Source organism: Wyeomyia smithii, chromosome 1 (genome assembly GCF_029784165.1).
Source record: "Wyeomyia smithii strain HCP4-BCI-WySm-NY-G18 chromosome 1, ASM2978416v1, whole genome shotgun sequence".
Taxonomy (NCBI): Eukaryota; Metazoa; Arthropoda; class Insecta; order Diptera; family Culicidae; genus Wyeomyia; species Wyeomyia smithii.
The window spans coordinates 65677625-65821803 of NC_073694.1; the positions used below are offsets into that span (position 1 = coordinate 65677625).

A 144179-nucleotide genomic window follows, 5' to 3' on the forward strand; every position below is an offset into this window, starting at 1 on the left:
GCCTAGATGTGATCTGACATCGATAATGTCCGAGAAGTGCCGACCATCTATCAAAACGTGGTCGATTTGTGTTTCTGTTCTATTCGGTGATCTCCAGGTGAGTCTATGGTGGAGGCTATGCTGAAAGAAGGTGCTACGTATGGCCATGTTCTTGGAGGTGGCAAAGTCGATTAGTCTGAGGCACGAAGGCGACACGATTTTAATTCGTCAGCTGGTGTGCACTGAATCGTCCAATCACCGGTCTGTACTCCTCCTCCTGACCAACCTGAGCGTTGTAATCCCCTATGATAATCTTGACATCATGTTCTGGGCAGCGGTCATATTCACTCTCCAACTGCGCGTAATATTCGTCCTTGTCGTCATCGGTACTTCCGAGGTGTGGGCTACGCACGTTGATAACACTAGTGTTAAAGAAACGGCCTTTGATCCTCAACGTGCACATTCTAGGGCTGATTGGCCACCACCCGATCACCCGCTTCTGCATCTTTCACAAAAAAAACAGCTGATTTCACACATAATTCAGTTCACAATCAAAAAGGCCTAATTCTTAATCACAAAAGTGTCATAGTCAAGCTTCACTTTCTGTTGTTTAAAGGTCACTGACTTCGCAACCAACTGTGCAGTGATTTGTTTTTTTTTTTGCATATACTCATCACTGCAACCAAAAACATTTGATCTATTGTAATATTGCCCAGGTGTTCTGTGTACTCCACACTTCATATCATTGGCAATTAGGAATAAGTGACATGTCTTTCATTATATCCGTGCTTGTGTGTAAGTTACTATCCTTCCGTTCCCATTTTACTGCTCTACTGCATTTAGCCGGCTTTTACTGCCAATATCGCCAATTACAAACTCCCTAGAAAGACTTCGAAAACGTGCCTCTAGCCAGTTTTATTACAAAAAGGACTTCTATTTTATCAAGAGGAGGAGTCTTATCGAAACCTCGTTCCTCCTCCCATAACTACAATTAAAACGAAAAGAGGGACATTTTGGCACTCTGGCCAAACGTTTAATTTTGTGCGCGTCTGAACTACTCAATCAATGCTTGCATTTAAGTGTTTTCTTCTTCGAATTTTTTACTGAAAGTAATGTGCTTCAGTTGACGAGCCGCAACGGAAGTTAAGTACAGTTCAAAAATTTGTTTTTATGATGTGTAAATGATGCAGTTTGAACTATTCCCAATTTCTGTGTTTCACGAGATGTTTAAAGAAAATACTGCTTCAACTTATGCATTCTGTTCAACTGTGAAATTTGCTGAAGTGCAACTGCGATAGGTGTCTATTACAGGTCGGACTCGATTATCCGGAGACTCGATTATCAGGAAACTCGACTATCCGGAACTTTATTTTTTTGGTGTCCGTTTTCAATTTTTATTTCGAAATTTTGCCTTTTCCATCCCTTCTGGCATATTTGTTACCATTCAAGTCACTTCCGGCATGTTTGGGACATGTTCGACTTAAGTGAAAATAATCAATTTCCAATTTATTTCTATTTACTTCTTAAGATTTTACCCCTTTTCGTCTCAGAAATAACTTCTGGTTACGCCACTGCATCATACAAGTAAAATAAAGAAAAGAAATATTTATTTTATGTTCGTTAATCGCAAAATTTCAGTATTTTTTGTGTGATTCGATTATCCGGAAAACACGATTATCCGGAATGGAAAAATTTTTGATGTTCCGGATAATCGAGTCCGACCTGTATTTGCATTTTGCACTAGCATATTATCTCAATGGTAGACCACTGTAACAGATTATTCATTAACAATATCTTATGGTGTTTCCCCTTCGTTAACGTTTCCCATCTAACGCGACATTCATGGAAGCACATAGGTTTTTCTCCGGTTTTTCTAGTAAATATGGGACTAACATTCAATGTACTTACCTAATTGTTACAAAAACGTGGTCAGAGGACGAGATTTACTCTCGTTCCTAACTCTTATTTTTAAGGGCTCTACTTGAGTTGAAATAATTTGAGTAAAACTCACACTTTTCATCACCTCAGAAGCATTCGATATCTTGAAGATAGGTCTGGCGAAATGGTAGTATTCATTATTTTCCCCCAAAATGATTAGAAGTACTTCATAGTAGTACACCATATCAATTGATCGAAACTATCTTTCCTGCATTCCTGGAATTGTGCCTGAAGGAAAATTACGCGACAATGTCATCCCGCTATCAAACAGCAATCAAACACAGCGCTCTCGAAATGAATCTCTTTCGCAGCTCTCGTATGTACAATCTCGCTCCAGCAGGCACACCTCCTATCCCATTCACCAAAAGGCGCGAGCCACACGATCAGCAAACGCGCCGAAAGTGAATCAAATCCGGTTCCACCGCGAAGCTTGTGGATCAAGTTTGCTCGGTGAGTGCGCAGTCTGTCGAGTTGAGTTTTGCCAGCGCCACCGCACCACTTGATTTTAGCTGGCCGCCAAGTCCAAGTCACCCACGATCAGCGAACCGTGCTCAGTCAGTCTCGGTGTGTTGTGCGCGTTGGCCGTCGTCTTTTGATAACTGTGCAGCGAATCGCGATCCTTTCGTTACTTTTTCTCGGACGGTGTGATACGGTGCGTGTGAAGCGTTAGTTTTCTGCGACCAAAGAGGGGTGGGAGTTTTGAACCCCCACAGCCAACAGCAGTAAAAGAAGATCGCCCGGAAGAGACCCCAGCCATGAGGTTACCGGCTGTGATTGTGTTCAGTGTGATCGTTCTCGTGAATGGTAATACATGACGATTCTTCTTCAAGCAATCAATACGATGCAATCAAATCAAACACACGCACACACATGTCAGGAAGGAACGAAAGTGTCGGCAAAAAAGTGGAGTGTATGACACGAAGCAAACCATATGATGTGAATTCATTGCTATTACCATGGTGGCCGATCGCAGCAGCCTGCATGGATCGCTAGAAACAACACCGTATGGGGGCTTGTTTTCGTGATTTCTGCGACGGCAACAGCTTCGCAAGACCATAACTAATAGGAGTGCAGAAAAAACTGGATATTTTAAAGGAGTTTTGTAACATTTTTGTTGCCTTTCAAAGAAAGTCACAATTTCAGCTTTCTTTTCGCTTAACCAACAACAACGCCGTGCACCACCACGGGACAACTTGTGCAGTACATTTTCACGTACCACGCGTTTCAGCCACCCAATATGTGCGTCAACGCTGAGATAGCGACGGCGGCTGTGGCGGCGGCGGCGGCGGCAGCGACGGTAACGGCAGTGGCGAGGAAGTTGCTGGTCTGCTATATTACGTGGTCTGTTTCCACTTATCCAAAATTGTTGTTGCATAATCGAAAGAGGCAGCTTCAGTGATACCTTTTTTCGCTTATTTTTTTCATTGATGCAACTTTGCGCCAAATGCGGAAGCACACGGAAATATTACCGCTAGGATCCGATTCGATTGTTACTTCATTTTCGGGTAACGGCGTCTTATCGGTGTTGTTGTTGTTGTTGTTGTTACTGTGCCTGTTGACGGTTTGAGTTATGCCCGCAAGCCGTAGAAAGCAGGACGGAAGTATTTGTCATAACGTCTATAGTAGGAATGTTTTTCTAATATTTTAATATATTTTTTTTCGTTTTATGCAAGGTTTTAGACTTAAATAATTGTGTTAAAATCAGAATTCCTAGGAACGTCGGTGATAAACTAAAGTGAATTCGATTTAAAATTCACTATCATGTCAACAATTTATAATATGAAGCGGGGGCCTAGTGTGGTTGGTAACGTCTCCGCCAACCACGCTCGACGCCTGGGTTCGAATCCCACCGCCGACATAGGTGTCGATGGTTGTGAGGTGGCGTGATCCACTCACAACCAACCCAAACTGGTCTAGATTCAATCCTAGCCGACACCGGGAGATTTTCTGAGGCGAAAAATCTCTGGGATCACGCCTTCCATCGCATGAGGAAGTAAAGCCGTTGGCGCCGGTCCGTTAATAAACGGGTCGTGAGTTAGGGACCTGGGTGTGGAGTCGCCTCCCTGGGCGTCGGTAATTGGCCACAACAGTGGCGGAAATAGACCGACGGAAAATAAGCGAGAATAAAAAAAAAAAACAATTTATAATGCTAATAATTTCAACTTGATATGACATTAAAAACTATTCAATGCTAATTTGTTCTTAAATAAAAACAATTCGGTAGCAAAGTAAAATCTACTATTGTTACTTGCACAATCAATAAATTTCATGATTATTATGCTCAAAACAAGTGATCTTAAATAGTGATTTGAGTGATTTGAGCTGTAATTTGAATTCTCAAATTACAGCTGGAAAATATTTGATTTCGTTTAAAACATCGAGGAAATCTCGTTTATTAGAAAACTTTCTCAACTTGCAGCTAAGATATATTCTTTAGCAAAAAATTAAGGCAAACTTCAATTTATTTTCAAATGAATAAAATCGAAATTTTCTATACGTAGGTAATAGCTAATACATTCACAAAGTCCCGCCAATTCATATTCACCTTGGAAACGCTCAAAAGCATCTTCCGCTCCAATATTCGGCAGCGCTTCCATGAAGACCGCATCAAAGCAAACAACAAATCAATCCCACACCCAGCGGGGGGAATTCAGTCACACGAAGGACGATTTCGGAATGCAAGGTCATTGCTGCGGAAGCGGATAAGAGTGGACCTTTGCTTTGTTACCAATTGCTAGGAGAATTCAGTCTAGATTGCCTACGGAACCAAGCGTCTCCTTCGATATCCCTGCTGCCAGCCCCGGAACGAGGACCACCAGCATATGGCATGGCATGCTACGGCAAGAAGCAAGATTACGTAGGCTGCTCGTAAAGCAGAGCAGACGCCAAATAAATGCTGCACGAACCCAAGCGAAAGATAAATTGTGATTGAATGCCTCTGCGCACACGGACGAACAACATTTTACAGAGAATAAATAGCAAAAGCAGGGAAAAAAGATAAACAAGCAAACTATGGAGTTGGAAGAGCTCTCTTGCCGATCGAACCGAACGGCGACGGAACGAATCGATTGTTTACCCGATTGTTGTATGTGCGCGCTCGATAGAGAGCGTATCGACGACGAAACCAATCAGTGACATCAGTGGACACAACATGCGAACGAGGAAGCAAGCTGTCGAATGCAATCGACGGTTATATCATAGTTACTGTTGAATTTTTTTTTGCGAACTGCAGTGTGACAAAACTACAGCTTTACTTCTGTCACTTCTATTCAACATCTTAAGCGGTAATCGGGCTATCTTGCACGATTTACGACAATGAACACAGAGCATACCTGCATTATGCAACTAAACATGTAATTGACGAACCAAAAAACTTGTTTCGATTGAATTTATCGGGTTATTTGTCGTTCTGCTTGGGGTCTTATTACTATCGAGTGTCAAGTGTAAGCATACTGATCGACGAATCATAATTAAAACTTTGCACTAATCCCGTCAACTCAGTTACACCTATTTAAAATAACGCCATTTCAAAAATTAAACAGTTCACTGATATCGAGCAACTTAACAGTGCATTTCCTTGATTTATTGTTTTCGAACTAGACCTTGTACCAAAATAAGAAACAAAAAAAATATCGCCGTGGGCTTTATCATTAAGATAAACCCGAGTGATTAATAATAAACATGCTACGAACAATTGAAGTGGAAAAAGATCATTGAAATGTAATCCCTACTACTGTATCCTTTCTATCAAAATTTAATGTAAATCTGTGCTGGTCGAGAGTTGGTCCTCTTCTGGTGTGGATTTGCTCACCGCGGAAATGAGGGTTCTTATGGGAATTCCAGTCATAAAGGTAAATTCAAAAAGGGAAGAAATCAGAAAATACGAAGTTAAGAAATAAAAAATAAGTAGAAAATGATCAATTAATTTCTGGTTTGCAGAGTGTTTACTTATAGTAATCACCATTCTAGATGCATTCGTATTCGATTTGTTATAGCTAGTACAAGTTTTAGTGACTCAATACTTTAAAGCGTCAATAATGGCACCGGCCACATCCTTGCAATCAGGTTGGTAGAGAAAAGGGATGTTAGTATGACCTTTGCTGTTTGGAGACCGGGTTAACCTCTGTATCTCACAAAGGGAAAGACATTTTCGTTAGTGGAGAAAGGTACGTTGGATCAGGATTCACCTTAACATTCATGCGATCATGAATATGGCTCTTACACGTCTTTATTTAGCAGATGGTAAGAATGCTGTTGGGGCTGCGCACAATTGTGTGTTGTTTATTTCAATAGAGCACACAATTGTTCAGCTCCTTGATGTGAGACCTATAATATGTAGAATGTTGCCAGGGCGTTGTGTGTGTGGTATAAATCTGTGAAATGCAAAATATTATACTACACGATGTGGATCCGATTTTAACCAAAACACCATAGGGAGGCTTATGGAGCCACGCACAAATGTGTATAGCTTTCATGAAAGAAACACAAAATTTATATTTTATTTGGAACCTAGGAAAACCAACAAAGAAGAGCAATTCCACAAAAAAAACGGGCAACCAATTTAATCGACCATTTTTGATTGAGCATTTTTCAATAGCTTCTCAAAAATGGGTCGTATTCCGAAAAATTAAACCAATAGCATAAAATAGCATCTTTCGCCTATAGACACGTCTATGCAAAGTTTCAGCCAAACCAAAAATGACTATTTAAAAAAAATATTAAAACTAGGACATTTTTTGTGGAACTACTCAGACGATTTTCAGCGAAATCCATTAGCAAAGAAAAATTCCGCTGAGAATTCAGTAGTTTTCTTTCAAAAAATTATAAGCTAGATGAGTTTTAGTAGGTAAAGAAATTTATTCATTTTGAGTATCGTTTACGGAATATCTAAAAGTTTCACGTCCTCCTCTTGCAGTTTCTGTTCAGCGGCGTCCATTTTACTTTGAGGTGCATTTGCACGATTTTAAACTACACGCAAAGGTTAAAATCTTGTGCAATCACTGTACTTCCCGATACGCACAAATTTTGCACTAAAATCGCACAATAAATGTGTGTATAGGATAACACAAAAGTGGTACTGCGAATGCATTGACATAGATTGAAATCAGAATATGTATCATATACCGACACTTTATTTCTCACATCGAGTGTATTAGTGACTGCTACTCATGGAGAAGTGCAAGCAGCGATCAACAACTTGTTAAGTCACTAGATTTATATGGCTATAATACTCGAGCGATTTATCTCGATGGATTTGGTCATTTGCAAGTACCGTTGAGTGATTTGCAAAAAAAAACCGAAACAAAATTCTGTTCACAACAATTTGTTATCAGAGCTAGCTTCACCGAAAACTCTCCATTCCACAAAACCACAAAAGCGTTGCTTATTTTTTATTGCAACACTTGTAAATTGTGAATAATCATTATTTGTCATCCTGTGCACGCGCTTTCTTCTCAAGCGACGAGAGAAATTTCTCTCTCGCTCGTAGGATTTCCATGTACGTGCGACGAGACTAGACACGTCACATACAATTTGCAAGTTGCTCTTTTGCTTCGCTTTCGGTTCGGGTTGCGACACGCAAGACGAAGTCTCGTCGCTTTACGAAATGAGCGAGACACCCGTGCTGTACTGTACATACTTGATACCAGTGTTGTTGGTCTCACTCATACTGTCGGTGCGTGCTACTCAGGGGAATGCATGAAGAAAAAAGAGTATCTCGGAAGCGTGTGTCCAAAAGACTTGCGAAGCGTAGCATATGTCTCGTTCTCAAGCAGAAAAGAGGAGAAAGGTTTTGCTTCTCGCTCGCTTTGCAATGCTGCTTGATACCAGTTGAAAATGTTTAAGTGTAGTAGTTTGGAGCTGCCAAATACATTGAAAAACGCTAGAGCATTAATTGCGTTATGTCCAACACGCAATAATTGTACTGGTTCCAAACTACATCAACAATTACACTAAAAACTTACAATTTTGTACTGGTTTTGCACCATCCAACTTTTGCATACACTTTCCCGGGTTCCTGCCACTACGCACGAATCTGTACCACACTTTTTAAACATTGGTAGTTCACACAAATTCCAGCAGAACGTTTATCTGCTTTCTGTGTGCTCTTACGAAACACGTTTGCGCAAAGAAAAATGTCGACCAACTCGTTCATAAGAATGACAGCTGTGTTGCCAAAACTCGACAACGGGCAAAATTCGTGCTGAGATATCAGTAATGTTTTGCTGACCTCGGCATTAACAATGTTTAACGATAAGTTCGGCAAAAAATTCAAACGAGATTCGTTATGCTTAATTCTTTTGGCGAAATCTCGGCAAAATAATCTGACAACCTCCGGCAAACGGTTTTTCTTTGCTGAAATATCGGTTGAACCCCAAGTTGCCGAGTGAACTCTCGACTACTTTGTGATAAGGTCGTATGTCTAAACGTACAAACGAGTGAGAGTTATATCCCTTGTACTTTACAAGCACAAATCATCTCTCGCTCGTTTTGTTTACGTTTGGACATACGACCTTATCACAAAGTACTCCAGAACTCTGTCTTTTTTTTCAGCCGAGCTCGAGACCTAGCTTTAAGTGTGTAAACCACCCTGTCGGCACTGAAAAGACATCATAAAACTATTCTCGTCAACACTATCTATGTCTCGTTCGTAAACAAACGGTATTGATGATAAACACAAGCACAAAAATATCTAATTTTTGATATCTTCAAACAGGTGCTGCTACGAATAGATGCAACTTCTCGCTCGTAGACCACATCATCTGCATCGATTTTTTAATCACATTTAAACAATTAAATTACTGCTACGGTTGTAAATAAAACAGGACATACGAACAATTGAAACAGCTCACCAAAAACCGATTTTACATCAATAAATTAATGCATAATGTATAAGATCCTGTGCTTGAGGGCTCCAGATTTTTTCATGGAGTTTTCTGGGATCAATTCTGGCTGCTGGGCCAATTTTGATTATTTTCGGCTGTTTTTTTCTGAAATGGAAGCCGGCATCTTGAAATTCAAAATTACATTTTGAGTTGATTTCAAGCATCTAGGCACTATCCTTCTTCCGAATATACCCTCATTTGATGGTATTGCACAGTTTGAAACTGTATTCCTGAAGCCAGGAGTCGCCATTTCGGAATTCTAGAATTGGATTCTGAAGTCGAGGAATTTATATTTCAGCTGTTGAACAAAAGCAATCTTGGATTTCTGAATGGTGTTTGAAGTTGATTCACGGCTTCTGGACATCATTCCGGCTCTGGAAGAATCTGTACTCGGTGGTATTTGGCAGGCTAATATACCTCAAGAAAAAGAAAACCAGTATTAATGAGATCATCTACGTTTTGGAATTTCATTGTAGTGACATCTAGTTATATCGTTTACAATAACCAAAGGAGTTGCAATGTGCAACGTTTAAATGTATGAAGATTCGAAATTATTCTGTTCAAGCAGGCTTGATTCCTTTACCGCGGAAACATCTGCTCTCACACTGGTGAGCAAAGCGACGCATTTGCTAGAAGAGAGCAGCGGATGGGGTGTATCTGATATCTAAACACCGCGGTGGAATCTGAAATATCTTTCCGGAGAGATAACAAACTGGTGTTAGCTTTCTCAGAAGAGTAAACTACAGTGCTTTTATTGGGTGTCTCTTAAGCATATATCAAATGGGGAGAACATCCAGGTAGAAAAGCAAATTGCGTTGTTTGCATCTCGAAACTGAAAAAAAAATTCTCAAGAAAATGGGTGAAATTTTTCCCATTATTAAATAAAACCTGCATCCATGCAAAAACGGAAATTTTGTGATTATCACTCAAAAAAGTGAAAAAACGTATAAGGAAATTCAATTATATTTATTTATTTGCAAATGTATAGAAATGACTCTTATTTATGAATATAGGAGTATTTTATCTGCTATCATCAATGGGACACCCGAAACAATGTTCAACTCTGAGAGATGGCGCTGTAGTGGTAGTGGTAGTAAAATCGAAATTTCAACGAGCATTTTGCTTAATGACCGAAAAAACTGCTATTAGTTACTCTGTTTTTATATTATTCTAACTTTCTAGTACTTACTTTTACTATATTCAATCTATTTTTATCAAAAAACTTGATTTTGCTGTACTACTATATTAAGTCAACGGAGCTATATAAAAAAATCAAGTTTTTTGATAAAAATAGATTGCATATAGTAAAAGCAAGTACTAGAAAGTTAGAATAATATAAAAACAGGGTAACTAACAGCAGTTTTTCCAGTCATTAAAGCAAAATGCTCGTAGAAATTTCTATTTTACTACCACTATCACTACAGCGTCATCTCTTAGAATTGAACATTGTTTCGGGTGTCCCATTATTGTCAGAATCACAATTCTCTGCAACAAAGGTATTGCAGTCAGATAGTAGACATTCTAGACCTAATATAAGAAACTCTCACATTGTAAAATTCAGTACTTGATATTACCTACTATTTAACTTGCAACTTCTCAAACGACGCAGCATCGAGTCTCTTTTTTAGTTCTTCCATACCAATTATTGACAAATAGTGAACAAAACAGATCGCAGAAGTAACGCGTGTGAACAAATCGACAGAGCAAACTGAAAAGACACGAAGTATTTTTTCACTCATTAATGGGTAAAAATATGACCCATTTTTTTCTAAGAATATGTCTTCCTAATGCGTACAATTTTACCCATATCACATTTTTAAATTTACCCATTTTTTGACAGCCGCATATGACAGTAAAAAATGGGTACAGAATCATCCATTAATGGGTTTTCGACTCTTACCGTGAATGCTCACGAATTTATCTCAGCAGTGCACACCGCGGCGTACTTCTGGGTATTCTCTCAAAAGCTATTAACCACTCTTGTTTCACTCAGCAGTGATGTAAGCAGCAAGTGTTTTAGTTTTTTCTGCGAGCAGCTGAAACACAGCACAAAAGAAAAAGAAAACTGTAGAGCAAAAATAATGTAACACGCGGCGCTCATGATGGACAAGAAGTAAACGGTGAATATTTACTCTGAACTTCTCACATTTTGAAAAGAATACCAAGCTTATGTTCAAGTATCAGAATTCACTTATGATTATTTAAAAAGTTATTAAAAAGAAGATTGAATGAATTCTTAGGTTTCAAATTTTGTAATTAAAATGCTCTGAGCTTCTTCTGTTGATATTATTTTAGAAGAACATTTGTCTATAACATAATCTTTGACGTCATTTTGAACGGGTTTGTCATGTTTATTTTTTCGCGAAAATTTTCTAAGGTGGCATTTCAGAAGAATATTCAATGTATGGTTGCTCATTGGAAAAAGTCCAGAAAAATTTTGCTACTTTTGCGTTTTGAGGTAGAAATGATCGTCAGTGCTTCTAATAATACAAGATGCAGATTTCTGATTTGGGTTTTAGTATAGATAAACGCCGAACGCAGGTTTAAAGCTGTGGATAGTGCAATGAAAGTACACTGGATTCTCTTTTTACGCGATTGATACGTGCGCGCGGAAAAAATCGCGTAATTTCGAACAAATCGCGTAAAAAAAATCGCGTAATTTCGAACAAATCGCGTAATTTGGAGCAAATCGCGTAAAAAAGATTCGTCGTTACAAAACCTTTCGCTATGTGGTAAGTGTGTGTGTGTGTGTGTGTATGTGTGTATGTATGTCTATGTATGTGTATGTGTGTGTATGTTTGTGTGTGTGTTACATATTGGCTCATAAAAAATATTTCCCATGTCACACATCGCGTAATTTCAAGAAAATCGCGTAAAAAAAATCGCGTAATTTCGAGAAAATCGCGTAAAATTAAATCACATAAAAAAAGTCGCGTGTTTTTTACCACTTTGGAAACTTCTTCTTCTTATTTGATTATTTCATTAGAAAAAATCTCTAGATCGTATGCAATTTTTTTTTTGCGATCATGAATCTACCGAGTCCAGCTTTTTTTCTAGACAAATTCCCCTAGGCCGAAAAGTTAAAAACTGTCGCATACAAAGGACTTCGTTTGAAAACTTCGCTGATATTTGCAATACTTTGAATACATATTTCTAAGGGAATAATAAATTTATCACATTGAATTGCTGAACAATAAAAAAATTGAAACAGAAACAGCCAGAAACTTTGTTACGAATTTAATTTTGTTCTCAAGCACCACTGCATTCAACATTGGTGTTACATCGCAGAGCCGGCAGAATTTTTTGTTTTTTTAGTTTTACAGTTATTTATTTTCTAGCTCATATGCGGTAGCTTAACGGAGCAGTGTTCACAATGTATTGGCTTTTAAATTTGAAAAGAAGCGAATTTTGTTAGAAGGAGTGATCGTTACGCCCGATTTACTGGGGTTAGTATGGCATTGCCATTTTCTGGTTGGAAATTTTAAGGTTGGGAGTTGCATTTGTTTTTAAAGAACTGACTAACATGAAAAGAGCCGCCAGAATATTTTGTTTATATAACCGTACTGATATGATATATTTGCGAAATATACTGGCAGCCCGGATTCTTCACAAGTAGCGTTGCACCGAATAATAGGGCTGGGAAAAAGATTTGTTGTGGAAAGTACCGAATTTTAAGTTTACAGAATAATGGTTTTAACTTGAGCTTGTCTAGGGTAAGTCACATTGAGTCAAGAATAACTTGGTTTTCAATTTTTCTCATCTTATCATCATGTTTCGTTGAATATTCGGCCGCCTGTTCAGCCGAATATTCGGCCGGCCGGACGGCCGAATATTCAACACAACATGATGATTAAATGAGAAAAATTAAAAACCAAATTACTCATCAATTAGAGTGGATTACCCTAGACAAAGTCTAGTTTAAATCATTATTCGATAATCCGAATATTCGTTAATTTTCAAAAATAACTTTCTCCCAGCCCTATTATTCGGTGCAACGCTACTTGTGACAAGCTCACAAGCATTGTGTCGCGTCGAAAGGTGATCAGCTCATCAGATGTTGACGAAAAAACGATGTGAGTGAACAGTTACAGTTACAGGCATAAGTATTATAATCCGTCGAACTTATTGTTTGCATAAGACAGTTATACGCACTAATCATAAAACCAAAACAACGCTACGCATCGTACGCTAGCCTGGAGGGCTAATAGTGGTCTCGATCAACTAGATTAGTGGAAAGAACTCGTTATCGATATTGTTTTTGGCACATTTCGTACAACGATGCACCGTACCCCAGTGCTGAGTCGAGGAAATTTCCAGCTCGAAAAGATCCTTGATCTGATCAGGAATCAAACCCGATATCACATACACTAAAGTCGCTTCTTACGCGGGGGATACGTGCCGCGTGAAAAAAACCGCGAAAATTCCGGAATCCGCGTAAAAAAAAACCAGCATCAATTTTGCAATCCGAGTGAAGAGAAACCGAAATTCGCGTGACAAAAAAATACCGCGTAAATTCCGGAATCCGCGTAAAAAACCGCGTAAATTCCGGAATCCGCGTAAAGAAAACCGCGTAAATTCCGGAATCCGCGTAAAAAACGCGTAAATTCCGGAATCCGCGTAAAAAAAACCCGCGTAAAAAGCGACCTTAGTGTACTTGTAGCCGACCAACATCGCTTACCACAGCACCACGGGGACCACATTAGGAATATAACCTTTAGGCCGGAATTAGCCAGAAAACTCTCACGTCTTCAGAGAACTATTTTTCGCATTTGAAAGCATTTTATTTGTAAAAGCACGTAGAAGTACTTACAATGCGCAATATTTAAGTACCTTCATTTATCCTGTTCCGTATTTTAACCCTAATTTCACCCTAATACAAATCAGGGGCGACTCGTCGCTTTTGAACCTACCTGTTCAACTACAAATTCTGAAAATTACAGTTTAGGGAAGTACAATCACACTCATGTCCGCGAGAAAACGCAAATTTGTATTTGAAACTTATTTTTTGGCTGGCGTACCCGTGTGTAATGTACAAGTTGCCCGTATGGACGAGTCACCTCTGATACAAATGTTATACAAATGGTGTTTACTGAATAAAACAGTCGATCAATCAAGAATTTTTGCCTAAAAATTACTACTCCTTATTCTTGGGAAAGTGAAATTTCAACTGGCATAGCATGCTCAAAACTTATAATATAACAATGCTCACTTAGGTTCATTCGAAGTCGGACGAACTGTTTGAAGAGCATCGAACAGAATAGAACAGTAAGTGTTTACCATTGATTCTTTTGGATTCGTAAAATGCAAGTTCATTTCTTATCGTCATTTCATTTTCTTCTTCATTTATTTACTGTTCCCAAAGTCTCAAATGTTATTTCTCCAAGCATTTCAAAGTTACTCACTAATTTAAAATAAAGTTTTGCGAAATATGAGTTTTGATCGAATTTCTGTTCTTTTACTCTACGCTCCAGTTCACTGGATCCATTCATTGATGTTTTCCAAACACTGCGAGTTGTAACGCCTACTTGTAAGTGGGTAGCATTCAATTGACTCACAATAATTGGTGAACATTGTGACAGGTTTTTTAATTTTTTTTTTGGAAAATGCCTAATATACTGTTTTTTTGTTGCGTTACCGGTATTTCTTTGATGAAATATTGGTATGACCGGTTTTTTGTATTACCGGTAAACCACACTAATTTCACTCATCGCGTCTAACACAAATGTAAAGCGTTTCACCAGTTTTTCTTCACCTTCACCATTTTATCAACTGTCAGTGCACTGAAAATATATTGTAGTTTATTTCACGACAACCAGGGCCGGCTACACATTATTTTCCCAAGTGGGTAGTAAGGAATAGGGAAGCCTCATGGGTGACAAAGGCGTAGCCGGGGGCGACCTAGAGATACCTGAACATAATTTTACGAAAATTTGACAGTGCATCAACAATGGATGCCAATGGAATGTTTAAGAGAAATTGGATTTTCGAATTTTGTTCAGTAGTAATGTTTGCATTAAAAAAAACATCACGAAATCTCACATGCTTCTTGGTTTTGCGGACGACATCGATATCATCGGTATCCTCCTCAATTTTTGCGACAAAATTATTGAAGTAGGTCTTACGCTGCTGGTTCGCCCAGAAACTCTGCATTGATTTTCAGCCGCTTCAACTCCTCCAACGATTGCTTCGAGTAGTGGGCCGACTTCAGATCCAGCCAGAGCACAGCTTCTTCGCTCCTATGGTATATCTTGATGAACGACTTAACTTCCGGCAGGCACTTCGTACTATAAATTTCCCCGTTCACGGCCAGTACGGAGCTTCTCGCTAATTATCAGCCACAGCAGCACCTTCTTTGGGAACTTGGTGTGTGAAATAAATTTCACCTCAGAGCTTACTTCCTTCGTGGGGAAGTAAAATACGGAGTGCTCGGCCAGTCGTTGCCAAACAGGTCTCAACGTCGACCATCACCATCACGTCGCGATTCGCCGAAAAAATCGACTCGAGCATATTATTCAGCCGCTGCCACTGCGTCATTGCCTGCAGCTCCGAGACCAATGGACGGGACTTCCGCCCTCTGATGTCCATGTTTGCCAGGTACTTTCCCACTGTTTTGCGGGTTGCATCAACCTTCCGATCAAGCGTACGCAATTAGAGCGGGGGCCTAGTGTGGTTGGTAACGTCTCCGCCAACCACGCTCGACGCCTGGGTTCTCGAATCCCACCACCGACATAGGTGTCGATGGTTGTGAGGTGGCGTGATCCACTATCAACCAACCCAACTGGTCTAGATTCAATCCTAGCCGACACTGGGAGATTTTCTGTGGCGAAAAATCTCTGGGATCACGCCTTCCATCGCATGAGAAAGTAAAGCCGTTGGCGCCGGTCCGTTAATAAACGGGTCGTGAGTTAGGGTCCTGGGTGTGGAGTCGCCTCCCTGGGCGTCGGTGATTGGCCACAACAGTGGCGGAACTAGACCGACGGAAAATAAGTGAGAAAAAAATAGCGTACGCAACGGTGTAGTCACTTTTTCCTCGGTCTTCCTCTTTAGCATTCTTTGGAGCTTCTTGTGGCTCAGGGTCGTCGGCCGTCTGGAACCGGTATTTCTTTCGATGCTCTGATTATAGTCCAACAGTGCAAAGATGTTGCAGATACCGAAACAAGAGTAACCGGTGTCCCTTTTCCGTACGATGTCCGCATTCAACGCGGCGGGGTAACGTTCTTTGATCGCGCATACTTCTGAGCGGAGTAGCTTCACTGTTTTTACGGTTAGAGTTCGAGTCAATTTTTTCACATGGGTTACTATGGTTGATGCTGCATGGGTAGATTCGTCAGTGCGTGTGAAGGTAAACCTATGAAAAATCGGCATTTCTTAAATAACGTCAGGGCTAAACAATTTTGTATTCTCGAAAAAAGTCCCCATCCAAAATTTGAGATTAATGGAACTTCTGATAAGGTTTCACTTACAGTCGTGAAAGTTTTACATTTTTGACCAGCCTAATAATGTACGAGAGTAGTTCTTGAAGCTTTCGAAATCGTTTTTTTTATAGCAAATATACATAAATCTGTAGATTTACAACCTCTCGCTCAACGATATCCATAAAAAAATCTGTCGATCGCAGCATTACATTTTTTTGGGTTTTGCCAGATAGTTCCGTGTGGGTAAGTACCCACATGAATATTTTCCGAGTGGGTACTACTACCCATACTACGCATATGAACCGCCGGCCTTGACGACAACGTTTGTTTTATATACAAAACCTTTTGTTGTTTAGTGCAACCAAGCCAATAATGCGTAATAATTATGAAGGTACTTTCAGAACTGTCCAAATTGTTAATATCTCTATTCGTATACGTAACGTTTGGTTTTGATAAGGAACGCAAATAATTCGTACAAAGAACGCTGCATAATGTAAATAGTACGAAAAATTAGTTAGCTTGCGCAATAATTTAGATATACATTATATGAAATCAAAAATAACAGAGCTTTAACTTGATTGATGATCATCACCGGTTTGACACAACGCGATTCTACTTCTATCGATTGCGCGAAGTGACGACGCGCGCGTTCGTCTACCCAACTCAACCCCAGAGACGTACAAATGTCCACGAAAGTTATTCCATTACGAAATCTGAGCGAAAAGTATATGTATCGCGGCGGTTCTATCGATGAGAAAGCGATGTTTTTTCCAGAAGCGTATAAATGTTCCAGAAGCAAACGGATTCGAATGGAAGTGAAGGTGTGGTGGTGATGAGGAGTCGAGAGAATAAACCCGTGCCTAACTATACTAAGTCCTTTTTATAATCAAAAATGGCCTGCTTCTATCTAAACAAGATTTGAACTGACGACCATCTGCTTATCAAAGCGGACTCTGTCACCAAGTGGCTACCAGCTCCTTTTATACGAAATCAAAAATATGTACAAATAAAATAATGAATAAAAAATAAATACACATTAAAGTAATTTTTTATAAAGTTGAATCCTTTAAAACTCACTTAAAAGCTCTAAACTTGATATTATAGTCATTCAATCACCTACCTCAGAAAACAAAATTCGCGCCTTGTTCTATACAGCTACAACGGAACTCGGTCAGCAGCCAACCAAAGTTTAATTCATCACTAGCGAAACACTTTTTATTTTAATCACTAAACTAAGAATACTAATCTTTTAAATGTTCACCTCAAATTTCTAAAAACAAGCTTGAATTAGTAGAAATATATGAGATGAATTTCTACAATTCCTAAATTTCAACTATATGTATTTGTCTGTTTTCACTACGTCGAAGAAAATCAAAAGTTGCCAAATCAGTTTCTGTTAATACGAAAAAATCATACTAAAATAATTAAAAAAATAAAAAATAAATAATTCAACATTTATTTCGACAACATTGACATAAACCGACAACACTGCAGTGGTCACCTAGGCTACCAATTTTGCATGTAAACAACTACAGCGGATATCTAGGTAACCTACTACGACAGGCTGTGGCTACGTCCATTCATGATAATGTGATTCATTCATGATTAACAGTGTGATGAATATGGGGGCGTCGTGAGATGAATAATTGAGCAGTGATTCAACTTTTGAGATGGATATGAAAGCGTTGTGAAAAATGGTTTGTTTTACAAAATTCAGGATAAATCTAGCTAAGTTTACTAAATATACAATGCTGAACGATTCCATAAGAGCACGTAAGCATATTTAGTTTATTTGTTCAATGATTTCGTGAAAATTTGGTGTTTAATCCGTGCATTCTTCGTGAATATCGGCTTATTGAGATGAATAATGGAGCAGTTCCCCTATACAATCAACAAAAGTGCTGTACAATCTACGGAATGTGCATGAGTAGGAATAACGAAAATATATTTTCAGTGTGATGGACTTCGTTCAGTAAGATAAATACACTAAGGTGGCCTTTTAGCCTAAGAAATGTGTTAAGGCTGCAAGTAATGTCATTATATGGTGTTTATAAAAACAACAACAAACTAAATAAAATGAAGCGTGATCTTACACTGGATAAACGCATTAAGATTCGTTGTCATCCCTGTTCTTCAATTTGACTGCTTGAACTTTCATCACAAATATCTTGTTGTATTTCCAATCCAAGGCTGTCAAGCAAGAGCATGGCAAATAAGTCAAGATATACATTTATTGGAATTTATCGAGCTGAATCGTATCGCCTGCTCTTGTACAGGAACTGAAACATGTTTGTTCTAAAATTAAACTTTTTAAAACTGGTTTTCTTTTCCGGTAAAACAACAGTAGAAAATAAATTGTGGCAAATGTTTTGACCGACGCAAGAAGTCACTTATCAACCAAACTCCGTCAGTATGATTGCCTAACACACTACTGATCGTATATGTTTTGTGCAGGTTAAAAGTAGACTGCTAAGCGCTTATGATTTATACCAATACACTTGTTTATCGATAAATCGAACATTTTTTTTTTTATTTTAACTGATAAACAATACTAATGTTTCAACAATCCAGCTAAATTGACATTATAAAATGTTCTTTGATGGCAATAATGCAAGGCGAAAATTCTTTTTTAACCTGAGACTCCCTGCAGCAGTAGCAGAATCCTTCGTTTTCACGGATGACACATAACTATTTATCAACCGGGAAACATCAACATCGGATAAAAGCTGAAATTGAATGCCGGCTACTGTGTCAACAGCAAAGGGAACACAATCACTTACTTAATTAAATAACTAAATTCAATATCCGAACGGAGAGGATGAGCTGAGCCAGCGGAAAGCCGACAGCAGAACCGCACTTCTTGATGACGTAACACGTTCATCCTCAAGCGGTAGATGACGACACGACAAACGGTAGCCAGCAGTGGCAGGGCAAGAAACTGGGTTAACCAAACCAATCCAGCACCGTTGCATTTTATCAATTACTTAAAACGATAACCACAGAGAAAATTGATGCATTTTTCTGGTTATGTAAATTTGATGGCACGCTTGGGGACCCATTGACAAAATTTATTCGACCGTCCTTCGCACCGACCTGGTCGCACCTTCATGTATCAATGCTATTAGCTTAATCTTGACACTCTTTCTTCGAATGCCGTCTGGCAGTTTTTTTTTTTATTTTTGTCTAACCGCTCATCATAAGCGCTTAATTCTTACAACAGGGTTTGTTTCAAAGCGTACATAAACCGGTCCAGCGCATCGGCCAAATACCGCGATCGTTTCTAACCACGGACTGAGTTTTGAATACACACATCATAACAACAACAACAACAACAATTAGTTCGCCAGTCCAAAGTATGGAGCAATTCGCGTTTGCAAACGATGTGACCGGCAGTGGTTTTACTGGGCGTGTATTTCATGTTGGCTATTAGCGGCTAGATTAGTGCAACACCACCCGGTCTACTGAGCAATGTAAGCAACGAGGGTGAAAAACTGCACTCGTGTCATACCGCTTCAGGACACTACAGGCAGCCTGTTGTTTTTTCCTCCCACCCTCCACACCTGCCGCCATGTGTATGTGTACGTGTGTATGTGTTTGATTAAACTTGCATCGTGTATGTGCACGTCCGAAGAGACACAAGGCCAAGCCTAACTAACCGTATCCGTATGTGCCATTCTGCATCTAACCTTTGAAAAAAAAAACGCCTCACTCGCACACAGCACAGACCAAGGACGAGAAAGAATTCAAATGCCCGGAAGGCTTAGGAAATGGAAACTTTGCCGATCCCGTCACATGTCGACGGTTTTATCAGGTAAGTGTTGCTAGAATCTGTCGCTATTTTTAGAACCGCTGTTGAATTAAATATGTAGTATTCCCGTGCGGGTGTGATGACACACACCAGGTGCATACGGATAAGATGAAATGAATGAAGCTGACCTTGAACTGGTTTGGTGCTTTAATCCAACCGGCTGGAACCGGAACAGTTTTTTTGTTGTATTGCCCTTTCATTGGTTTTGGTTTTGCTTTCGCAAAAACATGAATGTCGAGCTGCACGTTTGTCTCGTCGTTTCTTTGCATACATGACGATACTTTGCAATTGCAAGTTGCAAGCCTATTTTAAGCCACTGACTTACTAAACTGAAGACATTGAAGCATGACAGCAAACCATGCAACCTTGCATCTAGATTGTGAAGCTAGTATACAAACGTTTCGGTCGAGCTTTCAAGTGCGAGTTGAATAGAACATAAATTGCAATTTGTTAATCCACGTTGGCCAATTATTATCTAATTCAGTGAATTGATTCAGTGTTTGGAAACCGATGGCATCCTTCAATAATCGTGGTACTTTCTACTTTTCACTTCTCACTATTCACTATTTACTTTTTACTTTTTACTTTTTATTTTTTACTTTCTACTTTTTACTTTTTACATTTTACATTTTACTTTTTACTTTTTACTTTCTACTTTTTACTTTTTACATTTTACTTTGTACTTGTTACTTTTTGCTTTTTTCTTTTTACTTTTTACTTTTTACTTTTTACTTTTTACTTTTCACTTTTTACATTTTACTTTTTACTTTTTACATTTTACTTTTTACTTTCTACTATTTACTTTTTACTTTTTACTTTTTACTTATTACTTTTTACTTTTTACTTTTTACTTTTTACTTTTTACTTTTTACTTTTAACTTTTTACTTTTTACTTCTTACTTTTTACTTTTTACATTTTACTTTTTACTTTATACTTTCTACTTTTTACTTTTTACTTTTTACTTTTTACTTTTTACTTGTTACTTTTTACTTTTTTCTTTTAACTTTTTACTTTTTACTTTTTACTTTTTACTTTTTACTTTTTACTTTTTACTTTTAACTTTTTACTTTTTACTTTTTATTTTTTACTTTTTACTTTTCACTTTTTACTTTTTACTTTTTACTTTTTACTTTTTACTTTTTACTTTTTACTTTTTACTTTTTACTTTTTACTTTTTACTTTTTACTTTTTACTTTTTACTTTCTACTTTTTACTTTTTACTTTTTACTTTTTACTTTTTACTTTTTACTTTTTACTTTTTACTTTTTACTTTTTACTTTTTACTTTTTACTTTTTACTTTTTACATTTTACTTTTTACTTTTTACATTTTACTTTTTACTTTTTACTTTTTACTCTTTACTTTTTACTTTTTACTTTTACTTTTTACTTTTTACTTTTTACTTTTAACTTTTAACTTTTTACTTTTTACTTTTTACTTTTTACTTTTTACTTTTTACTTTTTACTTTTTACTTTTTACTTTTTACTTTTTACTTTTTACTTTTTACTTTTTACTTTTTACTTTTTACTTTTTACTTTTTACTTTTTACTTTTCACTTTTTACTTTTTACTTTTTACTTTTTACTTTTCACTTTTTACTTTTTACTTTTTACTTTTTACTTTCTACTTTTTACTTTTTACTTTTTACTTTTTACTTTTTACTTTTTACTTTTTACTTTTTACTTTTTACTTTTTACTTTTTACTTTTTACTTTTTACTTTTTACTTTTTACTTTTTACTTTTTACTTTTTACTTTTTACTTTTTACTTTTTACTTTTTACTTTTTACTTTTTACTTTTTACTTTTTACTTTTTACTTTTTACTTTTTACTTTTTACTTTTTACTTTTTACTTTTTACTTTTTACTTTTTACTTTTTACTTTTTACTTTTTACTTTTTACTTTTTACTTTTTACTTTTTACTTTTTACTTTTTACTTTTTACTTTTTACTTTTTACTTTTTACTTTTACTTTTTACTTTTTACTTTTTACTTTTTACTTTTTACTTTTTACTTTTTACTTTTTACTTTTTACTTTTTACTTTTTACTTTTTACTTTTTACTTTTTACTTTTTACTTTTTACTTTTTACTTTTTACTTTTTACCTTTTACTTTTTACTTTTTACTTTTTACTTTTTACTTTTTACTTTTTACTTTTTACTTTTCACTTTTTACTTTTTACTTTTTACTTTTTACTTTTTACTTTTTACTTTTTACTTTTTACTTTTTACTTTTTACTATATACTTTCTACTTTTTACTTTTTACTTTTTACTTTTTACTTTTTACTTTTTACTTTTTACTTTTTACTTTTTACTTTTTACTTTTTACTTTTTACTTTTTACTTTTTACTTTTTACTTTTTACTTTTTACTTTTTACTTTTTACTTTTTACTTATTACTTTTTACTTTTTACTTTTTACTTTTTACTTTTTACTTTTTACTTTTTACTTTTTACTTTTTACTTTTTACTTTTTACTTTTTACTTTTTACTTTTTACTTTTTACTTTTTACTTTTTACTTTTTACTTTTTTTTTTTTACTTTTTACTTTTTACTTTTTACTTTTTACTCTTTACTTTTTACTCTTTACTTTTTACTTTTTACTTTTTACTTTTTACTTTTTACTTTTTACTTTTTACTTTTTACTTTTTACTTTTTACTTTTTACTTTTTACTTTTTACTTTTTACTTTTTACTTTTTACTTTTTACTTTTTACTTTATACTTTCTACTTTTTACTTTTTACTTTTTACTTTTTACCGTTTACTTTTTACTTATCATCTTTTACTTTTCATTTCTTACTTCAACTGACTGACATTTTGTTTTATTGCTTTTTAACATTTTGTTTGAATGGTTGACAGTTTTATCTTTACCTCTATGCATTCTTACGTTTTAAATTCTTCACTCTTTAGTTCCCTAACAGTCTGACATCTGTAATTGTTAGCTAGCACAACTCAACGAAACTCAAACTGATCAATTCTACAGTGACAATAAATCAACAGAAACCGATCATAGAATAAAAACTTAAACCGTAGAGACCACAACATAGCGAAAACCTGGAACTAATACGATAAAGGCAAGCCGTACCAAAAATCGTTGCATTTTTCTTGCACGGTAAGCGTAGAAAAATGCCACTGATCAGTGATTCCCGCACCTAAATCCTTGTCTCTAGCAGCTTTCCAGTCGATTCCACCCATTCAAGTGGCTACGACGGGATTAGAGTCCACGAAAGAAAAGGAACATTATTTCAGAAGTATTAAAGATAGCTATAAAATTTTACGTCCCGGTAGTGTCCTGCAGTACCGTCCGGTAGCAGAGGCTGCTGCAAACGCAATACAGGCTGCGTCAGCAGGATGCCAGTTTCCGTAAAGGTTTTCTTTTCGTACGGTTGTGACTGCCAGCAAGCCAACTCCATTAGCGAAACGACTGGGGCTAGGCACCGAAGCTTAACAGAGGCTGATTCCTTCTATTCCCTCGTATACTGTATTCACTGGAGTAAAAATCTTTCAAGTTTTCCTTTTATTTCTGGAGAGAAAAAAATACAGTTGGCCTTGGCTATCAAAACTGACGCAAGACAAGTGCAACTTTTACACGAAATGGCTTTTCCTGCTGGATAAAGCATGCAATGCACAGCCTACTGCACATTCAAAACTGAATACAATCTGCAATGCCACGGGCTGAAAGCAGCCGTCTTGCAATAATGTCTTATTTAGGATTAGGGAAAATTTTATATGCAGATACAACTTTCTGTAGTGGAGAGAACCTTCCAGCGCAGCCAAACTCGAATAGCAACACTCACTATCGCTATTCAGAAGGCAGCAAAATAGTGTGAGAGAGGGAACCTGTCAGGAGCAGCGTTGCCAGGTCATTTTTTTAAAAATCTGGAAAAGGCAAAAAAAAAAAATCTGGAAAAAATCTGGAAGTCATTTCGTGGGGTGAAAGGTAAATTCTTCGGATAAAAGTCTTGGGGTACGTAAAATTTTAGGTGACAAAATTGCAAAATTTCGCGCCAAATTTGAAGTGATGACCTTTTTGCGGAACAGAGAAACTAAAATCTGGATAAAATCTGGATCATTCATGAAAAATCTGGATAATTGGACATCAAATCTGTCTACCTGCATACATGTTCAAAAATCTGGATAATCCAGCTAAATCTGGATACCTGGCAACGCTGGTCAGGAGCAGCACGTCGGAAATTTAAATTTATTTCAGCAAATTTAATTTCAATTTTACATCACACTTTCCGTACAATGGATTCGCACTAACACATGGTCTTTTCGGTTATCTTTTTTTCTTATCTCCACTCAACCAGTGCGTGGATGGATTTCCGTATCTGAATCGCTGCCCCTCGGGACTCTACTTTGATGATATTCAAAAGTTCTGTACGTTCAAGGCGGAAGCTAAATGTGGACCCATCGCCAATCGTAAGTATTATCTAGAAGTTTTCAATTTCTATTTGGACTTTTCTGTACGTATTCTCTGCCTGTAGTACCTACTGCCACCACAGAGGCGCCAGTAGACCTGGCCAAGAAGTGCAACCCCAGCGAGTGTGAACTGCCATACTGCTTCTGCAACAAGGACGGTACTCTCATTCCGAAGGGTCTCAACGCTGATGAGGTAACACTGCATTACAAAGCACGCATCATATAAAGAACGGACAACTGACTGCCTCCTATAATTACAGATTCCTCAAATCATGCTACTGACCTTCGATGGTGCTGTTAATCTGAACAACTACGATCACTATAAAAAGGTTTTCAACGGAAAACGACAGAACCCGAACGGCTGTGACATCAAAGGAACGTTTTTCATTTCACACGAATACAGGTTTGTCCCAATTTACGAATTGATAATACTTTTTTTCATAATCAACAAGGAAACAAAAAGTTAAGTCCGGGTTTCACGACGATCCGCTTCGGTCTCGATCGGTCTCCAAAATCCGACATCGTCGCGATCCGATTTAACTCGAAAGTCCGGTTCTAATCTTAGAACCAGGTGTTTATCTGGATTTATCAGTGAATTGTACAAAATAATAACACTGGTAAGCTAGAGCTCAAACTGAAAATAATGATAGATAATTGACGATTTAACGCAAAACTAAAAAACGACCGTGCGACTTCTGGATTTGAACTTTAGAACTAGGAAAATGATGATTGATTGATTTTTAGCCAAGGCTGATATACACCTGATAGATTGTTTTTTTTCATGCGATAAAGAATACAGCTGGTTAGAAACTTTCAGCAGCATCTAGTAGACTGCTTACTGTCAAGAAAATGCATATTAGGGATGAATGATACTAGCATCGATACCAACGGTATCGATACTAGGGGTCGCGGTATCGTGTATTTTGGCATCGATACTCACAGCGAGAGATGAGTACCGGTATCGATACTTTCTAAATGATGATTTTAGAAAAAAAATTGCAGGTCTGATACCGATACTATCGAAGCATCGATAACACAGTGCAACAGTTTTTTTGCCTTGGCTCCTATGTATGATTTTTTGATGAAGTTTGATGCGAAAATAAATTTCCCTGAGTTTAAACATATTTCAACTCAAGGGGCAACAATAGCGCCATTTTGAATTTTTGAGAAACCGATAATTTTTGTGGTTTTTTCGACGTCATTTTGTTTTGAGGCCAAATACCAAAATTCTAAGAGTTTGTCCACATATTAGAATCTTTTTACCCATCTTTTGAAAAAAAACAGATCTTAAATCGGACAAAAACTGAGCTCAAAACGGTGATTCTACGAAACCGGTTTTGGCATAGTTTTGGTATATTTCACAAAGCTAATACGTAAAATGTCAGCAAAATGTCGATTTCGCCCCGATTCCCCTACAATACTAAAATAGGTTTATCTGCTGACATTTTACGTAGATCAGACACCTACCATTGGATTTCTGAGACTTTTTTACTCAAAATAAGATATAATTTGACTACCACTTTAAGATATTAGCGAATTACCATTAATGCTCAAAAATAATCGATATTATTTTGCTTTGTGAAAAATATACTAAAACTATGCCAAACCCGGTTTCGTAGAATCACCGTTTTGAGCTCAGTTTTTGTCCGATTTAAGACCTGTTTTTTTTTCAAAAGATTGGTAAAAAGATACTAATATGTGGACAAACTCTTAGAATTTTGATATTTGGCCTCAAAACAAAACGGCGTCGAAAAAACCACAAAAATTACCGGTTTCTCAAAAATTCAAAATGGTGCCATTGTTGCCCCTTAAGTTGAAATATGTTCAAACTCGGGGAAATTCAGTTTTGCATAAAATACACAAAAAAATTATATATATAAGCCAAGGCAGAAAAAAAGTCAATTTTTGTTGCACTGTGTAATCGATACACCTTCAGCCGATACTTCGATACCTGGTATCGAACAGACCCATGTCAAGACGACTGTTTTCTGAAGCCGTCACCGACCATGATGACGCTAGGTCGAAAACCTGGTCTTAAGCTCAATTCACTGTGCCGCAAAGGTGGTAACACGGATTTGTTATGTGCGTCTCATTATATTAAATTTAAGGTTATCCAAAACGTGTTGAAACATGTCTGAACGTGACCATTTATGTTGTGCACAAAATTCATAACACTTACAAAACAAAACAAACGCTCTTCCTTTGTTGCATTTTTACTAGGGTGGTCGGTTTTACCGACTTTTTGAAAAACCGGTATTTCGGTAATCATAAATAAGAAAACCGGTAAAACCGGTATTTATTTTTCGAATTAATACAAACCAGGGGTGACTCGTGGAATTTGAACCTACACACATAAATGTTTTTGCCGGGTTTCGGCAATTTATTGCCGAGAATGACACCACTAAGTACTCGGTAAAAAAAAATGACAGCTGTCCCATTTTTTCGTTCAACCAAACTGTAGTTTCGGCACAAAATATTACCGAGCCCAAATTTCAGTTACGAAAAAATGTGACAGCTGTTATTATTTCTTTACCCGAGCACTCATTGGTGCCGTTCTCGGCAATAATTTACCGCGACTCGGCAAAAAATTTTAAGTGTGAGCTTTTCCAACTATAAAATTCCTAAAATCATAGTTTGGGGAAGTAATGATGATTGTCCGCGAAAAAACGCAAGTCATTCTCTCAACAAAAATAAATAAAATAAAAGTGATAAATAATTAAAGAAATCGGGTGGCCGGTTTTCTGCGCAGTCCTATGCAAAAACCTGCCGAAGTGAACCACTGCCGAAGACATTACCTACACAAATTTGGATTTAAAATTAATTTTTTGTTTAGCGATTCAGTTTGCATCTACGTATGGACGTGTCGCTGCATAATTATGTTTTTGCATTTATGAGTACCTATGCTTCATTACGGTTCAGTTTTTTTTGTAAGATTTGGACCTCTGCGACTATTGTTTTGATGATTTTGTCTTGTGGTGTAAGTTCCATATACAACACTGGATAAATTTAACAGTGTTTGAAAAACTTCAATGAATGAATCTAGTGATATGATTACGAAGAACATAATTTCGAAACCCATGTTACCAAAAAAAAAACATGCAGATCTTTATTTCAATTTTCATTTACATCGCAAAACTTAGTTTCATATTAGTGAATAACTTTAAAATTCTCAGAAAAACATTTAAAACTGTTGAGAAGAGTATATGAATGAAGAAAAAAAAAGAAATAAAAAGAAATGACGATCAGACCAAAATTTACTTCTTACGAATCCGAAGGAATCGAAGGTAAATACTTCTTTATTCTGTACGATGCTTCTTAAACAGTTCGTCCAAATTATTTATTATTATATTTATTTTAATAATTTTAGCTCCTGATGTAGGAACGAAAAATGTGGCATATGAACAAGTTTGTAACTGAAATAGAAAAAAAAAATTTGAAATGAGAGGTTGGTTAAAAATATATAAAAATATAGAAAATTATAGAAAAAGTCGAAATTATAACAGAAGCAAATCCGGGAACATTCAGCTAGTTGCTAATAAAAGCCCGCTGCGGTAGGGGCGACGTAGTCTTGACCATTCTACAGCTATTTAAATTTCACTTTTTTAAGGAACAGTAATGGATGAAATTCGTAATTGGTTGATTATTTCGTCCTGTAAACACTTTGTTATAAAAAAATTCTTAATCCAAATCTATATTTATTTATTATTTTTTTAGTTTTACTTTTAAATCGCACAAAATGAATAATGAATTGCGTTTTCTCGCTGACATGATTGTGATTTTTACCTAGTTTGATTTTCATAATTTGTAGTTAAACTGGTAGGTTCAAAACCCACGAGTTTCCCCTGTGAGTATGAGTATGTAAGGAGATTAGCTGTTCTATTAAAAAAATAAATGTTTTGCTTTATTGACATGAAGTTTTTTGACAAATTATCGATACACATAAACACATCGTCTGAATCCATGCAAAACAAGCAAAAAGATAACAAAAATTGATAAATAGGTAGGGGTAAAGGAGGGTAAGGGTTCAATGGTGCTTCTGTCAAAATGTAATTATTATATACCACGTCATGTGATTTGTAACGCCTACCTAGGTGGGTAGCGTTCATTAGCCTTACAATGATTTAACCCTTAAATGCGCACGACGTTAAAAAATCATCTAAAATCATAAAATCTTTGTTTAACAGGTTAACTGCTCTAAAACTAACCAATATGCATAAAAAAATTGAAAGATTTACTTTTTAATGTGCAAATATTACCATGTTGTTTCTAAACAACACTGTGACTTTATCGCAGAATAAAGTCGAAACAATTACTCATGTTAACAGTAACTTTAAAATTGACCTTTTGTTAGTATAATTACTGATAATTCAGACATTTCCACTAACCACTAACCTTATTTTAAAATTTATTTACAAAGACAGTCAGCACCAGTCGGGAATCTCGCCATGTTTTTTTTTGTTTCCGAGGTTTGGGCAGCGAAAATAAAAACAAAACATTCAAATACAGTACTTCCAGCTGTTAAGTTTTCTTCGTTAGAGTCAAGAAGCTGTTCTAATGAATTATATTTCTAAAAAATACTAAAATACGTATATTTTAAAACGTTTTTAGTAGTGTTGTTTTAAAACAACATTGCGCATTTAAGGGTTACAAATTTTGTGACAAGCTTTTTTTCTAATTAAAAGAAAAATCCCGAAAATACCGGTTTTTTCGCCTCTCCAATACCGGTATTTCGGTATTGGAAAAAATATCGGTTTTACCGGTTTTTGTTTTACCGGTAAACCACCCTAATTTTTACACATTGCTTGCAGTAACAGCTTATCTCGCATAAACGGAGCTAATTTGGCTATTTCGAAAGCACTGACAGCCTTTTGACGTATAATTGAGCCAGAGAAAAACGACTTCAAGCGAAATGTATGAGAATGACGTTCGTGACAGGGATGTGGTATCGAAGGTCATTGAAGTATCGCGATACCAAAGTATAGATACTTTCGTCAGTATCGCCCATCTCTAATGCATATGAAATTGCAAATAGGTTTAGTTTCTATGCGGGGTTATGTTTTTACAGGAGTTGTTAAATACATAGCGTGTTGGAATTGCATTTTCTTAGTTTAAATCTACCGTTTTGTGGAAAAAAGCTAAATTTTTAAAGTATCCCGCTACGTAAACTTGTGATAATTCACTTCAAATTGAATCTTGATAGGTTAAAATGCTGCCTACAAATCATCATCATCGGAGATGTCACAAAGCGTATCACAGAAAGCAGATACAGTTTCATCTACAGAGGTACAACTCAGTCGTTGTGCCTAGTTGATTGCTGCTTAACAAGTTAGTATCACATCTCTTAGAGTCGAGTTCCGTGTAGGGTTTGCAATATTCCCGGGAATCGATTTCCCGGGAAACTGGAATGGAATATCTCATTTCCCGGAAATTCCCGGGAACCGGGAATGGAGAATTAATTTCATAGCAGAAATTAAATTTCAAATAAAGTTTATTAATAAAAGGTATCCAAAAATCGTTTACAACTTCATTATCAATGATCAATTAAAAAATAAAACTTATTCAAATTCTCATCGATTTTTGTTGCAAATGTTTGCAGAAGAGTGGCTTTCAAGGTTTTCAAGTCGTCAAACAATCGCTTCAGATCCGCTAAAATTTCCTTTAACCCTTAATAATGAATTTCCTTCTGTAAAACTCTACTTAAGTCCGCTGAATCACCGCTAGTGTTCGATTTCTATACAACTTCTAAATCACCGATTCCAGCTCTTGCTACATTTCAATACAACCTGGAGTGTCGATTGTCCAATACTTTCAGTTTGTTGGAGAGTTAGCTGATTGTTAAGCAGGCCTTAAACGAGGCAAATATTTGCTATTTGATACTGAATTTTTCTAACCAAAATATTTCTTTGGGCTAGCGTATGCTATACTATCACACTATAACGAATATTTGCTTAAAACTTTGTTTGCTTAAACGGTAGCATAGCCTTTTTGCTCATTTTTTATCAAATATATTTGCTATCCCATTACACGATGTGAATTATTTTAAATAAACTGCCGCAAATCTAGTTTTTGTTGACAGAAAAATATCTCAAACCCTTTTGGAATTGGTATCACCATTTATTAGAGAGCAGGATTCCGCATAAGAATTTTGATTGTTTAACTAGAATGTTATTTGGCCACTTGGCGGTTTTTTTGTAAAAGATCGAGACAGACCGAAAGGAAATGATAGAATACTAAATAATCACTCCAATACGACCCTAAATAAGTCAGTTCTAGAGTATTGGAATGCCTACGTAATCAACCTGCGAAGATGAGTTTTGATGTGAGATTGCGGCCACGACCCAAATTACACTGACTGAGTTTTATTAAATTATTTATTTCTGATCGCATTGATTTACGGATTTTAAATTTTTCCATCAACCAGCAGGTTTCGAAAATTTGCATCAATGAAGAAAAAAAAATCGAGCAACCATTCGCTCAGTAGTGAACTTACTGGCATAGAACGACATTGGACGTTTTTCGTTTACTGAAATTGACAATTTTTCGTTCACTGAACAAGACAACAAATATTTTTGTCGAATAATTGGAGCGAATAATTTGTTAGTACACGGACAGCAAATATTGGCCGTCATTTCAAGCAAACATTTGCTTCGTATAGTGCCCATTTTAAAGCTGCTATATTATTTTACAACATAAATTTCGCTTTACGATACGATATTTAGGTTTATTGCACTATTGTGTGGGAAACTATATTAATTATTGCGGAATTTTTCGAGGGACTCGGGAATTCCGGGAACCCGGGAATCAATATTTCTTTTCCCGGGATCCGGAAGTCCCGCGAAAAGGTAATTCCCGGGAAATCGTTCCCGGGATTGCAAACCCTAGTTCCGTGGCATTCTATGTAACGTTGTTGAGATCGGATCCAGTGAATTGCGTGTCGAGTTTTAAAATAAGAGGTTTGTGATGGATGAATCTCAGCATCATCCAAACCTTCACGAAACTCAATTTGCTTACGTTATTATTGAACATTTGAACATTGATTGACTGCTTTGTCTAGTAGGTTTCCTGGGGTAATACGAGAGCAGAGTATATTCTTGTTGAAGCTGAGAGTTAAAACCAATGTAATGTACTGATCAAAATATAAAAACCCTTATTTACTCGTTGAAACTCGCATCTGATGCTAAAACATTTTAAAAAATGCATGAAACACATTTTTTTAAGTGAGTGTTATAATCTATAAATGTCGTCAATCGAGGCAAAATGCATCCGTGCTGGGGTAAAATGCACCACAACAAAGGGGCAGGAAGCCCCATGCAAATGAGGTAATATGTGGAAACCACGTTTCTGATTGCCTCTAGCACCGATTGTAGCTGTTCAACGGTCCATGACCGCCGATTAGACTCCCGGACAATGCTGGAAACAGTGAAATGCAGGTTTATTCGATGCAATAACATTTTTCGCTGCTGGATAAAAACACCTAAATTAGCTGAGAAAAAAATTAGACCGACAACGAAAACACTTTTATGTATTTATTTACATTTTCGGACTAGTAGTGCTGCCAAATTGCCAGGAAAATATAAATTCAAATGCCACTAGCTGACCCGGCAAACTTCGTCTCGCCTATTTTAGTGTTCAATTTAATAATTTAAACATTTCAAATTCATTGATTTTTTGCGATTTGTTTATATCATGTGAAATGATTGGTTTTATCGGAATGACAACATCCTCGACTTTTGGCTTTTGTACATCACCTCTATTCCGGAATTATATTGAATGCATTTCAGTTATTTTCGTTGTTTTTCAGAAACTGTAAGTGGTCATCTTTGAATTCAAAATGGTGTCCAGGGTCAATGCTTGGCTTCTATACATCATTTCGATTACGGAAATATCCATATGTAGTAGTATTCGGTCGTTTTCGGCTGTTTCCCAGAAGTTGCCATTTTACAATTCAAACTGGTGTCTGAGGTTGATAGAACGATTTGTGGCTTCTGTGCATCATAACAATTCAGTAAATAGGCATATTGGGTGGTATTTGGTCATTTTCCGCTGTTTTTCGGAAACCGAAAGTCGCCATCTTGAATTTCAAAATGGCATTAGGGGACAGTTTTTGGCCTCTGAGCGCAATTCTTGTTAAATAAACACTCATATTGGGTGGTATTTGGTCATTTTCGGCTGTTTTCCAGACACCGGAAGTCGCCATCTTAAAATTCAAAATGTTGTCTCAGGTCGATAGGTCGATTTGTGGCTTCAGTGCATCATAACAATTCCGTAAATACGCATATTGGGTGGTATTTGATCAATTGCCGCTGTTTTTCGGAAACCGGAAGTCGCCATCTTGGATTTCGAAATGGCATTTGGGAACAATTTCTGGCCTCCATGCGGCAATCTGGTTAAAGAAACGCTCATATTGGGTGGTATTTGGTCATTTTCGGCTGTTTTCCAGACACCGGGAGTTGCCATCTTACAATTCAAAATGTTGTCTGAGGTCGATTTGTGGCTTCAGTGCGTCATAACAATTCCGAAAATACCCATATTGGGTGGTATTTGATCATTTGCCGCTGTTTTTCAGAAAACCGGAAGTCGCTATCTTAGATTTCAAAGTGGCATTTGGAGACAATTTCTGGCCTCTGTGCATCATTCTGGTTTAAGAAACACCTATATTAGGTGGTATTTGGTCATTTTCGGCTGTTTTCCAGACACCGGAAATCGCCATCTTACAATTCGAAATGTTGTCTGAGGTCGATTTGTGGCTTCAGTGCATCATAACAATTCCGGAAATACTCATATTCGGAAATACTGTGGTATTTGGTCATTTGCCGCTGTTTTTCAGAAACCGGAAGTCGCCATCTTAGATTTTCAATCAGTATTTGGAGATTTGCCAGAAGAAGGTAGGGTGTCGAAACATTATGGATATTTTTGTTACACCTAAAAACATTCACTTGCCAAATTTGGTTATATTTGCTTGATTGGTTCTCGAGCTGTGCGAAATTCGAGTTTCATTTGTATGGGACCCCTCCCTTATAGAAGTGGGAAGGGTGTCAAACCATCATGGATATATTTGTTACCCCTACAAACATTTACCTTCCAAATTTGGTACATTTAGTTGGTTAGCTCTCGAGATAAGCAGAAATTTGTGTTTCATTTGTATGGAACCCCTCCCTCACAGAAGAGGGAGGGGAGTCAAACCATTATGGATAAAAAAAACATCCACCTACCCTCCCTAAAAACATCCACCTACCAAATTTGGTTCTATTTGCTTGGTTAGTTCTCGAGATGTGGAGAAATTTGTGTTTCATTTGTATGGAACCCCTCCCTTCCAGAAGAGGGATGGGTGTCGAACCAATATGGACATATTTGTTACTCCTAAAAACATTACCATGCCAAATTTGGTTTCATTTGCTTGGTTAGTTTTTGAGATGTGTAGAAATTTGTGTTTCATTTGTATGGGGGCCCTCCCTTCCAGAAGAGGGAGGGTTCTCAAACTATCATGAAAACCTTGCTCGGCCTCTAAAACCCCTACATACAAATTTTCACGTCGATCGGTTCGGTAGTTTCCGAGCCTGTATGGATCAGACAGACAGACAGACTGACAGACCGACAGACAGACAGACCGGACTGCATTTTTATAGGTATAGATTAAAATGTTTCTCTATTTTTAATCAGAGGGGGTGCGTCTTGCCTCAACGGTGCTTATTTCCCCAGGTACCCCTACACCTCAATAGTTCGCTGGCGACAGTTTGCTATCAACAATTTCTGCTCGGAGCCAAGTTACAGTCAGTACAAGAACGTCGTAATCGCAGCCCAGAAGTGCCAATCGTAATTCGTTCGTTTTGGTACGCAATCCTCTAAAGCTTTGCTAATATGCCGACAAAAATCGGTCGGTCGTCGTAGAAGTGGTGTTGAACGTTATTGATCCAATTTGTCGTGCAACGTTCACTGCAATTGGTCCGGAAATGTATATTGAATACGGTGCCACGCCTGATGAGCCTGGATTGACGATGTGAAGTATCAATAGGACCGGAGTCTGGTTACTAAAATAAGGAGAAACTTTAGGCAAATTGAAGGATGAACTATTCAAACATTTCCCTTTCACGAAGACCGAGCCGGATGATTTTGAGACATGATACAAGAGAGCGACGAGATGTGGCATTCGAAGCCTCAAATGGGTGTAAGGGGTGTTGCCCACTGAGTTGAACGCAAGATGACGAAAGCTTTTGCTAGGATCACAAATTCTTAGTCTATCTCTCTATCTCTCTATATATATAAATACTAGTCTATCCAGCCAAGTTAACGCTGTCATCATACGTTGTGTTCACATGTCCGAAGCATCTTTTCCTTTGAGTGCCACAAAAATCACTTCCAACAGTAAGGATGTGTCCTAACAGCGAGCTACAATCTTCGGCACGTCATCGGGTTAATTGAGTGGTTGAAACCCGGACAAGTACAGCTAAAATTTGGGAGGTATTCGGAACAGGCACAATTGATTTAATAAGAACAAATGAACAAAACTCTCCCTTAAGTGAATAAGTCCCAATTGGCCCAGTCTCCTCTCTCGACTCAGCTATCGTCGTCTGGAATGAAAGACTTTCCGACGTACTTCCGCCGTGAGAAATCCTCAATGGGACCGTTGGAAGACGTTGGGTGGGTTCGCCGATTTGGGTATAACATCGATATTCACCCCACAGACAGACAGATGTACTACGAAATTTATTCTCGTGGATCAAAATAACGATCATTCGTTGTTTTGCTTTCGTCTCGATTAGACGCAAATTGTTTATCTCCGTTTGAGTTCGCAAAATAACAATACACGAGTTATCGTACGGGTGTTTTTTTGTCGATTAGTTCTCGTGCTGCGCAATAACAATAGACTGTTATATATCGGCAGAAACATCTGCACACTGGTAGGGGCAGGCTACCCCGCCAGTGATTCGATACGCAGCTGATATATCAGCAAGAATAATTCTCCCGCACCGCTGTTACCCCGCTAGCAGCACGGACCATCATACGATCGAGCGAGTGGAAGTCAACTACAAGTGGCATCTACAAGGTCGCGTGTAGGACACGGCCACTGTGTCTCAACACGAAGCTGGATCGTCATTGTTTGATCTGCGGAGACGCTCGATTAATCCTACTATCAGCCGTGAGGTCGTGACTTAGACGTTCGGTGAAGTATTACCTTTAGAATTTTTACTATTATTATCAATATTATTACTATGTTATAATATTATTATTAATATTATTATTGATATTATTATTGTTATTATTAATACTATTACTATAATTATTATTATTATTATTATTATTATTACTATTGTTATTAGTATTAGTATTACTGTCTTTTTTTTTTATTTGATCCATTGTAGATTGAAAAATTGTTTTTAAAATTTAACATCAACTACTTGAACCCCCCCCCCATATTCGAATATTTATCGTTTGTGTGCGGTAGAGCGTAACGCTCCCGCAAAATGGACGACATGCAGGTGCAACTTTTCCTGGAGGTGGAAACAAACGGGGAAGAAATTGAAATTTCTCCCATCAGCACACCCCTACCTTCCCCTGTGCCCTCCCCTTTGCCAAGTCCTGTACCAAGAGTACCGGAAGTACGGGTAAAAGCTTACCCAGATGCCGCTGGCGGTCCCTACGTTGTTTTTTTCCGGCCCATAAAGAAGCCATTGAATATTATCCAAATTGGCAAAGACCTGGCAAAACATTTTTCGGCCGTAACCGAGATTACGAAGGTGAGGCCGAACAAACTGCGAGTTGTCGTGAGTAGCTTGAAGCAAGCAAACGAAATTGCTGGCTACGAGCTCTTCACGAGAGAGTATCGCGTGTACATCCCTGCCAAGGATGTAGAAATCGACGGTGTGGTTACCGAGGGGAATCTCACTGTCGATGACATTTTGCGTCATGGAGTTGGCTGCTTTAAAAACCCCTTGATGCAAAGTGTAAAGATACTGGATTGCAAGCAATTGCATTCAGTATCCATCGAAGAAGGGAAGAAGAAATTCCTCCCTTCGGATTCCTTCCGAGTAACATTCGCCGGATCCGCGCTGCCGAACTACGTCCGCTTGGACAGGGTTCGTCTACCTGTACGCCTGTTCGTACCGCGGGTCATGCATTGCCAAAACTGTAAGCAGTTAGGTCACACAGCCACCTACTGCTGCAACAAGGCACGCTGTAGCAAGTGCGGAGGCAATCATGCTGAGAACGCTTGCAGTGGGGATACTGAAAAGTGTCTTTATTGCGAGGGAACTCGGCATGACCTTCCGGCATGTCCCGCGTACAAACAGCGCGAGGAAAAAATTAAGCGTTCCCTTAAGGAACGATCAAAGCGCTCTTTTGCAGAAATGCTTAAGAGGGCTGAGCCACCCTCGACAGGAAACATCTTTTCCTTTTTGCCAACCGATGAGGGTACATCTGACGATCCCGTCGAAGGGTGTTCCTATGCCTTGCCAGAGGGATCTAGGAAGAGGAGAATGCTCAACTCTCCTAATCTTTCTCGTAAAGGTCGTAAGATAACCCCTAGCGGAATGACCAATAAGACAACACAAAAAGGAAGCGGTGAAGAAAAACCGAAGCAAGTACCCCCCGGTTTTAATTTCAAATCAAACCAGGAGTACCCACCGCTTCCTGGGGCACCAAAAACCCCTCGGGCACCCATTTCTCGATCAGAAGACATAAAAGAAACAGGGTTCATAAAATTCTCTGATATTGTGGACTGGATATTTAAAACATTCAACATACCAGATCCCCTTCAAAACATTCTTCTTGCCCTTCTCCCAACAGTGAAAACCTTTTTGAAGCAACTCACAGCAACTTGGCCCCTCATTTCAGCTATCGTATCTTTCGATGACTAATTCGTTGAAAGAGGTTAGGAATTTTGTCACTGTGTTACAGTGGAACTGCAGAAGTATCATCCCCAAATTTGATTTATTTTCACATTTGATAAACACATACAATTGTGATGCGTTCGCGCTTTGTGAAACCTTTCTCAATTCAAATGACCAACTTAATTTCCACGATTTTAACATCATTCGTCGAGATCGAGACTCACACGGTGGAGGGGTACTTTTAGGGATCAAAAAGTGCTATTCTTTTTTCAGAATTGACCTCCCCTCGATCTCGAATATTGAAGTTGTTGCCATTCAAACGAATATGAATGGAAAAGACCTTTGCCTTGTTTCGTTATATATTCCCCCATCCGCGCGGATTGAACAGAAGCAACTCCTTGATATAGCAGAATTGCTTCCCGCACCTTTTTTGATTTTGGGAGATTTTAACTCTCACTGTTCGCTATGGGGGTTGCTGTACGACGACAACCGATCTTCTTTAATCTGTAACTTGATCGACGACTTCAATATGACAGTTTTGAATACTGGGGAAGCGACACGCGTACCTAATCCTCCGGCACGTGAAAGCGTGCTTGACCTATCCCTCTGCTCGACATCACTAGCGTTAGATTGCCAGTGGAAAGTAATCAACGATCCCCACGGTAGTGATCATCTTCCAATCGTTATATCAATTGCTAATGGTTCAACTCCCCCGAACCCAATCAATATTTCCTACGACCTTACACGTAATATTGATTGGAAGTGTTATGAGTCTATTATAGCGGAATCTATCGAGACTCACGAGGAACTTCCTCCGGAGGAAGAATACGCGTTCTTAGCTGGCTTGATAATCGACGCCGCGACGCAAGCTCAGACGAAACCGATACCCGGGGTAACGATTAGACAACGCCCTCCCAACAAATGGTGGGACAAAGAGTGCTCTGAGCTGTACGCGCGAAGGTCCGCGGCGTATAAGGACTACCGGGAGTACGGCACTGTCAACCTACTACGAAAGTACGAGGCACTGGGCAGGCAGATGAAGAGCTTAGTAAAGGCGAAAAAACGCGGGTACTGGCGGCGGTTCGTAAACGCGTTGTCGAGGGAAACAGCGATGAGCACTCTTTGGGATACCGCCAGGCGCATGCGGAACCGTGACGTTTCGAATGAGAGTGAGGAGTATTCAGATCGCTGGATACTCGATTTTGCCAAAAAGGTCTGTCCGGACTCTGTACCGGAACAGAAAACCTTTCGCGACGCGTTTATAGTAACTACGGAAGAGCCTCCATTTTCGATGTTGGAATTTTCAATGGCTCTCCTGTCGTGCAACAATAAGGCTCCAGGGTTAGATAGAATAAAATTCAACCTGTTGAAGAATCTACCCGACTCTGCAAAAAGACGCTTGTTGGACTTGTTCAACAAGTTTCTTGAGCTAAATATTGTTCCGCATGACTGGAGGGAGGTAAAAGTCATTGCTATTCGGAAACCCGGGAAACCTGCCTCTGATCACAATTCATATAGGCCGATTGCAATGCTCTCTTGCCTCCGGAAATTAATGGAGAAAATGATCCTCTTACGGTTAGACAAATGGGTCGAAACAAACGGTTTACTTTCAGATACTCAATTTGGCTTTCGCCGGGGCAAAGGGACGAACGATTGCCTAGCGTTGCTTTCTACTGAAATTCAACTCGCATTTGCTCGAAAAGAGCAAATGGCTTCTGCGTTCTTGGATATTAAGGGGGCTTTTGACTCTGTCTCTGTAGAAGTTTTAAGCGCGAAACTTCATTCGCAGGGACTTTCACTAAATTTGAATAACTTTTTGCTCAATCTGTTGTCAGAAAAGCATATGTATTTCTCACATGGCGATTCGACAACTTCCCGAATTAGTTACATGGGCCTTCCCCAGGGCTCATGTTTAAGTCCTCTCTTATATAATTTTTACGTCAATGACATCGATGAATGTCTTGCAAATTCATGCACGCTAAGGCAACTTGCAGACGATAGCGTTGTATCCATTACTGGTAGCGAGGCTAGCGATCTGCAAGGACCATTGCAAGATACCTTAGACAATTTGTCTGAATGGGCTCTTAAGCTGGGTATCGAATTCTCTCCGGAGAAAACTGAGTTGGTCGTTTTTTCTAGGAAGCATAACCCAGCTCAGCTGCAGCTCCTACTAACGGGTAAAACGATCTCTCAGGTTTTAGTCGCTAAATATCTCGGGGTCTGGTTCGACTCTAAATGCACCTGGGCTTGTCATATTAGGTATCTGACACGAAAATGCCAACAGAGGATTAATTTTCTTCGTACGATTACCGGAACCTGGTGGGGAGCCCACCCAGGAGACCTTCTAAGGCTTTACCAAACAACGATATTGTCAGTTCTTGAGTACGGCTGTTTCTGCTTCCGCTCCGCCGCGAACACGCACATTATAAAATTAGAGAGAATACAATATCGTTGTTTGCGTATTGCCTTGGGTTGCATGCAGTCGACCCATACGATGAGTCTTGAAGTGTTAGCGGGTATTCTTCCGTTGAAACATCGTTTTTGGAATCTCTCTTACCGGTTGCTAATTCGATGCACAGTTAGGAACCCATTAGTAATTGAAAATTTCGAGAGGTTGGTCGACCTTCAATTTCAATCCAGATTTATGACTTTATATTTTGACTATATGGCTCAAGATATTAATCCTTCTTCATACGATTCCTCCAATGTCGCACTTTTAGATACTTCTAATAATGCTATATTTTTCGACACCACCATGAAACAAGACATTTCTGGTATCCCGGATCAATTGCGACCCCAAGAGATCCCTAAGATTTTTTCGAATAAGTTCAAACATGTTAGTTATGATAAAAGGTTTTACACTGACGGATCTAATCTAGATGAGTCCACTGGCTTCGGTGTTTTCCACGAAAATTTTACCGCCTCCTACAAACTCGATGCTCCTGCTTCCGTGTACGTCGCAGAACTTGCTGCTATTCAGTACTCTCTTGGAATCATCGAAACCCTACCCACAGACCACTACTTCATCTTCACAGACAGTCTCAGTGCCATTGAGGCTCTGCGATCGATGAAGCCTGTGAAGCACACCCCGTATTTCCTGGGGAAAATACGGTGGTTTTTAAGTGCTTTAACAGATAAAAATTACCGGGTTACCTTAGCGTGGGTCCCTTCTCATTGCTCGATTCCGGGTAACGAAAAGGCTGACTCTTTAGCTAAGGTGGGTGCTATTGATGGCGATATTTATGAAAGACCAATTGCTTATGATGAATTTTATAGCATTTTGCGTCAGAGAACACTCAACAGTTGGCAATCATCATGGAACTCAGATGAACTGGGACGGTGGCTACATTCCATTTTTCCTAAGGTATCGACGAAAGCATGGTTCAAGGGGTTGGATGTAGGTCGGGACTTCATTCGCGTGATGTCTAGACTTATGTCCAATCACTACACGTTAAACACGCATCTCTTTCGTATAGGGCTTGTAGACAGTAATCACTGCGTTTGTGGCGATGGCTACCATGACATCGAGCATGTTGTTTGGTCGTGTACCGAATACTGTGGTGTTAGGTCCGAGCTTATAGATTCCCTTCGGGCCCGAGGAAAACAACCGAACGTACCCGTTAGAGACATTCTGGGAAGCGGTGATCTCCAGTACATGACACAGTTATACTGCTTTCTGAAAAACGCTGACATTAAAATTTAAAATTTTCTTTGTCTATTTGTCAGATTAAGGATACAAATATGCTATGCTGAAGACACGGAAACGAAGAGCCCGCAACTATGCTTACACAAATATTTTGAACCCACAACAAACAAGAATACAATTGCTCTACCAGTTGAAAAACAAAGTTCCAAAATAGTTTTAAGTCAAAATTGTATCTCCCCTCCTCTCACCTTAAATCCCCACTAGCTCGTAGTCGGCCGCGAGAATAAAGAAAAGGCCTCCCTCTTTTCCCTGCTAACGTAGAATTAAAACGAATTGTACTTGGCTCAGTAAAACAGAAAATGTATCGTGCCGTGTCAAATAAACTAATTTAAAACTATCAAAATAACGATCAATTCAAATGAGTTACAGTTATGCGCAATATTTCCGCCGCAGCGGTGTTGGAGCTTGTGTGCTTTTTTCTGTTGAACTCAATCGTCAGTTGTTGCGCGCCGGGCTGCCAAAACAGCAGAAAGACTGAAAGTTTATCTTTTGCGGAATATGTTCAGTAGGTGTCGCACAAGCTAGTAGCACCACAATTTCCTTGGAATTTTAGATAAAGTGGTACGTCTGTTTGTCTGTGTTCACCTGTTCTATCTCCTTCAACGATCGCTCCGAGTAGTGGGGCGACGCCGAGTCTTCGGTATCTCTTAATGAAGTACGTAACTTCCGGCAAATACTTCGTACCCTAAGTCTTCTTCATGGCCAGTTTGGAGCGAAAAAAGAGCGGCTTTGGCATCCCCTTCTCGCTGATTGTCGGCCACAGCAGCACCTTCTTGGGAAACTTGGTGTGTGAAATGTACTTCACCCCGGAGCTGGGGGAAGTAAAACACGAAGTGCCCTGCCAGTCATTTCCATCCAGGGTAAGATAGATCTCGCTGTCCATCACCACCGCCACGTCACACAGTGGTCGAAGGAGGTAAAAACCTCAATTTTTCATGTCAATATGTTTGATGTTTTGCATTTTTCCGAAGATTCTCAAAGTGTAAATGACCTTTTCCCAAAGTTTGATGACAATCGGTTGAGATATCAATTTTTAATCGCACTTTGAGTGTTATATCAGGCAATTTCGATGATTTTCATGTTTGAAATCACAATGTTTAGCTCAACTTCAAACACCAGAAACTTCCTCAGTTTTGATCCGATTTTGATTCAACAAGTATCATTTTGAAGGGAAATTTGTGTCTCGAAAATCACTTTCCAAAAATATAACCAATTTCTCAATCGAGGTAAAACATATTGCAGGGAAGCTGAAAAATCATGTATTTGTACTATGGGGGGGATGAGTTGAGCCTTGATTAGTTTTAAAACCAATTAACCGATTATTATTCAGATCGATATGTGGAGGTATTATTATACGGATATTATTTATGAGCGTGAGCAGGGGGGGGGGGTAAATTTGTTTATTTTAAACTCATAAACATCGAATCCAATCACCGTGCATATTTGTATACATAAATTCTTAATAAATTCTGTGAATTTACCTTTTCTGGACCTGGAAGCATTTTTCATTCCTGTACAGAAATAAAATCAGACATCTGCGATTCTGTTATCTACCCAAATCCTATGTCGATTACTATTCTTAATATGTACTAGTTTTACCCTTAAAAAGTTCTCTGGTAACAACACGTTTCGACAGGAGTTTCGTTGGGTTTCTACTCCTAATGGGAACCGAATGAATTGCGTTTCACTGTGCAATTAATTGCAACCTGCAGTTTTACGGCTGCTGCTCTATTCGAAAGTTTACCTTGGCGGTGATAAATTAAAATTTAAATGTTTCTTATTCTTGCAATGGAATATGGTACCGGAAAGAGAGCAGAAAAAGAATCCATTTCCACCCTTGTTCGGCTTCCGCAGGCATTTCATTACAATGAAAGCTTTTCATCAAGGTAAATTTAATCCGACTATTAAAGTACCACTTTGTCTCGTCGGGTGGCGCTGTGCTAGTTTTTTTATTTTTCACACAAAACTACAGCTAAAAAATAAGCGAACCGCATGAAATTTACTTCCATTTTCACGGGTTTCTTTTGTCCGGTGCATAACGGCTGAGGGCCGTACGGCGTGTTTGAATGGTTTAATTCAAACAATTTAACAGCTCCCATCTGGGTTTTACCGGAGAAGATGTGCTAAATTGGCCAGCCCTAACTGCAGCACTACAGGAGAAGAGATATATGACTTTTTCTGCCAGCTACGCTTCCAATCACTTCTAGTGTATAATCTCACTTGGCCAACCACCGCCGAGAAGGTAGGCAGAAACAGGACCGTCTGCTCAGTCAAGCTCTGCCTTACGCCATTATCTCCGGCCGCATACGACTCTACCCGAAAAAGTGCGAGATCCGTCACCGGCCGACTGCATATTTCCGAATGTAAAGAGGATCCGTGCGACAGCCATAAAAGTGAGAAATTATGCAATAAATCCTCAAATCAGCACACTTTGCTGGGTTTCACATTTTTTCACCGGCGCCTGGATCACCTACTTTCCCGTGTGATGGGCAGAACGGCGATGGCGATGAAGTGCGAGACGCCTGCTTTGATAAAATGGTTACCCTTGCCTGATTGATAACATTCTCTTTTTTTTCTTGCCTGTGAATGCGAGACAATGGATTGCGAAGCCACCCGACTTGAGGTTAAATGACAACAAGTGAGAGGTCTGTCAAAGTAATATTAACCTTATTTCTAGTGAGAAATGATGGCCCAAATTATTCGAAAATTGGAATGTTGGCAATTTATTATGCGGATTTGAAATCTTGATCAAGTGAAAAATTTTGATTCAAATGATAAATGTGTAATATGTTTACGGAGCTGCGTAGCCGCAAGGTTACGTTAGTTTGTCAAGCGGATGGTCGTGGTTTCGAATCTTAGTAGAACCAGGCCATCCGATGTCAAAAAAAGGACGTAAGCATGGGTTTATTCTCAGGCTCCCCCACCAGTTACTCTTCCTTTACGCTGAAATCTACAATACCTTTGCGTGACTTCCTCTTAACAAAAAATAAGTCCCTCTTATCAATAAAACTGGCCAGAAGGACGCACGACGAAACTTCTCCAGGGAATTATAATTGGTGCTATTTGGCAAAAGGAACGAGTATCGGTATAGTAGAACAGTAAGCGTGTAAGGAAGAGTACCACATTACACACAAGCACTGATGAACAATAATAGTAATTATGCCACTTCTCAATAGCGGTATTGCTATTAACAGAACTGCGGGATACAGCAAACACCCGGGCATATCTCACAATAGATCCACGATTCTGGTCGCGGTGAGGAAGTCCATACAGGAAAAAAAATGTTTACGTTCAATCGTTTCGTGTTTTTGATTAGATTCAAATAGGTACATGCTAAGACTTCTGGTAACAATTTGTTGATTCTAATCATTGTAAAATCGAGTAAACGAAAATTTGCTAGACGCGTTTATGTTGGTAAAAATATTTCCTTACATGTCGAGGCAACCGTAATGGAGATTTTTTTCACCCGGCTACTCTAGCGTTAAACATTGCGGGTAGAAGCTAAAATCAATTTTTCATTTTTATGATTACATTTTTATTGCATTAAATGATTGCCATAAAACTCCTTCTTCTCGATTAACGTCAGGTTTCTAGCAGCCTGCGTACGGTGACGACGAGGATTGCAACGTACGACTGAGTATTGAACCGCTTTTACAAGTGCGCGCCAACCAGTGCAATATTGAGGGGAACAGCGAGAGCTCTACTACAGTAATATTTTTCATTTCTCAAATGAACATAACCTAAACTGCAATCTGCAAGATAGTTCCCAATCTTGCCTTTTCACCAACAGCCGCAGCCGCACGAAACTGGCTGTATCTTCGGACCGTTGATAACATTCTCGGTTTTCATCCCGGCGGAAAATGGTTTTTCCTCTGCAGAGCAGAGAACAACCGAATCGGGGATGCTGTCCAATAGAGGATTTATATTTTAATCCGTTTTCCCACTCCACGCGAATGATATTCTCTGTTTCGCCGCTTCGCCGTGTGTCGTTTCATTTTTTTCCGCCGAATTACCCACCTTAATCGCGATAGCCGAGATATGTATGTATGAAGGGAAGTATCTTTGCCGCAGGCGGACAAGAAATGAAGCGCATAAATTCTATCTTCTTTCGGTGTCGGCAGAGGTCTACGCTTATCGGCAGAGCATACTCATGTGCAGTCGGAACACGTGATATGGATCGGACAATTTCTGAAATTTAATCTTCGATGATTGCTATTGCCCGAGAGTGCACCTGAAGCGGGTCGTTTAATAGACTATTAGTCGACTATTCATTGAACCTTGTCATAATTCAGGCGATTATCTTGGATGCGTTTATGTTCATGGTTATGTTTGTTTCCTTCCTTTTTTTCAATTCACAGTAATTACCAGCAGATACAAACTCTGGCCAACGATGGGCATGAAATTGCTGTGGAAACTATTTCACTGCAGATGGGCTTACAGGACAAAGGTTACGAGGAGTGGGTTGGAGAAATGATCGGGATGCGTGCAATACTAAAGCACTTCTCCAATGTCTCAAGCAATGAAATCAATGGTATGAGAGCACCGTTCCTCAAACCAGGACGCAACACGCAATACAAGGTATGAACTTTATAGTGCGCACAAACAGCCTTCATACTTCCGTCTATTGTTGCAGGTCATCGAAGACTTCGGATTCATTTACGACAGCTCCATCAGCGTACCGCCAAGCCCGGTTCCTGTTTGGCCTTATACCCTGGACTATAAAGTACCTCACGAATGTAAGAGCGGAACTTGTCCGACCAAATCATTCCCGGGTATCTGGGAAGTTCCTCTGAATGCCCACTTTGTCGAAAGCTACGAGGGTGGACACTGCCCGTACATGGACCAGTGCGTTCTGCACAATCATGATGCCGAAGATGTGTTCGCCTGGCTGCAGGAGGACTTCGAACGGTACTACTACCAAAACAAAGCACCCTACATGATGCCCTTCCACACCAACTGGTTCCAGATCCGGGAGTTGGAGCGTGGCCTGCATAAATTCCTTGACTGGACTCAAACTCTGTAAGCCAAATGACATGCTCTCGTCGTGAAAACTATTCTCAAACCTATCTTTTCTTAAATTTCAGTCCAGACGTTTACTTCGTAACGGTAACACAGGCCCTAACCTGGATCACGGATCCAAAAACGCTACACCAGCTGAATAACTATGAACCTTGGAACTGTAAAAGCAAAATAACCCAAACGCCAAAGCCATGCAACAACTCGAACAAGTGCGCGCTGTCCTTCAAGGAGCCGACGTCGAACATCAGTGACACCCGGTACATGGAGACGTGCTTCGAATGCCCGGCCGTCTATCCATGGTTGGGAGACTCGCACGGTTCCGGGATACCCGGACGAGATAACTACATCGATCAGAGTTCAGCCGGGGCAGGCGATGCGAAGAACCAACCAGACGAGGAAACAAACTAGTGTTGTTCCTAAGATAGCCGAACGAAAGTAGCGATAGAATGCATGACTGCTGTCTGGTGGACCTCTTTCGATGGAAGGTCTTGTGATGTGTTCTGGCGCACTACGTGTAGTATTAGTGTACCGCAAGTGAATAGTTGAGTTCTAACGTAAGCAATTTAAGCAAGATTGCGAAAGTGACATTCAAAGAAACGTAGAAAACGGAATACGACAGCGTGGGCGTACAATTTTGGAGTGAATAAATAGAAAATAAACAAACCAGATACTGATGATTTATTTTTGCACTTCTTGATTTTTATAAGAGAATTGATTCTGCAAAGATATGTACAGTAATGTGTGACAAACTTATAAAATTTTAAAGGTCTATTTTTACTTTACATTTATGGTGACCCACTGCCGAATCCAGAGTACGTCTCTGCATCATTCGATCTTGGGCTGATCTTCTCCAATCGCCTCTAACACCCGTCGATCGGGCGTCCTCATCTCGCAGCTTCCTGGCTAAGATGCCCACGTGTGCCGGTTCGAGTAGATTTCTGATGTTCCAAGTACCGAATTCACAACCATTGTCCTTTTTCGTTCGCCTGAGTCAATACCGATTATTCCGATTCGTACTACTTTCTGGATTGTTCGTAGTAGGGTACTTTCGGCATACTGCCTTATTATGGCCGCAATGTCTAGGCATTTCATAATTCAGCCGTCCGCTCCGGATCAGTGACTGTTTGAGCCGCCCCTGACAAATGGAACAGACACTCGGTCAAGCTGCCCTCCAAGGGGAACAGTTGCCCTTTCCCTGTCAGCATACGACCAAGTTCCCACCGGTCTATAGTCATTACGCAATTTTTTTTATAAAAACTTCGTCGAGCTCGATCAGCTGATGAGAAGTTTACCGAGATAAATTAAGTGTGTGAGGCTCAACCGATTTTTCAGCAAAAAAGCCGGTTACCGAAAGTTGTCAGATCATTTTGTCGAGACTTCGCCAAACAAACAGCCCTAACTTGACGAATCTTGTCTGTATTTTTTGCCGAATTTATCGTTAAACACTGTTGATGCCGAAGTCAGCAAAACCGTTACTAGTATCTCGGCACAAATTTTTCTCGTTGCTTAGTTTCGACGACACGGCTGTCATTCATGTGAGCGAGGTGGCTGCCATTTTTTCTTTGCTTAAATTCATGTAAACATGTTGCGTAAGAGCAAACAGGTAGCAGATTAAACTTTTGCTAAAATTTGTGCAAACTTCAGGTGTTTAAAAGCCAGAAGGCTAAAAAATGGTAGTACATATTTGTGCGAAGTGCCAGCAAAGCGTACTTTAAAATCGTGTAATAGCAAGATTATTATGTTTGTTTCAAGGACTAGCCACAAAATGACGTTCAAGCAAGAACAATATTGATCGAAAATTTCCGTGTAAATTTCCAAAGAGAATTGTCTTATAAATCACTTTTACGCTAGCGGCGCATGGTGAGCTTATTGCTACAATATTTTTTTTGTCGCTGTTGTTCAAGGCTAGCGTCACTGATAACGCTATCTGCTTACGAGTTGCTAGTACTATTAGTACAACTTTACACAAGTTTGAAACTCAGCTTAAACATCTGTCTGCGGATAGGCATTAGACGTAGTTCTGAAGTAAATATTTTGCTTAATTTCCCACTGCCGTACATAAATATAAAACCTATAATCTTCTAAGGCAACTTTTTTGAGCCTTGGGGCAACTATGTTTTGCTTTAAACTCTAATTATACTTTAAAAAAAATTGTCCAGAAAACTTTTTTGTTCCCGTCGCTATGAACACGAGGGAACATTTCAGTTTTTGAATGAGCGCGGCGGGGATACCATTTAAAACTCTACGCAAAGTTGGAGTGCCAAGTATTTTATTATACTTATTTTGTGGAAGGCTTAATTTAATGAAACAACTTTAAAAAGGATATCTTGAGTTATTAGAATGCTAGAGTAATATAATCATTTCGACACTATTGTAACATTCATTACTACTTCTGCATTCTGTAATAAATCACCTGGGTAAACAACGTGAAAACAGAGAAGTCGTGAGTGCACAAGAAGCCTACTTTCTCAACTATGTTAAATGTATAACAACATTAATAATCCGAACATTCTGATGATTTTTCACTAGCTCAAACCCTGCTGAAATGATTCCCGAAGAGGGCTTGATCGATGCATTAAATTGAAAAATTGACTTTTTTTCCGATTATATGCAGTTCCAGACTACTGTGCGGGGCCCAGTTTTAAGTGGGGACCCAAAAATAAAACAAACCGTTTTTTATTTTTTAAATAAAAACATTTTTTTGTTATTGAAAATTTACCAAAAATTTGTTAGATTTTTTTCTTACGAGAAAAAAAAACTTATAAATCAAATAATCAACATTCAACTCCTTTAGTATATCGTACTAGCAACTTAACAATACTAAGTTTGACAGCCTTTCATTCTTCATAGTCCTACGCAACTTATTTTTAATCAGTTTCATCTTCGAAAAATACCTTTCCCCAGTTGCGTTCTCAAATAAATCCGCAACAAAATTTTAGCGTGTTTTTGAAAGATGTCTGCAGCTGCTCGAAAATCGGATTTTTTGACGTGGGACTACGTCTTTCTTCACTATACTAAGGTACATTCTGGGAAAACTGGATTGAACATGTAACGTTTTTGGTTGGCGGAATGGAAGATTTTAGATGCTAATAGCGCTAAAACAACTGTTCCGATTTCAATAGTTGATATAACGTTGGAAAGCTTAAACATACAAGATTTGTATAACATGATAATTTTAGTTGCCATCTTCTCATTACTCCGCGAAAATTGCGGGAAAGTTTGAAGGTCGAATATCCACATTCATTTCTCATACGATTGGTATATTTCCCTAACGCAGACTTCAAAAACATAGACGAAATGATTTCACGCATTCAGTCATTGGCTAGCAATGCCAGCCAATTGGCATCGCATTCATCACCCAACGCAAGCGACGAAGAAAGAAAGCAGAGATGCTTCCACGTGATTGGTTCTTCCCCCAATCACCCAAGTTTCCCACACTGAGTGACGCTATAAAAGGACACTCCGTGTTAAGAGAAGATCATTCCCTGGTCGACCGTAAAAGCGAACAGTTCTGCTTCCCTTCGATCTGAGTTGGACCCCACCAGTGGTAATCCAATTCAGGTACCGTTGTTGGAATACAGCCCGAAACTGAACGTGATCGGCACTAGGGACCATTGTAAGCCGTTGGAAGCGACCATTGGAAGACTTGGAAGCTGTTTGGATGCTGCCGATGGTAATTTGTGCAGGTATAGTGTGTCGTATACCATGTGTGTTTGTCTGAGGAGCGTTAGCGTGAGTATGTGTGTGTGAGTAGCGTGTGTATGTGTGAGTAGCGTGTGTATGTGAGTGTGTGTGTGAGTGAGTAGCGTGTGTATGTGTGTGTGTGTGTGAGTAGCGTGTGTATGTGTGTGTGAGTGAGTAGCGTGTGTATGTGTGTGTGTGTGTGTGTGTGAGTAGCGTGTGTATGTGTGTGTGAGTGAGTAGCGTGTGTATGTGTGTGTGAGAGTAGCGTGTGTGTGTGTGTGTGAGTAGCGTCTGTGTGTGTAAGAAGCGTGGGTGTGTCTGAGGAGCGTGTGCTTGTGAGTAGTGTGAGTGTGTAAAACGTGTATGTGTGTATACATTCATCCGAAGAAAATTTATTTGACAGAATACTTTTATAGACAAGTTAATTATTTTTCCTATTAATTTGTATGCTATGGTTTGTGACAGGTATATGTGTTTTTTTTTGTTCATGGATTGTTGTGTATGGTATTTGTACGTTTGGTGTGTTATATACTATGGCTATGGCAGAATTTAATCTTTACACCCACAATAGTCCCACGTCAAGCCTACGTTTGTGCACTCAAGCACATACCCTTTAACTTTTTTTTATTATATCTGAAAAAAACCTATCGTAATTTGAAAAAAAAATGCGATTGCACACAATTTGAGAAAAACTGCGCAAATATAAGGCGACCCTGACAATAATCTACAGAAACTAGGAAAAAACTACACACATCTGCAGGTCAATGAAATCTGCACATGAACTCTGAAAATCTCAATGAAATCTGCAATCTGCGAAGCGCATCCTTCTGGTATCCCTGATTCGGACAATGCTGGTTCGTTTACAATGGTGTGTTAATGTGTGTCATTCCAAGAGAATCCAAGGTGAACTCTTATGGATGTAGTTGTGATATTGGCGCTCGCGAAATGGGGATGTAAAATGAAAATATAAAAACGGAAAAAGTGAAAAAATGTCCAATTTCAAATGCTAATAATATAATAAATTTCCATCATTCTTGCAGCAATCTATTGGAAAATCATCTAGGCATTCTCCCAAATGCAGATAACTGTAATTTCAATTAAAACTATTGTACTATTGAAAATTGTCAAGTTCCGTTAAAACGTCAAATTCGATCTCCAATTGGTCATTATATGATTGCTATCCCAAGCACGGTTGATAATATAGATTATAGAGCCAGTAATTTGGAATGTCGTATTTAACGTATATAGGAGCTTGCTTCAGCCGAAACTGCTCATATTAGATCTAGACAGCGACTATAACAGTCCTCACTTAGCAGCAGCAGCAGTTGCAGCGGGTATCAGCATCGATAGTGACAGGGCCAGCTGATGCAGTGGCATTTCCTCTAGTATAAATCTGCTATTGTGCGGTAGCGGGTAGCATCAAAAGTAGATACATCAGCTGGCACTTCCTCCAATGAAAAGTTGCCGATTTTGGACAATACACGAGGGGTTTGGGATGCTGGCCGTTGCGGAACAGAGTGGTCTGAAAACCATTTTTTTCGAAAATAAGTTTTTTGCATGAACCGCATCTACTCAAAAAACTGAAGTTGGGAGATTAAGAAAATTCCTAAAAATCGAACCTTGAAGCTGATTTATACCACATACTTAGACATACGTAACACTGGCGATTTTTTTTGGTACTCTTTGCCCCACATTATCCGGTACCAACACCAGTTTGAACTGCTCGAAGAAAATGAACGGAATGAATTTTCTTCATAGCGGCTCTACTCGAGCCCTCAACAAAACCCCTTAAGAAACTGTCAATAAGTTGTTTACAAAATCAATGCTGCATTTTTCGAGTGGGAACGAGACAAATGCAGGGCTGCGCAGGTACACAACCTCCATAAACTACTCAAAAAGAGGCTTTTTTTTACAGAGGTTGGTACCTTCGAGTAGTTCATTTTGTACCAACTTTTTTGGAAGATTTTTCCAGAGTGTTACGTATGTCTTATGTATGTGTTTATACCGTGTTGAAATTTCGACCGAAACAGAATGGCCATTCATTTTTTAGTCTTTCTCAATCCTACTTACATGTGGAGAAGATTTGGGTTGCGAATTGATTGAAGAAGAGCAACTCAGAAATCAGCAATGATGCTGCAGTTACTGTCTCGGCTTTCTATGTCGTCGATATGCGACTCCATCAACAGAATCCTTGGACTAAGGATAAAACGCCTTTTCTAATATTTTTTTTCCTCTTAGTTTCAGTTTTTCTTTCTTTCAGACCATCTGGGAGATGATGATTTTTCTCTCATACCGTACATTATACTTAACGTCGGAAGCAATGCGCTGTATATCAAATCAGATGCGCTATACCCCTTTCCGACCGAGCCCACAGAATTGTGTAGGAAAAAAATGACGGATAACAAAACTTAAATCAAAGTAATTCCTATATAAAAACACTTGCTTGCTTCGGTTTCTTATTTTTGTAGCAGCTGCGATGTTGACACTAGCGTTGTGAGCAATAAAACAATGACTAAGACTTTCAAAAAGCGAAAGAGAAGGTTTAGTTTAAGTCACCTTCTATCTACGCTTTCATATGGGCCCGGTCGGAAAGGGATACAGCGCACTACTTCCGACGTTAAGTATAATGTACGATATGAGAGTAAAATCGAATGTCGCTAGTCGACAACTCCAATTTTCAACTTACGTAACACTAGCGTTTTTTGGTACACGTTGCCCCATAGTACTCCGTACTTCGTCCTGTCCAACTGCTCGACAAATAATGAACAAAATGAATTTTCTTTTTCTCGGCTTTATCGAGCCCCATAGAAAATCCCATAAGGAACTGTCAAAAAGTTATTTACAAAATCAATGCAGCATTCGAGTAGGAACGAGACCAATGCAGGGCTGCGCAGGTACACTGCCTTCAAAAACAACTCAAACAATGATTTTATTCAGAGTGTGGTACCATTCGAGTAGTTCATTTTCTACCAACTTTTTTGGAAGATTTCTTCCTGAGTGTTACGTATGTCTTATGTATGTGATTATATCCTATATACAATTGAAAAATTGTCCTTACAACAAACAAATTATTGAAGATTTAATATTTTATCATTCTGCGCTAGAATTAAAAGTGAATTGTTATTTCAACCTGCATGCACTCTGACTGTTGGAACTTGTTTGCGCTGTCGTATGTGGAAGTTGCAATTCGGTAGCACTTCCACTCTTCTATTACACAAAATTTTAAATATATTCAATACAAGTAATGTAACAAACAACCTTATGTAGTTCCACGTCAATCTTGTGGTCGTGGCTTTGCATACAACCCTTGTAATTTGTTGTGTCCAAATTCGCTAACCAAAATTCATACTTTTACTTTTTCATTTTGCTAAAAACTTAGACCGTGTCATTCGCGAGAACTATTTCACCATTTTCTTGTAGAGTTAAAGTGATCTTCAGTCTTTAGCGCACACCTTAAATAAGCTTTAGCTCAGCCGAAATCCGCCTGATTATAGCTAAATGAGCTGTAGGAATATTCCAGATTTTTAGTAGTCTGGAGGTTAGAGTACCTCGTGATAAATGTAGCCAAAATACTTATTTTCAGTGAAATTTAAATTATGATACAGACCCTTTTTTTAAGTAATTATTTAATCAATTAATTAATTTCATGTAAGAATTCGTGTTGGTGCGAACAGCCTTACAAATCTCTTTTACTTGTGTCATCGTGAATAACAACAACGAGACTCTTGTCAATTCGTGTCAATTCGATAACACGCACACAGACACAATTGATGTTTCTTTAGCGCGTTTCGGACGCTCCGATTTTGTTGACAATCTCATTCAGGGAGCTGTGTGTCTTGTTATTGCTTCCTATACCTTAAGTCTGTATTACACTCTTTGACCAATGGTCAAATATTTGACCTTCTGACATAATGGTCAAATTTATTTGACATCATGATGGTTGTTTGCCCGAGTTTGCCACATGTGAAAATTGGAGAGCGACAAACAATTATCTTTGACCAATTTTTCATCTGTCAAAAAGTGACAAATATTTGACGTTTGGTCAAAGAGTGTAATCCAGCCTTTACATCGTAAATAGTGCGCTGTATACTGTATATATATATATATATATATATATATATATATATATATATATATATATATATATATATATATATATATATATATATATATATATATATATATATATATATATATATATATATATATATATATATATATATATGGACATATGGACGCTAGGCATATGGATGTTAGGCATAGTATGCTAGGCATAATGGATGTGAGGCATAATGGATACGAGACATACTGCCAAAAGGCGTAACGAACGCAAGGCTGGATGGACACCAGGCCGAATGGACGCGAGGCCAAATGGACGCAAGGCCGAATGGACGCGAGGCCGAATGCGATTTTGTACGATCGCATGAAATCCAATTATGTAGTTCAGGTGTTAATATACTCCTAAAGAGTTTAAGTTGGGTATAATACTTTTCTTGAAATCATGCAGCGAAGACGCATAATCGAGGGCAAGGAAACGAGGCGACACTAAACCGCCGTGGTTTCCGCAGTCCGAGCCGGCTGCCGACCCGCCGTCGAGAACGGCGGCCTCTCACACCCAAACGACTGATCTACTAGTTTGCTAGGTCTACTCAAACAGAGTTTTCGAGCGGTAGCGAGTAAGGACAGCGTTTGCTCGAACAGCGAGTCGGCCGAAGGCCGCGAGTGTATTGCTTTTCAAATGACACTTTGAAGCGAAATACATGTTATTGAAAGAGGGCTGTGATGATGATGACGATAATAACATATTTCGCATCACTTCCCCTTGGCCTTGTATCCATTCGGCCTCGCGTCCATTCGGCCTCGCGTCCATCAGGCCTCGCGTCCATTCGGCCTGGTGTCCATCCAGCCTCGCGTCCATCCGGCCTCGCGTCCACCCGGCCTTGCGTCCATCCGGCCTCGCGTCCATCCGGCCTCGCGTCCATCCGGCCTCGCGTCCAATCGGCCTCGCGTCCTTTCGGCCTCGTGTCCATATGCCTCGTGTCCGTATGTCTGCCGTCCATTATGCCTAGCGTACTATGCCTCGCGTCCGTATGCCTCGCGTCTGTATGCTTAACGGGGTGTCATCCATCTGATGTGCTAAACAGCGCACTACTTCCCACGTAAGGATATTTAAAGTCGCAGCGAAAAGTCGCGATTTCGATTTAGTGCTGCAACGTTAATAATACATCAGGACGTGCACACCAAATTGTCTATTTATGGTTCAGCAAGATACTTTGCTAAAAGCATACCAGCAATCCACTTTTTTGCTGATTCACAGTTTTTTTTTTTTTTTCAAAATGTTACTGTTTTTCAGTTTTACAATTCACGGAATTTCGTTTAGTATTGCTGATTGCATCTGAAACGCGAATTACAGACAACTTGCAAGCAAAAAGCAGATAACTTGCACGTGATTGATCATATACCAGTCAACTAGAGCGAACGCGACAGAATGCCTTCGTTAATCGTATCTATACCATCTATACAGTCTATCGCGTTCACTCTCGTATGCTGCTATACGATAAATCTGACGTACAAGTTGTTTGCATTTTGTTTGCAAGTTGTCTGTAATTCGCGTTTCAGCGGAAATTTGCAATAATTTTAGTTTATTGTAAACCAGTATTGAGCTAATCCACGAAAAAATACGACAAAAACTAAATCCAATTAAGCGCCAGCAAGCTGATTTCACTTTCCAAACTGTTCCATGAATGCAGAGCAGCAATTGAAACGTCAAAATTCTAATGACGTGCTTTTGACTTGAACTCCCTCCCTGAACAAAAAGTTCAGAATGTTCGAGTCTAGTCATATTTTCATTCATATAAAACGAATATTAGTGAGTTTTTGAACAAGTTACGGTGGATTTCACCACTTTTTCCGAACTACTCAAGGGACTTACTGCAATGCAAACGGACAAGAGATAAATTATTCTAAAAATGGTATACGTAGCAAGAGGTAAGTAGCATTTCATTTTCACTGCAAAGCACATACAAGTAATTTAACTATTTCAGATGGAACCGTCCATCAATCTCAACCGTGGACTGTTCAGCGTTTCCTTGGGCTGATTACCGGATTCTTCAATTTTTTCGTTATGTTGTACGTTTTTCATCATGTTTTATCTAGTAACTAAATGAAGAATTATTTAATATAGGGTTTCGGCTCTGTTATCGTCAGGTTTTACCTACTATCGTCCGGGGGGTTAATGAAGTCATGGAGAATAATTATTTTGCAGAAAGATACATCATTTTACCCCCTGACGAAAATAGGTAAAACCTAACAATAATAGAGCCGATACCTTATTTATATCAGTTTTTTTTTAAATTTAACCTTGGTGTTTTCCAGCTTTCGAACATTGCTTGATCTGAATCCAAACAGTCCTGGGAACTCAACGGACACTACGGGCAGTCGCCGCGGAGGGGGTGGTGGAGGAGGTGGAGGCCCACCAGGTGGGCCCCGGCAACGGCCAATAGGGCGAACGATGACCCTAAGGGACTGTACCATCCCAGGTGGTGGATGAGCGCGGTAAAGCATCCAGCCCAAACTTAACCGTTTCGTATGGATGCTAGTGCACTCAACCGCCACCTTTGGAAATCCGAAAAGCGCTGCAGCTTTTGTATGACGAATACGCTCTAAACCTACGCTACCACACAGGCGGGTGTATTTTGAAGAGGGTCTTCTGAGGATGGTGAAGTCTATCGTTTGTTATAAAAATAAATTCTATCTTCTGGTGATTTCTCACAGGTACATGTACTATATGTGTAAAACAATAAATTGATCTTCTTAAAAGGAATAAACAATACAATAACGTGTTTCATTTAGTACACTAAACTTCTTGTTTCATTCGTAAAATGGCACGGATCGGATCAACTGATTCTCTTCCTCACTGCATAAACCGCCATACAGTGGGTTCATCCCAGCGACGCAGCCGGCACCAACTGGACCCTTTCGATACACTGGTTGACTGTAGATGCTTGTGATTGAATAGTTGCACGCATAAAGCACAACCTTGAAGGTGTACCCGGCCACTTTCTGTGGGTAGATAACGATTCCGCAACCGATCGCTGTAGTTCGATCGCTTATCATCTGAGTGAAATGGCCGATCGTTACACTGTAGAAAGGGAAATATACTTGTAAATTACTGACTTATAAAATTTGTATACTCACTTTGGTGGACTCATGAAGGTGTCCATCAGCGTTTGGTTCGCAAGCCTGTATTCATCGAACCACAAGGTGGTCAATTTTTGCAAAATGTCAAATAAATTCTCCTCAACAGGATAGTAACCGATTGCAAGATTTTGGCCTGCCTGGCGATACAACTCCGTATTGCGACATTCGTCGTGCTTGAACTGGCAACTTTTGGCGTTCAGTTCGGCCAATACCGCCAACTCATCGTTCCATACCTAAAAGTCATTATTATTATTCGTTTTTCATCTGATAGCATCTGTCTACATGAATAAAACTTAAACTATCAATTATTAGGTACAATTACATTTAAGCGAACAACTTAAAAAGTTTCAGATGGTTTTGTAGCTTAAAAATGGTTCTTATCGTAGCCGTAATACGCAAGGGTTTTGTGGGATTCAAAAAATATTTAAAATTTATGAAAGTATCATAAAATGGTCACAAAATAATATTTGCTATATAAAAAATTAAAACGTAAATTCAGCCCTTCTCAAACAGACATCGTGCGTACGATTCATGGATGTTTTAGAGACAGTACTTACCACAGTTGGCATTCGAGAAGCCGCTTCGAATCCCTCCATCGATCCATTTGCCAAGCGGTTTCGGGCTTCGTTATGCAGGTGGATCAGAAACGCTCTGAGTTGCGAGTCAATTTTAAACAAGGTTCTCCCTGGAGGACAATCAGCAGCAAATGACCCATCATGACCACACGCAACGTGTTGCTTTCGGACCAGCTGCCCAGTTTGATCATATTGCGAGCATAGATCTTCACGGCAATAATAGTCGTCATTTTCACTGCTAACAACGTCCACACTATCAGTGGTGCTTATTTGAGAGTTCCCCTTCTCCTCCTCTTCCTGTTCCACCAAGGTCGTTTCTGGCAGTGACATAAGCAGTGTGGTTCCATCGGTAGAAGTCGAACTCTCGACTATCGACTCCTCTCCGTCCGTGTAGTATTCGTAGCGAACATAATTGGCACTTGTTTGGTCCCAAATGACCATAAGAGTTAACAGTACCCATATCGACCTGCCAAGTCTTTGCAACGATGACGGGTTTTTAATTATCCGGTAATGGATTGCGCTATCTGAGGGAAAAAAGCGAGTTTCAGGGATGGACGATCGCATCAATAACAATAAAAATAGCATCTTTCAAAGTTCATCAGATACAGCACGATCGCTTCACCGAACGGTGATCAAGCGATCATTACCGACGGCGGAGAAGCCTGTCGGCTTTGAAGACAATAGTTAGGAAGCTCTCCTTAGGCGAAACGAAATTGATTGTCATTTTTCCCATCCCTGTTTACACCCGGTGATTGGAGAGGAGTAATTTGATCAAATAATAAGATTAACAGCTAGAAACCTGTTTGAACAAGAGAACTGATGTTTTTTTATTACCTACTAATTCGAATCGGTGGGTTAACACAAAGCTTATCATCAGGTTTTTGTTCTATCAGAGGATGTTTGCGCGCCATTCCTATAATGCTCTACCGCAAAAATGTTCCCACAATAAGAAACAACCGAGCACGAAGCTTATCCCTATTCAATGCTTGGTTCAGGACTGGTTATTTCTATCTGGCCGATTTTCGGCGTACTAGCCCTATGATCAATAACCATAAAAAGTGCTTTACAACCTTGATCAGACTCCTTACGGCTAATATCGTAAAAAACGTTTCTCGAAATTTGGGTTTTGGAGTTTGTGTACTTCCCTTTTTGCACCTCGCACGCGTTCTCCGGTAACTCTTAGTTCTTCTGATATCTGAGCCTCAATTTTTGAAGTGATCACTTATTAGCTTAACCTATTCCCGGCATCCAAACTTTGATTTAAGATTAACAACTGTACTTGAAAATTTGCACGATGAAACAATTCAGTATGGTTAGATAACAGATTGATTTTTAATATGCAATAAAATTTGTATTAATTGTGCATACAGTTGATGAGTAATAAGAGTTTGGAGTTCATTTTTCGACGTAAAAACTGATTTCTCTCCGCCGGGATTGGGTTCAAGTTATAAAATGAGGGCTCCTGAGTCGAATTCTGATTTAGAAGAGACTATCTCAGTATTCCAAAAGTCGGCTGCAAAAACTAATAAACAGAAAGGCCAAGCTCTGACAGCGGAATGTTAGCACTTGGTCTTTGCTTTGAGAAAAACAAATCACAATATACATGGTCTTGCTTACTCGTGACTTCGGATGACACCCATGACTGTTGATGTTTCCAAGCGTCTCAAAACTAAAAAATATGTTTTTCTCTAAACCATTTAGCCCGAATTGGTATTCTGGTAGAAGGCTTTTTGAAGCCCCGGGCCCCCCCCCCTTTTTTTTCGGGCCCCCACAAAACGAGAAAAAGTTCTTTTCTTTATCAAAAATGAGATTCAATCAAAAGTTCAATTTACAGTAAGAAAATTTGAACAGACCATTTCAATCTAAAACTTTCCTTCAGTGTTATTTTTTCGCGAGCGCCAATATCACAACCACATCCATAAGATTTCACCTTCGATTCTCTTGGAATGACACACATTAACACACCATTTGAATCGAACCAGCGCGCATGGGAGATCAAGCAGGAAAGAAGATAATCCACAAGTTTTTTTAATACATTGCTGTTGATTCCGAAAATAAGTTTACCTGTCCGAATCAGGGATACTAGATTTGCGTTGCAAAATGCAGATTTTCAGAGTCCGTGTGCAGATTTTATTGACCTGCAGAAGTGTGTAGTTTTTTCCTAGGTTCTGTAGATTATTGCCAGCGTAGCCTTATATTTGCGCAGTCTTTCTCAAATTGTGTGCAAATTTTTTTTTCGAATTGCGGTAGGTTTTTATTTTTCAGATATCAAGAAAAAAATTCCGGATTTCGAGCAGTTGCATACATTTATTTATTTGAGCCTAATGATCTCGAACGCAACTGGAGAAAGGTCTTTATCGAAGATGAAACTGATTGAAAATAGGTTGCGTACGACTAAGAGTGAAAGGCTGTCAAACTTAGCATTGTTAAGTTGAGAGTACAATATTCTGAAGGAGTTGAATGTTGATTATTTAATCAATAAGTTCTCTGCAAAAAAAAACTCGTAAGAAAAAATTCTAGCAAATTTTTGGTAACTTTTCAATGAGAAATAAGTGTTTTTAACTCGTACGATAAAAAAAACGGGTTTGTTTTATTCTGGGGCCCCCACTGTAAACTGGGCCCCGGGCCCCCACAATCGTAAATCCGGCTCTGCTTGCCCTGAAGGAATTGGGACTAATATTTTCATGAGTATTTTTATAAAAACTCGACAAAAAAAACACCATCACCATCTTGACTATAATCTGCGAAGAGACACTCGATTTGAATTCAAATTTTATCGAATTGCATATCTTCCATTCCACCAGGGGCAAAGTGACTTACCCATGATCTCTTTTAAAATGTCCACTTCGGCGTCTGCTATGTTTGCGAAGAAAAGCAACAATCAATTGCACTACTCGCAAAACAAACTCACAACGCGCTGGCAAACAATGAATACTATTCAATAAATGCCCGTATAGCTACAAACAGCACACCAGACAGTCACCACTCAAATAACCGACCCCGTCCATTCAGACCAGCATTTTTATACACGTCCAAGCCATTCGTGGAGGCTCCATTAGGAGAGAACGGAAAAGGGATTCCAACCGTCTGTAACGAACGAAGATTCTTGAGACGCGCGCGGAGAGATGCGATCATAAACGCGACGATCGCTTCGGCAATCCTGACCGACGGCGTGCGTGAGATAATGTAGTGTTACCTACCGTGCAAACGCATGAACAAATCTACACCTAATCATAATCATGACTGGTTATGATGGGACCTGATGAGAAATCGGAGCGTAAACTATGTTCCACTCCTGCCACGCAATAACTGCCGGCCACAGAACTATGTATGTAAATTGGCTCCATTTAAACTATCAATTTCTGTACAATCCTCGAGGGCCCTCGAGATCACTGCTTGACGCTCTACAGGGGTTGGTAGATCAAACAAAAACAAGCAGCAAATATTTGCTGTGGCAAAAAGTGGTGACTGGCTCGCGATCAGCGGAAGTCGTAAAACGTGTGATGTAGAAACTGCCAGGAAATGCATGTGAAAAAAATTCTAACTTGTGAAACCAAATAGCAAAAAATTCGTGCAGGTTATTGTACCTATCCGAAGCATGACGAACCAATTTTTAAATCATGAACGTTGTTTATGAGAAGCGTGACGTGGTACTATAAATGTTAAACGGAAGAAAAAACGGTTAAACGATTTTTTATCTTAGTCTAAGACGAATAAATGTGCTGGGTGTGATTGTGATTTAACGATGTTTACGATGCGCCGTATGGAAGAACACATAAACACTCATAATTGCAGTGAAAACAGTTCTGGATGCAAATCGATTGTGATACTAAGCATTTTACTTCCCCTGAAGGCGCTAATTAGAATCGTGAATCAACACACCCCTTTTCACACTTGTGCGCGTAGTTCTCCTAGCACGTGCTGAAACCAGTTTCTCTGCACAGTAGCTAATACACGTTTCCATACAAAACATAATACCATTTTATTCTAAATACATTCATTTTCGATTAATCATACCTAAGCGTAAGCAGGTCAGCCAGTTTCCCGGCAAGAATATTGTCTAAATGGGACCCGTCCCAATAACATCGTCCGCACCCATCACAGATGTAAAATACGTCCACATTGGCCAGCACTGTGTCACCTACGTAGCCTGTATCGATCTTGGCCCCACTGGCCGTTTGGCCGGTTTCCAATGATTTCTTTAGCAAACGATCCAGTATCCAACTGCGATTCAACCTAATTCGCCCCATTTGTGTTTCCATCGGTTCCCGATGATTGTCCTCCCGATAGGAGCTAGGCATGGGCTGACCGTGCACCAGCATATAGATATCTTCCGGCTTGGCCGACAAAAAATGTCCACAGTTGCACAGCTGACAGCGGCTGAAAATATTCTCCTGAAAAACTACAACCCGATAATACCGGAGCACCTCCAGCAGTTGGTCTTCTACCCGATCGTTGCCAATCTTGTAGCAATAACCCGGTGGTAAGAATTCCGAAAACTACAACGGTTTAGAATAAAATAAGCCACACAAAAAAAAACAATCTCGACCCACAACAAACCTTCTGAAAGTTAGCACCGCGAGTCAACACGAACCGCTTCTCCTTCAGGGCCACAAAGACACACCGATCATGATTCTCGCCGCCCTTTATCGCCACCGTGTCGATACCGAAGCGTCGCAGCATCTTGGCCAATCCTTCGAGCATTTTATCACATACGAAACGCACCTCAGAAACGCTGCAAAACCAACAACAAAAATAAAGCAACTTGAAAAACCAACGTTTCCAACCATCCTTTGCTCTGCCCGACCGAGTAACACCCAACGCCCAACGTGATCAAGGTTATGCGTGTTTTTGGAATGAGAAGCTCTGCCTGAGGTGAAATGAAAACAGTTTTAATAATGGGTACAGTAATAAGTTCAGGTTACAATTACGATCGGTCTCATTTTGGTAGTTTGATTTGTACTTATGATGTCTAGTGTTTGTTCTTTGAGATTAACTTTTTTTCGGCACAATACCAACTTACAACACAGATTTTACATTTGGACTGGGCGGCTGCTGCAACTGTTGTTGCCGTTGAGCACTGGCGCCTGTCCTCGTGGCTTCCGTTACATTCTGCCCTGCTCGTTTGTTGTTGTACTTTTCATCACTGCCTCCAACTCGACGGGACGCTCTGCTCCCCCGAGATCGAGTCGACTTTTTTTTGCTGGTAACTCCATCACCACCTCCTGATTTAGTTTCGCACAACAAACCGTTCAGAATGTCGCCAGGGTCAAGTTTTAACTTCACCAGTTGCTTCCGGATCACATCGTAGATTTCCAGTAGACAGTACGCATCCAGTGCAGCGTACTGCAGCTGCTCCTTGCGCAGGGGTCGCTGAGCCCAATTCGAAAATTGATTCGATTTGTCTAATTTTTTACCAAGACATAGCTTAGCCAGATTGGCTAAATTTTTATTTGTCGTTTCCTCTACAAACAAAAAAGAAAGATTTAGCATAGAGCACGATAGTACTATAGAAAAACCCACCCGCGAAAGGAAACCTAAAATTTTTAACAGTATCTACATATCGCCACAAATCCTGCAGATCTAGTATAGACGAACTAGTCTGCGAATTGTAGGTAACATTGAACGATGGTAATGCTTTCTGGAACATAGAAATGTCGGTGGAAGGGGCAAACGCTAACTTCAAAATATCGTCGCGGTTGAACACGTTTTTCGCCAACGCCACCCAGTCGGTCGTCTCCAGCTGTCCCGTCATAACGTCGATCATGTACACGTTATCCCAGGTGGCAAGCTGTATCAGCGAAACCTCATTGCTGCCGCCAAACGTGGGCTTCCACTCGGAATCGAAAGATATGAGCGACTGCTGGCGGAGATCCGATATCATCGCGTAAAATTTATCCCGCGAATCCACCAGATGCACGTGGCGATCGTCCAAACACAGCGAATGTGTTGGTTCTCCCGAACTCGGTGCATCCCACACGTCGTTATCCACAGCCTTTTGACGGTCGTCAGGTTTGCTGCCGGCGCTGCAAAATATAGAAAAAAAAACATGTTTATCTCAATTCACAAACTTTAGCCCAAAATTCCTCTATTAATAAAATAGATATCCACCTCTCAACTATGTAATCCTGCACCAGCAGGGGAAGCTCGGTGAACTTTATACGATAGAATCGTGCCCACTTGGCCGCTTCAGCTTGATCATTGAAATTCGAGCACAAGCAGACCAATTCCATCTGCAGGTCGGTGTCATCCTTCGGGACGGTGTCTCGCACCATCTCATCCCAGGAATCTTTATCTATTGAGAATAACATTAGGAAGGTACTTTTTTAATTGGCATTGCGGATACGAATAGTTTTCTGACGTGCATACTCAAGCTCTTTTCGTAGTATCGCTTGTGCAGTAAAAACTGCAGTGCTCCGAAGTTCTTCATTTTATTCACGTTCGGTGTGAACTCCTTTGGAACATTGTAATTTTTCGCCAGTCGTTGTACTAATTTACTTAACGGCTTCTGATGCAGCTTACTATAGTATACATCTGTAACATCGTGTTCGCTGCAATTAAGTCATACTTGTTAAACTTTTCATCAATTAAATGACATGACTCACGTTATATAAAGAGAACAGTGGTTTTCCACCGATTGCCGTTTATCGAAGAACGAGTCCAACAATTTCACCACCGGTCGTTGCAACCGTTCAGCCTTATTCAAGTAATCTTCGGCAATCGAAATCTTATCCTGCATAAACAAAGGCATCACAAAATCGTGCTCATCGAACTCACTGAAAAGCTCCAGATCAATCGCAATCTGGCCGGCTTCTTTGTACTGCTTCCGAACAATCATTTGTCTCACTTGTGGAATGAACATCTCTCGACAGGGCAACATTTCAAAAGTGTCTACCACCATTCGAAACAGTTGACAATGGCCGTGTTTGGCCACGAAGTTGAACGCCACCATTCGCAAGTTATCGTCCACCAGAACGCTTGTGTCGGGTTTGTATTGCTTCTTAAATGAGGCTAACTCTTCAATCACTGCAATAAAGTACTCGATCAGAAAGATCTAAAAACACATTAAATCCACCAAAACTACCAGTATAGGCAAGCGAGCTGGTTTTCGGCGCATTGTTATCTCCACAGTTGGCGAACAGCTTCAGAGCCCACTCGAAAGGGTTCTGTGTATTCAGATAAAACATGTGCAATCGCTGCGTTATTAGTGGACCCTTTTTAAGGGCTTTGAAACTCTCCTGGAAACCCTCGAACCAATTGCCAATGCTTTCGTCCAGTGTGGTGTCAAAATCTCGTTCCCCAAGTCCGGCATGCCACCCTAGATGCGGAACAATTCTAATGCGCTCGTCTTCGAAGCATTTACCGGTGGAACCAAACGAAACGTTGGAATCGTTCGGTGACATCAGGTACTCCTCTTCCGTGTCATCCTAGTCGTCGAGAAGAAATGCGCTTAGAGGTATAAGAATAATACGAAACAAATTTCACTTACGCTGTTATACCCAGCTGGTATGTAACGAGCTCCCTCTTGGGAGCTGGGATCTGACATTGTAATTTGCGATAGCTAAACACAGAAATGATTGTCAATAGTAATAGTAAATACAATTTGTATGTTGAGCAAAGTGTGATAGATATGCTTCTTTAAATTTACCTAAATTTTAACAGTAAACTATTTTGTAAAATCTGAAAACGCGGCACTGACCAACTTTGTTTTGGTATTCGTAGACTCCGCCTCTTGAGAGAGCGATGAATCATTAATTTGGCATTTGACAGCTGTCACTTCTCATTTCAGTGTGCCAGTAAAAAAATAAAAGTTGCAATGCAACAAGGAAAGCGCTTAAGGGGGGACCCTACTATCACAGAACCGAACTGCTAAGTGCTCAGTGAATTTTGCAGCGCTCCCTAGGGGTGGAAAGAACGCTTTTTACACGGAAAATAAACAGAATTTATACTACTTTTATCGAAATCAATCAAACACACTGGTATAAATCTGTCGGCGAAAACACTACAGGTTAACCCTGCTAAGCATCTGTGAGAAGGAAAACACATTATTTCTAGGGGCTTGACAACTTTATTTCATGAAAAATATTTCGGTAATATTACACGATATTGGTTAATATATTTATTAATATCTATCATTAATTTATTTATTTATTTACATTAACTTCCCAACCATAGCGACATGTTGAAACGGTTTGATCAACAAGTAGGCACGAGCGGGGAAGCGTTTTTTTGTTTTGTACGGTTGGAGACGAAGCATCACCAAGCGACAGCAAATACTTTTTCTACTTGTTAATAGATTCTTACTAACTAAGCAAATGAAAATCGCAAATTCATGTGTTTCAAGTTGTGAATTGCTTCTAAAATGAATGAATATCAGTAGCAAGGAATGTAGCTTTACCGTATTTATAATTTGAATGCATAGCAATAGTATATTATAAGATGCGATGAATTTTGGTCATCGGTTGTTTTAATAAACAACTTTAGTCTTTGGCATTTTTTTTTTTTGCAATATAGCCGGTTGTACTTTTGGCATACCGTTTTACTATGTTTCTATACACCAACATCACAACGACGATAATATGACTTCAAAGAGTTTTGAAGTAACTAGAGGTGTGTCTGAAAATGCAACGATAAACACTTAGTAACAATGAATACAATCGAATTTTGCTAGTTGCACTAAATTCGTAGCCCAACTAGTGAAGGACTTTCACGCGTTGGTTTGAGCTATCCAGGTTGCAAGATGACACCGGTTGTTTCTTTTTGTTAGGATTACTAATCACCTATTGGGTTACGCAGTGTCTTGCCCCTAGCATCCTTCAAAACAGCTGACTCAGATAGCGGCATAGATAATTGTAGAACTGTTCCTTTATTGTTTTTTAGTAATCTACTCCTTTTAACTGTGAAAATAATCAGATTATTAACACGAGTTACATAAAGTGAGAGTCGCATCTTTTGTTTCAAGTCTCTAATTACCACCTCGTTTAGAGTCCTCTTAAAGAATATTCGTATATTACGTAACGTGAAGTTCGGAAATTTTCAAAACCCCCATCAACTAAGTAACGCAAATTTGCATGGTGGTCTTATGCAGTTCAACACTTCGCTGGATACCTTTCCTCCACCTCTCCCCTGAGCGCGTTATCTATTATACGAATGTTTCCATATATGAACGAACGCTAGGGGTAAGGCACTATTGATATACAATGGTGATTCGCTAACCGGTTGCTCATTAGTCGGGGGTTTGTTAGTTGGGCCCTCATCCATCTAAAAAGCGTTTTTATGTCAAAATTGAACGTCATTCAAATGCATGCAAGAAACCCGAAAAGTGAATAAATAATAAAATAAATTTTGACTACTCGTACTTGAGTTTATTTGTCATTGATTGTTGATGGTTACCTTGGATTACTCGAAAAAAATGACATTGATTACTTCGGAGTAATCTCAGGTTACGACGCATTTCGAAACCTCTTGAAACGAACCTCTTGAGATCCTTTTTCAGTGTTCTGTAAGGTTGTCACTTTCGGTTGTCAGCAGGGATACCAGATTTGTCAGCAAAACGCTGATTTGTTTTGATTCGCAGGTATGTGCGATTTTTTTTCAATCTCCATCCCGCATAATCAATAACCATAAACGGATGATAATCCATATGGTTTAAAGATACCCCACACAGTCGAAACTATATCCCGAACTAGTTGTTAGGCACGTTTTATGATTATTGATTATGCGGGATGATTAACTACATTTTTTTTCCCTATGACTTTCTCAAAATGTGTGCAGATTTTTACAAACTTCTGCCTGCTCGAGCGCATTTTTTCGAATCACGATTAGATTTTTATCAGATTTCAAAAAAAAAGACTGCACAATGGAACCAGTACCTCTTACAATCGCATTATTCGTTGCCCTAGAAGCTAACCTGATTTTACTTAACCTTATTCTGCTTATTTTTATTTAAATGGCATGTCGCATGTCGCATCAATGAGTAGAAAATCTATATTCTCCAGAATGGACTAGAGTCAATCGGCAAAATATTTAATATAATCTAATTAGAGGATGAAACTAGTTTATAAATTTTATTTCCGAATAAAGATGTGATTCATTTATTATAAACATTCGGAAAATTTGCGTTAAAAAATCCATCTGTGCCATGATTTTTAAAAACTCAAAGTACTTTCTCGAGTTGAAAAAAAAACTCACGAGCTGCATTTTATATTTTAACAATTTTCAAAAATAACCATCTATAACACATGGTACAATTGTAAATGGAAGAATTGCAACATTAACGGTATAAAACGCACGATTTTTCAATAACATTGATTGTTGCTCGTGTTTCAAATCAACACTTGTCGATTACAATACCTTCGTTACACTATTGTAATATGACAAACTCCACAAATGTGAATAATTGCGAATTTTTTCCAAAACGTTTTTGCATCGAACGTAATAGATTGTATTAAACGGGTTAAACTGTTGAAATAACCGTCAATTCAAAACATCGAATAAATTATGCCACATTATACCACTGGCAAAGCGGCATAAACGTACACGACAAATATATATTGCCCGAGAGCACAGAAAATTCAATTGTCATTTTTCAGTCCTTTTTGTGTGCACTTTCTGTTCGATCATATACCTGAAGTTGACCTTCCGTTCTGTGCTACTATGGAAAGTCGAAAACAGAGGGGATTCACTGCTGTCAAATTTCATATATGTGTGCGTTATCGCAGATCAATTAAGTTCGATAATCCACTTTTTCATGTTGGAAAAAAAATTTCAGCCAAATCGGTTCAATGGATGCTGAGAAAAACGTACCACTAGTTGAAAAAGCATGGTTTCGAGAAAAACGCACCCAACAGCGTAATACCACATACATAAGACATACGTAACACTCAGGAAGAAATCTTCCAAAAAAGTTGGTACAAAATGAACCACTCGAAAGTACCAACCTCTGTAAAAAAAAACCTATGTTTGAGTAGTTTATGGAGGTTGTGTACCTGCGCAGCCCTGCATTTGTCTCGTTCCCACTCGAAAAATGCAGCATTGATTTTGTAAACAACTTTTTTGACAGTTTCTTAAGGGATTTTGTTGAGGGCTCGAGTAGAGCCGCGATGAAGAAAATTCATTCCGTTCATTTTCGTCGAGCAGTTCAAACTGGTGTTGGTACCGGGTGATGTGGGGCAAAGAGTACCAAAAAAAATCGCTAGTGTTACGTATGTCTAAGTATGCGGTAATACCACATACATAAGACATACGTAACACTCAGGAAGAAATCTTCCAGAAAAGTTGGTACAAAATGAACTACTCGAATGGTACCACACCCTGAATAAAATCACTATTTGAGTTGTTTTTGAAGGCGGTGTACCTGCGCAGCCCTGCATTTGTCTCGTTTCTACTCGAAAAATGCTGCATTGATTTTGTAAATAAGTTTTTGACAGTTAATTATGGGATATTCTTTGGGGCTTGATAAGGCCGAGAAAAAGTAAACTCATTTGGTTCATTATTTATCGAGTAGTTTGACAGGGCGATGTACGGAGTACTATAAGGCAACGCGTGCCAGAAAAAAAAACGCCAGTGTAAGAAAATCCCATAAGGAACTGTCAAAGATTTATTCACATAATCAATGCAGCATATTTCGAGTAGGAACGAGACAAATGCAGGGCTGCGCAGGCACACTGCCTTCAAAAACAACTCAAACAGTGATTTTATTCAGAGGGCGGTACCATTCGAGTAGTTCATTTTGTACCAACTTTTTTAGAAGATTTCTTCCTGAGTGTTACGTATGTCTTATGTATATGGTAATACCACATACATAAGACATAAGTGTATCTCCTTCCACCGTGCACATCCACCGCGTGCGAGGCCTACCACGGAGTCGATGGCCTCTTCCTGGTTCTTTACTGAGGATAGTTTTGGTGGCTCTCTCGTCAGGTATTCTGGCTACATGTCCTACTCACTGAAGCCTGCCTTTTTTATGAGGGGGGGTTGTTAGTAGTTTAAGTATTTATGATAAATATTAGTAAATAATGAGTATGTGTATTCAATCACAAATGGTGACTTCTAAACACTATTAGAAAAATTGTAACTTTAATTGTTAGGATTTGTTTGCTTTCGAAATTAGGACTTATCAGTCGTAGGGATTTAAACCTACTTGTCAGGAAAGGGAAGTAAACTTACAACTAACGTAATTGCTAACTTATTGGTTAAAAAGAGAGCTTATCGTGGCAATTGAGGATTGCAACGATTTTTGTCGAAAATTGTCAATAATTTTATTCGACATAGCTTCTAATGTTTCAATACCAGTAAGTCTATGTAATTCGAGTGTACCAAACCAAGAAGGACGCTTCAAAATCATTTTCATTTTCGGGTACAGAAGGGGGCCGCAAGACCAAGTCTCCAGGGCTTAAAAACTTTCCATGCTGTACCAGTGGAGAGATTAGATTTGGCATCGCAGCATAGTAACCCGAGAGGTCAAATGAATTCTGCGTTGGAATGCCGTATAGTAAGACAAGGTTGAATATAGTGGATAGTCGAAGGGAACAGTGATAGTATGTAGTTGCAGAAAGTTGCATGAAAAGAAAAAAAGAATAGTTGTAACTGTGAAATAAATTTCGTTCATTTTTAATATATGTATGTAATATTTGTCTCGTATTCCGGTCTGCGTCCAGGGCCTCTCAAGGCAACCCCTCCCAACCGCACATATATTTAAATATTTTTATTCATTAAAACTCTTGTCAGATGAAACATTTGATAAATAATAATAACCATAGTACTAGTAATTTACATACCTGCTGTGCCTTAATCCTTTACTTACCCCGTTTTATGTTTGTTACCTTTAATCACTCTTTCATTGATCTTTGTTTGATTGTATTCCTCAGGGTAATTGCTTGATTCTTAGTTTGCTTTAATTCTTGATTTTTCTCGCATTTAAAAAAAAAAGAAACTGGATTGATAATTTGGTTTGAACAATAAAAAGTTATGTAAATAAGTCTGAATCACGACCGCGCATATATCTAACTACTGGTTGAGCGTTGGCTTTGAGAAAGTTGGTAACGCAATCTTTTGATTACTTTACCAAATTTCTTTACTGAGCCCTCTAGGCACCTCAGTAGAAAGCATGTCTTACTTGTCACAATAGTCAATTAAAACTGCTTAATCCGTAAAAGACGAAATCAATCACTCTGACCTTTTATCAAATTGTTAAATGATTCAAACATTCCACCCAATCATTATCATTAACATTCAACTTCGTCTTATTACGGCCGTTACAATGAAAGATTCTAATGAGCTTTATAGACATTTGAAATTATTTTACAATGGTCATGCTGTATGCAGTATTAGGTTAAGTTTTATTGCTTCTTTATATTGATTACAATCGAAAAGCCCATCAAAGTCTTTTCAAAGAACGTTTGAGGTGTTTTGCAACTAGCATCTGACCTTATTAGACTGGATCTATCTTGTATAATACATAACCGAAAAGAATATTTTAGTTCACGAATTTAAACCAGATATTACTAATTGCAAAACCGTCAAGCCCCTCAACCTAGGAGAGGGAAGAAGGACGCTTCAAAATCATTTTCAGAATTTTATTCTGAATCCTTTGCAGCATTTTTTTCCTTGTTTAACAACAACTTGACCAGATCAGTACAGCATAAAGCATTGCTGGTCTAAAAATGTGTTTGTTAATCAAAAGTTTATTCTTTAAACAAAGTTTGGAATTTCTGTTAATGAGAGGATATAAACATCTCGTATATTTGATACACTTTGCTTGAATACTTCCAATGTGCTCTTTAAAAATAAGTTTTTTATCATAAATTAGTACTTAACCTTGTCAGACCAACTTAAAATAACCCCATTCATCTTGATAACGTGATTATTGTTTGGCTTAAGGAAAGTAGCCCTAGTCTTAAGGGGAAAAATTATCATTTGAGTTTTAGAAGCATTGGGAGAAATTCTCCACTTTCGCAAATAGGAAGAAAAAATATCTAAACTTTTCTGCAATCGACTGCATATGACACGAAAACTTTTTCCTTTTACGGAAATGCTTGTATGATCACAGAACAATGATTTTGTGCATCCTGGAGGCAAATCAGGAAGATCTGAAGAAAAAATATTGTACAGGACTGGACCCAAGACTGAACCTTGAGGCACATCTGCTCTGACAGGTAATCTATCAGATTTTGAATTCTGATAGACAACCTGCAGAGTTCTATCAGTAAGATGACTTTTTAAAATTTTGATTAGGAAAATTGGAAAATTAAAAGTTTGCTATTTCGCAATCGAACCGTTATGCCAAACACTGTCGAATGCTTTTTCTATGTCTAAACAAGCAGCTCCAGTGGAATAACCTTCAGATTTGTTCGCTCGTATCATTTTAGTAACTCTGAGCAATTGATGAGCAGTGGAATGCTCATGGCTAAATCCAAACTGTTCATCTGGTTTTTTTAAGAATCTTCGACAGCTTCCAAAAGGGAGTTGAATATGGTTTCAATTTTTCAACTTTAGTCTCAAAATTTTGATTTCTCAGAAGAGTAAACCTATGTTTAATCTCTTTTTGTAAATCTTTATAAATAATTTTAAAACCTGGGTCACGATAACGTTGATATTGACGTCTGCGGACATTTTTCAAACGAATTAGAAGTTGAAGATTTTCGTCAATTATTGGTGAATCAAATTTCACTTGAGCCTTTGGAACAGAATAATTTCTTGCATCAATAATTGCACATTTCAATGCTTCCAAAGCGGAATCAATATTCACTTCGTTTTGCAAATCTAGCTCATTATTGAAATTATTTTCAATATGAGTTTTATTTCTTTCCCAATTAGCCTTGTGACAATAGGGTCGTTCAGCTATTCACGGATTTTCGATCAATGTATTATATCATCTGAAAGAGGGTAATTTTCTGTGCAAAACGTGATTTTTCAGAACTTTATATCATTATCCTTCGTATTTTAAATGAAGAATTGAAATTCGCTCTAAATCACTACAATGACAGTTGGTATAAGGACAAACCACATACATAAGACATACGTAACACTCAGGAAGAAATCTTCCAAAAAAGTTGGTACAAAATGAACTACTCGAAAGTACCATCTGTAAAAAAAACCTCTATTTGAGTAGTTTATGGAGGTTGTGTACCTGCGCAGCCCTGCATTTGTTTCGTTCCCACTCGAAAAATGCAGCATTGATTTTGTAAACAACTTTTTGACAGTTTCGTAAGGGATTTTGTTGAGGGCTCGAGTGAGCCGCGATGAAGAAAATTCATTCCGTTCATTTTCGTCGAGCAGTTCATACTGGTGTTGGTACCGGGTGATGTGGGGCAAAGAGTACCAAAAAAATATCGCCAGTGTTACGTATGTCTAAGTATGTGGTTTTACTTTCGAACAATTCAATTTCACCGGCTTCTTACTCAGGCAGAATATCAAATAAATTTAAGCTAGTGTCAGAAAGAGATACCTCTCTTTTCTTCCCCGTAGCGATTGCGATATATTTGCGGATCGTTTCAATAGAACTCTCCAATTCTGCATGTATTGGTGCACTTTACACCGTGAAAGTCGGATTGAAAATTAGGCTAACAATGTGCTGTCAAAATGCCTGCATTGATTGCGGAATTTTCATTTTCTTTCACAGACTTGAAACTTAATTTATTCCTACGCGGATTGTGTGATTTGTTTACGTATAGTTCGGACATTGACAGCTGTAGCAGGAGTGCGCAGTTTGCGAACTCACCATCGATAGCGAGACAGCGTTTGGATGGAACTGAATTTTTTGTGAAGGCAGGTGTTACATGTTTAGTTACTGTACTTTTGATTTAAATTCAATGGCTTTTATTGTCTATTTCATTGCTATTTAGTCTCTCAGCCTTTTATTCATAGACGTCAAAAATATTTATATCTCTCTCTGAGTATTGTTAGTCTGAAAGGGTAATTCATCTTCTACAAATTATGCATTCGACAATGTTTTGTCATCAGGTAGACTCATTATGTACTTTTTGATTGTTGAAATTTGTTCACAAGCTCTACAAACTTTTTAGCAAAATGTTTCGCACTGAAAATTTTACTTGCTATCGCTTACATTGGTGGAAATAAGTATTCGTCATAAATTCATTATGCGATAAATTAATGCATGACGAAATCTTATATGTACACCAGTGTACGTCAGTTTGCGTGATTAACTGCAGAAAAGTGCCATATGAAAATTAAAATGGGTAGAATTTTACCCATTAATGGGTTTTTGACGCGCACCGCGTAGAAACGGTAGAAACCAAACAAAGCAAGCTGTCGTAAACTATATATGCTAAGACAAGACGCGACAGCTGGTCACCGTTACATGCAACCAATTTGAACCGGCTGCTGATTGACTGAATCCGATAACGCAATCGTTACGTAGAAAATACAACGAGGTTACTTTTCACTGTAAAGCAGTGATGCTGGAGAGTCATAATTTAGCTATTATAATTGTTCATAAATAATGATGCAAAAGTTTGCAAGGTAGGGGCCATCCATTAATGATGTCACGCACTTAGGGGGGGGGGGAGTGGGTTACGGTTATTGTGACATTTTGTGACATATGGGGGAGGGGGGGCTAGCTTGAGTGTGACATCACATTTCAACAAAAAAAAAACAGCTATATCACCGAGTTACTTGTTAAAGCAAGCAAACCAAATTATGGTTGTTAAGGGATGTTACGGATGCGGATGCAGATGTGTTTTATTCGCTCATTTCGTCGATTTGTCGCGCCGCAGTATGAAAGCTTTTGAAGCGAGCAAAAAATACACCAAGAATAAAATGTTATGAAGCGATTTTTTTCAACATCCGCAAGATATCTCGTGATACATGATGCGTATGTCAACATTTAGGCTATTGTTTCGCATTTACGGATGCGGATACGGATATCCGAACATACCTAACCATAACCACACCGAGCGGTGCTTGGCTTTGAAAACAACAACCGCCGGAAATAGAAATGCTCAGGTAACAGTGAGTTCATAATTTTGGCAACGCCGTAGCAATACAACGAGTAGCAACAAGGAACTATTGAGTATTGTGCCGTGTCAAATAAATGTTGTATGAACAAAAAAAAAAGAACTATCGAATCAAATGTTGCTTCGTTTGTGTGGCACCCAAACCTAATAGATGCGAAAATCGCTTGCTATCCAAGACAGCAACGATCAACGGTGAATGGCAGCTTCACGGTGCGCTTGCTTATTGTCCAACTTAAATTGGTGTTATACCTACTTGCATCATTCATTCATGCTAGTATAGCTTTTTATTTTGCTTAAAATTTACTCATAAAATAAAACACATAATTTTATTTTTAAGTTTGAAAAACACAGTGTCCATTAGTTTTACATGTTTGTTTATGAATGGCAGCGCAAGTTCATTCCTGTTTCCAGTCTCTGTCAAACAAAGGTGTCGGTAGTTTGTTTGTGAAAAGTAAAACTTGCAATCATGAATCGAAGTGATCTTTTTAAATCATTATACAGTGCGTACTTAAAAGCATTTCCTGATAAGAAAAAGCAACAGTGCCAGTTAAATGCTGTCGATTTCTGGAATCAATGTAAGGGCAAAGACGTCGCCGTCTTGGAGGAAAAAATCAACAACAAAATCAAAGAGCTGGACGCGTTACAGTTACAGAAAAAAGGGCACCTCCTTCAGTTTTGGGGAAAATCTTTGAATGTTTCTAAGGAACCAGCCACGGAACCAGCCCAAGCATCACAATGCGAAAAGCCTTCTAACGACATTCAGGAATATCCTCAGCCGTCATCATCAGGTTTACTCAAACGTCCTGCTCCAGCGCAGGAACAGCTTAAAACCGAGATCAGTCACGTGAACGCTGAAGTGATGTTTCTGACCAACAAGAAGCACTCAGGACAATTAACAAATGACGAACAGATGAAACTAGAAGGACTCAAAAGTAAAAAGGTTAAACTTGAAAATCAAGAAAGATGATCGAGAACGTCAACTGAAATATCGCGAAAAAATAAAGAAGGCAAAAGAGAAGCTTTTATGTGACATTCCAGAAGCAGGTAAATGTGTAATATTGGTCGTATACTCGAAACACTAAATTTTAATATTTCAGGAAATTATCTTTCAACCCGAAATTCTGCAGGCCCGTCATGAGGAGCAGCAACCACAGCTTCTTAAAACCATATGTGATCTTGCACTACACGGTTCTGCGGCTCAAGAAAAACGACGCGATGAGAGTATGAGGAGTCTCAAAACTTTAGATGAGTTGACTTCTGCACTTCAAGGAAGAGGATACGCTATCAAAAGGTCAGCAACATACCTTCGATTGATACCAAAACGGGTTGATTCTTTTGAAGGAAAACGTCATGTCAACACGGTGCCAGTGAAGCTGCTACGTGCGAGCAATGCCCATCATAAGGACCATTGCGGTGGTCGATTTTGTACAGCGACCATAAGAGCATTGGAAGAGCTTTCATCTATACTTGGACCCAATGAAGTGGGAATCATCAGCCAGGACGATAAGGCGCGCGTGGCAGTTGGGCTCACGGCTGCCAACAAGCAGTCCCCAATTCTCATGCATGTTGAGTACCGAATCAAGCTACCTGAGCATGACTGGATCGTCGCGAATAAGCACAAACTTATCCCGTCAGTATACGCTGGTATCGAGATCAAATTGAACGGCCTTGGTAGACCGGAGGCTGTAGGATACTCTGGACCAACTTACGTGGCTATCCGTTCAGGCAAACATTCTTCTTCAACAGCATTTTCACATGCTTTAGATTTCAAGCGGTTGCTTACCCTAAAAGCGTTCGACAGTATTTTGAAAATTGATGGACTAGTCAAACCGGTTCTAGTTTTTACTGTCGATGGCGGACCGGACGAAAACCCTCGGTACCGCAAGGTCATCCAAATTGCAATACATCATTTCAAAGAGTATAATTTAGACGCGATGTTTGTAACGAATGCACCGGGAAGAAGGGCTTTCAACAGAGTGGAGCGACGTATGGCCCCTTTGGGAACTTTCCGGATTGGTCATACCGCACGATCATTTTGGATCCCATTTAGATTCACAGCTTCGAACCACGGTGATCAAAACTGGTTTGCGGTACATGTAAGAACCAGCCAGTATCTGCTTCAGATAGTAAAATGTACAGACAGGTAATTTCCTTACAAGTTATTGAAGGTTACGAGTGATAAAAATGTATTATCCATATTTTCAGAAACTGTTGTCCCCTAGTTCGAAGTAGTATCAAACAGAAAAATCCTAATGGTTTTTTGCCTCCTCCAATCTCTCTGTCCCAAACATGCCATGCCTTGATTGGGACGTCTAAGGACGAAACTCAACGGTTTCCTTCAATGTTCGTGTTGAACTCATTACAACGTGAAAAAATCCTGCCAAAGATTATGTTGGGATTTAAAACAATTCCATACGACCTGTACTGCCCATCAGTGAACGGTTCGTTAAATGAACGAATATGTACAACTTGTGGTTTATATTTTGCGTCGGTTGTTATGCTTCGCGAGCATAAGAAAATTCACAAGAACACTTCCACTACAACAGTGAGGAAAGTGCGTCCTACAAAAATTGTGGCAAAACGGGAACAAGAATGTTTGGCTGTTGTGGAGAAGACTTGGAGTGCGAATGGGTTGAAGAAGAGGAACTAGATTTTGATAATCTTTCAGGTATCCTCACTGATGCCACAGTAACTGACTCGGCTTTTCCTGTCGTCGATATACGACTGCACCAACAGAATCCTTGGACTGAGGATTGAACTGTAATATGTTAAAATTTTGTTTCTCTTTTGCATTTCTTTGAAATAAATATAGTTTTTTCACAAATTACATTTTCAGTTACTTCTAAACAAAAAAGGTGCCGAGTAGGGGGGGGGGGGTTATGAAAACGTGACATAATTACAGAGGGGGATCAAAGGTGTTGTGACAGTTTGGGACGAGGGGGAGGGGGGGGCTAATTTTTCTTAAATTTTGCGTGACATCATTAAGGGATCGCCCCGTACATGATATTACCGAGTAATGTATTTCACTGTTATAACTTTAAAAATGCATTGATTAATCGTTTTTTACTATTTCGGTTGAAGTCCAAGAAACTTAGGAAGAAAAAATTTGGGTACCAAGAAACTTAGGAAGAAAAAATTTGATAGTAGAAGTAAACTTTATTGAACATAAAATAATAAATAAAAATTGAGTATTATTCGCCTATATATTGCAATTTTAATTTGTTTTATTTTCATTGTTGTTAAAAATTATCATTCTGGCATCAACGGTATGGAACGTTCAAAAAAATTTCGACGGGGATTACGGCCGTTACGAAAAGAAAAATAAGAAGCCAGCTGTCGCGTCTAGCAATACTCAGAGGGAGAGATATGCGAAGAGAGTGTTGTAAGCCAAACGAACATGTCAAAATTCGAGCCAAACGAACAAGAAAGGTAACACATTGAAAGGTATTGCAATAAGGTTCAATAAAGAATATATTTATTTTTACACGTTTTTCATGTTTTATTGCTAAAACATGAATTGAGTTGCTTCATCACTGTGATTTTTAACTGGTGTTTCACAAATTCTTTCTATGGTCTACAGAATGATGATGAAAGTATGTAAAATTAAACATAAACATAAAAGTTAACACCTTCACGGTTTTTGTGATGCACTTTATTATTCCTCAGGACTTCCACCGTCACTATCAGTTACTATAAAAAAGTAAGTGAACATTGCGCTTTGAGAAGAAATCTGGCACCTCTGATATGTGAAACCTAGTTGCCAAATTGGCGGTTTTTTCATCGCTTATCTCTCCCTCTGAGGATCTCTAGTCGCGTCTTGTCTTAGTATATATGTACTGCGATTATTTTCACAAACTCTGAACTGAAAATCGTGTTGCTAAGCAGCCGAAACAAAGTTACAAGCCATTTCATACCATTTTTTCTTGCTGAGAAGCAGAAAAGTTTGAGTTTTGTTGGGTAAGTTTTTGATCGGATTTATTCTTATGGCTGAGTGTTTTTTTTCTCGATCTACCGTAATATGTGACGAAGAGAAGTGTTTTTGTTCAAACATTTGCTTTTTCATAGATGTAGCGTAAACTTATTCTTCGAAGGAAGTTAGCTATGAACAGCGTCGTATACAATCTAGTTTGTTCAGCAGGCCGCAACCGCAATTCGGAGACCTACACCTATAATGTGACTACGAGAGCGTCACAAAGGTTGTCAGTTGTTAGCTTTCAAGGATCAGTTCAGTAGTGAAATTTCTAAGCTGAGTTTGATGTGTCCCTCTACCACGCTGTTCTTGCAGCTAGCGGATCTGTTTAAAGCACTAGAAATTGTTGGTCGATTGCGCGCCCTACACTAAGGGCATCCTTAACGGTGCGCTTCTATACCCCGTTTGGCAGTGCTCTATCATCACTTCATACCGTACTGGTCGCTGCTAAACGCGCTAGAGAAATAGTAGCCCGATAACAGCGCTGCTAAAGCCTGTAGTACTTTATTTGACCGAGCGTTAAATATTTGTCACTTTTTGACAGATAAAAATTTGGTCAAAGATAATTATTTGTCACTCTCTAATTTTAACATGGGGTAAACACGGGCAAACAACAACCATGATGTCAAATAAATTTGACCATTATGTCAGAAGGTCAAATATTTGACCATTAGACAAAGAGTATACTACAGGCTTAAAGGTTATGCTGGATGAAACGTCAAACTGAGACGACCAGTGTGAAAACGGGTGAGTAAGCAAAATAGCCGCACTGTACACAGCCGACATAACAACTTAAATAGTAGCAGACTGTTAAGGATGCCCTAAGAAATAGATTAAGGAGAAAATTCACATCGTGCTAAGGCAAGCGGCCTTCCCTACGAAATAGAAGATGGCTGAAGTTGGAGCTGGATCGCGCGAGTTGGGTAAAGTATTGCTTGCCAAGCAGTCACCTTTGAGAACTTCAGTATCAGTTTCTGAATCTCAGAAACTGTATAAAGCTATTTTCATAGAAAAAACAGCTTGCACACAGATTTGACATGATTTGATTTGTGGTAGACGAGATGTGCACTCTTAGGTTCAATTGAAAATTAGAAATAAGAAATAAGCGATTGGATATTGAAATTTTTTTAAATTAGAAAAAAAGAAACCATAAATTGGGTTGAGTTTTGGAAATGGAAAATAAAAATTTCAAATTCCAAAAATAAGTTTGTAATAAGAAATTGTTATTAGAAATTTGAAATAAAATATAGATCATGGACAAGATAGTAAAAAAATAAGGAATAAAATATTGGAATTGCGAATCGAAATTATAAATTGGAAGTTGCGAATATTTCCTAGTTATAGTTGTTAAAAAGTTAGATATAAAAGTTATTGATATAAAATCAGATAATAGAAATTATAAAACAGATAATAAAAATTATGAAACCGATATTAGAAATTAGATATAATGCATTGAAAATTAGAAACCATGTACAGGAAATAGAAAATTGGAAATTAAAAATTTGAAATGGGAAAATAAAAATCAGAAATTGTAGAAAAATTAGAATTTCAAAATTAAAAATGGGGGGTATGGATTGCAAATGAGTCCGCCTCCTTGTGGTGCAACCTGGGTAACGCTAAATGGACTCAAATTTAAAATTTCGTATATTCGAAATAAAAAAATATATATTTGAAATTAAAGATTGTAAATTTTAAATTGGGCATTCGAAATCAGATATAGAAAATTGAATATAAGGAATAAGAGATGAGAGAAATTAATTAGAAGTTGAAAATTACAAGTACGATATTGAAAATTAGAAATTCAAAATCAGAGATTAGTTAGAGTAGATAAAAATGCAGAAATTAAAATAAAATTTAACTTTGGGATTCAAAATAAAAGTTATCTATCTAGTCAATAAAATTGAGATAAGAAATAAAAAAGAGATTAGTAATCAGAGATAAGTATGAAGAAATATGAAATTTGTAGAAGTAAAAAAATTAGCTTCAAGATTTAAACTTAGAAATTTAAAATAAATAATTAAATTATTTGAAATCATAGATTAGAAATCAAATTGAGAATTGACGAGTGTTGATGTAAAGTTGTGATGTGATTTTTGTTAGTATTTGCATTGTTTGTGTTGGTAGTGTGTGATTATAGTGTAAGGGGAATGTGTGTGTTGGTTTTATTAGGCTCAAAAATTTTAAATAAGTGATCAAAATTGAAAATGGGAAATTGAAATGATATAGTGTGTGTATATGTGTTAGATTTGGTCGGATACGGGTATTTGAACCAAAATCAGAACCTAACATATTCGGGTAACGAACAATATAATTTTTGTGCGAGGCTCAACTAAACATATTAAAATACAGTTCTGTCTGTCTGATCCATATAGGCTTGGAAACTAATGAACCGATCAGCGTGAAATTTTGTACAGGGTGGCGGTTCAATTTCCAGAAATAAATTCCCTGACTTTCCCTGATACTGTAATTTTTTTTCCTGACAATTCAAATTTGTTATAAACTACTTTTGTTTATGACTATCATAGATTTTTCCACCTAAATCACAAAGCTAGAAAAGATCAGACTTAAACTGGTTTCTGCTAAGATTCCCACCAGTAACTAAAAGAGTTTAGCTTCGCTTTTGCTAACTTGAATCTTGAACAAAAAAATTTTTTGTGGAGAAACACGTCCAGTTTGATAAAACTGACAATTAAATTATAGCTTTTGGCCATTCCTTCCCATTTCGGAGCCCCTGGTAAATGCAGAAGTGCGTCAAAAGGCGCGCCGTGTTCGTCTTTTCTGTTTACTTGCAGGAAAACTTTGTTAAAGTTTCTTAAGATTTGAGGCACTTCCGAAACGTCTAGGGGCACCAAAATTCACAGAAACGGTGAAAGTGCTATAGTCTTTTTTCTGTTTAAGCTCTGAGACGATTTTTTTTCTTTTTGTCGATCAGTGTTATCAATTACCTATTTTGAGATACACCTGCTTTGACAGGAAATCAATGAATGAATGTTTTTATAGGTATATCACTATAAAGATAAGAAAATTAAAAGTTACAAATTTCGTAATTTAACTTTTATGCTAAACACTATCGAATGCTTTTTCTATGTATAGAAGAGCAGCTTCACTTGAATAATCGACTGATACATTAGCTCGTACCATACTAGTAACTCTGAGCAATTGATGAGTTGTAGACTACCCAAGTGAACATCCGAAATGTTCATCTGCAAAAATTGAGTTTTTTTTAATGCCATTATCTGTTTAAAAAAAATTTCAAACAATTTACTTATTGAAAAAAAGCAAATTGATTGGTCAACAACATGGATTTTTATCCGGCTTTATTTTTTGACTCCAGACGCCATTTTAAAATTTAGGATAAAAATTTCCGGTTTCTAATATGGGTTTACCGGAGCCAAAGTGACGCCCAGAGGCCAGAAAATGTCTCCAAATGCCATTTTGAAATCCAAGATAGCGACTTCCGGTTTCTGAAAACAGCGGAAAGTGACCAAATACCATGGGTATTTCCGAAATCGAAATGATGCACTGAATCCACAAGTGGACCTCAGACAACATTTTGATTTATAGGATGGCACCTTCTGGGAAACAGCCGAAAATGACTGAATATTCCTCAATAAGGATATTTCCGTAATCGAGATGATGCATAGAAGCCAACGGTATTTTAAATTCAAAGATGACCACTTTCAGTTTCTGAAAAACAACCGAAATAACTTAATATGGGTATTTCCTGAATCAGATTGATGTCAGAAAAACAACTGAAAACGACCGAATACCACCCAATGTGGTTATTTTCAGAATAGTTGTGATGTACAGATTTGTCTTTTTACTTTGATCATATCCAATGGCCGATTCTTCGTGCATTTGTAGACTATAAAAAAATCGCAAGGAATCAATGAATTTGGAATGTTTAAAATTACTCAATTAAACACAAAAAACGGGCGGTACGAAGTTTGGCCGGGTCAGCTAGTATTTGCATAAAATTTTAAAATTTTTTAAACATGATTTAGAAATATTCCGAAAAAGGGGTGCATTCAGAATATTGATCACCAAGAGCTTTTTGATTTGAAACTGTTACTACAAGCATTGGAATGAGATTATTCTTGAAGAAGTTGGATTTAGACAAATGCTCTAAGACTTAACCCTTCTGAAAAAATTGTCTCGTATATCTCCATCCTAGGTTTTTTTTTTTGAAAATTTACAACAAAGAAGAAAAAAATATTAAAAACAGCTCTTTCATTCAAATCGTAATTTAGTGTTTATTTTTGCTTTTTTTTAACTTACTTCAAAAACAATAATAGTTTCCTATGACTCGTTCTCGGAGAGTTTTTCTTTACATCTAAAAATTCCTGAGCTACAATATTACAATAAAGTGCATGCTAGAATACTTATGAATATTTCATCGAATCGTTTTACCCTTAAAGAATGAATAGTGTTTTATTGAACACACATTTTTATGATCTTATGCCTGTTGCAAGAGAGTCAAAAACGTTTTACGAAAGGCATGTTCTCCAAAATAACTTAAATTTTCTTAACCTTAATTCAAAATACACTAATTTCGCTTTACGCGTTTTTTATCGAGTTTTTTAGGTTTTTCCGGATATTCCAAAATTTCCAAGTGTTTCATTTGCGTGGAATTTAGAATTCACGCGTATCATTATCATCCCGGTTCCAAAAATACTCATACATATTGGGTGGTATTAGGTTATTTTAGATTTTTTTTTTTCAGGAGCCGGAAGTACCCAAGTTTAAATTCAAAACGACGTTTGATTCTCGGTTTCTGGACATTATTTCGGTTTAAACAATGTTCAGTTTTCTCCAGAACCAGAAGTCGCCATTTTAAAATTGAATATGGCATCTGGGGTTGATTTCCGTTTTCCGGATATCACCCCGGGTCAGGAAGTTTCAATAATGGATGTACATTTGCCAATTTGAGCTGTTTTTTCAGAAACCAGAAGTCATTACCTTTTTCACAATTTTCAATTTTCGAGCTACATTGTATTCAAAATAAAGTTTACTCTGAAATACATAAGCACTGATTAAAAATTATTTTTGTGTTTATAAAATTTTGCATAGTGAAATTCGACTGTTTCGCTTAAGTCAAAAATTGGCGAAGTTGGAAGAAAGCCAATTCGTCTTGGAACATTCGGTGACATGCGTGACTACGTGGGGTACACATTAAAGATGGTAAGGTATAAGTATTTTACCGAAAACCGTACCCAGGTTCAGGTTTGGTTGAGGTAAAATAAAATAAATTATTCTCAAATGTTTGAAATATTTTGTTCGAGTATGGGTAGTATAAACAAAAACACATTTCGGGTTCGAGTCGGGTATGTATTTAAAAAAATGCTCAATCAGTCGGAATCGGGTACAAAAAATCCCGTACTCGACCATTTCTAGTAGGTGTAAAAGAAAGTGTGTGTATATGATATTAAACAACAGTTGTTATATTATCAATTAGGCTGATACAAATTTCGAATTCTTTTTATGTCCGAGGTTTTCAAAGTTAGCAAAAAAAAAAGAAATATCTTTGATCAGAGTTTGTGTGCAAGTTATGACGTTTGTAACTTGCACTCAAATAAATGTTGAAAAATAACATTTTTTTTTATTGTTATTATTTATTTCGCTTGTCTTTTGACGACACTCTCGCTGTCACTGGACTTGTTTGTTGTTTAATAAAGCATTTATGCTGTCGAAAAACCAATAAAATGAACAAAACGGTTTGAGCTTTTTTTTCTTCCCCTTCCAATATTCAAAATTTTTTAAGGGGGGGGGGGTGACATAAAATGAAAATAAAATTTGTAACGGCCTTATATTTAAAATTCTATTTTTTTATTAGGATCAATACACTATGGTCGCTTTTTACGCGGTTTTTTACGTGGCTATTTTTGTGCGGATTCCGGAATTCACGCGATTTATTACGCGGATTCCGGAAATTACGCGGTTTATTACGAAGTTTCCGGAATTTACGCGTTTTTTTACGCGGATTCCGGAATTTACGCGAGTTAACAGCCGTGACACATCCGTTCGCCCAGTTAGCAGTTTTTTTTCCAGCAAACACCCAAATTGCTGACAACATAGATATCACCGCAGCAGTCACCACCGGCAGCAGTCACGTCACATCGAACGATCGCACATTCGATTGCAGCGTCAGCCTTATGATCCGTATTTAGGGCTTTTAGACTTCAAGTAGGGTAATCGCTCCATTATTCATCTCAACAGCTTGGTGCACCTATATTCATCTTATTCCTCTCATTTGTTCAATTTACCGTCCAATTTCTACAAATTTTTGAAAGTAAATCTATTTGCTTCTCGATTCTTCCAAGTGGCTGAAAGTTTCACGTTGAAAATATGGTAAAATTTGACGATAAATTGATCAAAAAGGCGTGATGAGATGAATATAGGTACTGAGATTAATATAGGAGCGGTTACCCTATATCGTGAATAAATCATTCGATTGTAGTAACTCGTAGTTAGAAGTAGCGTTTGTTTTGAAGTAGAATACTTCTCTCAGGAAGTTCAGCTACATAGGGATGTGAAATGAAAATCTAAAACCGAAAAAAGTGAAAAATATGTCCAATTTCAAATGCTAACAAATTGGTTAGTATTCGATGGATTTCCTTCGTTCTTGCAGCAATAGATTGGAAAATCTTCTAAGATTCTTCCCAAAATAAGATAATTGTAATTTTATTATTCACACTATTGTACTATTGAAAATAGTCAAGCCTTGTCAAAACGAAAAATTCGACCTCTGATTGGTCGTTATATGCTTGCTTCCCAAGCACGGTCGACAGGATCATATACCTTGCAATTGAAAACATGCTATTTGGCCTATATAAGAGCCTGTTTCAGCAGGAGCCGCTCATAATAGTTCTAGACAGCGACAACAGCAGTCGTCCTTCCTTAGCAGCAGCACTAGCCCTGTGGTTGGTCACCACGTCTCAGGAGCAGTGCGGTTTTACTCAGCGTGTGTCGCCAGACAACCATTATTCCCCCCGTTTTGGGGCAGCATGAAGATTGCCAATAGGAAATCCAATTTTGAACATCAAAATGCCTTTTTCAAGGCAAATAAACAAGTAATTGAAAGTTAATAATTTTAAACAACGCAAGCAAGCATTCTGTGTTGGATCCTAGCAATTTAAATCTGTCGCGCCCGTCTAATTCACTGAATGTGAAATAGCTTCCACAGTGCATGTTGTCCGTGTATCTTAATTCCCCCAGTGTTTGGGCAGCTCAAAAGTTGTAATCAGTAACCGATTTTGTACCGCAAAATGCTTTTTTCAAGGCAAATAAACAAGTAATTGAAGGTTAATAATGTTCTGGCATCAACACAAGCAGACATTCTGTGCGGGATGCAATCAAATTCTGTTGTAGTTGTCTAATTTTTACTTTTACTTTATTTAGTAAACCCCCCACTGTAGGGGCAGCGCAAAGGCTGCGATCAGCATAACCAACTTTGAATAACAAACTGCCCTGTTAGACCGCATTCACAAAGACAGTTAGTTCGACTGTGCAGAGTTAATATGCAGTAACAGAATTTCGTCGTCTCCCAGTTGCCAAGTTGCAACATGATGCAACACGCAACAGCGAGCAAACGAAATCGCTTGATGTTACAAACCGCAACATGATACGGGTTAAAACCGTTGCGTGTGTGAGAGCACCATCGGTGTTTATTCGCTGGATACAAAAATCAAATGCGAATTGTGGAATAATTCGTCTAAAGAACATAAGGAAATGGTAAACTGAAAGGCGTGGCCTATTACGTAGCACCCTTCGGCTATAAAAGAGTGTTTCTGGGAAAACTAGCTACATTCATTAGTCGGAAGGTGAACGGGATGGACCGTCCACAACGTTGACAGCAGTAACAGCAGATATCGGCACTCAACAGTAACAGACCATTGCAGTGGGTCGCGCCTGTGGCTGCCTTCAAATTAAACAAATCACTTGCCCTGTGGTTGGTCACCACGTCTCAGGCCTCTGCCAACCCGAGCGATCGGGCGAGATTTTTGCGGTACATCAGCCGGCACTTCCTCTAATGGAAAAGTAGGATAATTTTGTTTAGAAGAATATTACTGTCGGTAATATTACAGAGATGCGATTGCATCATATCCGATATGGAATTGAACAGTTGTTCTTTTGAGGACAAATAAAACGCTTAATTCGAAGAGTTAATAGCTCTGGGTACCAGTAGCAGTATGGTAACAGCCTCAGCGGTAGGTGCAGCCGGTACTTCCCTAAGGCCGATGTAATAAGGAAGTAAATGGAAGCGGCACGGCGAAACAGTTCGGGTGTTCTTAGACGCGCGTCATTTTTCGTACGATAGCGGCGGTATTAGCGGTGGATGCATTTGCCAACACTTACTCCAGTAAAACCGTGTCTAATTTTCAATGTGAAAACACCTTTCTATTGTCTTGGCCGTGCGCATTAGGCCTCTGCCAGGCTAAACGCGATAAGCGGCGCGAACCGATGCGCCGGCCGTAGGTTAATTTACAGCCGTAAGTAGAGCTGTGTAAAAGTATTCTACTTCAACCTTACGGTCGTGGCTTTGCACACAACCCTCCTGTGATTTTTCTAAAAGGGGACCCCCTTGCAGGTTATTTTACTCGCGGTATTTTTTTTCTCACGCGAATTCCGGAATTTCTTTACTCGAATTCCGGAATCTACGCGGTTTTTCTTGTTACGCGGATTCCGGGATTTGCGCAACACGTAATTCCCACGTAAAAAGCGACTTTAGTGTACTTACAAATTTGAAATCTAAACATATAAAAATGCAGCTCTTTCTGTCTGTCTGATTCATATAGGCTTGGAAACTACCGAACCGATTGGCGTGAAATTTTGTATATAGGGGTTTTAAGGGCCGGGAAAGGTGACTAAGATAGTTCGAGTCCAGAAGAGGGAGGGGTCCCATACAAATGAAATACAACTTTCTGCACATATCGAAAACTAACCAAGAAAATGGAATCAAATTCGGTATGTAGATGTTTTTAGGAGTAACAAATATGTCCATATTGGTTCGACACCCTTCCCTCTTCTGGAAGGGAGGGGTCCCATACAAATGAACTCTAATTTCTGTATATCTCGAGAACTAACCAAGTAAATGGAACCAAATTTGGCAGGTAGATGTTTTTTTGGGAAAACAAATATATCCATAATGGTTTGACACCTCTCCCTTTTCTATAAGGGAGGGGTCCCATACAAATGAAACACAAATTTCGCACAGCTCGAGAACCAATCAAGCAAATACAACCAAATTTGGCAGGTGAATGTTTTTAGGGGTAAAAAACAAGTCCATAATGTTTCGACGCCCTTCCTTCTCCTGGCATGTCGCCAAATACCATTTTGAAATCCAAGATGGCGACTTCCGGTTTCTGAAAACAGCAAATCCAAGATGGCGACTTCCGGTGTCTGGAAAACAGCCGAAAATTACCAAATATCACCCAATATGAGTGTTTCTTTAATCAGAATGACGCTCAGTGGCCAGTAATTGTTTTCAAATGCCAATTGGAAATCCAAGCTGGCGACTTCCTGTTTGTGAAAAACATCGGCAAATGACCAAATACCACCCAACATGAGTATTTTCGGAATTGTTATGATGCACTGAAGCCACAAATCGACCTCAGACAACACTTTGAATTGTAAGATGGCAACTTTCGGTGTCTGGAAAACAGCCAAAAATGGCCTATTTCCATCCAATATGAGTATCTCCGCAACCAGAATGATGCACAGAAGCTAAAAATCGATCACAGACACCATTTTGAATTTAAAGATGGCGACTTCCGGTGGGTGGCAAACAGCCAAAAATGACCAAATACCATTCAATATAAATGTTTCCGGACCCAGAATGACACCTGAAAGTCAGAAATTAATTTCACATACCATTTTGAAGTCCAAGATGCCGACTTTCGGTTTCTGAAAAACAGCCTAAAGTGATAAAATACCACCCAATATGAGTATCTCCGGAACCAGAATGATGCAAGGAGCTGAAAAGTGACCTCAGACACCATTATGAATTGTAAGATGGCAGCTTCCGGTTTCAAGAAAACAACCGAAAATGGCCGAATACCACTCAACTTGCGTGTTTCTTAAACCAGAATGACGCTCAGGGGCCAGTAATAGTCTCCAACTGCCATTTTAAAATCCAAGATGGCGACTTACGGTTTCTTAAAAATAGCCATAAGTGACCAAATTCCACCTAATATGAGTATCACCGGAACCAGAATGATGCCAGGAGCTAAAAATTGACTTCAGAATGAATTGTAAAATGGCAACTTCTGGGAAACAGCCGAATATAACCGAATACTACTACATATAGACATTTCCGTAACCCAAATGATGTAAAGAAGCCAAGCATTGTCCCTGGACACAATTATGAATTCGAAGATGACCTATTTCAGTTTCTGGAAAACATCGAAAATAACTGAAATGCACCCAATATATTTCCGGAATAGAGGAGATGTACAAAAGCCAAAAGTCGAGGATGTTGTCATTCCGATAAAACCAATCATTTCAAACGATATAAAAAAATCGCAAGAAATCAATGAATTTGAAATGTTTAAAATTATTAAATTAAACACTAAAATAGGCAGGACGAAGTTTGCCGGGTCAGCTAGTAAGCAATAAAAATTGAAAATTAGAAGTTGAAATATAGTGTTTGTATGTATGTGCGTTATGTGGAAGGATGTGTGCGTGTGTTTTTGTGAAAGAATATATATGTGTGTAGTGTGTTTATATAAATAAAACGAGTGTTGTTTCAATTGATATTCTTTGGAATTTAAAAAAATAAATAATAAAGGAAATAAAACAATACAATATCAAAAAAAAAAAAAAGAAATATAGATTATTTTTACTAGGACTAGTAATTAGAAATTTGAGAATAACTAAAATTGAAAATTTGAAGTGGAAATCATACTGTGTTGTATAAATGGAAGTGTGCGTGTGTGTTTGTGAAAGAATTTCTGTGGTTTTATGAAAGAATGTGTATGTTATGTGTGTATATGAAATTAAGTGAATGTTATTATATTATAAAAAAATGAATAATAAAAATTGAAAATTAGAAATAAAATAATATAGTGTGTGTATCTGTGTTGTAAAAGGAAGTGTGCATGTGATTGCGAAATAATTTGTGTGGTTTTGTAAAATAACGTGTATGGTTTTATTGAATGGCGTGTCAACCATAATGATTTAGAGTTTGGGTGTGTGTATGTTGTATGTATGAAATTAAATGAATATTATCATATAATACATAATATTGAATTTAAACGAAACAAATAAGAAGTAAATAAATTGCGAAATAATACTACTATACTAAATATTAATACACTAAATGAACACAACAAATTTATGGTATTAAATTCAATTTTTAATTGAGTTTCACGAGAAAATAAAACTAAAAATAAAAACAAAAGAAAATCAGGAATATAAAACTTTGAAATAATATAAAATTAAATTAGAACAATAAAACAAAAAATAAGATAGGACAACGATAACATTTTCTACTAACATTTTTGCGAGCACGTTACTTTTCATTTTAAAACTAATGCAAATATAGGTTCTACGCGTCTTTTCCTCAAATTTTCAAATAACATTTGATTTTACTGAAAAAGGCCTAAATTATGCCATCAACTCTGAAAACATTATTGCATTGCGAGACAAAGCATGTTTTATTTATTTTAACGTGAATTCGACAAAGAAAGGAACCACAAACATCGAAAAGAACATCCGTGAGGTCTCTAATTGGCCATCAAGAGTTAAATATTTTTCCCATAATCAATTATGTCGATAGCAAAACTTGGATTAGAGCATTTCATCAGTTAGCATCAGTCTGAACAGTTGTTAGTTGTTAACAGTGCCATCCTTCTTTGGTTAGTTGCCGAAAAACGTTACTTTGATTCTTATAATTTTTTTTTTATTGTTAACCTCATTAATTACATTAGAAACGTAGCGAAAAGTTAAACCGAGTTTTTTTTCATTTTTTTGTAAAAACAACAAAGTATATTTAAAATCCTGTGCCTAAGTCCCACATTTTCATACTTAAAAATGGTTGAGTAATTCGCACTTGAAATAATTATCGAAAGGCCTGTTTAGTTAACTAACAAATTTTGAAACTGTTTCTTACCTTTGGCGATTTCTGGTTCGATGAAGAGAAAAATCTTTCTGTTCTATTCCATGTTGTACTAAATCCTATTTCCATTTTGTCAATTTTATACATTTGTACTTTTTCATTCACTTTGATTATCTGTTTCCTGAAATGTAAGAAAAAATCCGATGAAAAAAATATTTTCAATGTTCTATATTATCGGAAGTCGCTATCTCAAAATTCAAAGTGACGTTTAGAGTTAATTGATGGTTTTAGGTTATAATCTACAAACCAGAAGCAGCCGTTTTATAGATATAATGAATTGTGCAAAATTATTGCAAATAAAAAATTAACTTGTGATTGGATTTCAATTCATTAAGGGGTTATATACCTTTTTGGTCGAGAAAAATGAGGGAAGTTTGAATCTATTTTTAAGTGCATAGCACCATTTTCAATGCATCAAAGGGGAATTTTTCTGAAGGTACAGTTTATCAACAACAAAAAAATGCGTTTGATTTCGAGATATACCAATTATTACTGGAGTAATGGTCGTTTCCCCGAAACGCTATTTTTTTACAGAGGCTTGCGGTGATCCTGATAGAGACTCAGCGGGTCAACCGAAATCAAAAAACTCATATTATTTCATTAGTTTAGAAGTGTGCCGGGTCCTTGAACGATCGCTTTTATGAGTATTTTGTTTTCAGTGCAAACGGGAACATTTTTCCCAAAAAATGCACGTTTTGAGCGCTAAAAATTGCATTAAAATTTTTTTTGCGGCAAAATGTAGGGTAGAAGCACCGGTTTTGGCCATAGCACCAGTTTGGGCCATGGTAGAATAAAATTGATAATTGTGAAAAAGTATCGTAGATTACTCCTCATTCGAAGTTTCCTAGTGAACCTGCTGATACTATTCAACAAAACTATTACAAACTTAAGCAAGAGATATGTGAAACTACAAAACTGGTTTGGGATTAGAAAGTCTCCGTTTGTTCCGATTATTTACAAATCTGTAACTTCATTTGTATTTACCAAAACTAACGCTTCGGATTCTCAACCTTAACCTGACTATAATAAATGGCACTTGAGTTACTGAAGTTGATGTTAGCAAATAATACGAAAAAGTTTCTATGTGAAAAAGGAAAGAGCGGAAGGTTCTTAACCCTCTAGTGCCCAAATTAATTTTTAGACGGACTTCGAAAAAATCGCTATGACATTAAAAATTTTTTGAGTTCTTATTAAAGCTTTTCAGAGGTTCAACTGAAGACCGTCTAAAGGTGGCACTGGGCACTAGAGGGTTAATGTAGATCAATGACAGACGAAAAATTTGTATAGGTCTATGATGTGATGTCAGTGTTATTAAACATCCTACTAAGTTTAAACAAATTCTAACTTGAAGTAATTTGCCCTGCTAGCTATGTGTGAATATAATATCATTATTTAGTTTGATTATCATGAATACTGGCCCTTTGGTTAATTTAAAAACGAGCATTTTCTACTGTTAAAATATATCTATATGATAAAGTCAAAACATAAAATAAATTCGTGTGACTTCAACATTTTCGCGAATTGGCCACAATAGGAGACCCAAGTGGCCAATTTAGAAATACTATGGCCAAAACAGGAGCCTAGAGAAGTTTTTTGATTGGAAAACATGTGCACAATACAACATAATTTGATTATTTAAACTCATTGTTAGTGCAGAATATAGGCGATTTAATCCGATTTCCCCGTTGAAATTATTCAATTACATATTTTTCGAAGGAAGAAGAACAAATATCTCTCATACACAACATACTATGGCCAAAACCGGTGCTCTTACCCTATAACCTCTTACGGCGGCTATTAAAAGCCATGTATGTACTATATAACATCTCTGAATGGATGAATAAATCTGTAAATGCATTCAAAAGGAATGCGGCACGCCAGACAGTAATTAGCGACCAACAAAGACTTACTTCGAAAGGTTATCACCGTTTAGAAAAATTAGGTAGAAAGAATTTATATAAGTGTTACGCATGATACACACGAACACAAATGGCGATCATTGTAACATAAACCACCTTTCGCAGCTAACGCCATTAGCACAGACAAGATTTGTAAATTGCAGTTTACTGTTATAAAATATTAACTGAAAACTTTAATAAAACTATTTTACTTATTTAATGTTGAGAAATGGGTCGAGACAAACAATTGCCAACTTGGTGAATTAACATACTGGTAACGAATAAGTGAACGACATTGCAGTTGTTCTTGTATATCATAATTCAAAAACAAACTGGCTTCTAAGTTGATGTCGGAAACCGAAAGATCAAATTTAGAATAACGGAGTACAGCATCGAAGCTTTACTTTTTAATTATAATGAAAAATATACCCGTCAACCCATACAAGATTGTACGTTGAATATTAACAAATACCAATAAACGAAATGCTTTGTATCTGGCTCAGTAAAACATAAGATGTATCGTGCCGTGTCAAATAAACTAAACTAAACTAACATAAAACCAATAAACGAATTGGAGAAAAGATGTAAAAAAGTGATCATTTAAATAGTTTAATAAATATTTACATCGCCTGTCAACAAAATCATTTATAAAGAATCGAATTGGTTCACGTTATTTACCTTCGGAAAAGCATAGCCAAGCCATCCTTTATTATCTGCCGAACAGTCTTTTTTCCTTCATTATTCAGTTAGCGATTGAGCTCATTCATGTAATGCTGATTGTAATCATAGTGTTTTAAATGCCACACTGGAACCTATCGATGCTCTCAAAAACAGTGTTGGTTATCCGGATGTAAGCTCTTTAAACTCCGTGGGAACGGTTTAGTCAGTTTTAATTCACACAGATGCTAATTGATGTGCATCGTGGAGCTAAAATTTGTAGGATATCTATATTACATTTTTACAGCGACCTTTTAGTAATATAGACATACCTTGACTGGCTTTGGTAACCTGCTAGTAACTGCTTCGCTGGTTTCATTTTGCGACATCTTCGTGACATTCGACTGAATACGGCAATCTGTTCGCTAGTTCTAAAAGGTTCGAGAATTTGTCAGCAGAAATAGGTGTTACTTCATCTGTGTAAAGATTGAACATTTGTGGAAGCACAATCTGAAATAATAAAGTAAAAATAAAAATGATTATTTTCTTGTTCATTTGTTTGAATTACCAAATTGGCATGGGATTTACTAACGTTTCCGTTCAACATAGTCTTCATGATATCACATTGTGGTACCAACGAGACCCGGTGAGCTACATAGTTCATAAAACTCTAGTTCGCTTGCGTCTTTGAAACAGTACCATCAGTTGAAGAAGGTTCAAGAATTCCTAAGAGACATATGCACAATAATATAAGATCATTTATTTATTAACAATTAAAGCTATTAGGTAAAATAAAGTGCAACATTGTAAAAATGCTAAGCTAGAAAAACCAGTTATCTGAAAAAGCCAGTGCTGTAACTGGAATAATTGAAAAACACATTAGATTATGTATGAGAAATTCTATATCACGATGAATTAGATTTTTATCAATTTGAAACACTAAAAACTATTTTTACAATGCATTAAAATTATCGAATTATTTACGTAGAGTGTAACACAAACAGAAGATACCCGAAGTTTGAGACTAGAGAGTAGCCAGCAACATTTGGTTTATCACCAAAACGATGTTCCAATGTTTCAGGTACAAAAATACAAATTTTGTCAAGCAGAAAAATCATTACGATAATTTATAATTAGAATCTACAACATTATTGGAAAATCTAGGTAATAACAAATATTAAACAAACAAAATTCAAAACAATAAAAAGTACAGAAAAAAGTGAAAGAAAACTGTTCGAGGCACTCTCCAACTTTGATCATGCCCACGGTCATACATCGTCATCAATTACAATAAAAAATTGATCGACTTGATTTTATTTATACTGTTTTAATAGAGCAAATATAAACAGAAATCTGCATATTCAATGTGTCGTGCGTTGATCAAAAAATCACCTGCTTCCACATCATACAAATATGTATGCACAAATTTTAAGCATTGAAGCCACGTTCTCGATTCAACTACCTACATTGTCGCTTTTACAAACGAGAACAACTAAAGCTTGTTTAACACATTATTACTAAAAATCTCAACTTTAATTTCGTTCACAGCAAATCTGCCAATAAAATTCCACTTCTAAGCTAAGTTGGTGCCCTTTCCGTTTTTGGCGAACAATATTGCTCAAACAGATTGAAGTCATACGGATATGTCCCGAACAGTCAATAAATCTTCAAAGATCAGCAAAAAAATTTCATATCAGCCACTCGAAGTACGCTCTAAATTCAATGCAAAAGGTAACGGGCAAGGATGGAGAAACTCGTATCGCATAACAATCATTCGGCTATCATTTCTGAACGTGCTATTTATAAGCTTTCAATCCTAGCAAACCATCGCTATTAAAAGTTACACTTTCTCAAGCTTGCAAGCGACAACTTAGAGCAAAGAAATATATGGTAGCTTTCTTTGATGATTTTGTTTCAGTATTGCCTGCTTTAGGCGGAGCGAGCAACATATAGCGAGTGTTTCACGAAAGAATCATAAACGATTGCACTCAAGCGATCGCAATGATTCTTTCAAATGTTGGTTGCTTGTAGGCGTAATTGGGCTACTCCACGTCGTGCTTTCACCGTGATATACCATGATGATTCTTGGTGATTTCAAGTATCAGATGCTAATGCACCATGCTACAATTTCCGTAAGCATTGATGATACCTATTTGCTCCGGCAAGCAAATAATTGAACGCAATCACTGGCGATAATATCTCAAAGCTTCTCGCGATAATTTTGAATGCAAGTGAACTAGGATACAATAAATACTATCGTGTTTGAATCATTCAGTCTCCTTCTATGGTATTCGTAACTCTTAGAAGCGAAAAACAATCAGCAGCGTTTCTATGGAAAACTTGTACGCGAGTGGAAATAGTTGAACGATAACTGATAAATCAAAGAACACATTTGCATGAAATATTGCTAGTGAGTGAACTTTTCCATGCTTGGTAACGGGCATCCTGTAAATCGTTGCATTTCCAGATGCGTATAAATGCTGTAAACGGATACGTACTTCCTATTTGTCACTATACTGGTGTTGCGAAAGTTTTGGAGGCCCATGCTCGGATCAGACGTGTTTTGCCGACAGCAGTGTCTCCTACGAGGGCACCTTTTACCAATTCCTTGTGTGGCTGCTCGTTGTTCATGCTTCCGTTCGATCCGAGCTATGCGTCACATTAACGGTTCTCTCAGCCTATGGTTCTGGCTTGTACTGAATCAGTGCTTCGACTTCAAGTGAATCACGTTACTTTTTTTCAAAATCGGGATTCTGCAATAGAAATTGAAATAATGAGCTGCGAAATGGCATTGGTAATACGCAACTGTTTTCCGTTGTTTTTACTTCACTTTCACTCTTTCCATTTTAGATTAACTATTTTTTTTTTATTTTATTCGTTGTTAGAATACAGACAGGCTTTATGAAAATTATATTTTCACCTGTCACAAATTTTCATCTCAACAAGAAGTAATCAACCATTGGTAAATCACGGCATGCTTTGATCTGCGATAATACAGGGTGGCCACTCATTTTACATTTCCGAGTTCCCGCATTTTCCCGACTTTTTCCCGCATGATTGCAAGAAATTCCCGATTGTCAAAAATGGTAACTAGGTTATGTTCTATCGACGGTTGAACCTTGAAATTGGAAGTAATAGCGCATATCACGTTTTCCGAATTTGCTCGGGACATTCTACACAAACAGTTGATTAGTTACATAAAATGCAACTTTTACCTTTATACAGGTTGAATATAATTTTTGCGATATTCTCTATTTGGCAAATCTTCCATTAAGCAGTCAATAATCGTGTTAGCTATTTCGTGCATTCATTATGTTTGTCTATCTGTCTTCTTAAAAAATGATATAAGCACCATTAGGAGAACAACAACAAACAAAACAGCACTTTGCGTACATTTTTTTTTCTCGTTGTTCAAATCATCGGAAAAAGTCCTGGGAAGTTGAGGGTGAACATAAAACTACTTAACCTAAAAGTAAAAAATATTTTGATTGAATTGATTATTTAGGGAACAAAACTTGTGACATGGATTTGCTTTTTTTTCTCAAATTAAAGATAATGTTATTTTAAGTTCAGGAAAAATACTGCGATTTACCTGTATTTCGTTCATCACGCGTTGCATAGATTCAAAACTTTTCAAAAGTGAATTCACAACTTTTTCAGCATTTTGGTTTGCTAGTCCATCAAAGTTGCATCTCTCTGGTCATCTGCCAACATCTTCAACTTGTTTGCATCCAACGCTCAAAATGGTCAAGCTGATAAAAAAATGATATTGGGGACTAACATTTCAAAATTAGTGATTTCGAAACTTAAAAAATAACCTGGGAATTAGAAAAATGATCTCAAATCATTGTTTTTCAAATTAAAAGTCTTTTACTGCACGAACATGTCTTGCAGAAACCGTTGAAAAGGAAACAAATTCGTGTTCAAATAATCAACGTTGTAACATTTGGCAACTTAGAATTCAAAAAATAAGCTTGTTGAGATCTTCAATCAATTTTTTAAATAGAATTATTATCTACAGCATTGCCGGAAACATCACACCAATCAAGCTAATTATTTTGGCTTTTAGAATATTTAAAGTATTTTTGTTTATTGGCCACAACCAGCAGTCAGCTGTTTAGTGCACGGGACGATTGCAGGGCTAGCGCTACAATCCTGCAGACACTAATTGTCTCTCTCGAGCCGAGACACGAACCTACGACGACTGACTAGTTAGGCCAGCATCGTACCCTAAGATCAGTTGCAAAACAAAAAGCATGTAGAAAGTCGTATGCAACAACAAATAAAATAAATAAACGATTATGCTGTTTTCTAAGAACATTTATGATTGTATTTACATCAAAAATAATTTTTTAACAGTCAAATTGTGTGATTTACAGAAAAATATGAATTTGAAAAATGTACAAAAATTAGTTTTTCAAAAAATTCCAAAATAATGTTTGCTCTATTTTGTGGCAAGTTTGTAGCGTTTTTTCAGTTACTTGCTCCGCATAGCAAGTTCGTCCCTAACCCAAAATCCCACCAGCATTGAGTTTCTAAGCGGAAATAGTAGCTAGTTTCGCTAGAGTTCACCAAACATTCCTTCAAAAAGACTAGCTGAAATAAAAATCTATTTGAAAAACCGGAGAATCAGAACTGTGTGCAACTTATTTTACCCTCAATTTGTTTATTCAAATAACTACTAATAACTAGTGATGTTAGTAAGATTGTACAGTGAAACTTATTTTGTATTGCTCTTAGAAAATGAAAGTTTCTATTATACTCACTTTACCATCTTGAGAAGTCCCACAGAGGCCATTCAATTTTTTTAGATAAACAACAGATTTCGACGTTTTATGTTGACATGTCAACATTTATTTTAAAAAAAAGTAAGTTTAGTGACTTTTTGGTTAAAAAATTGACTGCTGAAGAAAAATGTGACTTTTAAGGGACCAACTTGCAGTCCTGCACTAACAACTTCTCCATCATTTGTTATTGCATCATACACAATACTTTGAAAAAATCTTGGTAACAAAATCCCGATTAAATAAAAAAATTCCCGATTTTTCCCGCATTTCCCGTTTTCCCGATTGAGTGGCCACCCTGCATTTTGTATCCCACTCACCTTTTTTAATTTTACGATGGCCCTGCCACCTCCATTTGATCATCCAGTTCGAAGATCCTAAAAGTAAAAAAGTAAAAGCTAAACGTAAGTATTTTATTGTATAATTGCAATTATTATAATATATTGCAATTATTATAATGACAAAGCACTCAACGTTAAGGAAACTGTCAACATCAAAACGGGCGAGCTGTATAATTTTGCATTGCCGTTATCCGTTTTGATGTTAACAGTTGCCTTAACGGTGAGTGTCTCTGCGTCTCTCTGGTGTATAGGCTGCCTAGGTGCGCCGCAGTCTATTACCAAAAAAAAGAAAAGAAACCTCTCGTCGCTTGAGTAAAAAGCGCATGTACAGGAAATCTGTGTACACGAGAAAGTCTCACGAGCTTTAGCGCACGAGCTGTATCAAGTATGTACAGTACGGGCTCTCGCTCAGTTCGTAGTTGGATGAAACATCGCCTTGCGCATCGCAATCCGAACCAAAAGAGAAGCGAAAGAGCAACCTGCAAATTGCATGTGACGTGTCTCGTCTCGTCGCACATACATGGAAATTCTACGAGCGAGAGAAAGATTTCTCCCGTCGCTTGAAAAAAAGCGCGTGCACAGGAAGTCTGGTTCTGGGGCACTGAAAAATTGGAAAGAAATCCCAAGTATTTTCGACCAAATTTCGAAACTGTCCTGGAAATTTCGAGTTGGTGATATTTTTTGTTCAAAAGATATGGGGTTTCAAAGTTGGTGCCGCCACGCATTTTCAAGCGAGAAACGCCCCTAAACCCACCTTTCTTCAGTCTTCGTATCAAAATATGCAACATATTTACCAAAAGCAACAGTATGGGCGCTCTTAATCCGCTGGTGCGTTTTGTACGGTAGTCCTTTAACTAAATTTTGCATTGTTTTTGAGTTAAGTGTGTAGATAGAATTGCGAGTTGTTTGGGCCATAAACTTTATTGTCTTCGTCATTAAAACGGGTAACAGACTTAGCATATTTTGACCGTTCTGCGGCTTGAAATTATTTCCATCAAACTTATTTTACAAACCTTACAGAAGGAAAACATAAATTACAGTAGAACGTTTCTGTTGTGGTTTCCGGAAAAATAATACATAGGCGTCGTACACAAATTACGTAACGCTAAAAATCTAGATTTCAGACCCCCTTCTCCCCCTATGTAACGATAGGTAACGTTCGACATGACTCCCCCCATCTAAAATTACGTAGCGCTGATTAGGCTGACCCCCCTTTGAAATTTTGAATTTCGAGCAAACATCACAATTACGTAACTGTTGTTCCTAACCCCCTCCCCTATACGTAACAATAAGTAATGCAGACTCAACCCCTCTCCCCTCTTCATACGCTGATAAACTCAGCGAAATGTTCTACAAGTTCTCGGCAGAATTTGTAATGTCCACGGTCCTTACAAGAAAAAAAAAAAAGACTTTATATGGGCATTTGTCCAAGGGGGGAGGGGGTGGTAAATATCGTCAAAAATTTGTCCACGTGGTATGTGGATGGCACCTAAAGCCATTTTTTAGCTAACGGAGAGACACACATTTACGTCACAATGCACAATGGTCCAGAAACCGAATTTAGGGGGAAATTTGAGTCTAGAGCTCTATAGCAACATTTTAGAGAAAAACTTTCTTTTACAAAGTTGTTACATATGATAAAGCGCTCATTGAAAAATTAACAAAAAATAGGGTGACCAACATTTTCGATGCAATCAAATATCTAACTTTTTTATCTTTGTAGATAGAAGAAAAATTTGTTCTACAATGTTATAGCTCCATTAATTTTAAGTAAATATATATAAAAAACGACTGTGTTCGATGTATTTAATTTAAAAAAAAAAATCATAACTTTTGAACCAGTTGATCGATTTTCAATCTTTTTGGGTCAAATAAAAGGTAATTACGTCTAGTTATAAGAAAAAATACCAAAAAATAAATCTGGGTACTTTTATATGCATAATGTATAAAGTTATTGAAATTTTCGGCTTGTTAATTGATTTTACTCAAATTAAAAAAATAACATATTTCTTAAAGTTCCTCCATTAATAGAGTCAAGTATGCCCTTCAAAATGAGACCAAGAGATATTTACTTACGTTGGTATACGATTTGTAATTGACTGGCCTAATATGTATATAGTAATAGTTAGTACAACAAAGGTTTCTGCACCACTTGGTGGATTGATTCAGGTTTTTTCGATATAAATCGGTTGTTTTCAAAGATAGAGAAAAACTTTTTTTTACAAAGTTACTTAAAATTAATGGAGCTATAACATTGTAGAACAAATTTTTCTTCTATGTACAAAGAAAAAAAAATTAGATACTTGATTGCATCGGAAATGTTGGTCACCCTAATTTTTGATGATTTTTCAATGAGCGCTTTATCATATGTAACAACTTTATAAAAGAAAGTTTTTCTCTAAAATGTTGCTATAGAGCTCTAGACCCAAATTTCCCCCTAAATTTGGTTGCTGGACCATTGTGCAACGTTGTATCACGGCAGTACTTACTTGGGGGCCAAGGTGGGTGTGTACGTCAATTCTCCCGTCTGACGCATCCACGAAAAACAATCCGTTACGGGTGACAAAAAACAGGTGACCTCTCTGTAGCGCCGATACAAGATTCTTTTGCACTTCAGTTTCTCTTCTGTGCACAGCGTCGTCATCCTCGTAAATGGTGAAGGGGAGATCGCGGTATCTCACAACCCTTCGCAATATTAGACAAATTTTACGGTGATCGATGGGGGCCTCGAAATCCTCAAAGAAATTTTTGAGCTCGTTGAGGGGCGCCTCCTCCCCTCCCTCATCCGAGCTGCTTTCCATCGGCTCATCCCTGTTTTGTTGTAACATTATCTTCAGAGGCGTACGATCAGGGTCCGTCCTTCGACCGTATATCTCAGGGAAGGCTCGACTGACCCTATCGTCGATCGCCTCCAGCTCCTGGGTTGTGAGACTCCTGTATTTTGCTCTGTAATCTTTCATCAAGACAGCGGCTCTGAATAAGTTACGGTTTTTTTAAGGTTCTTTTCTTGCACTGGCCGGCTGTTTTCTGGACCCCAAAAAAACACGAGTCTCTCAATAAACTCGATTGGAGGTGTCGGCTTGCCATATCTTTCTAAGAACCGCATTAGATGAAGGGTGTCTTCCAGCGGAAGGCGCATAAACCTATTCTGTGAATAAAAAGTTCGAAGTAAAATTAAGTATTACTGCTTGGTATAAACATGGTATAAACATGTTAAAATCATATTTGTAACGCACAAATATTATTTAGGGTCTCGAACGTCTTCGTCAGTGGTTTTCTTCGGCAGTTTTTCTGCAGCAATCTTATGCAAAAGTGGGCCGAAGAAAACCACTGACGAAGACGTTCGATACCCTACATGGAAGTGATCTTTCCTCAGTTGATTGTACATCAACTGTAGCGTCGTCACGAATTGATACCTTTTTCATCGTGATAGAGTTAATGCTGGCATGTGACGAGGAGTAGGTCCATGTCAAATGAAAACGAAATTGGAATAAAAGGGATAAGGCAAAAAGAGATTTTGTCCTTTTTTCGGCCCTTTCGTATTTTCCACGCCTTCTTGTATAGCGTGATTTCGTACACGCCCACGCGTAGATTGGAAGAAGTCTATTTTTACTAGTATGTGAGATACACGTGGTGTATGACTTATTCTGCGCGGGCGACATATCGCTGCACTATATTTGATATAAGAAATGAAGCTCGCGTTTAAAGTAAACAACGCGTTCTATCAGTAGGTCTGAAATGCTAAGATTAGAGTCAAAGATATTTTCTGTCCTTATCAGGTTGCTTAGAGTTAAGGAAAATCTGTTCAAAGAATGTGTTAGATAATGCTACCAACGCAATGCATTCAAATTGATATCTCTGTATTGGAGGGAAAGAATTGTATCAAGGATAGGAATACGATAAGCTACTGAATGTTTTGTAATACTATATTTCTATCTCTGTTCAAGAAACTAAGGCTAGGCTTAGAAAATGATTTTAGAAGATATACGAATGTGAAATTCTTCAGCTCGCCTTAAAGTAGTAGTTGTAATTTTACCCCCTAAGATGTGAATTTGTATAAACTTTTTTACAATATAAGCTAATATTTTTTAGAATAAAATTCAGTATCAGTTTAAGATTGAGACTCAACGTGTTTCCTGTGCCAAGGATCACATCCCGAACTCTAACTAGTAAAAGCGGTTTTCCTGTGCTAAGGAAAACTTTTGTCGACCCGTTTCTGTTCCAAGGAACGTATAAAGAGAGGATCCTTCGCCCTCTTGGTCGCATCAAAAACGCGATTACATCAACATTATACAAAATTCGTTTATCTGCACCTGAGAGATCGCCTGGAATCCGACAGCATGTCACTATGTAGTGAAGAGGTAGAAGAGGCGATTGCCGATGAAGTAACAACCGATCAACACTGCAAGATGTGCACTAACCTGGACGATAATCACATGGTCCAATGTGACAAATGCGAAGATTGGTACCACTTTATATGTGTCGGCGTTACAGAAGACATAAAGCATCACGACTGGCTTTGCCTAACATGCGAAGCAATCAAGGGAGCCAGAAGAAAGCGTAAGACTACTGTAAAAAACCCATTAGAGGTTCCGCCTGTAAGTACGCATGCAAATGTTGTTCAGAACATAGTTAATAAACATCAAGTGTCACAAAACTCAGTCGTTATCTCAGAACCAACGCTGCCCAATGCCTTATCGCTAAATTACCGTGCGGTCGTGATTACCAATAATATGCCGCCTAAGCCCGTTGTCTCAGGTACACATACCATGTCAGTTCCGCCTCTCACTTACACCCCCACACGCCGTGTCAGAATCGGCTTATTATGCAACTTCAATGCACCTCGGATTTTTCTTCACCAAAAGTTAGTTTAGGGTTCAAGCTTTCAAATGAAAGTGGTTTTAAAATATTCTATCGGGGAAAACTAAAATAAAATAAGTTTGAATTTTTTTCACGTTTTGCATATTTTTTGCCCGTATGCGGGGACGCTGAATACATTGCAACATATGGTATTGTAACGATATAAACAGTGTCTGTATGTGTGTGTATGTGTAGATGAAAGAGAGAGTGGAAAGAGGGGGTGGGGGTAATAAGGAGAAAACTGTGTAGTGTAGTAGTGTGTACAATATGATTTTTATCGATAGGAAAAAAATAATACAAAATTTTTATGATAATGTATTTTTCCACTGTGGTCACATATAAAGTGATGGCGAAAATAATAAATACACTTGCAGTGTTGGTTATTTTCCATATTTGCACACTGATGTTAGTTGTTGTATTATATTCTGCTGATATCTTTCATGCGTTTCAGGAACTTAATGATTCATCCATGTTTGAGCAAAATCATGGTGAATAATTTCAATACTGTGTTCCGAACACCGTCCAAGTCCTTCATTTGCTGCAAAGCAAAACTCGGTTACATTAAATTTTATAATCTTCAGAGTTTTTGGATATCCGTAAGCCAACCAGCTTTCGCAAAAATAATTGATGAATTTGCGATATGAATTATGCGATGATTAATATCGATAACTTGAAACCAAGTTTACCAAAACATCACGTTTTTTGGATATGATATCAATTCCTGTTTCAATCTATGTCAATGTATTCATTGTTCAAATCTTGCATTACGCAATTCACACATTTGTTTTGCAAAATTCAAACAAAAGTTGTGAAAGATTTCAATTCAATAAACCTTTATGAGTGTGTAGGCCTTACTACCCAAAGCAACTTTGCATATTTTTAGAAATAAAGGAGTGACTGTGAGATATAGGAAACATGAGTTTAGGTCTGAACTTTTATCGAAAAGTATTGGCGGAATAGAATTCGAGATTCTAAAAAAATAATAGAAACCAGAATTTAATTAAAATTTGGTAAAAGGTCATCTCAGTAAGCCAACCAGCTTTCGCAAAAATAATTGATGAATTTGCGATATGAATTATGCGATGATTAATATCGATAACTTGAAACCAAGTTTACCAAAACATCACGTTTTTTGGATATGATATCAATTCCTGTTTCAATCTATGTCAATGTATTCATTGTTCAAATCTTGCATTACGCAATTCACACATTTGTTTTGCAAAATTCAAACAAAAGTTGTGAAAGATTTCAATTCAATAAACCTTTATGAGTGTGTAGGCCTTACTACCCAAAGCAACTTTGCATATTTTTAGAAATAAAGGAGTGACTGTGAGATATAGGAAACATGAGTTTAGGTCTGAACTTTTATCGAAAAGTATTGGCGGAATAGAATTCGAGATTCTAAAAAAATAATAGAAACCAGAATTTAATTAAAATTTGGTAAAAGGTCATCTCAGTTTTCTTTTATTTTTTCAAAATATGTTTTTCAAAAAAAGTGTCTCTAGAATTTCCCTCAAATTAGTGAAGCTTACCATGGATTGCTCAGTTCCCAGCCAGTATCGGAAGGTTTTGTAACAGTGTACTTTCGTTGCATTTATGCACTTTTTCAGGTCCTATTGGAACTAAACAATCATTGCAAGTTTTAGCGAACGGATGCTCTTTTTATATCTTTCTTTCTTTCTCAATCTCTCTCTCGCACACACACACACACACACACACACACACAACCATTGCTTATAACGTTACTATACCATGACCTAGTGTCTCCATAAATGGGCAAAAATTGTCGAAACATTATGAAAAAATTCGAACTCGTTTTATTTAAGTTTTCCCGATATAATATTTTAAAACCGCTTTCATTTGAAAGCTCTGACCCTGAACTAACTTTTGGTGAAGAAAAATTCGAGATGCATTGAAGTTGCATAATAAGCCGATTCTGACACGGCGTGCCCCACTGTTACCCAAAATCCAGTCACACTGCCGATTGAAAATGTAATATCGGCACGAACGATCGAACAGTCAAATCCACTTTCTTTGCCCAATTGGTCAACGTTTTTTTCTACGTTTCACCCCCTGCGGTCAGTCCTCATATACGATTCCACCGCCAAATTCGTGTCAGCCGTACAGCTATCCGGACGTGTATACGAGAGCTCAGTGTAACACAGTACCCTCGAACTACAATCATCAAATTTTACGACTTATGTGTACAACAATGTCTAAAAAGGAGAGAAGGCTGCAGTTGGAGATGCAAATCCTGGATGAGGAAAGAAGGATGCAAGAAGAGGAGCAAGCGAAAAAACGTGAGTATCTCCAGAGAAAACATAACATCCTGAGAGAGATGGCTGATGAATCAGCGATAGAAGAGGAAGACCCAAGGAAAAGAAAAATGAACCAACGTTCAACCAAAAGGTGAACCAGTGGATACAAGAAATGCCACCAACCCATTCAGCTAAAACTCAAAATGAAGCACAGACACACCCGTTTAATGGAAATGTATTAGACCATCCAGGGTTGCAGCGAAACCAATGACCTCGTCCTACGACGCAGCAAAACCAGCTGTTTACTAAGCCGAGCCGCGGGCAGCTAGGTGGAGTTGATATGACACAATTCATCTCAAAAAACGAATATACAGGAGCCAACACAGGAGGCTTTAATCCCACACGGTGTTCTACCCCCAGACAAACAGCTTTGCTTGAGGAGGATGGAAACAATTTGTCTCGCAGTCAGGTGGTTGCTCACCAAGCAGTGTCACGTGAACTACCGTTGTTCAGTGGCACCCCCGAGGAGTGGCCATTGTTCTACTCGACCTTTATCACTACAACCAATATGTGCAATAAGGTATATTACAAAGGAGTGGCAGATACGATTTAAATATGCGATCAGAGGTGGCGAGTGAAAAGTTGTGACGTCACAACAATCGTTACGTTCGGCATTCAGTGCGGATATTCGACAAATTGTTCTTATTTCGAGTTTTTAACGTTCTACGGTTACCAAAAAACACGATTGCCATCGTGTTCAGTTAAACTTGGTGGTGTTTCGGTTTCGGGAGCCAAAAAGTTAGGCCTAAGCATACATGCTTCTCCCAAAAATTCCGATGATGAGAAACGCTGGCGTTTGTTCTGGCGGGTACCGGATCTTCCCTTTTATGTTTGCTCACCACATTTCCGCGCGGAGTATTTTGAACATAGGTTCCAGGCCGATTCCCGGTACATTTTAGCATCGGAAGGTAAAGTATCAATCTGTCCAATAGTAATTGTTTATTTTTCAGCCCTTCCAACAATGTTTCGGTGAATCTATCATCACGGAAGGTGCGAGCCAGATCCGCGCTGGTAGCAGAGCTACCACACGAGGCAGAGGCACGAGGGAGACACGAGGCAAATGCACCAGCTGACTCCTTCGGTGGCGACTACATCCCCACGCCGGCCATCATTCTGACCATAGACGGAACTGTTGTACCACAAAGCATTAATTTCGGATGGATCAGGGTTCGTACACGCCCCTACTAACCAATGCCGATGCTATGCTACGAATGCTTCGAGTATGGGCACCCTCGTAAGCGGTGCACGTCAAAAAATCTGGTTTGTAGTTTGTGCTGCGGAAATCACGCCAACACACCGGAGATGCCGTGCCAAGAGAAGGTTTTCTGTAAACCAGGGTGACCAGCAGATTTCCAATTTCAAATTCCCGGTTTTTTCCCGGTTTTCCCGATCAGAAATTGATGTTTTTCCCGGTTTTCAACCGTATCAATATACAGGGGATAGTCAAAATAAGTAGGATAGGCAAAATTTTGATGAAATTTGAAATGCTGTAGCTTTGCCAAATGTTATTCGATTTTAATAATTCGAACACCATTGAACTGGAAAACTTTTGAAGTTTCATTTTCTGACCTCAGATCTGGCCTAGGTCGCCGGATGTAGGAAATATTCCTGAGTTCCGGTAGGCATGTCAAACCTGCTAATTTTTGGATGGAATTGGTAATGGGTTACCTGATAAAAATGCTTATTTGCATCATTGGCATAGATGACAAAATCATTTCTGAAGCGAATGGTTCATCAAGATTCGGCATCGGCCAAGAACTCATCGAGAAATGGCTATTTTTCATCCGGAAGTCCTCAGAGGAACCTTTAGTAGGGGACATTCACGTTTATGCACCAAATATATCGTGTGACACCTTCAGGATTTTTCATCAAAAATCTTTTAAAAGACATATTTTTGAATATAGGCTTGAATATTGGCCACTTCCGGAATCACCTGGATGTCCCGAAGGAACTCGTAATGAGGGAATTTACATTTTTGCATCAAAATATATTATGCGACACCTCTATCTTCAGGATTTTGCATCAGGAATAATCCAAAAGACATATTTCTGAATACAGACTGCGTTGGCCACTACCGGATCAATCTAAATGCCCCAGAGGGACCCGGAAAGGAGACATTTACATTTTCACATCAAAAATAGCGTATGACACTTCTATCTTCAGGATTTTTTATCGAGCATCTTCCAGAAAACATTTTTCTGAATATAGGCTGCATTGGTCACTTTCGGAACAACTTGGATGCCCCGGATGAACCCGTTGTGGGAAAATTTACATTTCTGCATCAAATTCAAAACAATATCGCACGCTTAGCCTTGGGGCTAATAGCGGTCTCGACCAACTAGATTAGTTGAGAGAATTCGTTATCGATATTGTTTTTGGCACATTTTACATGTGTAGGATAAGTACAACAATACACCGTGCCCCAGTGCTGAGTTGAGAAAATTTCCAGCTCGAAAAGATCCTCGACTCGATCGGGAATCGAACCCGATATCCCAACCGTGTGGGAGAGCTAGCCGACCGACATCTAACCTAACCTAGTTGATCGAGACCGCTATTAGCCCCAAGGCTAAGCGAGCTATATTGTTGTTTGAATAATTCGGTACACAACTTTGAAACAAACTCATAAATGACATTAGACGTTGATCCTGTAAAGTGGTGGTTGTTTTGATGTTTGATCGCCACCTACTGATGAAGCCCTAATCAGTGCGAATGAGAAGGAAGACAAATTAGAGAAAAACAATCGCAGCCAACTGTTAGTGTACAGAACAATTGCGGGACTAGCGCTAGGATCCTATTGACTCTTAACGGTCGTCTCTCTTAGCCGAGATTCTAACATATGACGACTGTCTTGTTACTCCAGCATCTTACCCCGAGACCAACTAAATGGTTCCTTGAGTCTTCCAGTGTTTGTGAGATGACAGAAAATATATAGCGTGTTGAACTAATACGACAACCATCCAGGAACACTGTATATGGCGACAACGACCCTATGATTAATATAAGCAGACGATTCCAAGATGTTTACCACTTGTTTGATTTCAACGTGTCAACAAAAACCTTCCATCGGTGTATTCGTGGCAGAATGTGATTTTTTATGTGTTTTACATTAGATCATTGACACCATGTGAAGTCAGATGATTTTATACAATAACCAAAATAATACAACAGATCCCAAGCATGTAGTAAATGAAAAATAATGTTTAAAATAAACATGACAAACCGGCTTTTTCCCGGTTCGTTTTTGAACTCCCGGCTTTTTCCCGGTTTTCCAGGTTTTCCCGGTTCGCTGGCCACCCTGCGATAAGTAGATCGTCGAACATTCTGAAAATTTCGATCCTATAAGCAACGATGCTTCGCATATCACCTCAAAAAATGGCGTCCGCGCACATACCTAATTCGGTGCGGCTATTCATTCCGTGCACTTCTTATCGAAATATCGAATCAACATGTTTCAAAAAGTATGTTTGAAGGTGATTTTTTGTATACAGCTTTTTAAAATTCATATATATTTTTTCACATTTTGGTACGAAGTGCACGGGATAAGGAGCCGCACGGAACTAGGGTGCCCAACGGTACCTATATGCAAACCATTTAGGCTTTTGGCGCGAAAAATGCAAAAAATGTTATAAACCGTAGTCGAAGAGAGTAAAAAATATAGAAATGATTGAATATTCAGAAAATTACAAAGAGACCATTTTGTTAAAACAAACAGAAATGTTTAAAACAAAAAAAAATTATGTATTGTAAAAAAACAACAAAATGTCGAAATAGAATATGGTCAAATCTAGCCAGAAGAATAAAAAGGGAAAATGTTAGAAATAACACAAAATTTCAAAGGCCAGGGTGCTAAAATAGTACTGAAGACATAGGCTTGGAAATATTAGAAATGATAAAATTTCATCAAACCAAGCCAAAAAGATATAAAAAAATTAAAAGTTCAAAAAAGTTTAAAAACACTGTCCTAAAAATGTGAATAAATGTTACGAAGGTCAATAAATGAAAGTGTTTTGAATATCAACAAATGAGGAACATGTTGAAAAAAGTAAAAATTTGAAACAAGTCAAATATGTCAAAAAATGGTCAATAAATGCTTTTTATATCAATGTCGAAAAAGGTTAAACAGGGATAACATCACAAGAGTCAACGAGGTCAAAAAAAAGGGTTACATTTCTGAAAACAATAAGAAAAACAACAAGGTCGAAAAGACCAACACAGAGATAAACACTGTCAAAACTAATAATGGAGAAAATAAGTTGTCAAACCTCATTTCCAAAATGAATACCTCACAGTGAACAATCCAAGTCTTCACCCTGTCAATATATTTCTATAAAAGTCAAAACACTTTTCCAAAAATCATCCCCTTAGAACCCCCCTCCATCTCCCACCACTACCCAGATATAACGAAACAACAATAATATGATTCACTCTTATAGAAATATGCAATTATTGTATTATGGCTTTACTTTTGATTACACAACACAAGAATGACATTCTATAGAACTCATCACCGTTTCCCACTTGAAATTTTAGAACATTCATGCATACATATTCAAACCCACATTCGGAAGCGAAAGTGACCGCTGCGTTCATTTACTAATTTGTCTATAAGCCATGCACCACGTCAAGGTTTAGTTTTATTGTAGGGCAAGAAGATTAAAAAAAATCAAAACTAACTATGGAGAGAACAAGTTGTCAAAATCCAAAAAGTAAAACGGTGAACAATGTCAAAAATAAATGTTCTAGATGGCCGAAATGACAAAAATAATCAAAGAAATCGAGAAGATAAAGAAAATTTCACAAAAAAAAACCCTCTCTTTACCATGGTTACTCTAGAGCAGCGGTTCTCAACCTTTTTTTGTCCGCGTACCCCTTGGCAATATTTTTCATATCGATTGTACCCCCTGTCTTGGAATGTCATCGCGGAGTGGGAGAAAGTAGTGGTAGATCATGTTGTGGTGGTCTTGTTCAGGTATCAAATTGAACTATGGTTTGTTTGATTGCTTCAGTCATGTTTCAAGAGCAAGATTGAACAACAAATGAACTATTATAACGAAAAAATGCTTTGTTCGCCATTACTGATTTTTATTTCGCGTGCCCCCTGAAGGCTGACGTGTACCCCTAGGGGAACGAGTACCCCAGGTTGAGAACCGCTGCTCTAGAGCACCACAGGTTTGGATGCAAAAAGGTCTTTCGAAATATTTACCAATGCTACTCAAAATGCATAAATATATCCTTGAGCAATATACTGATTCTTCAAGAACAGATCTATGCATTTTGAGTAGCATTGGTAATTATTTCGAAAGACTTTTTGCATTGGTAAAGAGAGAGTCAAAGCCATCAGTATCAAGTGAATCAAATCACACAGATTAAATATAAAATTTCCACACTCAATTCCGGTACTGATTCTACCGGGTAAACTATGAGTTATCTACTTTTCCAAAATCTACCAGTTTCTACTACTGCTGAACAACGTGATTATGATCGGAAGAAAACAAAAATAAAGATAAACCATCTATCAACCATGGTTACTCTAGAGCAGCACAGGTTTGGATACAAAAAGTCTTTCGAAATGTTTACCAATGCTACTCAAAATGCATAAATATATTCTTGAGCAATATACTGATTTTTTTTTTAACTCTAATATTTATTTAGGCCCAACTGCAAAGCATAACGGGGCCGAATATCATCTGGAGTAGGGAAAAGCCAGCTTGAGTAGAGCCTGTATCCCGACTGCTCCTCCTCAAACAGGCATAAAAACCCTCTCATCTTTTCTCTTTTATAAATACAATTTAAAAATACATATCATTTAAACCTACGGTTAACAATAACAATAACAATTAAAGTTTTTCTCTGTATGAGTAAATATCAATCCTTAATACTATTCGTTAAGGTGTGATGGTTCCTTATATCTTTAGAAATCAAAACTTATATCTATGTTCGGTGGATCATGTCTCTCAGAAACAAGCGATGATTCGTGTGTCTCTAAAAATATCAAGAAAAAAAAGAAGAGGAACAGAATTAGTGTGAAACTTTTTGATGGAGGTTGTGTTGGAAAATAAGAAGAAGGATACAAGGAGATAATCAAATTCGATACTTGATATCTCTTAAAAAATCATAAATAGGCATTACAAGCGCGGGGATGCGACTAGCAAGCGCATCCCGTACTTGCAATGTAAACGTCACTTTTTGTTTTCGGAGAGAATCAATAAGCTTGGTCCTTGCTCTGTGGTACTTAGGGCATACGAAGACTATATGATCGATATCTTCGTACCCTCCACATTCGCACAGATTACTATCGACTAATTTTATTCGATAAAGGTGTGCGTTTGCAACATAGTGATTGGACATTAGGCGCGAAATAACTCGAATGAAATCTCGTGTTAAATCTAAGGCAGGTGAGAATACTCGAAAGGCAGGTAAAAATACTCGAAATAGGTGAACGGTCTATCAAAGATATCTCCTTCTATGGCACCCCTTTTCGCTAATAAATCAGCTTTTTCATTGCCTGGGATTGAGCAATGAGAGGGGACCCACACGAAGCAGATAATGAAAGACCGATCAACCAGCACTTCTAATATCCGTCTAATTTCCGGAAGGAAATAGGACGGGCGATTGACCGGTTTAATCGATCGGAGAGCTTCGATAGAACTGAGGCTGTCCGAGAAGATGAAATAATTGCCTGGTGTCTTGAGCTTGATAATTCGCAGCGAATTGTGTATGGCAGCTAATTCAGCTACGTATATGGAGCAAGGCTGTGCCAGCTTGCGGGATATGTAATGATCTGTGTTAAAAATGCCATATCCGGATTGTCCATCCATCACAGATCCGTCCGTGAAAAAGGAGTTCTGTTCTGGGAGGTGGCCGAATTTTGCCGAAAATATTGATGGCACAACTGTTGTTTTAAGGTGTTCCGGAATTCCAATTTCTTGTTTCATCGTCAAATCAAATACAACAGAAGAATTGTTGAGCGATGTTGAAATCTCACGGGATGAAGCAACAACCGAAGGGTTTATCTCCATGGACATGAACCGCTGGTATACTGACATACAGGGTTTCTGAACAACCTCCAAACATTTCTCGTAGTTCGCAATAAGTATTGGATTTGCTATTTCCGATCTAATGAGGAAACGAAGAGCCAACTCGAATAGCCTCTCTTTGAGTGGTAGTACTCTCGCAATGACCTCTAGAGACATGGTATGTGTCGATTGCATGCAGCCTAGAGCGATACGCGAACAACGGTATTGTATCCTCTCTAGCTTCAGCATGTGTGAGGCTGCGACTCCTCTGAAGCATATGCTGCCGTATTCTATTACGGGCAGAATCGTGGTTTGGTAGAGTCCCATGATGTTCCTGTTACCATCCGAAGAAAATTAATTCTCGGTTGGCATCTTTGTTTCAGGTAATTGACATGTTTTTCCCATATGCACTTAGAGTCATACCATACTCCTATATACTTGAAGCTAGGTGACTGAGTGATGGGTCTTCCGGACAGAAGTAGCTCGAAACGAGGTGGTGGTCGCTTTTTTGAAAAGACTACCATCTCCGTTTTTTCAGAGAGATCGAAGTAAACCACGAACGCGAACGGACGTGATTTTTCTCCTGCGTCACAGTTTTCTCGCTGGATATATTCTCTTTATTGTTTTTGGTAAAGGTGTTTGAGGGTTACAATGCAGGTCGGTTCATGAAGGAGACGAACAAATTTTCGCTCGTTGGTATATCCAAAGAAAAATGGTTTAATTTAGTTGTGCGTGTTCGTTATAGATGTTATCGCGAAGTGAGTTAATTTTTCAAATTTACAAGTGCCAACCAATTGCGTGTAGTAATGCCATAAACATCGATGGCTGCAATACAGAGAGAGAGTGGTACTACGCCACCGTCGTTTGCAGCTGTTTTCTTGTATAGTTAATCGCCCTGCAAATTGCTGTTATAAAAGCGCAGTGTTGTGTTGGTTACATTTATTAAACGCGTTCGTGTGCATGCAGAGAGTGTATTAAGTTCATCGCAGTGAAACCTCTTCTCCAGTGTTACGCTGTACATATATACTTGTCGCCGTTAGCAAGTTCTGCAGTGCTGAGAAAGGCAAAAACCGTGAGAGCGGTAACTCTGAAGACGGTTTGTTTGTGCTCGATCTGGTGCGAGCGTGGCGGCATGCTAGGCATACTGAATGCGGCTTCGGTGTCTAAGATAAGTGCATACATTTATAGACATGTTTTGAACTTAAAATTTGTCTAATTACTTGGTTTCGATATGCATAGGAAGGTAGTAGTTTTCACTGACAAGAATTATTTTTTTTTTTTCATTTTTATATTTCTTATTGTAGTGTGGGTAGAACAGTATGATTATTTTTGCGATGAATTTGTGCGCCATTTGATGGCAAATTCATCTTCCATGTGTAGCTACTACAGCGTAGCACTTTCGCACTGTTCTAGAACCTCATTTTTGCACCGCTTGAAAAGGTGTACCAAACGTTTGCTGTTTATCTATTTTGCGATATTTCCTAGCATTAAAAATGTCTTGAAATTGCGACAGAAATATATCTGATGACTCTGTTTTGGTATGCATTGTTATTCCTTTTCTATTTATGACTTCACTAGCTTTTGAATAATTATTTTTACGCTATGGCAAATGTTTGTTAACTATGCTAAATGTTCATAGACGCAGATCCGAAACGGTAAAAGGAATAAGAATTGTTTTGGCATTTTGTAGAGTTTAGGAATACTATATTGTTGTGTCGAGTACGTTCCTGCGGCCGTGCTACACTGTCCCGGACTACATTTTATAGCTCGGAAACGAACACGCAGGCGAAGCTACACGTAGCTGTTTTTTTTTTTTGTATGGCATTTGAGAGTATTTGTTTTTGTTGTTGGTGTTTTCGTGTTTTCGGCCTGCAACCTGTCTCTTCCGGGTTTTGTCCGGGATAAAGGGGGTGTAGTCGGATACAGAAAAAGTGTAGTCCGGAAAGTGAAAAAAAGTACAGGACGAAAGTGTAGTCCGGGTGTGAATGCGCCGAGGAAGCAAGTTCGTCATGACTCATGATTCTACGCATGTCGCAGTTCGCAGTGTTTAACAAAACGGTTCTCATCACTCAACTTAGTAATGAGCCAACATAACGCGTAACATTACTTGAACTCGTCGTGGTACGAATGTGCGCGGTCATGCTCTAAGCAGAGTTTTATTAGAAAGAAATATTTTTACCCAGATAGTACTGGTGTGGTTTGTGTAATTTGGAGTATATGGTGCATTGATGCTAGTCGAAGTCGAAATCTTATGATGAAATTTTTTCGATTTCTTAGCTTTTTGTATACTTTAGAGGTTTTTGTATACTATGTCCCACTTTGACTAGTTCGGCATTTTGGTAACAAACTTGAGATATATATTTTGGTCAATATGCATATCTGCATTTATAAAACTATTGGGGCTTTGTATACATGAAACTTTGCCAATTTTTCTCTTTGATAGGTAACACTCACATCGACAACTAATAGAGAATCGGCGTGAAATATCATGTTCCTTAACCTCTGCGTCGGTAGGCGTGAATTGAGCGGTCTTGCATAATGCTTCGGTGTAAACGCGTTTAGAGGGAGAGTTTTACTCATATAAAGGTTTTCGAAATGTGACCCAACTCTATGATATGTTAGTTCAAATCGTCCACATAGTGTAGTATAACATTTTGCGTTTCACTAGGATATACCACACATACCTGTGCGTAACCATAAAAACACTTGTTTATTTCTGCTTTAAATCGGTCGTAAATCAGGAAACCGCTTTTTAAGAACAGAAAACAGTATACAAGAAACGTCGTTAGTCGATCTGTTAAGCTCAAAGCCAGATATCCGGGTGACCGAATATCTAGATACTTTGCGTCGATACCCTTCATGAGGTCGTATTTCCTACAGATTGGTTATAACCGTGTTTTAGTTTTCGGTGTAAAGAGGGTCACTTCACAAATAAGTGATCCGAGTGGCGAGGCGTTAACGTGGACTCAACTCTCGTAGCTTTCGTAACATTGTGTAGTCAGCTAAGATAAATTATTGGGAGATACGTTTCGGTAGTTGCATAATGACTTCATAAACAGATGACCGAATATTTCTGGAGTCTGGTGGTGTTATATCATCAAACAGAATGAGTTTGAATCGCGTTATGATTCCGTAGAAGATATAATGAACTAGTACGCGCGAGCTTTGTGTACCAAAACGAAACCTGCTGCAAACCTTACCCTTTTCTCCAACATCCTAGTGATTTCTCGTGGAAGTGCAGAGGTGTTCTCGGCTTCCAATAAAGCGAGTATCACGTCAACATATTCCTATACACATTCCTTCTTTGACCTGCATTCGGATGCGGCCGGCGCTGGTATTGCCTAATATAAAGATTAAGGTCACCAGTTTTTACACATTGAGGATGGATGTTAGTCCCAAACATCATCCGTTGGTTCTCTGTGTAATTACAGCTGATCTGGCAATAACGAAGTAGCAACCGCGGGCGGTCAATCATGCTCATGCTCATGCTCAAGACTACCATCTCCGTTTTTTCAAGCGAGAACTCGATTCCAAGACTACTGGCCCAACCGGTCAGATTAATTAGCGTGTTTTGCAGGCTGTTTTTCATGTCAACAGCCAGAGACGCCGTGACTGATACTACGCAGTCGTCAGCTAACTGGCGCATCGTGCAGCTGTCCGTCAAGCATGTGTCGATGTCACTGATGTAGAAGTTGTACAACAGCGGACTCAGACAGGAGCCTTGGAGGAGACCCATGTAGCTTGTTCGTGTTATTGTTGAAGAACCGTGGTTGAAAAGTAAATGCTTTTCAGACAGTAGGTTGATCAAAAAATTTGTCAATATAGGGGAGAATCCTCTTTGATGCAGTTTCTCGGAAAGAATTTCGATTGAAACTGAATCAAATGCACCTGTGATATCCAGGAAAACCGAAGTCATTTGTTGTTTGCTGCCAAGAGCCATTTTTGCTTCTGTAGCTAGCAATGCCAGGCAATCGTTAGGGTCCTTGCCCCTACGAAAGCCGAACTGGGTCTCTGATAGTTGGTTAGTTGATTCTGCCCAGTTGTCAAGTCTACGCAGGACCATTTTTTCAAGCAATTTGCGTATGCATGAGAGCATCGCAATCGGCCTGTACGAGCGATGATCAGCAGCAGGTTTGTCTGGCTTTTTGATTGCGATAATCTCAACCTGTCTCCAAGCTTCCGGAATCACATTGTTCCTGATAAGCTTATTAAACAGTTTAAGAAATCGTAGCTTGGCCGATTCCGGCAGGTTTTTCATCAAATTAAATTTGATCCTGTCCGGTCCTGGAGCCTTGTTCTTGCAAGACGCAAGGGTAATTGAAAACTCCAGCATTGAAAATTCTGGTTCTTCAATCGCCGTTGTGTCGCTGAATTTCTGCTGTGATGGGACAGCATCTGGACATACCTTTTCCGCGAAATCATAGATCCAACGTTCAGAGTATTCCATAGCCTCATTGTTGTCGGACCTATTGCGCATTTTTCGAGCCGTATTCCAGAGATAGTTCATAGAAGTATCTCTGAGTAACGTGCTTATGACATTTTGCCAGTACGATCTTTTTTTAAGTTTGTGCAGTTTAGTCTGTTCAAGTTCCAGCTCTCTAAACTGATCAAAAAGTTGAATGGAATGATCTTTCCTGAATGCTATGTATGCTGCTTTTAGAGTTTTTTTCATCTCAGTGCATTCTTTGTCCCACCATTGTTTGTTAGGACGAATTTTCAGCTTGTTCTCAGGGGCGGGCCTCGTCTGAGATTGCAACGCGCTATCTACAACTAATGTTGCAAGGAAGTTGTATTCGTCGGATGGAGAAAGCTCATCGGTTGTTTCGAGCTCCTGGGATATCATGTTCGAGAATTTTTCCCAATCAATATTCCGGGTGATATCATACTCTACTTCGACTGTGGTAACAGACTGGAGCCTGCTCATAATCGAAATACTTATTGGCAAATGGTCACTACCATGGGGATCTTGAATTATCTCCCATTTACAATCCAAAGCTATTGAGGAGGAACACATAGATAAATCTAAAGTGCTCTCTCGTATTGGAGGCCTTGCTATTCGTGTAGCTAACCCAGGTATGTTTAATGGGGTCATATCGAACTCGTCTAGTAAGCTTTCAATAAGTATAGCCCGGCTATCATCTCCAGGTGCTCCCCACGCCATACCGTGAGAATTGAAGTCACCCAAAAGAAGGCGTGGTGTCGGAAGCAGTTCCGTTATTTGTGCTAGCTGCAGCCGGTTTATAGTAGCTCTAGGTGGAATGTAGACTGATGCGACAGTGAGGCCCTCGCCAGCAATTGTTATATGGCAAGCAACAATTTCTATACCATCAATTGCTGGAAGGGGAATTCGGAAGAATGGGTAGCATTTTTTGATACCTAGGAGTACTCCACCGTAGGAGTTTCCTCGGTCTGATCGGATGATGTTGAAGTCTCGAAAGGTTAGTGTCGAATCAGTTGATAACCATGTTTCAGATAGCGCGAAAATATCGCATTTGGTATCGTGAAGAAGTAGTTTAAATTTTTCTAACTTGGGGATCAAGCTTCTACAGTTCCATTGGATGATCCTTGTTGTCGTTTCGTCGCTTCGGTTGTCTGAATTAGACATCGAAGGATACGAACGCGAGGAGGGGCCATTTAGTGCTTAGTTGCTTACCCAACATGCAAATTGTCGGAAGCCAAGCCGAAATCATACTCTTAAGAGCATTGGATAAACCAAAAGTGGTAAATATCCATTCAATGATCATTTTGAATGCAATACGTCCATCAGTAGACGGTATTTCAGATTCCGATGACATCTTGTGGGTGGGGGTAGATTGTTTCCCCGGGAGTTTGGGGAACTCCTTATCGCAATTAACCTTGAAACCAGGTGGTGGTATTTTAGCATCTTGCTTGGCAGCGGGACCTCGTGGGGTATCATTTAGTGTCTTCTTCTGTTCCTTTCTAGGAAGTTTTGGAGAAGATGCACTCGGCCGTTTTCGCACAGCTCCAGTTGACGGGAGAGGCTGATAAACTTCATCGTCATCGTTTGAATCATCGTTCTCCAAACTGGAGTAGCGATTTTCTCCCTGCTGTAAGGCAGCCTTTAGCATCTGAGCAAAGGACTGCTTACTGCGCTGTTTTGTCGATTTTTTCAGTGCGTCAAAGCGTTGTTTATATTTTTCGCATGTCTCGACTTTGTGTGGGCTACCACCACATAGGGAGCATTTCGCTTCCTGGTCGCTACAAGCATGGTTACTCTCCATGATTTCCCCACATTTGCAGCATTTGGTTTTATTGCTGCAGTAGGTTTTCGTGTGACCTAACTGCAGACAATTTGTACACGAGATGACTTTTGGAATGAAAAGTCGTACCGGTAACCTGAACTTGTCAGCTCAAAAAAGACTGGGAGCACTTTCCCTTCGAAGGTGACTCGAAACGAATCGTTCGGAGAGTAGTTGCCCATATTGTCCTTAGAGTCCATTCTTCGGCACTCTAAGACTTTAATTTTTGGAAAGTTTGGGTTTTTAAACCGACCCGCTCCTTCCAAAACTTCTTTTTCTTTGAGATCGGGTTCTGTTATTACGCCCTCGATCTCAGTTGCTCGAGCCGGAATATACACCCGGTACTCGATCGTGAAGTTTTGATCTTCAACAATCTCATTTGCTTGTTGGAGATCAGAAAATGTGGCCTTCAATTTATCTGCTTTAACTTTATAAACCTCAACCAAGCTGGTATATCTTGTTCGCAGAAGTTTACAAATTTGAACGACGTTCAGGGGTTTGTTTCTGGGCCGGAAATAAACCACCCAACGAAGTCCAGGTCGACCTTCCTGGTACTTTTTAACCCGCGTTGGTTCACCAACGGGTGCAGTAATCAAAGCTGTCTTGCGAAGTCTTTTGCGCTTTTTCACAACGCCAAAAAACTCGCCATTACTATTTTCGGGTATTTCAGAAAAGTCCATCCCGGACTCATTACCTTCAGGGGAAGATGAAAGGTCCGGGGGGATAAGTAGTCCACCCTCCGCCATTTACGGCCGTAAAGTGTCTATTTTTGAATATAATCTGCACAGTTTAATAATACGAAGAAAAAAGAATGATTTTATGTGAAGGAAAGACAAAGAGGAATAAGAAAACGTATGTATATATATGTTAACGTAGCAATCGTCGTTATCATAACTAACTTAGATACCACGGAGTATTATTTTTTCCTAACAAATCAATTCTAACTTGTACTTCAGCCACACAAGACGTGTTTTAAATATATAGCTTGTTCGTTACTTGAAAATCGTATTTTTTTCAAGCCACTACAAGATTCCTCAATAGGTTATGGGCACCACACAGAAGGACCTGGCCCACGGAATAACGCAGTTTCGTGGAAACGCTAGTGGATATGAAAATTGGAGCTACCGTGTCAAGCTATTCCTGGAAGCAGCGGGTGTCTCAGAAGTGCTGACGAAGGCTGCTCCGGAAGCAGCAACTGAGAGGTCTAAATTTTTTGAAAAAGACCGTAAAGGAAAAGCACTGTTGGTAAGCTGCCTGGCGGATGACTGTCTAGAGATCGTCCGGGAGAAGACAACGACAAAGCTGATGTGGGAAGGTTTGGAGGCAACGTACGCAAAGAAGTCGGTTGCCAATCAGACTCTTATACGGAAACAGCTAGCGCGGCTACGAATGCAGAGCGGATCCGATATGAGAAGTCACTTTCTGGAATTCGATGGGCTCGTTAGAAAGTTGAAAACAGCTGGTGCTACTCTGGTCGAGGCAGATTTGGTGTCGCAACTCTTCTTAACTCTGCCAGACACATATGACCCACTTGTAACGGCTTTGGAAAATGTTTCTGAAAAGGATCAAACGCTGGAGTTTGTCAAGCAAAGGCTATTGGCAGAAGAGCTGAAGCGCTCAGATAGACAAGAAAAATCAGTAGAAGAAAAACCTGCAGCGTTTTCAGGGCATAAACAGAAAAAGCAACCGAAATTCAACGGAAAATGCCATGGATGTGGCAAGCGGGGACATTTCAAAAAGGATTGTCGTCAGCAGAAAAGCGAAGCGAATTCTGTGGTAAAGAGCTCGGCGAGTTTCATGGCAGATGTTGAACGAGGCAAACGGACAAAACCTGGAAAAATCGTTTTTAAGCTGGATTCGGGCTGTAGCGACCACCTGGTGAGCGACAAGTCCGTTTTCGCATCCTTGCGTAAGCTGGACTATCCAGTTGAAATCAAAGTTGCAAAGGAAGGCCAGACTATGAGAGCTGAAAAAATCGGTGATATCAACGCTTTGAGTAACCAAGGTGTGCAGTTCAACATCAAGAACGTTTTGCTGGTACCAGACCTGCGAGAAAATTTGATGTCGGTCAAGAAAATGACGAGAGCCGGTATAACCGTTACGTTTTTTGAAGACTCAGCAGTCCTGAAGAAGAACGGAAATATTTTGGCAACTGGTAAACTAAGCGGAAACTTGTTCGAACTAGAGCTATCAGCGGAGAACCATTGTGCAAATGCATGCGACGTGGAAACTGGCAAGTTGTGGCATCGCCGTTTGGGTCTGGAATCAATGGCCCGACAAGGTCTATTGAAAGGAATAAACAGAGCTCCAAAGATCGGTATTTGTGAACCATGTATCCAAGGCAAGCAGTGTAGAGATCCCTTCAGTGGCACAAGGAATCGTGCAACTCGCCCCCTTGAAAGAATCCACTCAGACGTCTGTGGTCCCATTCATCCACCGGCATGGGACGGATCCCGTTATTTTGTTAGTTTCATAGATGACTACAGTCACTTCGGAATGATTTATCTGCTGAAAAGGAAATCTGAAGTTTTCGACCGATTCCAAGAGTACGAAGCAACCGTTACTGCAATGATTGGCAAGTCAATATCTCGAATGACCGTGGATCAAGGGAGGGAGTATTTTTCGACGAATCAGAAAAACTACTACAAGCAGAAGGGCATTCAAGTCGAACCCACGGTGGCCTATACCCCACAACAAAATGGTGTAGCGGAGAGGTTCAACCGAACCTTAGTAGAGAGAATTCGTTCCGTGCTCATCGACTCAATAGCTCCAAAGTATTTATGGTCTGAGGCGGCTCTAGCGTGCGTCTATCTCCTCAATCGTAGTCCAACGTCAGCCTTGCCGAGTGGTGTTTCTCCAGCAGAAATGTGGTTTAATCGCAAGCCAAATTTGGACAAATTGCGGATCTTCGGATGCAAATGTTTTGTGTGGATACCGTCGCAGCAACGAAAGAAACTAGACCCCAAAAGTCGTGAAATGATGATGATCGGGTATGCTCAAAACGGCTATCGCCTTTGGGACAGGAAGACGAGAAAGGTGACCATTGCAAGAGATGTAAAGTTCGATGAAGGCTCGTTTCCCTATGCTGCCGAGAAGATGCCAAAGTCTGATGTTCCGTTACTTGTTGGGTTCCCTTTCGAGCAAGAAGGGGAAAATGAAGCTGAACCTATCACCGATGATGAAAATGAAATTGAAGATAAAAATAATGTTGGGAATGTCACTATTTCTACTGATCGTAAGCAGACTGATGCTCATGAAAGTGAACCTGAATCAGATACAACTGTGGACGGCGCGCTCCCTCTGCACACAGATAGACAGCAAAAATTGTCAAGGAATAGCAGACGGGAGCGCAGACTATCCGGTAAGTTATTTGACTATTTGACTGGGTACAGAGCAACTTCTGGTAGTTCCTTTCCACTAGATGCGCCCGAGACGTTTCATGAGATCGAAAATCGACCTGACCGGGATGCGTGGTTGGAGGCCGTAGAAGACGAACTTCATTCCATGAAGAAAAATAACGTATGACGTTTCACGGGCTGTCCACCAGGAGTCCAACCGCTGCAGTCAAAATGGATTTTTCGAGTGAAGGAGAATGCTGACGGTAAACCAGTTCGATGCAAGGCCCGACTGGTAGTCAAAGGATTCCAGCAGAAACCTGGACTGGATTATGACGAAATATTTGCTCCAGTTGCCAAGTTAACCACAATAAGGATCGTTTTAGCAGCTGGCATCCAACAAGGTTTTGTGTTCCACCAAATGGACGTAAAAACAGCGTTTCTGCATGGAGAATTGAAGGAGACGATTTTCATGGTAGTTCCGGATGGAGTCAAATCACCACCAAATACTGTGTGCAGATTGATCAAATCTCTATACGGACTAAAACAATCCCCCCGTTGTTGGAATGAGAAGTTCAACCAGAAACTATTGGAGCTAGGCTTCAAACGATCAATGCACGATTACTGTCTGTATCCAAGAATTCGTCCGGAAGACGAGATCTACATCGTACTCTATGTAGATGATCTGCTTATTGTTGGTAGAAGGCAGATGTCTATTATCGGACTAAAGAAGCAACTGATGTCAATATTCGCCATGTTGGATTGTGGAGAAGCTACTCACTTTTTAGGAGTGAAACTGGACCTCAATAAAGAAGGAACTATACGTTTGTCTCAAGCTACAAATGTTGAAAAGTTGTTGGTGCGGTTCCAAATGTCGGAGTGTAATCCAGTTAAAACTCCCATGGAAAGAGGAATGATGCTGTCTGGTGATGACGAAAGAACCAACGAACCATACCGTGAACTGTTGGGTACAATTATGTACATCATGCTTTGTACCAGACCGGACGTGTGTTTTCCTGTAGGTTTTCTGGGACGATTCCAACAAAATCCATCTAGAGCACACTGGCAGAGCTTGAAACGATTGGTCCGTTATCTGAAAGGTACTAAAACTAAATGCTTAGAATACAAGAAATACGCTGTAGCTGAGCCACTGGTCGGGTATGCAGACGCCGACTGGGCATCGGATACCGTGGATAGGAAATCTGTAAGCGGATATGCGTTCAAGGTGTTTGGAAATCTAGTGTCTTGGTCAAGCAAAAAGCAAACAACAGTTTCCACATCATCCAGCGAAGCAGAGTACGTGGCTCTTAGCTCTGCAGTATCAGAAGGGATCTGGATAGCTGGTGTACTAGAGGACTTAGAACTGAAGAAGAAGGATGAAGCCTTCATTATTTTTGAAGACAACCAAGGTTGTATTGGGATGGCGCGAAATTTTGAATCAAAGCGGTCAAAACATATTGATATCAAGCATCATTTCCTGCGTGACCACATTGCGAATGGACGATTGAGGATCGAACACGTAGCAACTAAATACCAGTTAGCCGACATGTTCACTAAGCCTTTGGATTCCAAGCGTTTAGGAGAAATATCCTGCCAAATAGGAATGGCCGATTGAGAAGGGGTGTTAACGTAGCAATCGTCGTTATCATAACTAACTTAGATACCACGGAGTATTATTTTTTCCTAACAAATCAATTCTAACTTGTACTTCAGCCACACAAGACGTGTTTTAAATATATAGCTTGTTCGTTACTTGAAACTCGTATTTTTTTCAAGCCACAACAAGATTCCTCAATAATATATATATATATATATATATATATATATATATATATATATATATATATATATATATATATATATATATATATATATATATATATATATATATATATAGAAATGAGAAAAGAGAATGAAGTCACTTATCTTATCTATGTAGATGTGTATCGCCAGCACCGGTTGCGTTACCGCTGCTCTAAATGGCTGCTGAGCAGCAGCGCCGCTTACTTTCCCCCGTTGGGGTTCCACTACCAGTTAAATCGACCTTTTCTGCTGCGGGACTGGCGTCAAGCTAGGTACCAAAAACCAGGTACCAAAACCGGTTCGCAGTTATACGTGGCGGAAATAAAACTGAAAGAACGCAAAACTACCGCAGCGACATCTATTAAAGACTAGATGAACCTGATCCGGTACACAGACTCGGTGGAGTTACTTAAAAAAAGTTGTATGAAAAGTGAAAAATACCATTGATGGCACTATGCTCAATTCGTTCCATATGCCTTGCCCCATCATCATGTGAAATCTTAAGTTTGGCCTTAGGGTCTGACTCGAGTTGTGGAACTTTTAAGTTGAACAAATCTAACTGGTACACAGACTCGGTAGAGTTACTTAAAAAAAGTTGTATGAAAAGTGAAAAATACCATTGATGGCACTATGCTCAATTCGTTCCATATGTCTTGCCCCATCATCATGTGAAATCTTAAGTTTGGCATTAGGGTCTGACTCGAGTTGTGGAACTTTTAAGTTGAACATATCTAACCGGTACACAGACTCGGTAGAGTTACTTAAAAAAAGGTTGTATGAAAAGTGAAAAATACCTTTGATGGCACTATGCTCAATTCGTTCCATATGTCTTGCCCCATCATCATGTGAAATCTTAAGTTTGGCCTTAGGGTCTGACTCGAGTTGTGGAACTTTTAAGTTGAACATATCTAACCGGTACACAGACTCGGTGGAGTTACTTAAAAAAAGTTGTATGAAAAGTGAAAAATACCATTGATGGCACTATGCTCAATTCGTTCCATATGTCTTGCCCCATCATCATGTGAAATCTGAAGTTTGGCCTTAGGGTCTGACTCGAGTTGTGGAACTTTTAAGTTGAACATATCTAACCGGTACACAGACTCGGTGGAGTTACTTAAAAAAAGTTGTATGAAAAGTGAAAAATACCATTGATGGCACTATGCTCAATTCGTTCCATATGTCTTGCCCCATCATCATGTGAAATCTTAAGTTTGGCCTTAGGGTCTGACTCGAGTTGTGGAACTTTCAAGTTGAACATATCTAACCGGTACACAGACTCGGTGGAGTTACTTGAAAAAAGTTGTATGAAAAGTGAAAAATACCATTGATGGCACTATGCTCAATTCGTTCCATATGTCTTGCCCCATCATCATGTGAAATCTTAAGTTTGGCCTTAGGGTCTGACTCGAGTTGTGGAACTTTTAAGTTGAACATATCTAACCGGTACACAGACTCGGTGGAGTTACTTAAAAAAAGTTGTATGAAAAGTGAAAAATACCATTGATGGCACTATGCTCAATTCGTTCCATATGTCTTGCCCCATCATCATGTGAAATCTTAAGTTTGGCCTTAGGGTCTGACTCGAGTTGTGGAACTTTCAAGTTGAACATATCTAACCGGTACACAGACTCGGTGGAGTTACTTAAAAAAAGTTGTATGAAAAGTGAAAAATACCATTGATGGCACTATGCTCAATTCGTTCCATATGTCTTGCCCCATCATCATGTGAAATCTTAAGTTTGGCATTAGGGTCTGACTCGAGTTGTGGAACTTTTAAGTTGAACATATCTAACCGGTACACAGACTCGGTAGAGTTACTTAAAAAAAGTTGTATGAAAAGTGAAAAATACCTTTGATGGCACTATGCTCAATTCGTTCCATATGTCTTGCCCCATCATCATGTGAAATCTTAAGTTTGGCCTTAGGGTCTGACTCGAGTTGTGGAACTTTTAAGTTGAACATATCTAACCGGTACACAGACTCGGTGGAGTTACTTAAAAAAAGTTGTATGAAAAGTGAAAAATACCATTGATGGCACTATGCTCAATTCGTTCCATATGTCTTGCCCCATCATCATGTGAAATCTTAAGTTTGGCCTTAGGGTCTGACTCGAGTTGTGGAACTTTCAAGTTGAACATATCTAACCGGTACACAGACTCGGTGGAGTTACTTAAAAAAAGTTGTATGAAAAGTGAAAAATACCATTGATGGCACTATGCTCAATTCGTTCCATATGTCTTGCCCCATCATCATGTGAAATCTTAAGTTTGGCCTTAGGGTCTGACTCGAGTTGTGGATCTTTTAAGTTGAACATATCTAACCGGTACACAGACTCGGTAGAGTTACTTAAAAAAAGTTGTATGAAAAGTGAAAAATACCATTAATGGCACTATGTCCAAATTGTTACATATACTCAACCCCATCACCATGTGCAATTTTGTCCTTAACGAGTGGGGATAAGCCGAGTTATGGAACTTTTCAGTTTCATATATCGTACCGGTACATATACTTGGAATAGTTATTTAAAAAAAGTTATTTGAAAAGTGGCTCCAATTCCATTGCGAACCCACCGTGGTTCCAATATGGCCTTGTTATTTTTTGGTCGTACAAAAATGGCGTCACACAAACATCAAACTTTCATTTGGGTAACCTCTATTTTTTTTCATCAATTTTTGGCTTGCATTAACAGGATAAATTTGATTCAGTGTCTGATGTCTTACGAAAAAAAAAAGTAATCGTAAATATGCTCAAACTAGGATACAGCCACTTTCAACAAGAATAACAAAAATTTAGCGTGTGGCACTTTTGTGCATCGATCCAAAAAATTTAAATAACGTTTCAAAAGTATCGATATTTTTAATACCGGTACAATATCGCCCATTGCCAGCCATTTTTTAACATAAAGGAAAGGAAATGTCTCAGGCCAAAAAACACAAACTTCAACAACAAGGAAAGGAAGGAAGGATAAAGGAAAGGAAGAAAAATGATACCTAAACAAAGACCGTCCGATGTAAGTATTTTTCAAGATTAATAAAAATTTACAATATTTTATTTTTTTTTATTTATTTACAGGTCTGCGAACGCTGTTTAAGAAGAAATAGGCCGAACCTTTTCATTGAGGATGTGAAGGTAAGTTACATAAAATTATTTTTTCTTCTTGCAAATTAACATTTTTTTTATTTTTTCAGTTTTGTGCTGGGTGCGGAGCTAAATTAAAGATAGAGCATCCGTATGCCCAACGTCGGAGTCCCAAGGTTGGGCATACGGATCTTCCTAACGTTCAGCCCGGCCCCAGCCACCGGTCCATGGCAGAACAGCCCGGCCCCGACCACCGGTTCATGGAAAAACAGCCCGGCCCCAGCTGACAGTACAACGATCAGCTCCAGCTCCAGCTGATGCAAACGCAGCTGGAGCTGATGAAGCAATTGTGTGAGGCTAAGGCCAAGCCTACTGAAACTCAGGCCAAGCCTGCTGAGGCTCAGGTCAAGCCTGATGAAGAAAACGAAAAAGAAAATAAAGAATGAAAATAATCTATTTTCTTTAATATTTCATAAAAATGAGACTCCGTAACGCTTGACCTAATTGAGTAGCCCCACCACGCAAGACAGAGTAGCTACGGCACTGCTATAATTCTGTCGACTGTGCTTGGGAAAGCAATTAGAGATCGAAATTTGGTTTTGACAAGGCTTGACAATTTCCAATAAAACAATAGTTCGAATAATAAAATTATAATTTTCTGCATTTGGGAGCAACGAAAACTAACTGATTTATTAACATTTAAAATTAAACATATTCTTAACTTTTTCCGGTTTTAAAATTTCTTTTTTAATTCCGATGTAGCCGAACTTCCTCAGAGACGTAGCTCTACGTCAGAAAGTATATTTTAGCAATAAGATTACCACGCGGCGCTAGTGTACAAGTGACGTCTGTTTGTGGTTCTAACATTTGCTACTTTTCCAGTGGCGGTTAGATGTCGTTAGCTGTATTTTTATCTACGGTGGGTGAAATTGTGTGTTGGCATGACGGCTGCAACGGTTTTAGTTTTTTGAATCGGTTCTTTGCACCTAGAACGGTTTTTGGTACCTAGCTTGATGGAAGCTGCTGCGGGACGAGCAATATGAAGCCGAGTAAGCACGACACCTTTCAGCTCTCACGCCAAAAACGCCGCTACGCTGGTAAGACGCCACTACCACACACTACACACGCCTTATGTGTTGCGTTGCCGCCGCACTGAATGTCTGCTGAACGACAGCGCCGCCAACCTTTCCCCGTCAGGGTTCCACTAACAGTTGAATCGTTTCTTCACTGTTGCTGGACCAGCACGACACCTTTCAGCTCTCGCGTCTAAAACGGGCACTAGCACTCACTGCACACGCGAACGCTAAAAATAGCGGGAGTTAATTCGGAAATTCTGCAGAGCATATAAGAAAAACGACTCTCCTGCTCGGCTGCCGAAGAAGCAATAAATATACTGATTGTTCAGGAGCATATTTATGCATTTTGAGTAGGATTGTTAAATATTTCTAAAGGTTTTTTGCATCTAAACCTGTGGTGTTCTAGAGTGCACATCTCGTCTACCACAAATCAAATCATGTCAAATCTGTGTGCAAGCTGTTTTTTCTATGAAAATAACTTTATACAGTTTCTGAGATTCAGGAACTAATACTGAAGCTCTCAGAGGTGACTGATTGGCAAGCAATACTTTACCCATCTCGTGCGATCGAGCTCCAACTTCAGCCATCTTCTATTTCATAGGGAAGGCCTTAGCAGAATGTAAATTTTCTCCTTAATCTATTTCTTAGTGTATGGCGCACAATCGACCAACAATTTTTGGTGCATTAAACAGATCCGTTAGCTGCAAGAACAGCGTGGTAGAGGGACACATCAAACTCAGCTTAGAAATTTTACTACTGACCTGATCTTCGAAAGCTAACAACTGACAACCTTTGTGACGCTCTCGTAGTCACATTGTAGGTGGTCTCCGAATTGCGGTTGCGGCCTTCTGAACAAACTAGATTGTATGCGACATCATAGCTAACTTCCTTCGAAGAACAAGTATACGCTACATCTATGAAAAAGCAAATGTTTGAACAAAAAACACTTCTCTTCGTCACATTTACGGTAGATCGAGAAAAAAAAACTCAGCCATAAGAATATATCCGATCAAAAAGTTACCCAACAAAACTCAAACTTTTCTGCTTCTCAGCAAGAAAAAATGGTATGAAATGGCTTGTAACTTTGTTTCGGCTGCTTAGCAACACGATTTTCAGTTCAGAATTTGTGAAAATAATCGCAGTACATCTAGTTTACGACTGCTTGCTTTGTTTGGTTTCTACGCGGTGCGCATCAAAAACCCATTAATGGGTAAAATTCTACTCATTTTTATTTTCATATGGCACTTTTCTGCAGTTTATCACGCAAACTGACGTACACTGGTGTACATATAATATTTCGTCATGCATTAATTTAACGCATAATGAATTTATGACGAATACTTATTTCCACCAATGTAAGCGATAGCAAGTAAAATTTTCAGTGCGAAACTTTTTACTTAAAAGTTTGTGAAGCTTGTGAACAAATTTCAACAATCAAAAAGTACATGATCGCGCACGGCCCTACGTTGTGTTAATTTTCGCCCTCTGGCATCACGATGGGCAATTAAGGCCCAGGGGCAAGTTTTCTGCAACGCAAACGCAAGTTATCACTTAACTACATTTATTCTATACCGTACAATATTTACAACGGGGCAGCGTGACGGCGCTGCCACCGTACGATTTCCGACAAACCACTAACGACTAACACTGACGCTGCTCTGAAGAGCGCTTCTATAGGCTGCCTCTCGGACGGCAGCATTGTCGAGCCAGAACAAAGCTTAAATAAGCGCGCGCAAACCAGCGTCGCTTGGGCCTCAGCTGGTCACTCACGGATGACAGTAATGCCCAGCTGAGGCGGGAGTTTTGGCGCGAACATACTCCCCCCCTTGAAACCCCATAGGTTTCAACGTTTTCCGAATGAAGGGGTCTGGCAGGTGGAGGCACGGCTCCAAACACGCACGGAGGTTCGACTCCGAAAACTCCTGGTCACGGCACCACAAATATGATCGCGCACGGCCCTACGTTGTGTTCTAATTTCGCCCTTTGGCATCACGAGAGGGCAATTAAGGCCCAGGGATGAGTTTTCTTTTCTCACCGCGAAATACACAATCTTTACTTTACTACTGTACATTTATTCTAAATCTATTTACAAACGGGCAGCGTGACGGCGCTGCCGCCGTACGCTTATCGACTGACAGAAAATGAACACTAGAGACTAACAGAAAATGAACACTAACGCTGCTGTGGAGAGCGCTTTTATAGGCTGCCTCTCGAACGGCAGCATTGTCGAGCCAGAACAAAGATCAAAATAATCGCGCGCAAACCAGCGTCGCTTGGGCCTCAGCTGGTCACTCACGGATGACACTAATGCCCAGCTGAGGCGGGAGTTTTGGCGCGAGCATACTCCCCCCCTTGAAACCCCATGGGTTTCAACGTTTTCCGAATAAAGGGGTCCGGCAGGTGGAGGCACGGTTCCGAATATCAACACAAGGAGGCAGGGCTCCTGGAGGCATCGCTCGAAAGGTGGGGGCACGGCTCCGACTATCTACACGAGGAGGCAGGGCTCTGAAGGGTGGAGGTACGACTCCGAATATTCACACAAAGGAGGCTAGGCTCCTGGAGGCATCGCTTCGAAAGGGTGGAGGCACGGCTCCGAAAGTAGCGTAGACACAGAGGTCCGTCAATGGAGGCACTGTTCCATAAACATCACTTTGTACAGACGCGTGGGTCCGGGATGAATACACAGCTCCATCGAAAGCAGGCACGGCTGCTAACCATTCCATGCAGGGACGCATGGATCCAAGGGGAGGCACGGCTCCAAACACACATAATGACGCAGAGGTCCAGGCGGAAGTTCGACTCCGAAAACTCGTAGACGCAGCGGTCCGGGTGGAGGTTTGACTCCGTTGAAAACAGTTAGGTAACTGACGTGAACTGAAAATTATCACAGCGTAAACGTACTGCATTGTTGCAGATAAGGATAAATACTTAACTAGGCAGGATAGTGGGGCAGCAGTTTTCGGTCGCCGCGGTTGACCTAAACGCGCTTCCCCTAGAGGCATCGATTACTGGAACCGCCTGGCCACTTTTAGCTTGTGGCTGCCCATGATGAAACGGATGAGTGTCGATTCGTCCCGTTGATCAGCATTCCTTGAAATTAGCGAACGGTATACTTCGCTAATTGTTGAAGGCAACTTTCTACTTCTTGCTCGTCTTTGGCTCAGCACTGAGCAGCACACGAGAATCATTGTCCGAAAATGTTCACTTCTAGTTTTCATTTTGTCGGTTGCAAATTCATAAAACAAACGTCCGTTTGACCTTCACTCAACTTTGTAGTCCGAATTCCACTCACTTTTGTACGTACAAATCTACATCTGGCTATTGTTTTCACTCACCGCACATTTGCAATTGTTCTTGTTGCCATTGCGTTGCGGCAAGACTGGCACAGCGTTGCGTCACTGCTGACTACCGACTGCTAACTGTCGGCTGACATTCAACGCGTGAGGGATGGATCGTAAATGTAGAAACTTGAACACTTTACTTAGCCGTGTAGGTTTAGCTCGATGCGGGTGACGTCCCGTTAGTAAAAATTGGCGCTCGAACACTCGCGGGTGATGCCAAATTGGCGCGATCCTGGTCACGGCACCAAATATGATCGCGCACGGCCCTACGTTGTGTTCTAATTTCGCCCTTTGGCATCACGAGAGGGCAATTAAGGCCCAGGGATGAGTTTTCTTTTCTCACCGCGAAATACACAATCTTTACTTTACTACTGTACATTTATTCTAAATCTATTTACAAACGGGCAGCGTGACGGCGCTGCCGCCGTACGCTTATCGACTGACAGAAAATGAACACTAGAGACTAACAGAAAATGAACACTAACGCTGCTGTGGAGAGCGCTTTTATAGGCTGCCTCTCGAACGGCAGCATTGTCGAGCCAGAACAAAGATCAAAATAATCGCGCGCAAACCAGCGTCGCTTGGGCCTCAGCTGGTCACTCACGGATGACACTAATGCCCAGCTGAGGCGGGAGTTTTGGCGCGAGCAGTACATAATGAGTCTACCTGATGACAAAACATTGCCGAATGCATATTGCTGGTAAAGTTGAAATCTAGAATACAGCGGAAAATAAAAATGACAACCGCTGCTGCCAAATTGAGAACACTGATAGAAAACATGACGAAGCAATCCGATGAGTTTCATTTTTTTACCAAAACACTGGATGCTTATGTTTAAAACGAAATGGGATGATTTCTGAATTAGATGAAGCAATAATGTAATTGAAAATTTAGAAATATGTTTATTCAACATAATCATCTGTTATTTGCGTTCAATCCGATACTGGCATCAAATACACCACCTGTTTTATAACCACACTTTCTAAACACTTTTGTAAAATCATATTGTTTGAAATGTTCAAGAGCATTTGAAATGACAACCGACAACTCAATTGAACTGTTTTCGATATAGGAGCGTTTGAGATACTTCTTGATGTAGCCAAAAAGGTATTCAATCGGGTTATAGAATGGAGCATACGCAGGCAGAAACACCACATGTATTCCCAAACTGCGCAAGTATTCAACAATTGCTCTATGGCAATGGATGCGTGCTTCGTCCATAACCCAGACTGAATGAAACCCTGGATATTGCCAAACTTTACCGCTATTCGCAAATTTTCTGCAGCATTCAAAAAAAATTTCTTGTAAAAGTTCCATCTGTAATAAAAGTTTCCTGCAAACCAGTTTGGCCTAGCAAGCATAGAAGAGATGTCCTTGGGCGTCGTTTAAATTCTCCTCGAAACAAAATTCGCTGTCCTATTGGGCCGTAACCCTTATCCCGAAGAATGTCGCGGGAATCAAAAGAAACCTCGTCGAGAAAAATCAGTTGATGTATATCCCAGTTGAGTGACGATAACTCAAAATAGTAGTTTACAATATCTGCATCTCTGATTTTAATAGCTCGTCGTTCCAATGTTTTCCATGTATACCCTGAGGCATGCAAAATACTGGCTATCGATGTTTTGCTGATAACAGTCGAAAAATGCTGTTCAAACAATATTTTGCATTCATCGAGGTAAAATTAAGGATTTTCGTTATATTTCGCTAAAATCCACTGTCGCTGATCAACAGGAAACTTTCGAAAAATCTTCTCACGTTTTTTTCTGCTATAAATACCTTCACTTTCGTACCGTGTTACCCAGTTTGTGATAGTAGTTGGATGCTTTCCGTATATTTTTGCCAATTTACATTTAGACATTCCAAGGCAATAATAGCCATACATGCAATGCATAATGGTATTTGACGATGCATGTTTATGTAACACTTCTCTTCTAATTTCCGCCATAGTAAAACTCAACGAACACGATCCCAATTTTCTGTCGTTGATTGCCAAGAAATTTTCGATATCTTCGTTTGAGTTATACGTTTGGGCTGCGAAAAGAATGAGCAGCAAATATTGTGAGTGACACTGAAATTTATCCACCACGTTGTGAACCGCAACTTTTAAAACAAATGCCCCTCTTGGTTGCCAAATCTATTTTATTTTCTTCAGGACGTTGTTAACAATACCCAAAATTAAATTAGGGGCCATCCACATACCACGTGGACAGCTTGTGGGGGGGGGGGGGGGTATGTGTAATGTCCACGGTCCATACAAAAGAAAAAGAATTTATATGAGCAGTTGTCCACGGATGGGGGGGGGGGCTTAAAAATCGTTAAAAATCTGTCCACGTGGTATGTGGATGGCCCCTTACCTGTTTTTGGCAACCCTTGTCAAAATCAAAACAAACTTCGATTCTGGCAGCACGATTCTGTATTTACAGCAAGTCTCAAATGCAGTGAGCTTACTATTCACCATTCGATTCAAAATTGCAAGACTGTTTCTTGTTTTTGAAAATGTCTGATATAATTGAATATGATGCAGAAGTGACCTCAGACGATTCTTTTGATTACACTAACTTGGAAAAGGATGTGGATTACGAGTTGCTTGAGCTGCAAGATATTGCTGAACCAGAATACGATGAAGCAGATGTAGGCTGTTTGTTTCGGTAGTTTAAATGGAGCATATTTCAAGCTTTCCTTAACTTTATTCACAAGAACCAAAGAAGAAAGCAAAACTATGCGACGTAATTTTCAAAATCAAAGTCATAGTTTACGCCAAAAATTTCAGAACGCAGAAGGGAGCTGACCCGCTTGGCGATTTGGAGGTGTCATCTGATGACGTTAATGGAATAAGGCGGCAAATCTGGGAATATTGTTGTCCTTTTATCAAGCAAGAGGTGCAATTCTCAGTTTCAGATAAGCCATCGTCATCTGGATCATCATCGGACAACATTGACGTCCTTTTTAAACGGGAAAAACCGACCATTGCAGAGGCGGATAATTTTTTATCTTTTTTTGACAAAATATCAAAACGATACTACACTCCTTCATCACTAACAACAACTTTGCTCCAAGGGTGGCTGGATCGAGAATTGTTTCTGTATGTATACCGTTATTCTATTTCCGTTACGACGCTTCGTATTTGGGAAAAAATCAGAGCCAAACTAATCACCCCCGCAGAATCAGATAGAGCTGGAGCACCTTCTAACATAGCGTTATCGGAAATGATAAACCAACTGAAATCTCGTTACAGTATGTACCACGTTTCAGATGAGATCAATTGGTCGATTTGGGCAACTTACATACTGAAAAAACCAGAGCATCAACAGCAGACATATATTGCCAAAGGTATACCGGAAAGTATTGTTCGTCTTTTCCGCTCAGTTCCAATTCACTCGGAAACAATTATACACGGTGCTCAGAAAGATCTTAAGGTTGCTCAAAATGTGTTAGTTTTTTGGAAACGAAGTGAAGATGCTGAGAGATAGTTATACTACTGTGTCTGCAGGCATGAACATGTCTAATACCCGTATCACTGCGTTGTAAAATAAACTTAAAGAGTATGACGCCATGCTAAAACCTATGGCAAGTACTATCACTCCAGTCGAAACGTCGTTCTCATTAGCACTCGCTGAAAAAGTGACAGATTTAGCCGATATTGATCACGAACAATACAAATATAATCATCTGTGCCTGTTGCATTATAATAAACAGTTACTCTTTTTTGTTCCCTAAACTTGAGAACCTTACAACTATCTGCAACTCTTTAAAAAAGTTATGCTAATGCTTTTTTAATAATATTATGCAAAAAAATATCATCGTCTAAATAACACCGCGAAATTAAAAAAACGAACTTTTTGCTAACCATCAGAACGATTTCCTCCAGTCATTACGAATTTGGCAACTGCGGTTGTCTTTTGCGGTTGTCATTTGCGGATCTACTATCGCCGACCGATTCTAATTTTTTACCGCCCAGGCAATAATTTGTAGAAGAAGAATTACTCTTTCAGACTAGCAATACTCAGAGAGAGAGAGAGAGATAGATATTTTTGACGTCTGTGAATAAATGGCAGAATGTCTAAATAGCAATGAAATAGACAATAAAAGTTATAAGTGATTTAGAGTTTAGTTTTGTCAGAAATGAATGACTTTTAAAGCACCAATTTCACCGACGACAAAATAAAACCCATTTTCGTTTGTTTGAAAAAAAAACAAAAAAACGCTGCATACTTGAACGAGTTTGATATATTAAAGACTGGAACGCGCAAAAATTGGTCGACTTCAAATTGGTGTATTTCTGTTAAAAATGCATTTAAAAAAACATGAAATGTTGCATTTGGAAGTTGAGTGTGTATACAATGGTTGCTAAAATGAGTTTTCACCGGTTGCTCTCCAGTTTACAAAATGGCGTCCAAGCATGAGGAACAGTGTGTCAAAATTTGGATTTGGCGAACCAAAATAATAAACGAACATTTTTCCTCCAAACATGTGAGTTGAACTACCAAAATAAAAATAGGAAGATTTTTGTATTTCGAATTTTGACTGAAACGATTTTTTTGTCGACCAATTTTGCGCGTTTCAGTCTTCATTCCCGCAAAATGTGTTCACCTTATTTTCCAAATTGACTGAAAAACACGCAGAGTTGAAACACACCTTATGTGGATAAAAAAAAGTCACGCTTCAAAAATCTGTCATATGTGACAAATGAATTTCCGGCGTTATGAGTTGTTCCAATTCCGGACTATTTCGTGATTCGGGCGAAACTAGATAGAACGATTCGCCCTTGTCACGAAGCGGAATCGTTCTTATGTAGTTTCGGGCAATTGTTTTTCGGACATACATTTTGGTACCGTTCGTGTAAATGACACAGAAAAAAAAATTGCACAGTAAAAAATCAACACGTTGAAGTCACGAGATTTGCTCTAATCATTGGCGATTCAAAGACATGCTCGGAAACAAATAAATTGATACAAATTACAAAGTAACAATTAAAATATAATAAAATCTAAAAACTATGAAAAGGAATAAGAAGGCATATGATAACGACAATATATTTTAGATCACGAGAAAACGGCGATTTGTTAATGGCTTGGTTTAATTGATCGAACGATGAACGGGCATGAGTGATGTCCGAAAATCGCAAATCGTTCCTTATCGATAAATTCAACTAGGTACTTGTTTTGGTACAGTCGATTACTAGAAATGAATTATTCGATTAATAATCTTGCTAATAGATTCGCTGAATTTAACCTTTTTTTTTGCAGATACTCCTTTCTGCAGTCAGCCCAAAATCCAAATAATATTTAGTAACTCTGAACAACTTTTATCAAAGTGCAGATATGTATCTCGCAATACATAATTGTCCAAATTTCATATGTCTTTTGATACAAGAAACGAAATTTTCAACCTAATTTTTCCAATTTTTCAATTAATTTTCAAAATGTATCAAAACCGAAAAAAGTGACGAATACAAGGATTTGATGACAATGATGGTATGGTATTAATCTTAGATAGTTTGGAGCACACGACTCATCAAAACAAAACAAAAATAATCAGCTTGCAAACTTTGTCCTTATTTTAGCATAGAAAGTCGAAGAATAGAGTGATCAACTGCAGAAGTATACATTACAATTCATGTATAACAAGTCCAATGTAACTAAAACTAGTGTAGCACACAAATTCAAATCAACCCCGACAGGTAGCGATCCATACCTTATACAGGGTAAAGTCTTACAAAATCTGTTCCAGCTTGAGTCCTAGTCGTCCCTTGGCAATGTCAATAGAAATCACGGTCACTTCCACTCTGTCTCCGATGTTAACACGCTTCCCGTTCATTTTAGTGCGATGAATCAATCCGTTGTTTTCGACTCCGATATCGACGAACGCTCCAAAATCAGTCACATTATTGACCGCCCCGGTCAACACGGTTCCCTCCGTCAGATCAGCCATTGATGTGAGACCTTTTTTGAACATTGGTGGCTTGTTAACATCAGCTCGATAATCGCGCAACAAATCCCGCTGCAAAGCGGTCAGCACGCATTCGATCCGCTCGATAGGCTGATTAAACATGTTTGTCAGCGCGTCTTTTGGCGTTCGATAAGCGAAGTCGCGAATTCCCAAAATAAAATCAGCACGCCCAATCTCCTTATTTGACAGTCCAGCCCTACTAATGATACTTTCTGCAAGTTCGTAACTCTCGGGATGAACCCAGGTGGAATCTAGCAAATTATACTCCCGTATGCCGGCAGTCAACGGCTCGATCCGAATAAAACCAGCACATTGAGTAAAAGTTTTGTCACCAATGAATTTCACTTTGAGCAACTGCTCGCGACTGCGGAATGGCCCGTGTCGCGTTCGATGGCTTACAATATGCTCGGCTCGTTTTGAAGTCAAACCCGCTACGTGACTTAGCAAAGTGACTGACGCTGTGTTGATGTCTACACCAACAAACGATACACATTCCATCACCACCTCATCGAGCGTTTCAGAGAGGGTTTTCTCGTTGAGATCATGCTGATACATACCTACCCCCAGATGACGTGGTTCGATTTTTACGTACTCACAAAGCGGATCTTGCAAACGTCGTGCAATGGAAACTGTACAATTGAGAGATAAGTAAATTTTAAATTACTGTAGATTTTATCGGTGAAAATGTTTTACCTGCACTGATAAGGTTCACATCCATTTTGGGAAATTCTTTTTTCGCAACTTCACTGCAGGAGTAGATCGAAGCTCCCTGCTCGGGAACAATACAATAGCGAATCCATCTTTTGTCCAAAATTCCCTCTTCTAACATATACGACAGCATTGATTCGGTCTCCCGGCATGCTGTCCCATTGCCGAGGGCAATCAAGTTACAATTGTGCTTGAGCATTATTTTTGCAATAATTCCGGGTGCCACCTTGGAGCGTTCTCCTCCGACGTGCGGATAGACGGTGGTGGAATCCAACAGCTCTCCACACTCGGAAATGAGCGCCAATTTGCAGCCGTTGCTGAAACCTGGGTCGATGCCGAGGATCTTTTCACCTTTGACCGGTCCGGTCAGTAGCAACTGTTTGAGATTGTTAGCGAAGACTTCGACCGACGCTTTCTCGGCTCGCTTTGTCAGCTCGGAGCGAACGCTCCGCGTCATCAACGGAATCACTGTGAAAGAGGAGTTTATTTTATTGATCACATGTAATTGATGTAATTGATCACATGTCTGCTACTAACAAAGCGATTGGATACTAAGTTTGCACACAGCTACCTATCGAACTCCACAAGGAACAATTTAGAACCTGAGTCATCCTAAAAAGCTCAAATAACTATCAATTACGAAATTCTGTTTAAAAAAAAAATCGATTCTATCTAACGAACATCATTGAAGTTGAAATCAACTCTCAGTAAAAATAGAACATCTGCAGCGAAGCTCGTTACGTTAATACTCGGTATAATAGGTAAAATATTTCGTTGTTGTACTCGGGAATGTAAACGTTTTGTATATTCTTATAAAATAATTTATAACGAAGCGGCCCAGGAAACAGTCAAACCATAAGCTTCAAAGCGAGAGCAAAATAACTGCCTACAATCAGACAACCCGGCTGACAAGAAATTGAATGTATCACGTGTGAAAAAAAAACAGAAGAATCGAACCAAAACTGGAGGACTGTGACCAGGACGAAGTATAGAAAACAATTCTGTACAAACGATATTCGGATTAATGACCTCTGAATAATTATCATACTAATAGCAAGTACAGTAAACTTCTTACGTTTCTTCGAGAAAGCTTCATCAAACGATGCCTCAAACAGCTCCGTCCGCTTTCGGGACGTAACACCGTCTTGTAGGTACTCTCGCTTTAGGAACCAATACAAATCTCCTTTGACCTGATCCTTGAACTGGAGTTTAATGCTGAGCACCTTTTGATTTTCACCCCGGTTTAGGGCCATTATCTGATGCGGCCGAAGATATTTGGTGGCACAGCTGAAGCTGAAGTAGTGTTCGTACTTAAACTCGTCGACCTTCTTCGGAATTCGCTTGAGGGCAGCAACTCCACCCGAAGCGCCTGGAGCTGCCCCGTTGTTGTTTGCTTCCGACTTGTCTCGCCCGGGGCGCGATTTCACCTGACTCGAACTGAGCATGATGTCGTATTTTGTGATGCTGAAATGAAATCAAAACATTTTTCCATATCCGCAAAAAAATCTTCCTTACTCACATCCTCCGGATTTCCTCCAGCACGGCAGTATTCTTGCTAAAATTGTACGCCATCAGATGCTTGATGCCTTCTTCGACTTTTTCAACTGTTTCCAGACCTTCGATGTCCGGTTTAACTAATTCGGGAATATTGATTTCCGGCAGGCTTCCGATTAGAATACCTTCAGCGTAACTTTCTAAACCTAAGGCCTTTGCTCGGTCTGCCAAGGAACCCTTATTGGCCGGCTTAAAGGGCGCATACATATGATCCAGTTCATCGATACTTTTCGCCGACATTAAATCTAGTTTAATATCTTCCGTGAGCTTTTCTTCTTTCTCGAGATTCTTGATAATGCTATCCGCTTTGACTTTGATCGAGAGTATTTGATTGTACGCAAGTTTAACGTCTCGTAGGTCATCCGGTGTCATGTCGCCTATCAATTCTCTTCGATACCGATAAATGAATGGAATGGTGTTTTCCTCTTCGAACAAACGAATTATATTACGAGCCGTATGACGATCAATGTTTTGCATTTCTGCTAGCAGATCATGATCCTCCCACTGATCTCGTACCGTCATGCTAATGCGCTTTTTGTATTTTGGTCGGGAATTCTGCTCCACAGGCGTTGGCTTAGGAGCCGGAGAATCCAATTCTACTATCGACACATTTTCCATATCATTTTGTGGTGGTTCTTCTTTTACTTCAACTTCAACTACAGACTGATCTGTATCTTCTACTACTGTTTCTGCTGCGGCTGTTAGTTCGGCAGTTTTTTTACGTCCACCTCGTTTAGTTCCAGTGGCTTTCAGTGTTTTTGGTTCCTTTGTAACCTTCGGAGCTTTTGGGGCTTTCGGCACTTTTGGTGCTTTGGGTTCCTTCGGTACCTTTGGTGCTTTTGGCACTTTGGGTTCTTTCGGTACTTTTTTCGCTGTCAATTTTGGTTCCTTTGGAGATTTTACTTTTCGTGGTTTCCTCGGAGCTTTCGGTTTGGGTTCCGTTTTCGGTTTCTTTGCGGGACTCTCGGTTCCTTTAGCAGAAATTCTCCGCTTCGCGGGTGCTTTTCTATAATTTGTAACATACATTTAGTTGTGTCGAATTAAACAAAAAAAAAAATACTTACAACTCCTTCACTTTGAATTCGTCAAAATCGGAATCCTCCTCGGACCCATTGGTGGAACGCTTGATGGCACGTTTTACCTTAGGCTTTGCATCTGGACTGGAGAAGATACCCTCCGGGTCGCTGGCATCTTGTTCGGATTCTGTATCGGAATCGATCACTATGGGGGCTTTAGTAGCCGCACGGCGAGCTCTCGTAGCCATTACGCACCGGATTAGGGTACCTTGGAATCGCAACTACCGCAATTGATTAATGAAGCTCCCTTTACCTGTGCGTCAAATATCCAGCGAGGAAAAAAAAGAGATTGCACTCAATTTTCCTAACAGCGCGGCCCTCACAGAAAGGCGGTTTACTTTTTGCACTATTTTTTCGTCGGGCCGTTCGGCATTTGCAAATTTTGACACTTCTGTGTATTACCCAACCGAAAGCTTTACCCACAACAAATTTGAAATATTTCATACCGGTGGGTAGAAAAATATGAAAAAATATATTCTAACGAGGGGCAAGACAGTTTTTCTATTGAGTTTTTCAATGTAAATACATCGACGAGTTTAGTTTTGCCTACCAAGCTTTAAACTGAAATCAATTGCGGATTTCTTTATTCCACCAGCTCACCTCGTTTTGACCTGTAAGCCACTCTTTTCGCTCGATTTTGACCCAGTATTGACCTGGCGTGCTGCCCGAAGCGCACTGTAAAATTTGTCAGCTTCAACCCACTACCGCACGTGCTTAGTTCGTAAAAAAATTATCTGGCATTACTTTCTTACTCGCATCGTAAATCGCGATGTTGTTTTTTTATTCTTCGGCAGATTTGCCCTGTCGCAGTGGAATAAGGAATGTCGCTATAAGGCAATTCGGGTTATTCGCGTTGAAAGAGATTTCGAAGGCTGTTCGCACCTACGTGAACTCTCATATGCAATTGTCAAAATGAGCGTGATGACAAAAGCAAAAATATTTCCTTCCTTGTCTTTCGCATGCAAAAATCAACCAAATATCAGCAACACCGTCAACGCGAATGGGTGGGGTGACGTTTCATTGCCTGTACGTTCGTTATTGTTGTTGTTTTTCAAGTTGCAAAATCAAAACACAACCGAACACTAGATCACAGACAGACGTCCAAGCAAGAACAACATTGATCAAAATTTCTGTGTAAATTTTCAAAGTAAATTGCGTTATAAATCACTTGTACACTAGCGCCGCCTGGTGACCTTATCGCTACAATACATTTTTTCGCTGGTGTACGAGGCTGGCGGTACTGGTAGCGCTATCTGGTTACGGATTGCTACTACAAAAAACTTTACACAAGTTTGGAACTCAGCTTGGACGTCTGTCTGCGACTAGATCTTTTAGTGTCGGAAAATAAATCTAAAGTGGTATTCTATTGTTGCGTAAAAGATTGCCCCACGCAATACTAGAGCAACCGATCGGAAAACTTTTGTTTTTCACGCTTTTCGATCCGCATTGCATCCAAGTTGCGACCGTTCGTACAAACCTGAAGCTGTCAAAAGTTGAAAACAAACTGAAATCAGCTGATTGCAACTCTCTCGTGGATTGTCTTATAAATTTACCGAGCTATTGACATCCCTAGACCTAGTTACAGTGAATGAAAATGAACTCATGTCCTGGGCTCAAATCCATTTGTGCCCGCTGTCAGATGTCAGATAGAGATAGTGACGGTGTTACGTTTACACATACGTTGAGATGTTAGCATTTGAAACATGACGCGATGCCATAAGGCTGAAATTTACTCTTAATCAAGTTCTACACGCTCGTTCAATTTCACTCTGAATTAAATGTCAAAATGTCAAAAAATGAGTAACAATAAATGGCGAAAGTAAGTAACTATTACTCACTTTCTGTATTTTCCTCTTTTACTCTTTTTTGAGTAACCATTCTTTTCATTATTTGATCCGCATGTTTCAAGTGATTCAAACACTGATTCTGAGTTTGTTTGTTCATATCCAAATCAAGATTGTTAAGTGAAAAGCAGAAAAACTAACTAACAAGAACTATAATGGAGGAAGTGGCGGCTAAAGTGGACGCCAAGACGTATGAAAAAATGAAAGATAAGATGTTTCAATGAAAACTTCAGAAAAGTAATCATGAACCAGTATCAAAGGATTCCGTTATCATCTTTCTGCATGTGGGATATTAGTATGCTCCATAAAATGACAGTGCACGGACTGCGTATAGGAAGGCCGATAGGATCATCATTTTTATATTTCCGATGAAAATTCGGCATCACCATTGGGGTATATCTAGTAAGTATTGGGTCCATATTTGAAAATCATGATCGTCTAGTCGTTCCATTTATTTATGACATGTTCTTGCAGCCAAACAACGACAAATATTATAATCTCGATAGGAAAATCAATCGCTAATATTTGAATGCATATTCGTATGTTGTTTCCAAATTTTGATTTCCGAAGTTCTAATTCTTGTCTTCTGCGTAGAAACGTCAAATTAACGAAACTGAGTAACAGTTACTCAGTTTGGCTAATTCATGCTGTATTTGAAATGAGTAAGTAGTACTCAGTTTCTAACGTTTATTCATGCTACGCAAAAGTGAGTAATTGCAAAGTAGACCCACGTTTCAACGAAATTGAGTCAAAATATACTCATTAAGAGTCAGAATGGCGGAATTTGTATGGATATTTCATCACGATTCGGTTTATTCGCGTTGAAAAAGATTGTAAAGGCTGTTCGCACTTATGTGAACTCTCATATGTAATTGTCTAAATGTGCGTGATGACAAAAGCAAAAATATTTTCTTCCTTCTTTTTCGCACGCAAAAACCGAACAAATATCAGCAACACCATCAACGCGAATTGCTAGATCAATCTAGAAACGCAATTCAAAAAATCAAGGAACTAAAAGAACAAAAACTCCTAGACAAAAATAAATCCCGCCCACAATAGAACCACAGATAACAGACATCCAAGCTAATTTAGCTTCATGTACAACGGTTTTTAGCGAAGCGCAACAGGCAGTATTGTGGCGCTAAGAACACTCATAGCGAATTTCTTTATTCCACGGGGTTAGTGCCAACTTTCGGGTGCAATAAAAAAACGATTTCGATCTACGGTCTAAAGCCTTGCGTTGGTGTGCATGAGACTAGAGACTGTGTTATAAAGAGATACGCAAAGAAAAAAGCAGTAAATATGGCAACCCTTAACTAATATTTTATTCCAAACAATACAGTGCCTTTTCGCTTTTATCAACAGTCGTTTTTATCACTACTCGCCAAATTTACGCTCGATTTTCTCACGGTTTTTTTTCGTTTTTATCACGCTTTAAAAAAAAAAGTTTAAATCAAGAATAATGCACTTCCAGTAGTAGAAAATGCATTCGAAACATCATTTTCACTTGTGCCTTGTGTCCTTGCATGTGTATAGTTTCATGAACTCAATTTATTTGATCAATTTTCCGAGGCAACCAAGTGTCACATCTGTTACAAATAATTTGTGTCATAATTTTGAGAAAAATGAACCGTCAAATATGTATTTCATTGACTTCGAAGCAAAAATTACGTTTTATTCGAGCAGTTGAGATAAAAATCTGTTAACAACTCAAATAAACCTACAGTTTGGTCCTCATAGGGCGTGGATTTAAAAATTATAAAATCTA

At 38.8% G+C, this 144179-nt stretch overlaps 6 protein-coding genes and 1 long non-coding RNA gene across 7 annotated transcripts; 3 read left to right on the forward strand and 4 right to left on the reverse strand.

Moving 5' to 3' along the window:
• Nucleotides 1-2446: 2446 nt before the first annotated feature.
• Nucleotides 2447-46670, forward strand: LOC129733808 (chitin deacetylase 1). Its single transcript, XM_055695318.1, has 8 exons — nt 2447-2721; nt 19936-20027; nt 24330-24441; nt 24507-24634; nt 24702-24844; nt 45333-45552; nt 45608-45993; nt 46059-46670. The coding sequence occupies exons 1-8, from the start codon at nt 2673-2675 to the stop codon at nt 46399-46401; spliced, it is 1473 nt and encodes a 490-aa protein (XP_055551293.1). The 5' UTR covers nt 2447-2672; the 3' UTR covers nt 46402-46670.
• An 8779-nt stretch (nt 46671-55449) lies between these two features.
• On the forward strand, nt 55450-56538 carry LOC129733905 (glycine-rich selenoprotein-like). The gene is made up of 3 exons (XM_055695505.1): nt 55450-55665; nt 55722-55806; nt 56053-56538. The coding sequence occupies exons 1-3, from the start codon at nt 55647-55649 to the stop codon at nt 56225-56227; spliced, it is 279 nt and encodes a 92-aa protein (XP_055551480.1). The 5' UTR covers nt 55450-55646; the 3' UTR covers nt 56228-56538.
• LOC129733904 (antigen 5 like allergen Cul n 1-like) lies at nt 56433-60694 on the reverse strand. Its single transcript, XM_055695504.1, has 4 exons — nt 60273-60694; nt 57435-57976; nt 56875-57110; nt 56433-56818 (listed from the first exon to the last, which is right to left on the reverse strand). The coding sequence occupies exons 1-4, from the start codon at nt 60274-60276 to the stop codon at nt 56548-56550; spliced, it is 1053 nt and encodes a 350-aa protein (XP_055551479.1). The 5' UTR covers nt 60277-60694; the 3' UTR covers nt 56433-56547.
• A 721-nt stretch (nt 60695-61415) lies between these two features.
• On the reverse strand, nt 61416-65229 carry LOC129733903 (exonuclease mut-7 homolog). The gene is made up of 10 exons (XM_055695503.1): nt 65101-65229; nt 64942-65013; nt 64537-64879; nt 64058-64478; nt 63822-64003; nt 63564-63747; nt 62976-63478; nt 62476-62917; nt 62013-62187; nt 61416-61951 (listed from the first exon to the last, which is right to left on the reverse strand). The coding sequence occupies exons 2-10, from the start codon at nt 64996-64998 to the stop codon at nt 61460-61462; spliced, it is 2799 nt and encodes a 932-aa protein (XP_055551478.1). The 5' UTR covers nt 64999-65013; nt 65101-65229; the 3' UTR covers nt 61416-61459.
• Nucleotides 65230-74129: 8900 nt separating this feature from the next.
• Nucleotides 74130-77280, forward strand: LOC129729044 (uncharacterized). The gene is made up of 3 exons (XM_055687527.1): nt 74130-75472; nt 75526-76571; nt 76634-77280. The coding sequence occupies exons 2-3, from the start codon at nt 75652-75654 to the stop codon at nt 77076-77078; spliced, it is 1365 nt and encodes a 454-aa protein (XP_055543502.1). The 5' UTR covers nt 74130-75472; nt 75526-75651; the 3' UTR covers nt 77079-77280.
• Nucleotides 77281-127504: 50224 nt separating this feature from the next.
• LOC129717884 (uncharacterized) lies at nt 127505-129106 on the reverse strand. Its single transcript, XR_008726772.1, has 4 exons — nt 128961-129106; nt 128701-128853; nt 128493-128640; nt 127505-128405 (listed from the first exon to the last, which is right to left on the reverse strand). It is a non-coding gene; the product is annotated as an uncharacterized LOC129717884 (long non-coding RNA).
• Nucleotides 129107-136881: 7775 nt separating this feature from the next.
• Nucleotides 136882-140957, reverse strand: LOC129717930 (uncharacterized protein YdcI). Its single transcript, XM_055668220.1, has 5 exons — nt 140556-140957; nt 139457-140497; nt 139013-139401; nt 137923-138405; nt 136882-137858 (listed from the first exon to the last, which is right to left on the reverse strand). The coding sequence occupies exons 1-5, from the start codon at nt 140753-140755 to the stop codon at nt 136993-136995; spliced, it is 2979 nt and encodes a 992-aa protein (XP_055524195.1). The 5' UTR covers nt 140756-140957; the 3' UTR covers nt 136882-136992.
• Between the last annotated feature and the right edge of the window lie 3222 nt (nt 140958-144179).

Bases quoted from the DNA above. Each gene is read 5' to 3' on its own strand.
- LOC129733808 (XM_055695318.1), top strand. From the start codon at position 2,673: ATGAGGTTACCGGCTGTGATTGTGTTCAGTGTGATCGTTCTCGTGAAT. The intron at 20,028-24,329 runs GTAAGTGTTGCT...CCACTCAACCAG, and splicing joins CATGTCGACGGTTTTATCAG to TGCGTGGATGGATTTCCGTA. The intron at 45,994-46,058 runs GTAAGCCAAATG...CTTAAATTTCAG, and splicing joins CTTGACTGGACTCAAACTCT to TCCAGACGTTTACTTCGTAA.
- LOC129733903 (XM_055695503.1), bottom strand. From the start codon at position 64,998: ATGTCAGATCCCAGCTCCCAAGAGGGAGCTCGTTACATACCAGCTGGG. The intron at 64,004-64,057 runs GTGAGTCATGTC...ACTTAATTGCAG, and splicing joins CACTGTTCTCTTTATATAAC to CGAACACGATGTTACAGATG. The intron at 63,748-63,821 runs GTATGCACGTCA...TATTCTCAATAG, and splicing joins ATACTACGAAAAGAGCTTGA to ATAAAGATTCCTGGGATGAG.
- LOC129717930 (XM_055668220.1), bottom strand. From the start codon at position 140,755: ATGGCTACGAGAGCTCGCCGTGCGGCTACTAAAGCCCCCATAGTGATC. The intron at 139,402-139,456 runs GTGAGTAAGGAA...ATTTCATTTCAG, and splicing joins CTGGAGGAAATCCGGAGGAT to CATCACAAAATACGACATCA. The intron at 137,859-137,922 runs GTAAAACATTTT...TCAATTGTACAG, and splicing joins TGTGAACCTTATCAGTGCAG to TTTCCATTGCACGACGTTTG.
- LOC129733905 (XM_055695505.1), top strand. The intron at 55,807-56,052 runs GTACGTTTTTCA...GGTGTTTTCCAG, and splicing joins TTCAATTTTTTCGTTATGTT to CTTTCGAACATTGCTTGATC.
- LOC129733904 (XM_055695504.1), bottom strand. The intron at 57,111-57,434 runs GTAAGTACTGTC...AATGACTTTTAG, and splicing joins CTTCTCGAATGCCAACTGTG to GTATGGAACGATGAGTTGGC. The intron at 56,819-56,874 runs GTGAGTATACAA...CCCTTTCTACAG, and splicing joins ACCTTCATGAGTCCACCAAA to TGTAACGATCGGCCATTTCA.
- LOC129729044 (XM_055687527.1), top strand. From the start codon at position 75,652: ATGAGGAGTCTCAAAACTTTAGATGAGTTGACTTCTGCACTTCAAGGA. The intron at 76,572-76,633 runs GTAATTTCCTTA...CCATATTTTCAG, and splicing joins ATAGTAAAATGTACAGACAG to AAACTGTTGTCCCCTAGTTC.